Below are 144,179 nucleotides of genomic sequence, written 5' to 3' on the forward strand. Positions count from 1 at the left end.
ATCCTTCTAGTTTTCCAAGAAGTTAAGGGTGACCTTGCATAGGCTTGCATTAATGAGAGGGTGAGAATAGGGTCCTTTCGATTAAATGTTCAATCTCCACAAAGCACGAATTAGTTGAATTGTTGAAGACAATGGTACACCTTGATCAAAGCTTGTGAATTGGAATTCAATGCTATTTTCAATGTTAAGCTGAATTTCCATGTTCATAAAAAAGGGTTTCCTATGTCATTAAATAATTAGTCTCTAAATCCACCGAAGAGACAATGGAACATGATCTTGCAAATTCTCATTAGTTGGGTTTCATGTTCGTGGTTTTTTCTAGTTCAACTCAAGGGTGTACTAAGATTCCCAACATCGAATGGTGGAGCTTTAGGTCCTCTTTTGATTGAGCTTCACCTACTATCTCATATCCTCCACCTCCAATGCTTACTTATATGATCCCAATGGCTAGTTCGATGATCCCAATGGCTAACATTCAAACTCATCAAATCCTTCAGCTCCTACTAGTTTTTCTACTGACACCCAAAACCCAAAAAAGACAAGTCATCTTGCCATAACTATCTGTGTAAGCAAATACTTGATACAATTGAAAGGGTGGTAATAGCTAGGGTTTTTTTTTTTTTCTCTCAAGTTTTGTGGTGCTCTCATTTGGCTATTCTCCAAAAGGCTGAAATTGCAAAAAAATTTAGGCCCCATTTGGTTCCCAGGAATAGGGGTTTAGAATTGGAACCGAAATGGGCTATTCCGATTCTAGCTGTTTGGTTGGAAAGAATCGGAATCCCATTCCCATTCTTGCTGGAATGGCATTTCCCCATTTGAGGGAATGGACATTCCCTACCCCTCCCTTGGGAATGAAATCTCATTCCTGTTGATTCCAATTCCCATTCCCATTCCTGTTGAACCAAACAGACTATGAGAATAAGCCATTCTGATTTCGACTCCAAAGGATTTTGATTCTGATTCTGATTTTGACTGTGAACCAAATGGACCCTTAGTGTCCCTTGCACCAGATATCATTAAGACCCCAAAAGATTTTATTTATAGAGAGCTGAAGTACACAGGTGTTTTGTATAAAAGTGTTTAGCACCAATCACTTTCTCATTAGTTGGGTTTTATTTTAAAAAATTGAGAAAAAAATGGAGGATAAATTTGACATTTGACTTTTCTCTATCTATATTTAATGACAATGACAATTGTCAAAAAACTTGGGGGTACTTTAAGACAATATATAAACAGGAAGAATAGAGTTAGTCATTTTCCTAAACCATAGAGGTACTTTAAGAAAGTTGCCCCTACGAATATATATAATATATATAAATATATATACCGTTTTGTTTAGTTAACTATCGGTTTTTTAGGTTAACCAAAACCAAGCGGAGCACCCGTACATGCCATATAACAAATTGATGGCCGGTCCTTATTTGGTAGTAGAGCTTGGTTTGAATAAACTCTATATTATGTAGAAAAGTTGTCAAGCCCATCTACCGATCAATCTCCACCCAAAATCTACCTCATTAAAGGCTTGGCTAAGGGGCTTGGAAAAAAGGGTCAATTGTTTTGTTTTTTTTCACAAATGAATAAGGGATTAGGAGCCACCATTAATTTGGTCCTATTATTTGGCCCAAGTTCCAAGAATGGATGATGAATTGTTGCTTCGTCCAAATCTATGGGCGTAGTTTGGGCAGGTTAGGCCTTGTTTGGTTCCTTGCTCTGAGCCTTATTCTTTCAATTCTTTCTCAATCTAGGCAAATATGTGTAAGAATGAATAACTTTAGAGGGTTTGGTTATAAAATTCTTACTATAGGTCTCATTCTTTTCAGAATGAAAAATCATCCCATTGCACAAAATTTGAGGTAGTTTGTAGTATAAAAAATAACCATGCTTCATGTTCATTTTTTTTTTCAAAGAAGCTTTGTGTTAGTGGTTTATGACCGCCATTTTAGGTTTACAAAACCTCTAGAATAGATGTTTACTAGCAGACAACCATGAAAACTTATGTTGAGGGACATTGACCACTTTTCATCTGTTGGTTTTGGAGACCTAGCCTAGTGGTCATAAATCGTTGGCATAAAGCTTCTTTAAAGAATGAAAATGAGTAACATAGGGCACCTTTTTACGATGTTTTATTATATTTTATGATTTTATTAATATATTAAGTTTATTGAATATACCAAATTGACAAAATTGTTATGCATTTTGTACTTTTTCATGTTATTATTTTATTTTTAATTTTACAATTTTTAAATTCTATTTGCATTTAGAAGTCCCATACTTTTTTTTTTAATTTGCAAAATTGCCTACTCAATTCAACAATTAATTTTAAATAGGTGCTAATTGCTTCTTTTGGGTTGTGTTTGGTTTGAAGGAAAAGCTAGGGAAAGGAAGGGAAAAGTATGGAAACCTGTGCAAGGTTTGTATAGGTTTCTCTTTCTTTCCATTCCTTTCCTTACCTTTTTCCTTCAAACCAAACACAACCTTAAATTCTCTTTTCTTTACGCTATCAAATGCATAATCTTTTTTTACTTTTTGTCAATTTTGTTTTTCATATTTTGCATTATTGATGTGGGGTCCACAATCTACATGTTGATTTGTGGTTTTTGTTGGCGAGGGTCTTGCATGCATGTTTCAACTAAAGTCGGATTTGATCCTCACAAGACTGTGCTCACACTGGGGGTGGGATTTGTTGAAACCAAACCGGTCCTACTGGTTTTTGCATATCTCCGAACCGATACCACCGGTTAATCAGTTAATTGGTTTCGGTTATTATGTTCATAACATATATTATAAATGAATGTAAAAATATATATATATATATATGTATTATATATAAATATAATACATATATATTTATATATATTATATAGTTAATATGTGAGATATATTAAAAATATACATATAAATACATATATCAATCGATTCAGTTTTTTTTTCTAAGTTCACTGAAAACCAAACTGGTCATTTGGTTTTTGAAAAACACCAAACCAAAATTGAAGCAATTGGTTCAGCTGATCACAATTTTCAATTTAGTTTTCTCAGTTTGATGTGGTTTTTGATTCTCGGTTTTTTACCAGATCCCCTAGTTCACAGTATGAAAATATTCTCAAAGCAGGACTATAAGAGGCTATGAGAATAGTGTGGGGACACACTTGCGAGGATAGAATTCGATATCATTTCCTCTATAAAAATAGTGGAAATGTAAAAGTACTGAAACTAGCCTACCCTTGAGATAAGAAGTAGAATGATGCCATCATTACAATGAGTCCACCGACCTTTTTACTACTATAGATAGAACTCCAAGAATAACACCAGCATACTCAGCCATTATGGCTCTCCACATGACTTAAGGCCCTTCCCCCACATTACAAAGTATAAGCAGTTTTTTCACCAAGGCACCACCAATGTATTGCTCAGTGGTCTTTCCTTTCAAGGCCTTTGCAATGCTGAAAAGAGAATGGAAGATGGAACCAGACAACTGAAGATAAAAGCCACAACCGGAGCTCCATGCTCACATAAATAGTGGTACATAGAGTAGAATGACCATATTTTTCATCAACTTTCCGATAATACGGATTATCTGCAATGGAGTATGCTTAAAAGAAGCAGATTGAGAAGTTCCTTAGTCTTGGATCTTTGTCTACTATCGATCTTTGGGTTCTTGGACCCGTTTAAAGTTCTAAATGATTAAAACTATGAAAATTTCATCTTGGTAGGTTTCAGAACATTTAATTCCTTAGTTTGTTATTCGTCTTCTTGCATTGTGTCTTTCCAAATCGTAATCGAAAATTGAAGTCCCCGTGAGCTTGGTATCTCTCAGAACAAAGGAGTTGAGTTAGTTTAAAGCGCAGAAGTGGGGGATAATGAACAATGTCTTCAGTCTCAAGGTAGAAGATAATGAATAGTCTCTTCTATCGAAGGGTATTTTTTATTTTTCTAAAATTAATTGATGGACTATTAACAGAAGGGACCTATTAGACACATTTTGAAAGCTAGGGGTACTGCAAAAACACATTTTAAAGTTTGGGGACTAACTTGAAACAACCCCTAAAGTTCAGGGTAATGATAAGGAATTTTCCCAAAAATAAAATTGAAATTTGTAACCAAAGGGTTCAAATTTATTCCTTGCATTGAAAAGAGTTCTTATTTTCTTTTGAAGAAAAAGAGTTTAGTTTGTAATAACATTTTCTCATATTATCCATTCTAGAATTTTATTATTGAATATAATGAACAATAATGAGAGTTGAATGAGACATGACTTAGGATTGAATTTGGATATGCATATGCTCCTTTGAGAACAATCCTCACAACCACATCTTTCATAAATAATTACTTACAAGAATAGGAGATGTTTCTGATGTACAACTAGAACATGTTGTCAGGTTGATGTGAGGAACGCTCTATGAGGACTAAGGAGTAGATCAGACTCTTTAGAATTGGGATTTTGTCAAAATTTGAATGGCCCAAGTTCGAATTAATGCAATTCGGGCCAATCCGAATTGCACTCCTATCCAAACCAATGCGAGAGATACCACCAACCCGAGTACCCGACTAGGTTTAGACAAAATTAACAAATGTGAATATGGGTTCAGTGATTGTTTTCGCCTTGCCACTAGGGGTGCTAATGGTATTCGAAAATCTGATTTTGAATTTGAAGTTGGACATAATTAAATCGAATTCAGATCGATTCAATAAATATCCGAATTCAACCAATTATTTAATTCTTATATATAATATATAAAATATTTAAATGTTTTAATTTATATATAATAATTAAATTATATAAATAATTTATATACTTATATACTTTATATAAATAAGATATTTATTTTATATATTTATTAATTACCTAAACTAATTAATTAATCAAATTCGAATAGAATAAAATATTCGAATATTTAATCGAATTTGAATTAGAATATTAATTTTCAATATCCGTTGCATATCGAATTTTCTAATGATGCATTTACAGCCCTAAAATTGCCTTAACAATTCAAAAAATAGCAACAAGAAAAAAACAGATGCGCTACGCACCGCTGATGATGAGATCCAAACCCAGGAAATCGGAAAGTTCCCGCTCGCTTGCGTCATTAAAAGGGAGGAAACGAGGCTCAGCGACAAAACGGAGCGCCACACGCTGCGTTACCATTTTCATTCCTCACGCAGGATTTTTGACAAACAGAAAGGCATTAAGGGAGAGGAGTAACGATGGGAAAGGATCTCGGCGACGATCAAGTGGCCTCCATGAAGGAAGCATTCACGCTGTTTGACACCGATGGAGATGGTCGGATCGCAGCGTCGGAATTAGGGATCCTGATGCGATCTCTAGGAGGAAACCCTACACAAGCGCAGCTCAAAGAGATCATCGCTCAGGAGAAGCTTACCTCCCCTTTCGACTTCCCTCGGTTCCTGGAACTCATGAGCAAACACATGAAGCCCGAGCCCTTCGATCGCCAACTCCGTGATGCATTCAAGGTCCTTGACAAGGACTCCACCGGTTACGTGGCCGTTTCCGAACTCCGCCATATCCTCACCAGCATCGGGGAGAAGCTCGACCCCTCTGAATTCGATGAGTGGATCCGCGAGGTCGATGTTGGATCCGACGGTCGGATTCGTTATGAAGATTTCATTGTCCGGATGGTCGCCAAGTGAGATTTTATTATATGATCAAATGCTCACCAGTTCACCCTGTTTAATTGCTCCTTGTAGTCGGTATGCTCATTTCTTTTTGTTGTTTGGGCTTTTAAAATTTTTCTTTTTGATGATGGGTGCTTTCCCCCCTTTCTGTTTGTAATCTCAATTGGACTAATGCCTAATGCTGATTAATTGGGAGATCTTGGACATCTTGTTGTTGTTGTTCTTGATGCATTCCTAGAGTTTACCTGTGTGCATAATATGTGGGCATGTATGTGCATCATTGTTGAACTTGTGGGTATTCTGAAGAAATTGAGACAATGTGCTTGAATGAAAACTAAAGGCAGCATTTTCTTTTTTTTCTTTTTTTTTTTTTCCTTTTTTCGTTTTGTGGAGTCATCGGCTTCCATTAGTGCAAATTTAGAGGGAAAAACACCACATGAGCTAGAGCCTAGAAGCAACAATGAAATGCCATACCAGTAGATACCCTAACAACACAGTTTACAGGGTTTAAGTACATGTTCTTTTTTCTGGGCTTGGAAATAGAGCTATTGAAATTTTCTAGTGTTGTTTTGGTTTGAGGAGGGAGCGGGAGCCAAACAAAGCTTGGTGTTGTTGTAGATAGACTTTAGAATATTACAGATAGATATCTTGTATTGTCATGGTATATTCACAAGATGAACAACAGAATGCCATGATGCTATATGTTTTGATCCTGATTCTGAATATTTATCTGTTTGGGATTAGGTCTACCCTGAGGCATGCCAGAGCCAACTATTTACAGAACTAGATTAATACAGAAATGCTGGACTGCCACTGGCACATAACCATTTATTTTTCAATGAAGTAACCAGAAACAATCTTTTTTATTACCAAGAAAAGTTAACCAGTGAAACCAAAAACACTGCAGTGATCACCAAAATGTGTTATTCATGTTACATCCCTACCGCTTGTAGATGATCCATACGGCAGAACCAAACCATTATATGATAGTAATACAACTTGTTTATTTGAAAATAATCAAAATATTCAAGAAGTAAAAAGGTGACTATGGGCTCTTAAATAAAAGAAAAAAGAGAGAAGTTCAGTACTTTTTGTTAGTGTTGTTTGATTGTTGAAAAAGGTTATCCTGGTTGGCCAAAGCGACCTTCTTTTCTTTTCCTGTTGATAAGAGAGACCTTCCACTATATGGGCCCTAACGAGGTATTTGGCCAGTTCAGAGTCTTCAGACTGTCTTCACTCTTCACAAAGTATCATGCATTGCCATGCTCTCCTGTCGTGTGAACAAATAGACATTGAATAATTTACATCCTTTTCTTACAAAAAACACGTGGTAGAGGCCCCATTATCGAATTGTGTGTGTGTGAGAGAGAGAGGTATTGCATGGCTGCATGCATCTATTTACTATCTAATAGTCCTTCAATCCACCTTGAAACCCCTAAGAAAAGACGCATTCATTGCATGTACTGAAACTATCAGTTCAACCTGAAAATGTTTCAATTTACACGGTTCTTGTTTTGGGGTTCTTTTTTTTTATCAAAAAACAATCTTCTATCATACTGAAACACCATTAACATCTTTGCTTTAAAAACCCAAAAGAGAGGAGACCCCAAGGGGAAAACATGATATTGCTACAACTGTTTATGTGCAAGTGTGTTATTTTATGATTTCAATGTATTTCATCAAATATCCCATAATGCCCAAGATACAATACGTTGGTTCAGTGAAGTCTGGATAACCTTGGAAACTATGCACTTTCTTAAAAAAAGGACTGAGCACAGTTACACAACTAATGGGGTGTTGGGCACCATGGTTTTGTTTCAAGGGAAGGAGAGGATTTTTTTTTCTTTTCTTTTCTTTAATCATTTCATGGTACATGGTGATCTTTTTTTTTTTTTGGGTAACCAAATGGTGGTCATAACATAAACCTAGTTATATTTGAAAATTTGATCACAGGCCAAATATTTGAAAATTTGGGTAATCAAATGGTGGTCATAGCATAAACCTAGTTATATTTGAAAATTTTCTAACCAACCAATGGGACTAATTATTTACAACAAAATACGTCAAGTATGAATACTTAAATGGAGATAAAGTAATAAGCCTGGTTTAGACAAAATACATTCCCCTTATACCCAAAATAAAAGTAAGAGATTTTAGGGCTATTTGATAACGGCTGAAGAGGGTGAACTGAATGACCTTTTCCTTTGGTTTTCAGTGGGTAAATTAATTAAATTATAAATTAACCCAACTTAAGTTCAGCCATGAAAGGTCACAAGTCACAATCTCCATAATATCTTATTCACTAAAAGATAAAGCAACAAGTTATTAAATTCAATAAAGCTTTTAATTCAGCTGCTTAAGTTGTTATGGACTTACCCCCTTAAAAGAAAAGCTAAGAAGTAAATGAACCATAACAATTACATAAATCTAGAAATAGCCACACAACTTTTATTATACTAATACTTAGGCATTCTCACTTAAGTTGGGGGATGGCCCTAAATCCCAATACATGCTGCATCGGTTCTATGATAAAGATAGCAAAACCTCCATTAGATCAGGGGATACCAAGGCACAATATGACAGAATTTTGTTCTTCTCATACTGATGATTCAAACTCAAGAACCAAAGCTTACCGCGAAAAGGAATTTATTCTACTAATTTATTTCCATACTTTGTTTGTTACTTGCCTCCCATGAATTGTGATGCACCTCATATGATATTGCAAGTGCCTCTCATCTCATTTGGATTATTTGGATTTTGATGAAATTGACGACTGCTCCTTGTTTGGTGGCAGAGTCTAGTTTGAACAAAAACTAGGTTGTGCAACTATTAAATGGTTTAAGTTAGTCCCAGGCCCAGGTACCCAAATTCCTATAGGTGTTCCAACTCAAAATTATTAAAGGCTTGGTTAAGCCGGTCAGGATTCAGGAGGACAGGAGCCACCGACCACCGTAATTGGTCCTTTTGGTTGATATTTTTATTTGGCCAAGTTAACGGAATGAATGATCAATGATGGATGCATCGTTTCTCCGTCCAAATTAATGCCAGAGATACCCAGCAACCCGAATACCCGACTAGGTTTAAACTAACGGGATCGACTAACGACTATGATGCCGGACGGACAAGTCAATCGGTGATCGCCTTCGTGTTGCCACCTCAAACTCAAACAATTCAAATTTCAAAAATAGCAGAAAAGAAAAAGTGAAAAACAAATGCGCCAAGCACCGATGACTCGATGACGATGAGATCCAAACCCGGGAATTCGGAAAGTTCCCGCTTGCTTGCGTCATTATTAACAGGCACTGGCAGGAAACAAGGCGCAGCTACAAAAAGGAGCGCCACACGCTGCGTCACCATTTTCATTACCCACAGAGGATTTTTTTGACATACAGAGAGGCAGAGGAGAAACGATGCGAAAGGATCTCAGCGACGATCAAGTGGCCTCCATGAAGGAAGCATTTTTTCTGTTTGACACCGATGGAGATGGTCGGATCGCAGCATCGGAACTAGGGATCCTGATGCGATCTCTGGGAGGAAACCCTACACAAGCGCAGCTCAAGGACATCATAGCTCAGGAGAATCTTACCTCTCCTTTCGACTTCCCTCGATTCCTCGAACTCATGAGCAAACACATGAAGCCCGAGCCCTTCGATCGCCAACTCCGCGATGCATTCAAGGTCCTTGACAAGGACTCCACCGGTTATGTCGCCGTTTCCGAACTCCGCCATGTACTCACTAGCATTGGGGAGAAGCTTGACCCCGCTGAATTTGATGAGTGGATCCGTGAGGTCGATGTTGGATCTGATGGTCGGATTCGCTATGAAGATTTCATCGTCAGGATGGTTGCCAAGTGAGATTTTATTATACAATCAATACTCACCAGTTCACCCTAATTAATTGCTCCCTGTAGTTGGTATGTTCTACTCTTTCTTTCTTTCTTTCTTTTTTTTTTTTTTCGTTTTGGGTTTTTAGAATTTATTTGCTTTGCGGTGTTGGGTGCTTTCCCCCTTTTTCTGTTTGTATTGTCAATTTAACTAATGGTGATTAATTGGGAGATCTGGGACATCTCGTTGTTGTTCTTGGCGCGTCCGCAGAGTTTATCTGTGTTCATAATGCATAGGCTTGTATGTCCATCCTTGTCTAATTTGAGGGTATTCATATAATTTACAGTTTGTTGGCTTATCTTTTTATGGGTTTACGAAGTCATGTAGAATTGAGACAATGTGGTTGAGTGAAAACTAAATGCAGCATTTTCTTTTTAACTTTTCGTTTTGTGGAGCCATTGACTTCCTTTTGACAGGGAAAATCACCACAAGAGCAAGAAGTAACGAAATGTCAAATGTTAAGAACGCAGTTGGCTTGAGTAGATGTTTAATCTTCCTTATACTGGAAGTGGGTTGTTCATTTTACTTGGCTTGGAAATGGAGCTACAAGAATTGTCTAGTGTTGTTTACGTTGGGGTGGGGGGTGGGGGGTAGTGAACAAAGCTTGGTGTTGTCGTAGGTGACTCTACAATACTAGAATGGCAATTGGAATAAAAAATACTAGAATGGCACTGAATACCATAATGTCCAATAAGAAAGAAATACTATAACGGCATGGTTATCAATCATTATCAGATAGATATCTTGTATTGTCATATGACAGAAGGCCATCTAAATATGTTTTGATTCTGTTCCCCTCTTTTTGCAGTGCTCAGTTAATTCAGTTTATAGACTTAGGTGGGAGCAGGATGACCTGAGCTACAGGGCCTTTAAACTAAGGATACTTCTCATACAAGAAAGTTTGAGCATACCAAACCATGTTTGGACCTGGTTTGGTGTTTGGGCTCTGGCCCAGTAATAACGAAACCCTGCATTTTCAGGTCTGTTGGTAATCATTGATTGGGTACAATACTCTATTGGAACTTCTTTTGGATGATCAGATCATCTTTAAATGGAATTGATGGCCACAGCAATTTGTTTGTCATCTTTATTTAATTGACAGTTGTTGGACCTGGTTTGGTGTTTGGGCTCTGGCCCAGTAATAACGAAACCCTGCATTTTCAGGTCTGTTGATAATCATTGATTGGGTACAATACTCTATTGGAACTTCTTTTGGATGATCAGATCATCTTTAAATGGAATTAATGGCCACAACAATTTATTCGTCATCTTTATTTAATTGACAGTTGCTGTTTGAATACATTATCCATGTATTTCAATTCAACATTTTGTTGGGCATTTAAGGCCCAACTCTTGGTATCGATAATTTATCTTCTAAATGTCATAATCTTGTGCTTATGGGTCGAATGATGCTTTCCCAAATCATTCAAACAATTCTTTCATGGCTGGCAGTTCACTGGTCTGAGTTGTACGGGGAATATCACCATAATCTGGTGCATATGGGATGACAAAAAAAGTATGCATGTTCAAAAACAAATCAAGTTCATTGGAGATGATACAAGGAAGAATTAAATGGTGTTTTTATTCATGGTTAGCTATGAACAAGGAGTTTATTCATGGTAGATTATTTGATGAATTTTTCATTTATATTGCTGAGAACAGATCTTAATCACACTTTTTGCACACTGCCCCACTGTTCAGAGCTTTAGCGCACATGATGTATTTTGTTTTCTATATTTAACATGGTACTTTTCAAAATCAGAAGCAATGATGTAATAAGAGTTGGGATAGCTTGTGTTTGATTGTTTGATTGGGTAAGGTGGAAAAATATGATTTTGTGGATATTTCAGAAAAAAAAGCAATTATTGTTTAAAGGTAGACATTGTGTTGTGGATGTTTATAGATGCCAAATAATAAAGCATAAAATTGAATTTGCAACTATTGGTTGAGTACTGGAATCCATGCATCTCTGACATGGATATGTATTTAGAAGCATCTTATCTAACTGGACATATGGGTTAATATCTTGATTGAGCATGCACTTGGATTTTGGAACAAAACGTTGTCATGCTACACTAAACAAACCTCCAAAATCAAAAGAACTTGTAGACTAAGAATACTTAATAAGAGGAAGATGATAAAATCATAAAAGGTATTGATAGATAAGGGTGCAAGGTATGATAAAAAAAAAAGAAAACGGTGCAAGGTAAAAACATCTTTTATTGAAATGCTAGTATGGCGGTCTTACAATGGTGAAATAATGAATGGTACTGGATTCTTTTTATAAATAGTATGGATTGTATTAATATTATGAAACGACTAAATGAGGGATAGTAGCCCTGAAAACATTTACAAAGTGTGCCTGTAAGTATGCACAGATTGCATACATTCAGATCCTATACAGAACAGCTTAAAAATGATGGAAGGTCAATGATCATTAAAGGAAATAGCAGGCACTCCTACAAAAAGCCTCAGGCTGCCAGCCCAGCTCTTCAAAACTCTTTCCACCTTGCCTAGTAGCTTCCACTGGCTCAGATTTTGACTCAAAAACCCTTTGATTCTGCTCCTTCCAAGCTGACAGATCCTATACAGAACAGCTTAAAAATGATGGAAGGTCAATGATCATTAAAGGAAATAGCAGGCACTCCTACAAAAAGCCTCAGGTTGCCAGCCCAGCTCTTCAAAACTCTTTCCACCTTGCCTAGTAGCTTCCACTGGCTCAGATTTTGACTCAAAAACCCTTTGATTCTGCTCCTTCCAAGCTGACCAATTTAGCTATTGAATATTGAATGACGCTGCATTTGAAAGTAAGTCATAGCTATTGAAAACTACGCTTATGAGACAGAATATTCAATGCTTCAAACCCAGGTAAAGCATGCTTAGTCATCAGGGTCAAGGTATTGTGCTACGAAGTATGGTGGAGAAAAAGGAAAAGTTGAGGATATTGTAGAGAAATATGTGGATGCATACTGGAACCGAAGAGGGAAGAAAGAGTTAGCTTCAATTCGACCAGACAGACACATCATCAATTGAGAACTATGTCTCTTTGTGTGGGATATTCTGAGGTGGTCACTGTACCAGTTTTTGATTATAAATTATTATAAATTGAGACATTATGAACTCTGCATTTGTAGAATGTTGTGATTTAACTCTTGAATATAGGTATTCGTTGTCCACTGTTGGATGATGTATTTATAAGATTCAATAGGGCAAAGAAGGATCTGTTTCTCTAGGTAATGTAATTTGGTTGTCTATAAAAGCTATATTTGAGTAGAGGAGTGCTTAATTCAAGGTTCTGTAGTATAATCATAGATGTATATACTGTTACATGATAAAAGGTTGGTTATAAGTTATGCGACCAGGCCTGTTCTTGCTAAAGCCAAGTCAAGGTTGTGTGAAAATTATAGGTCTTAATGGTACTTTAAACAGTTGTCCAAATTTCAATCAAAATATGAGTCATTTTATGCAAAGAAGCACGGAACAAAGTCTTTATAGAATCAATGATTACAACTAGATGACATCACTGAACCCGGAGGTTTCAGTTCTCATTTCTCTTTGTACTCCTAAGATGACACCACTAGTTGTACTCAAGGTTCAAATACCAATACGTATCGTATCGGGAGCTTTCTGATACCAATACGTATCGTACAAAAGATATTGATACTGCATGCTACTCCTCTACCGGCATATTGGGAGTATTGATGTTTTGAACCTTGATTTATACTGGAGACTTGGGATCATATCCCGCCTGCACCAGGGTTGGAGGTGTTGTGTGTTTGGGGATATCCCCCAATATTACTTGATATGCTGAGGATTTTGTCAGTATGAGTATGGTCAGATGGTGTTTTTTGGTGCTTCCTGGACTCACTTTCGCACTGAATAAGCATTTCACTGTATTTTCCCATTGATTTAAAATTAAATGTTTAGATTTGCAAATTGCATTTGGTTATTTTTAGGCATTTTGTAGTTTAACTAATATTTCTGCATATCATGCATCATCTCCCTTTCTCTGCATATCTAATTTGACTTGGACATTACGAAAGACATTGCCCAATATGTCCTTGTCCCGGCTATCTGGGGGCCTTGGGAGGGGTGAAGTGGATAAAACCCTAACCTTCATTTTTTTTTTGACACAAAGCGGCCGCTTTCAGAACCTCATTCTCATGCATGTGTTTTAAACAACCAGATAAAAAGTTGCATACCTTAACCAGGTCTAAGCATCAGATCCACATGTAAGTTTCCAATATTGGCCTCAAGGACTGCATCTGCATTTGGTTTTATTTTATGTTGTTTCATTCTGAAGGGATGTGATATTAGAAATTCATGCCCTCACCATCAAATACCTCTTTAGCTAATGTGGATACTTGCTGAGCATTGCACAGAGGATCTTAATTTGATAGTTTGTATTGATGTTTGCTGCTGATGTGCAAGTATCATATATGAAGATCAAATTCATCTACTGGAGCATCTGATAGCCACTCGGTGCTTAATCCTATGAGGAATGAGGATACATAGTTGTGTGTAGAATGCAATCAGCTTAAACCTCGCATGACCTAAGTAATCTCACATTCAGACTTGGCTTCTTACACAGTTTTCGTTTGGGTGTAAGGCTGCGTTTGGAAATGATGCAAATATGTGGAGCAAGGTTCAAAAAATCGTTACGTATTGGCCTGTATTGGCCGATATGTATTGTATTGGGAGCACCCCAATACGCCCCTACAGAGGGTGTATCGGGGCCGATATGTATTGTATTACAATCCAATGTAATCTCCGTTGGCTTCAATCTTCGCTTGGGTTTAAATCCACATCATCATCACGTTAGGTAATAGTTAAATAGACGAAAACAGTATATTCTTGTATTGTTTCCCACTTTCCCTCATTTTAAATTTGTTACATTAGGCAAGTATGCCGTATGCAACATAAAACAAGCATTTAAGCGTGTCTCAAATTTTAATCATCGGGCTTCAAAATGTCATTCCCCAACTCAAGATAAAAATGAATTAAAATGGCTTAAAGCACGGTAGAAATTCTCTATTCCATTTTCTATGTAGATTTTTTTTCTTGAGAAAATTATTGATATGGGCATTTCTAAATGTTCCCTTACAAGAAGAGTTGATTACAAATTGTGCAAAAATTTTTCTCTAATAAGAACTCTTATTTTTTTTATATTCGGTGCCATGCACCATTAATAACTTCCCCCTTAGACCCCTTTTCCCCTAAAGTGCTTGTTGCGGGATTTGTTCCACATCAACGCTGGAACAAACCAGTTATCATACCAATGAGCCAGCTCTCGATTGGTTCTCTGATAAGAACATGCATGGTAGCACCTAGCCACCTATATCTTTGTATTCAACATCTGAAATAATTTTTAGGCATTGTTCGTTTATGAAGAGGTCATTTACTTGAGTAAGTGCACTTACTCATATTCTTTTCTATTAAAATTTCCTAGTAAATGAGGCCTTTCAATATTCCCATTTTCTTTTGCCTCACCCATTTTTTCAGGAATGTGGTTAATTTTTCTATGTTTTGTTATTTTTACCCTTGGACCCAAGTCCATGCCTTTTTGGATTATATTGTTTTAATAGATATTTTTGACATTATATTTTGAGCATTTACTCTCCACTCCAGGTAAGTGATACCTGGGGAAAACATATTTACCATGGGTTCCACCTAAATCCTGAAAAAGAATGCGGGAGAGTCAGCTAATGGGAATCACATCCCATTGACCAACTTTTCCCCTACTAAAATCCGCAAAACGAACGAGGCCTTAGATATTTAATGGCTTTTTTCCATTGATTGCTACTATTGTTTTATACCAGATCAACTAGATTCTTCTCTCTATTTTTTCTTTTCTTTTATTGCTTAATTTTATCTATTTAATTTATCATTTATCAATTTTCATTTCTAACATGGTTCTATAAATTTATAATGAAGTATACACTTTATTTTAAATTTATATAAATAATATAAATAATGAAGTAGCATAAATAGGATTTGTGCTAGACTTATGACTTAGTAGGTTTAAGTTTGTAATGAGGAAAGTTGGTGCAAAGTTTCTACACCATTCACTGTCCTTAGTTGTCCTGAGAAATTGAAAATTTGCCTATTTTAATAATTTTTTTACTTTTTTTTTCTATTTTTGCTAGACAAACATAAGGCTGCAAATGGTATTTGATTGAATTCAAATTCAACTTTAATCTCATTAAGGGTAACTTGAATTCAATCCGTTTATTATTAGATCAAATACTCTGGCTGGTTGTAGCATAGACTTGGAATCAAATCTTATTTCCATCACGGTTGAGGGATTAGAAGTTATGGAGGATGGGCTAACCCCCCATGCCACTGGTTGATAAAACCCAATTCAATTCAACTTAAGTATATACTCATATATACTAAAAATTTATATTACATCTATTTGTAAATATATTTTAAATTTCGTGATTTGATAAATTGTCATATAAGTTCAAGTTTGATGTTGAACTCATATTTAGTTCATTTTATTAATACCATACAATATGTTGGTTATTTTTAATCTAATTTACCTGTACTATTCGAAGAAGAAAGGTACCGTGATTCAAAACAGCAAGAAGAAAAAGCACTATAGCCTGGATTAGGTGGTTTAAAATGCACATTGGAGGAAAGAACTCTCTTATTATATGGAGCCTTTTGAAATCACAATGAATTAAATTACCCATGCAAGTTCCAGTACATTAGAAGATGAAGCCGGTTTGGTATTTTGTTAAATGAGCTCATTTCATTTCTATCCTTTTCTTTGGGGTCTTTTCTTTTTTCTGTTTTTTTTTTTTTTGCTAAAGAATCTATAGGTATGACCTATGAATTCAGGAAAAAAAAAGGAACTAAAAATTGAATTATTTTAGTTTCACTTGTCTTACTAAATTCCAGTTAACAAATAATTAGTGTTAAATCCCTTCCTCGCCCAGATATGTATGAAGGCAAGGATGGCAAATACATATAGAGGTTGAGTGTGCATTAGCAACAAATGCCTTTCAAAAATTTATGCTAAAATTTCCAATTCTAATTGATCATCAATTAAAAAAGCTCCATAAGTCAATAGTATATGCTGCTCAGCAAAAATGTTTAGCCAAAAGCAATTGAACATGGGCTAAGCAATTCAAAACGCCCATTTGTACAACTCACTTAAGAACTCTCTTAGCATGAATTAAATGACTCCAAGTCATTTGGGTGCATAAATTGATCTCCTAAAAGAGATTAATTACACAAATGCTACTAAATTAAAATAATAGTGCCCATTTTGGGATTTCACTAAGGCTGTCTAAGGTTTGAAGGAAAAGGTAAAGAAAGGTAGGGAAATCTATACAAGTCCTTCAGGCCAAACACAGTTTAAATTTAATTCAATCTTTATTTATCGGATTCGACTATGATATGGAAAAGTTATGATATCCGAAAAACAACTGACTAATAAATTGGATCCATAAACGTGATAGCAAATAAGGTGTTATTTATCAAAATTCATAAGTAGATTTTGATTGGTCAAAACACTTTCCATACCATATCTTTCCCGTATCATAGATTTTCCCTTATTTTTTATGAAAACTTAGGCTCATTTGGTTTGCGGGAATAGATGTCTGGAATCGGAATAACCAACTATTTGGTTGGGCGGATTGGAATCCCATTCTCATTGCTGGTGGAATAGAATTTCCCCATTTAAGGGAATGACCCCCCTTCGTTGGGGATGAAATCCCATTCCTGCTGATTATAATTTTCATTCCAATTCCTGTCTCAACCAAATAAATTATGAGAATAGACCATTCTGATTCCAATTCCAACTGCAAACCAAACAGACTCTTATTGATTCTATGCTAGATGAAGACTAACTTGCCCATTATATAATATATCATCAGCAATTTTTGTTGGGCAATGCCTTCCTCTCATTCAAAACTAGGGCAAAGAAAAACATATGGGGTTAAGAAATGCTGGTAACCCAGAAATGGGCTTGGACAACAACGAAGAAACTAAGCTTCCATTTACTTCAAGCGTTCAAGAGGGCCCACTAATAATAATCCTCCAGAAACAATCCCAATGGGGCCGAATGGGATGCTGGGCCTTTTGCGTTCAGCTAATACTAACTCGTTGGAACAAGGCTGTCGAACGTAGGCGGCCCAAAAAGCTGATAACAGTTGTTGCGTGCTTGTAACTTGTATGTAACTATGTATCCTACCGTCGTCGAACTTACCAGGAGTGGGTCCATCTAAAGTAATTTTGACAAGGTGTTGAATTTCATAGGTAGAGGTGGAGGAGCGTTACAATCCTCAGTCTGTATCTGGTCTTCTCTCGTCAATCGAATTAATCAGGCAAGAAAGAAGTAGCAACTACAGCTGCAGCTTCCGAGACGGGGGAGAGATCAGACTCGATTAAATCACACTTTGTAATGGGCGAATTCGGTCAGTAGCAATGAAAGGCGTCTTTTCGGCGCCTGGAGATTACATCCACTTTAAGTCTCAAGTTCCCCTCCACAAGATTACTGTACTTTTCTCTCTCTCTCTCTCTCTCTCTGTATATGCGAGAATTTTCTGTGATTCGGTTCTGTTTTTTTCTGTAATTATGATCATGGGTTTCCTTCCTTAGCCTCATGTGCAATTGGGTATCTCATCATATTCATTTTGAATATCTTTCTGTATGTTAGCATTGTTTTTGTCGAAAATAGTCTTGTTCCGCCCTTGATTATATAACTGTCTGATCATCTAATGAATTGGATTTCAAATATTTACCAGCAAAGTTCAACGAATTTTGAGGCGAATATGCTTGAATACACGCTTCTAGGCCATATTTTGTAACTTCGAGTCCTGTCTTTCTCTTTGTAAATTGTAAGACATAAGCTAATGAGCCTAATATCTATTTGTCAAAATATTGTTTTCTCCCTGTTTTGGCGCATTCGCTAATTTTCTGAATGGCGAAGTTAACCAAAATTTGAAATGTGTATGCTTTGAAAATCACTTTGCAGATTACAATGTTAATGCTTTCGAAGATTATATTCTTTTAATTACTCTTCACCATATCCATCAATTCAGTTATTTGATTTTGCTTTTTACGGTTTTTTTATATCTGATATCGTTGATTGCCGAATAGTGTGATTTCCTTGAGGGCGAAAAACTCGTCCTAGTTGTTATTGAATCTAAAAAGAACTCACAAGTTAGTAATGTTATGGATGCTTAATAGTTTCTTTTGCTTCTTGTAGATTGGGTCAAAGCAGTGGCGGTATTATGACTTTGGTCCGAAGGTTGTCCCTCCACTTATCTGTATCCCTGGGACGGCAGGAACAGCTGATGTTTATTACAAACAGATCATGTCACTCTCCATGAAGGTAATACATTTGCCCATTCTTATTGTTGCTGCATAAATAAAGTGCATACTATAATGAGCTTTGCCAATTAATTTAGAATTTTTTCGGTGGAAAATGTTACTCTCAATGCTGAAAATTGACGTAAAGAGTAACCACTTAGACCATATAGTAGAAAAATCTAGGTAAAAATATTTAACAAACAGTAATGTTATATCCATAGGCAGATAAAAAAAATGCAGTTGTGATCTAATTGCTCTTGCAAGTGAGTTCCTTCCTTTCGAGATCAGGCTAATCAGCGCTTCCAAGTTCCAACACTTTAAACAGGCTTCTTTATGAGCCATACAAATCTTCTTCATGATAGTTACAGAATTTTATTCAGGAAATTGTTTAGGAAAAATACCCAGTGAACATACTATTTCAGAAAATATTGAGCAAACCCATTGTACTTACTACTTAAGAGTTTACATCTCATTGTTCTGATTCACTTCCTTGTGGATAGAAGAAATTGTCATAAGCTGGACGCAATCTAGAATAAGGGTCAGTCATCATATACATGAACCATGGGTGATGATTCTTTTGTTGCCATCTAGAATATCAAAATCAACTTGGATACATGATTTATTCTTATTTTAGTTTAGCTAGAACTAGAAGTGAATCATTGAAAATGTAGGTAAATAATCATTAACTCCCATCAAGTTCAATGGACCTGTCAGTGGAGAGGTTGGTTACAAACTGAATTATTATATCTTTTCCTCCTTGTGTGCATTTGATCTGCCTTGCCCTAGTATATACTTGGTGCATTGCTTGCCTAGAATTTAGAAAGTTGTCCAATGTGCCTGCAATCCCCACATTTATAGTTTATACACATGCTCAAAGACCACTATTAATGGAACAATGTTGCATCATTGCCAAACTAGAATCATCTGGATGTAGGTAACTGGTGCATATTTATTATCAATTTAGCACAATAAAGAACAAAAATTCCTATTCCATATGATGACTCTTGCTAACAAAAACTAGAGGTGACAAAATTCTTTTAGAGAATGATCTTGGATTTACTTAACATTATCTACAAATGGTTATTGGCTTGGCTATGAGTTTTTTTTTTTTTTTTTTGCAGATTCCTATTTTACTGTTTTGTCTTGTTGTATTTATATCATTGGTAATCAACTGAAAAAATGTGATTGTAAATTTTGTTTCAGGGATACAGAGTAATTTCTGTTGATATACCACGTGTATGGAGTCATCATGAGTGGATTCAAGCATTTGAAAAGTTCTTGGACGCTGTTGATGTTCATCATGTAAGAATATAATTTGCTTGTTCATTTCTATTTTTGTTTGTTATTTTCTAGTTTTTTATCTAGGCATGTTATCCATTTCGAAATTTACACACCATTCTACAAATCTGACTTTTGTGCTCATTCATAAGTCAAATTGCTTTCATTTGGTTTCTTATGCCTCTACTTGTGTGAATGTCACATTCATGTACTTCATGTGGTTAACAAATTTTACAATGTTAAGAATGTCTTAAATGAGCAAGCCATCAAGACAGCATATCCTTCATAATTACAACATAGGAGCCCTTGGCATCATTCTCAATAGTGGTAGAGTAGAAATTCATGCTAGCTTTACATTTATCATACTCCTAGTTGTCATAAGGATAAAATATGGGGGATGGTGGAGCCACATTGTGATGTTATTGTATAAAGAAAGAAGGTTAGTAGAACTGAAACAAGTACAGTGATTGATTGCATTCTAGTTTTACTTTGATCCTACACCTAGTTGTCTTAACGATAAATAGGGGGGGGGGGGACTCCACATTGTGATCATGCTATGTGATTATGAAAAGAAAGAGGGCTAATAATAGTTGTCAAGGCGACGCCTAGGCGACAAGGCGCCCTTTGAGGCTCGCCTCGCCCAATCACCTAACACTTTTCTACTTCCTACTATAAAATACTTTTTCATTCATAAGTTTTTGAGATTATAATTATAAAATAGGCATTATTAAACTAAAATAATCATTTTGTGTGTTTATCCAGTAAGGAAGAACAAAAAATTTTATCTAATCAGCACATTTTCCTCTTCCATATATTCTTCTTCTACTTCCTTTTCTTCTCATGAATATGTTCTTTTATCTAATCAGCACATTTTATCTAATCAGCACATTTTCCTCTTCCATATATTCTTCTTCTACTACCAATACTTTTTATTTTCTTCTTTTCCTATAACAAAAATAAGGGTTCAGCCCCTATATTTTTTGAATTTTATTTCCGTTCTTCCTTTTCTTCTCATGAATATGTTGATTTTCTATATTTCAATATGAAATTTATACTTTTCTTATGAAAACCATGAATAATTATTAAAGAAATATGGTTATGGTACCTAGGGAACTACCCTAGGATCTATTTTTTAACATAAAAAAATTCATCGCCTAAGCGACGCCTAGGCGCCCCCCTAGGCAACTAGGCGACTAGGTGCCCCCCAGTCGCCTAGCCTCGCCTGGGCGCCTTGAAAACTATGAGGCTAATATAATTGAAAATAAGTAATATGAATTAAAATACCCACAGCAGAGTGACTTTTATCTTTACAATATAAATAGTAGGTTCAGCCATATTTCTGTTTAAGAATGAGAAGACTGTAGTGGATTGCACACTCTAAACTAAATCATCTAATGCATGTTTCAGTTATCCAAGGTTCAGATAAAAATGGGAAAAACTGAAGTCTAGAGTGTGCAAGAAACCCAGTGGGTTTCCATGGGGGGAGAGGCCTTTGTATGTCCAGTTTCCTAGACTCTATTCTATCTCAAGGCACAAATTCAAACGTATAGCTGATATTATGTCCCTAGTCCTCCTCAGGTATCACCTAAGATTCTGATTTTAGGAAAGGTCTTAGAGACTGAGAGTGATGAGGTTTTCGTTTTCCTTATACACCAAAGGGTGTGTTCCTTGTCTGTGATGGTTTAGACAATAGGGTAGTCTCTCAAGTCATCTAGTTTCTTCACTTGTGCCTCTTTTTTCTGAAGACCTTGATGAATTTCCATTGTTGACTATACCTATTCCGGTCAAAGCTATTTGGGTGGTCCCACTCAGCCTAAAGAGTAAGGATAAAACTTTTTGTTGGGAAATCTTCATTAACACCTCTTAAATGCACAACAAAAAAAGACTAATTGATGCTCATGGGTATATCTTATGCCTTAAGAATGGTGAGACATCTATCACCCTTTTCTCTCTTGCCCCTTCTCCATTAATGTATTGAATCATTTATTTCTTCCTTTTGGTTCATCTTGGTCTCTACCAGAAGACTTATGGATGGATCTCTTCTATGGTCAACTGATTACATTAGACATAAAAAGAAGCAAATGGCAATGTACCAGGGCAGCATTTTTTTTTTTTGAGAATTTGGAGTGAGTGAATGCAAGAATATTTGAAAATAAGTAGCAACTTGTGGAAGCCATAATAGTCTTGGCTATGGTAAGAGTGGCTTGCTGGGTTTTAAATTCAAAGGGGTAATCATGGATGCTAGAGGATGGCTTTCAATAGCAAGATACTTACTGAGGAGACAATAAATGAATCAAGACTGGATAATCCTAGAAGAGGGAGGACTAAAACTGAATGGCTGCTGTCTAGAGAATTTAGGAGTTAGGTCCATCAGGGATAGGTAGTCTGTTTAGAGACCAAACAGGTATAACATTATTAAGCTATTCTGGTCCATTCAGCCTTGGCAATTCAACAAGGGTAGAACTAATAGCATTGCTACAGCCTCAAAATAGCTTCTTCAAGGGGGTGGAGGGACTTGCTGGTGGAAGCTGATTGTCAAGTGACAAGTGGTCATTGACTGAAAGAGCTCAATGAGAGAAGCAAAATCTTCAGTGTCTAATCTGTATTTTTGATTCAGATGGAGTTGCAAATGAAAGAGCTGATTCACTAAAAAGAAATGGAGTTAATAGGGAAGTGTTATGGGATTAACCAGGGTCTGTAACTGATCTGTAACAGCAGGTGATTTTTCAGATTCTTTTTCTTAGCTTGTAACTGTATTACCCTTTGTATTGCCCTTCATTTCAAAGACCTTAGAATTCTGGGCTTACATTTTTCATTTTATAACATTAATAACATTAATAAAATGTGATTTCTGTCACTGATAAAAAGAATGGTCAGGTTTTGAGCCATTCAACATCCACTATTGTATAAACTTTTAACATAACAAACCGATGGTGGGGCATGGGGATAGCAGAACTATGAGCAATGGAAGAAGAGAAAAAATAGCAATATCCATATGATATCAAGAGAATTTCCTTTCAGGAAAAGTGTATGTGTGCATCTATGTGCATGTGTATCTCAAAAGTTGGTAAATCCAATTTAATAAACAAGACACCTTATGAACTAAAATACAATTAAAATCAGCCAAAATCCAATAGTTTTGAACAATTCTCACACTCAAAGTAAACTGATGGACCAACAATTTCACCCATTAATTCTCAAATCCTAAACATAGCAAAGTAAACATAGAGAAGTATTACAGGTTCCTAATTGTGATTTAGTGTTATGTAACTCTTATTCAGTGTTAATGGTGATTTTTTCCATAATTGTAAACATCTTTTTTCCATTATGGTGTTTCTTCTTGACAGCCCGAGTTTCTCCTGAATGGTCTGATCAATCTTATTTAATAGGTACATCTTTATGGAACATCATTGGGAGGCTTCCTAGCTCAACTTTTTGCACAGTATCGTCCAAGACGTGTTCGATCATTGATACTCTCAAATTCATTTTTGGAGACACAGAGTTTCTCTGCTGCAATGCCGTGGTCCCCCATGTATGTTTTTAGCAGTCATAGTTAATTAGATGACCAGATTGCTTAATCTTTATTGTCTTGAATATTTTGACCACATGGTTTCTTACATTTAGTTCTCATTGCAAGGGTATCTATGCAAAATTTAAGCACTCAAACCTTCTCCTTTTTTTTAGATCAATTCTAACTTCAGAGATGCTTTTCTCAACACAGATAAATACATTTGATTGAGTCTATTAGGAATCATGCAGATCACTCTCATTATCTATTTTATAAATTGGTTATCGACTAAGAATGTTTTTAAGTTGTATGTTTTACAAAACGTTTGGTGAGAATCCTTGTTTTGCTACCTATACCCATTGTTGGCTAACCTTTTCCAACTTTCCAAAGGAGAGATGGATATTCCATAAACATTGACATTCATAACAAGACGAATATTAGCATGTCCTATTGATATTCCATTAAAAGGATGAATAGAAGGTGCAGGAAACTGACCTTATCAACTCTACTGTCAGTATGTCCTTAAATGCTGAACTAAAATATCAGTAGGTCTAAATGACCCGCCGTCTGAATGATGTCCATCTGAAAGGGCTTTGATTTAATAAAGCCATTCATCTAGGCTTCCTTTTTCCATTCCACGATGGCAAGCAACTTCTTTCAAGTATGGGGGCTATACAGTTCACAGATCATTTTTTCTTTTCTCTCCCATACTAGACAAACTTGGGGGAGGGTGAGGGCGAGAATGAAGATGAGATTTAATTGTAACTATATCCACTGACATTACCAGCAGAGCCAGCTTCCACCTTTGCTAGCTAGATTTTCCTTCCCATCAGGTATCTGGATGGCTTAAAAACCATTTGCTAGACTTGTACTCTACAAAACTAAATTGCAGGTTTTCAATAATGCTCTGATAATAGGAGGATATGGGTTGTGATTCCTAAAGGAATATTCTTGGTTAAGTCTTGCTGTTTAAAGCTCATTTTTTGGGGAGGTTTCCCCATTCCCTTCAAGTCTGTTTCATCTCAAAAATCCCTGTGATGGTTTCCTTTCTAATGTGGATTGTGTTCTTAGGCAAAAGCATTGACTTTATTATTTCAAGATACAGGGTATTTGGAAGGTATTTGTTCAATGCCATTCATGTGAATGTCCAATTACTTATTTCTTAGTTCATTTCTCTTTTTCATCAAATCTTTCTTCTTTTTTTTTTTTTTTACTCAGTAGCAATCAAATAGCTTAATTAAATTACAGGGATATTTGGGACCATTGGTGTTCCAAGTATAAACGCTGCCACATCCCTCCCCCCTTTCAACTAGTGCTATGCATCTTCATTTTTCTTAATATAAAAGATTTTTATTAAAAATAAAGAAAAATGAGATTTTTCTTCCTCTTCTTTCTCCATTTTTTCTCTCATCCTCCCTCCGCTTAAGGAGGCTTACGCCTCCTTGTGTTTGGGAGGCTTAACTATGCCTCACGCTTCTAGGTAGTGGAACGCCTCACGTCACGCCTCCGTGTTTTAAAACATTGCTCATAACATGTCTATATTTCCAAGATTTCTACTTCTTATAAACCACCCCATAATTATCTGAGTCCCCTTCCACCAGTAAGTCTGTGAAATTTGAAGATTTAGCCAGTCTCACCATAGGTCAAAGTAACTGATAATAATTCTGCATAGAGCTGAATCGCCATGGTTTGTGGGTCTAGAAAATAAGGCTAGTATTCTTCCATCAGAATTCCTGAATATCGCCCTTACTCCTAAGGCTCATGAGTTTCCCAGGATGCATCCATCAAAATTTAACTCAATGGTATTAATGGCAAGGGGTTCCTAGATGCGAGATTCTTTCTCATGTAAGAGCATGCTACAGCCTGCTAATTTCTAATGATGTTATCATCAGTTGGAAAAGGGGGTGAACACTTTCAAGGGTTTCATCTGATGGCAATGTTCTGAATGAGAATCTGTCCTTTCAAATGTATCTTCATTCACTAAATGTTGGAGTGAGTTAATGGACTAAGTGAATGTTTGAAGTAAAAGTTATCCAATTAAAAAGGCGATTGGAAATTTGAAGTTCAACAAATTTTGTAACAGGAGAAGCAAGCATTATCTATATTGCCTACCATGATGTATAGGATGTATCTTGTAAAAATGTCAGAGATGACTAAATATATAATCTGTTTGTATGAATTATCCATATTGACAGAGAGGAGACTTGTTAATTTTAGCTTACTTGCTAATCAGTATTAATACATAGTTCACATCTCACTACCAAATTCTCTTAACCAACCCATTTCTTTTTTTTTATTTATTTATTTTATTTTATGCACTGCTTGTTTCCAAAATCTTGCTTGGTTAATCTGTCATCTGTCTTCTTTGCAGTGTTAGCTGGACCCCTTCCTTTTTGCTGAAGAGATATGTCTTAACAGGAATTCGTGATGGTCCACATGAACCATTTATTGCAGATGCTGTAGACTTTGTTGTTTCCCAGGTAAAATCAACAAAATGTACAAATATGTCCTTCCAAGCAAATGTTCTTAGTAATTAAGTGTTTAATACGAAGCATATTGTACTAGGTCCATTTATTCTAAGTGTGTTGGGAAAACACAAAGGACATTGAAGTAGTAAGAAATGATTTAAGTGCTCATAAATGGATATAGCATTAAACAGAAATGGCGAAACAGGATTCATGTAGCCGACCCTATTATAGTTGGGAAAAGGCTTTTGATGATGATGATGATGATGATGATATCTGTGTTGGGAAAGATATGGTTTGGTCTACCTTCTTGTGAATCTTCTTTAATTGAAAGCGAAGTTACATCATACAGGTGTGAGTGTTGGAATCTATGGGATGAAATATTGATTAAGCCAAAAATATAAAAAAAAAGATTCAGTGACTTGGAGTATATTTTTTAGTTTTTAATAACATATTCTTTATGTTGTAATAATTATTGGGAAAGAAAAAATTAAAGATAGAAGCATAAATTTATGAAAATGGCATTAAACCATTAAAATGGCACACAATTAATCATACTAACTTATCAAGTATGACAAATAAACATCGTGCCCAAATTTTATCATATGATTTCAAGGTTCTTAGTCACATATTATGGATTCGACAAAGAGAAGAGTCCCTGTCAACATTATGTTGATTTCAATGTGTACATGTCTGTCATGCTCACACACATAGCACCCACTTTGAAGTGTCCATGTAGCATAGAATGAAAATAGAAGCTTGAGTTGTAGAGAGAGGTTTTGGATATAAATCCATAATTTTTTTAATCACTACATACCTACATTTTCTTTCCTTTTTTGTGTGTTTCCACCATATTTACAACTTTACGAAAGCTTTTTATTTTGCACTGTAACACGAGCAAAAACTGTTTATTAATGTTTTCTAGTGTTTTTCTTGTACCATGACAGGTAGAGACACTCTCAAGAGATGACCTGGCATCAAGATTAACTTTGACTGTGGAAACCACTTCAGTTGGACCTCTCTTGGTTTCAGATTCATTTATTACTATAATGGATGTATGAAACTCAAACTTATGGTGCCATGTTTTTGGTTTGCAAGTTTATACACAATGCTCCTGGGAAACAACCACTCCTCGTAGTTCTTTATGCGCATTGACAGTTTCCAAACCAAAGCAAAAAGGGGGAAACCTGAAAGAAGTTTTATTATGGAACTACATGAACTAAACATAAGAGAAGATTCTGTAAGCTTTTCATGAACGTAAAAATATCTACATAAATATCTAAAAAGTTAATAAGAAAAGGTAAACATAGCCCAATCCCTCCCAAGCAATAAAAGGGTAGAGAAAGGCTGATTAGTTTGTGGTCCCACTGGTTTATTTATTATTGATGTTATTTTTTGCTACTAGCTTTTAGCTTTATCTTTTCTTTCTTTCATATTGGAGGTAGGGGTATTCCTGTCATTGTAACATCTTTTATTTGTTTAATATAAATAGCAATCTGTGGCGGTGGGAGCTCATTAGACTTCTGCACCCCTTCTCTCATTCTTTTGTCTTCTCTTTTTCTTCTTCTTCTTCTTCTTCTTCTTCTTCTCTCTTGTTTCTCTGTTTTTATCTGCTGTTTTCTTATTAAAACAAATCAGATTATCTTTGGTTACTGTCAACTTGGTATCAGAGCCAAGTTTAAGATCGATTAGGGTTCTCATGTAGGCCTAATCCCGCCAGCCACATGAGGATTTTTTAGGGCTGGAGATTACAGCTTTACTTGCCCTTGGAGGTCATTGGAGACTACTGGAGGTGCCCAAGGTGTTTGGGATCTTGGTGATTTGCCCGGTGATCAGGAAGAGTCAGAGAAACAGGTCGGTTTGTATTCTTAAATCAGTGTTTGAAAGTGGCGCTCAGACTTCTCTGGGTAGGTTTCACCTTCTTGTTCAGACAGACACCTATTAGAAGTATTTTAGAATCCTCTGGAGAGAGCGGTTATCAGTTTTAGGTTTTCTCCAGGGCTGATTCTAGGGTTTCATCAGGAGAGTGATCAGCTATGGACTGAAACCTTCTTTTCTCATCTGCTATTCCTCTGTCTTGGATTCCAGGAGAAGCTTGTGAGATGTTTCTGTGTGAAGATTACTGGACAGCTCTTGAAAGGACTGGTTTGTGAAAAAAAGGGTAAAATTGTGCAGTTTTTACTACTATGTGATTTCTTTGGGGTATACTCAGCATGGAAACAACTGGGAATGAATCTAAATCCTATGGAGAAGGACCTATGGTTGATGGAAGTGTTGTTGACAACAACTCTTTTCAGATTACAACTGTGAAATTTGAAGGAACAAATTATTTAGAGTGTGCTCAATCGGCCATGATGTCTATTGGAGGAAGAGGCAAATTGGGATATGTGACAGGAGACAAACAAAACCAGCAAAGGAGAATTCATCTCATGCTAAGTGGGTTCAAGAAAACTATCTTGTTATGACTTGTCTATGCAATTCCATGCAGCTCCATATTAGCAGGAACTATCTTTGGGCAAAGGCAACTATAGAAATTTGGGATAATATGAAAGAAACCTATTCTTAGCCCCTTAGTGTTAGGGCATATGAGCTGAAAAGTGAGCTGGACAACCTTAAACAGGGGGAGAAACCTGTATCTGTTTACTTCTCCACCCTAAAGTCATTGTGGCATAAGATAGATCACTTGGAAACAATTGAGTGGGAGAGCCAAAGGGATACAACAACATATGGGAAGCTAGTTGTGAGACAAATAGGGTGTTTGAGTTCCTTGTTGGATTAAATTCAGATTATGATATTGTGAGACGACTTCTTACTGGAGATAGCATCACTTATCTTAGGCTTACTCCATCGTACATAGTGAGGAGAGTAGAAGGAAGGCTATGCTATAGATTCCACATATGGAATTAACTTTAGCTGCTATAAAGCCGAAATTTGGAGGAGATATGGAAAAGGAAATGAAGGAGGAAAAGAGTGAAGTGTTTTGTGATTACTGTAAGAAACTAAAACACACCACGGATACTTGTTGCAAGTTTCGCCCTCAACTTATTCTAGCAAGGCTCAAGAATAAGAAAGGGAATGCCAACACAACTGTGACTACAGAGGCTCCATCCACATCTAGTAGAAGATCAAGTTCTCTTGATGCCTTGGTTGTAATCAGAGCCACCTTATTGTAGAGTGATGTTGGTATTACTAGACAGTCTCACCAATTATTATACCTCCTACTCCTTCATCAACTTTTGCACACTTAGGTACAATGGCTACTACCTATAGGGGTGAGCAAGAAAAACCGAAAAATCAAACCGAACCGATGAAATTGAACAAAAAATTCCAGTTAACTGAACCAGTTAGTTTCGGTTTGGTATTTTTAGAAAACCAAAGGTACCCAGTTTCGGTTAACCCATATGGAAAAGCTGCGGTTAACCAAACTGACCGGTATACATATATTTCTATATATTTTATGTATATTTATGCATATTATATATTATATATTTTTTATATATTATAAATTAATAAATGTACATTATATATTTGGGCTGAATGGGCCTTAGTGTTCTTTATTTCTTTTAAGTAGTATTTAAAAGTTGTGTTTTGTAGTTGTGGGCCTTCTTTTATTTTCTTTAATTATTTCTTTAGTGCTGGCTGCCCCATTAAGGGCATCCAAGTAATTGTATTCAGACTTAGTATTATTAATAAAAGTGATGAAAGGGGGCTAGAGAGAGAGGTTCAAATTCTTTCTCTCTTCCCTTCTTTTCTTCTTCCATAACCTGTTGAGGCCCCAGTCCATGTGGTAGCTGAGGCCCACACCACTAGCCAGCTCGGGGGCTAGCCCATGTTGCCGACTGAAGCCCACGAGAAGCACAACCCAATGAAAGGAGCCAAAAGTTCACCCATTCATTTCATGTACACAAGGAAGACACATTAGCCATGCACATGTCTCATGATATCCTTGTAATCCTTATAAATAGTTGTGAATAAAGGAGTAGGTCTGACCTGGCTTATTTTATCATTCTTCTTCTTCTTCTCTTCATAGGAGGTTAGGTCTCCCTCGAAGAGACCTCTTTGGTGGTTAGTATCCCATCAAATTGGTATCAGAGCAACCGACGGAAGCAAAATGATGAACATGAGATCCTCAGCGATGGAGGGTCGAGTTGACAAGATTGAAGAAGAGCTTCGCAAGGTGTTCGGGGAGCTGAAGGAGTTGAAGGATTCCAATTTAGTAGTGTCCAGAGAGTTTCAGAGATCGTCTCATTCCAACCTGCGCGAAGGAGATAACGAAGGCTCCAGCCACTCCGGCCACTCGCACGCAGGTTCCAGATTCGGAAGGATGGCCAAGTTGGTGTTTCCCACGTTCTTAGGTGAGGATCCTATTTCCTGGATATTTAAAGCAAAAATATTCTTTGAGATAAATTTAATCCCGGGGATCGGCATGTGCTGATGGCTCTGATCCATTTGGAAGGAGAGGTCATCCGGTGGCTTCAGTGGTATCGACGTTCCAACGCTCAGATTGGGTGGATGGAATTTACAGAGGTCATTTGTCACCGTTTCGGACCATCAGGGTTTGAGAACTTTGACGAAGCTCTATCGAGACTGAAACAAATGGGGACAGTGTATGCCCTTAGCTCCAATCAGATTGATGTACAGATACATGTGGGCTTATTTGAGGTCATTGTTGGGGTCCCATGCCATACAAATTGAACCTAAATGGGCCAGCAACTATCTTGGGACGTGAGCCACTTGCTTAATGGGCCTAAGGCCCATGATTAATGGGATTAATCAAGATGTCACATGACAACTTAAGCAATCATGTGACATGGGCGAATATGGGTTTGGAGCACCCATTCTCATAAGAAGATAAGACCTATCCACTAATAGAGTCCAAATCCAAATAAAGATTTGGATTACAAACCTCCTAATTCGATTAGGAGAGGTGTTCCTTAAGGATTAAGAGAAGAGGAGATCGAATTGCTCCAGACAACTCTGCTTTCAGTTCTCTCTCTTTGCTCTTGCCGCCCAGAAACCTTAGTTCGATCTCCAGTTTCTTGGACCGATTTTGATCAGTTCTACCTCTGATTTTTACAAGAAAAATTCAAAGAAATTTTGTGCTAACCTCCCTTGTTCGATCCATACAGTTCGATTGCAGTTTTGCTAAAAATTGCGTTGCTGAACCAGCTTCATTCCAAGCTGCGCCATCTTTAGTGGAAGCTAGTTTTGGGATTCAATTTGGGCGTGAACTACCTCTTTGGGAGCTACATATGTGAAATCTGTATCAGGTATGCATATCACTCATTTTGATTTCAAATCTGATCCGGTTTTGGTGCAAGGACGATCCTAGAAAAATGCAGTTTTTCTGAAACTAGGGAATACGAATCCCGAAAGGCTGAAAATTTTTTTTGAAATTTTGCCCAACCATCTAGCATGGTTCGGCCATCCATATGATGGATCTCACCTTCCTTCAGTAAAGGCCCTACAACCGGTCACCGTAAATGCGGTGGCCCACTTAGCCCGCCTGCATGAAGAAAGACTGAACAAGCTTAGATGGGTAACTAAACCAACCCCGGCTGGACCAATCATCAAGACTCCCCCGACCAAAACTGATCCGGGTCCGTCCAGACCGGTCGGACTGAATGGTTTACCCCTTAGGCGACTTTCCTGGGTGGAGATGTAGTTACGTTGCAAGCGTGGACTCTTCTCTAATTGCGATGAAAAATTCAGACCTGGGCACCATTGCAAGAAATCCCAACTTTTCCTATTGGAGCCGGAGGATCCTAAGGAGGGTCTCGCTGTTGAAGACGGGACCTTGGAAGTTGACGAGGAATCTACAGAGCAAGGGCCGGAGATCTCCCTTCATGCCTTGACTGGCTCTTCCTCACCTCAAACCATGAAGCTTAGAGCGGTGATCAAAGGTAATCAAATGGCAGTATTAGTGGATAGCGGGAGCTCTCTAAATTTTGTTTCAAAGTAGCTAGTTGACCAGCTTCATTTAGTGGTGGAGCCCATGCCAGCCTTGTCAGTCCATGTAGCTAATGGACACAAACTTGGTTGTGACAGGGTTTGTAAAGTGGTGAAAATCAAAGTGCAAGGGCACTTACTCCAAACTGATCTGCACCAGTTGGAGTTAAGGGGGCCTGATGTGATTTTGGGCATCTAGTGGCTTCGATAGTTGGGCCCAGTGACTTGCGATTGGGCTTGTCTGACCATGTATTTCATAGTAGATGGGTAAAGTTGCACACTCCAAGGCCTCGACCCGGGGCCCCCATTGCAAGAAGAATTAAGCCTGACAATCAAACGAAGGCACCATTTCTCCCCACCTGTCATTCTCTATTTGGGAGGCCACCCTGTGGGACACACTCTACCATCCACCAAGTTCAGTGGGCCTAGGACGGGACCCCACAGAATTATCCAGGCTGCTGCAAACTTACCAAGATATTTTCCAAGAGCCCATGGACCTCCCTCTGAAGTGGAACCAAGACCATAAGATTCCCCTCATGCCAGGAGCAGGACCGGCTAATGTAAAACCGTACTGCTATCCCCATTTTCAGAAGTCTGAAGTTGAGAAAATTGTAGCTGACTTGAAGAAGGGAATGATATAGCCCAGCTCCAGCCCTTTTTCCTCTCTCATCCTGCTAGTCAAGAAAAAGGACGGCACATGGAGATTCTGTGTAGACTACCGGGCCTTGAGCCACATCACTGTAAAGGAAAAATTTCCCATACCAGTTATCAATGAGATGTTGGATGAATTAGGAGCTGCCATGGTGTTTTCCAAACTAGACTTGAGGGCCGGATACCACCAGATCCGGGTCCACCTGCGGAATTCCGAACTCACAACAGTCACTATGAATTCCTGGTTATGCCCTTCGGGCTAACTAACGCACCGTTCACTTTTCAAGCTTTAATGAATGATATATTTCGGCCTTACCTCAGGCGACTCATCCTGGTATTCTTTGATGACATCTTGGTGTACAGTGACAGTTGGGAGTCTCATCTACAACATCTGAAAGTTACTTTGGGGGTCTTGAGGCAGCATTGACTTTACGCCAAGAAAGACAAATGCCTATTCGACCAGATGGAGGTGCACTACCTAGGCCATATTGCCTCTCAAGGCCAGGTTAGAATTGACCCTGACAAGATTGCAGCCGTAGTTAACTGGCCCATTCCAGTTAAAGAATTACAGCCTGGTGGCTGGCCCACTGACCCAGCTACTCAAAAAGAATGCATTTCTCTGGAATGACCAGGCCGAAGCCGCATTCTAGGCTCTCAAACAGGCCCTGTCCACACCACCCACTCTTGCCTTACTGGACTTTTCACAAGAATTCGTAGTAGAGTGTGATGCATCTAAATCCAGAGTGGGAGCAGTCCTCATGCAATAGGGAAGACCCATTGCCTACTTCAATAAAGCATTATCTACCCAGACCCAGCTGAAGTCTACCTATGATAAAGAGCTGATGGCGGTTGTCCTCTTGGTGTTGAAGTGGCTATCCTATCTGTTGGGCCATTCCTTTGTCATCCGTACTGATCACCAGAGACTCAAGCACTTGTTAGAACAACCAGTACATAGTCCAGATCAGAAGAAGTGGTTGTATAAGTTGTTGGGGTTTGACTATCGAGTAGAGTACAGGCCCGGCACAATGAACAAAGCGGCGGATGCTTTGTTCCGCAGCCATGAAGTGTCCATGTTGGGCGAATCCCGTCCCTAACTTTCCTATCTTGACCAGGCTCAAGGAAGAAGCCCACCTGGACGAAACAATTCAGAAGCTTGTTCAGAAACTTAAGGCAGATCCCGCTACAACCCCAGGGTTCCACTTAGTGGGGCCAGATCTTTTCTTTAAAGGACATCTGGTGATTGCAGCCCATTCGAAGTTTCTCCTGGAGTTGCTTCAGCTATTTCACTGTTCTGTCCTGGGTGGCCATTCGGGAATACTCTGGACCTACCGAAGGGTAAGCCAGCACTTGTTTTGGTCAGGGATGAAGAAGGTCGTCCAGCAGTTTGTAGCACAGTGCCCTACTTTCCAATGTTACAAATCTGATCACCAAACTCCGGCAGGATTGTTGTAGTCCCTTCCAATTCCAGGACAGGTATGGGAAGATATAACCATGGATTTTATCACGGGACTTCCAATCTCCATGGGTAAATCAGTGATCATAGTAGTTGTGGACAGATTTGTGGTGATTCGTGGGGATTGGGAGAGAGAGAGAAAGAGAGAGAGAGGGAGAGAGAGGTACGGTTGAGAGGAAAAAGTCACTACTGGCAGCCGCCAGTTTTCTATTTATATTAACTTCATAAAAGAGTCTGAAATTACAAGTATGCCCCTGGTGACATATCTTAGAAATAAAATAATAAGGAAAAAGGAAAGAAGAAGAAAAAAAAACAAGTAACTGTAACTGTAGCTGTAGCTATTAAATAAGCCTTACAACACTCCCCCTCAAGTTGGGCTGAAGATGTCTGTCATGCCTAGCTTTTCACATAACTCATTGTGCCGCGAGCACAAAGCCCCTTTGTAAGGACTTCAGCAAGTTGTTCCTTGGAGTTGACATAAGGGATGCAAATTTCCTTTTTTTCCAGTTTCTCCCTTATGAAGTGTTTGTCCACCTCAATATGCTTGGTTCTCTCATGTAGGACTGGATTGCTGGCGATGTTTATTGCAGTCTTGTTGTCACAGTAAAGGGACATAGGGCTGTGAACAACAACTCCAAGCTCCCCTAAAAGGTTCTTTAGCAAAAGGACTTCAGCCACCCCATGTATAGCTCTATATTCAGTTTCAGCACTTGACCTTGCTACCACACTTTGCTTCTTGCTCTTCCAGGTCACCAGATTTCCTCCTACAAATGTGCAATACCCACTAGTGGACTTTCTATCATCAACAACTCCTGCCCAATCAGCATCTGTACCACTTTTAGGTGATTGTGTTTACTGAATAGTAGGCCTGTTCCTGGATATTTCTTCAAGTATCTAAGAACTCTTTCTGCTGCCTCCATGTGTGGCTTCTTAGGAGAGTGCATAAACTGGCTCAGGACCCCAACGGAGTAGGCAATGTCTGGACGGGTCATGGATAGATAAATCAGCTTTCCCACTAACTTTTGGAACTGCTTCACATCTTTCAGAGGTTCACCAACACAGTCACCTAGCTTGTGATCCACATCCATAGGAGTATCTGCCGGCCTTACACCTAATTTACCTGTATCCCGTAATAGATCAAGGGTGTATTTCCTTTGGAAGACAAAGATACCCTTTTCTGAACGGGCAACTTCAATCCCAAGGAAATACTTCAGGAGTCATAGATCTTTGACTTCAAATTTTGATGCAAGGAATTGTTTCAAGTTCTATATCTCTGAGCTCCAACTTCCTGTAATGATGATATCGTCTACATACACTATCAATACAACAACCTGTTCCTGACATCTCTTCACAAAGAGTGTATGATCTGCCTGACATTGTTTGAATCCCATCTCTTGAACTTCCATGTGAAACTTACTGAACCAGGCTCTGGGAGACTGTTTTAAGCCATAGAGTGACTTTCGTAGCTTGCACACCTTATTTTCACTCCCCTTGGCACAAAATCCAGGAGGCTGAACAATGTATACCTCTTCTTCTAAGTCACCATTCAGGAAAGCATTCTTTATGTCTAGTTGATGCAGTTCCCAGTCAAAATTAGCAGCTAAGGACAGGAGAACCCTAATTGAGTTCATCTTAGCCACCGGGGCAAAGTCTCATCATAGTCAACCCCATGTACTTGTGTGTACCCTTTGGCTACTAGTCTTGCTTTGTACCTTTCAACTGTTCCATCTGCCTTGTGCTTAACTGTGAACATCCATCTGCACCCCACAGGGTCTTTCCCCTCTGGAGGATCCACCAATTCCCAAGTCTGATTTTTGTGGAGGGCATTAATCTCCTCCTTCATGGAATCTACCCATTCAGGGCATTTTAAGGCTTCTATAACATTTTTGGGAACAGTGATGCAATCAACTGCCGATAAGAAGGCTCGGTATGAGAGAGAAATGTGGTCATAGGTGACAAAGTGGGTAATGGGGTGTTTGGTAGTGCAGGACCTGACTCCCTTTCGTTGGGCAATAGGGATGTCAAGGTCATCCACAATAGGAGTAGGGTGAGGGGATGGACTTACCTCCTAGGAGTCTGGTGATGTCGGTTGCTTAGTGTTTGGCTGCTCCACATTTCTATTACCCCGGTGATCTCTCCGACGTGTATGTTGGAAGACACGGAAGGGAATAAGGTCCGGAATAGAAGGAAGAGATACATGAACCTGCTTCTCCTCTTCCACACTACGACTCTCCCCCTGAGGAGGAGGGAAGAATGGCTCGGACTCAAAGAAGGACACGTCCATAGACACAAAGACTTTACGACTAAATGGGTCAAAGCACCGATACCCTTTTTGAGAGGAGGGGTACCCCAGAAAAACACAAGGAATGGACCGAGGGTCTAACTTACCTCGGGATGGAAACAAATCATGGACAAAGGCCCGACAACCAAAGACTCTCATGGGGATGGAAAATAAAGGAGACTAAGGGTATAACAACTGATGAGGGGCCATGTAGTTCAGTACTCTGGAGGGCATGCGGTTGATGACATACGCAGCTGCAAGTATAGCATCCACCCAAAACCTCTTTGGGACATTCATGTGTAACATCATCCCGCGAGCTACCTCAAGAAAATGTCTATTTTTCCTTTTTGCAACACCATTTTGTTGTGGTGTTCTGGCGCATGAGCTCCTATGAATAGATCCGTGGGAGGCGAAGAACTCATTGAGCTCCCCATGGAAGTACTCCTTCGCATTATCAGATTGGAAGATCTGTATTTCAACGTGGAACTGCGTAAACACCATCCTCTGGAAGTCTTTCACTATCTTCGGAACATCATTTCTGCTACGCATAGGAATCACCCATGTATAGCGAGAGTAATCATCGATCAATGTAACGAAGTACTTATATCCGCCCTCAGAGATTACATTGGTAGGCCCCCATACATCAGAATACACAACATGAAAAGGAACATTTGATCTAAACGACATGAACTCTGACACTGAACATGACTTAAATAAAATTGGAAACAAACATTTTATTATGTCGAAAGAAACATGACCTAAACGACTATGCCACAAGAAGATTTGACTCTTATTTGACTGATTATGCGACTCTGAGGATGAAACCGAGAGACCAGCTTTGTTGTCGAGAATGTAGAGACCATCCGCTAGGCTTCCTCTACCAATCGTCCTCCCAGAAGTTAGATCCTGAAAAACACATGAGTCAGCTAAAAAGGTCACACTGCAATTCAAGGAGCTTGTAATGCTACTAATTGAAAGCAAGTTTATGGGAAGTTGAGGGACATGCAATGCACAATTCAGGTTAAGGCCATGGGGAAGGGATATGGATCCTTGGCCTGCAATGGAAGAAAAAGAACCATCTGCAAGTCTCACTCTATCCCTTCCTGACAAAAGGCTATAAGACTTGGAATAAGTTAGGCTTATCGGTCATGTGGTTGGAAGCCCCTGAGTCAATGATCCAAGGGGAATCTGTGGGAATGACATAGAATGCAGAAGCCATATTACCTGAAGTAGATGCAAATGAAGTAGAGGGAGTACCAGTGATTGAGCTGTCCATTTGCCGCAAGGCTCTACCATAAGATTTCAGGTGCTCTCTGAATGAATTCGTTATATTCTCCTTGGGGTCAGACTTATTCGGGTGGTCCTAGGTGCTACCGGCAGCTTGAGTGTCTTGGGTTGCCACATGTGCTATGATCATTATCTTCAAATGACCTTTACCCTGTTCTTGATTATTTGCTGCCCACTTGGGTTTCCCGTGGATGTCCCAACAAGTGTCACGAGTATGTCGAGAACGCCTACAATGGGTACAAAATAGCTTATCTTTATCATCCGCCTTCTTAGGGTCGCTTTGCTTTCTTGTTGAGCTATTATTCATTGCAGTCAAGGCAACTTGTTGCTCCCCCTCAGCTATAACCATCAAATTCCGCCTGCTTTCTTCAGATTGGACAAGGGAGTATTCCTCGTGAACCGTAGGCAACTCTTTGCTTCCTAGGATCTGCACCCTCAACGATTCATATGCAGGGTTCAGTCCCAACAAAAAAGCAAACACCCGTTGCTGAGAGACCAGCTTCCTGTAGGCCTTAGCATCATCATCGTGCTTCCACTCTATGGCTTGACAATGGTCCAACTCCTTCCATATGGAGGTAAGGGCTGAATAGTATGAGGACAAGCTATGGTTCCCCTGTTTACATGTTGTGGATTCAGCTTGCAACTGGTAAACCTTGGTGTAATGCCTTTGCTCAGAATAGGTAGTTTTGGCCTGTTCCCAGATCTCACTGGCGGTGTCTGCCCGCATGAAATTCTTTTTCACATCAGGTTCCATGGCTGCGAGGAGCCAAGACATCACCATACTGTTTTCTTGGTCCCACCTATCATGTTCAGCAGTCTCACCCTTGGGTTCCTTCACCCTTCCATTGATGTAACCAGCTTTACCCCTTGCCGTTACATAGAGTTTTACACTCTTAGCCCACTCCAGGTAGTTCAGCTCGTTTAAAGGGGTAATTGGCATGGGAAAAACCATGTTTTCACCTCCCAACCCCGCTGTGCTGCGGGTTGGTGTAGCCCCTGATGAGGTTAATTCATGACTTGCCATTGAATACTACTAAAAAACAGTCCAAATATCACCCAACAACACAGCCGCCACAATCAGAATGTGAACAACTCAAGTTTTACTCCTAGAAAGTGAGCAAAAGAACACTAAATATTGCTGAGAACACAGGGAATATTGCTGAGAACAAGGGGTTCAGTCAACACAACGTCCAAACAGAACAATAAACCAGTCCGGTAATTGGTTCAGCACAACCAACACAGACATTACAATCAGTCTGGCTGTAGTTCACACACTCTAACCATCCAACATCCAAACAAATAGCTATATTCAAGGCATGAACCCTACGCACCATTGGCCAAAGAAGGCTGAAACACGCTGAAACAAAAAAACACACCTATTCAGCACTTATACGAAGGTGCTAATCTGAACTTGACTTCACAGCATCGAACAGAGGAGTTCACACCAGCATCACCCTTCTCCGACTAGGGTTTTCTTGCTGCTACAGCCAGGAAGAAGGGATCACAAAGCCGCTGCCAGAAACTACTAGGGTTTCCCAAAAAAAAAAAAAAAAACTGCCGCCAGACACTGCTAGGGTTTCTGCAGAACCAGCTGCTAGAAACTGCTAGGGTTTCTGCAGAACCAGCCGCCAAAAACCTGCTAGGGTTTCTGCAGAAACAGCCACGTCCAAACACTTTTAAGAACAGGGCAGGAGGGATCATAGGTCTTTTTCAACCCAGAGAACCTACTTTGATACCATGTGGTGATTCATGGGGATTGGGAGAGAGAGAGAGGGAGAGAGAGGTACGGTCGAGAGGAAAAGGTCACTACTGGCAGCCGCCAGTTTTCTATTTATATTAACTTCATAAAAGAGTGAAATTACAAGTATGCCCCTGGCAGCATATCCTAGAAATAAAATAATAAGGAAAAAGGAAAGAAGAAGAAAAAAAAACAAGTAACTGTAACTGTAGCTATTAAATAAGCCTTACAACAAGATTAACCAAATATGTCAATTTTGTTGGGCTGGCGCACCCATATACGGCGGCCCAGGTGGTGCGTACCTTTGTGAAGGCTGACCCAACTCCATGGAACCCCTTGGTCCATTGTGATGGGTAGGGACCCGGCTTTCATGAGCTGCTTCTGGACCTAACCGATTATGCCAGAGCATAACCGGACTCACAGACTGAGAGACAAAAGACCTCTTATCCGTAGGCTCTTTCCAATGAGAACTCTCTCCAAGAAGATAGATCCCATTCGTCTCACGGCCAGTCCCAATCACCTTCCTCGTCTCCAAGTCCTGAAAAACACATCGGTTAGGGAAAAAGGTTACTGAACAATTCTGATGTTTTGTAATACTACTGACTGAAAGCAAATTAGTATCAAGTTTAGGAACATGCAAGACTGAGGATAGTATCAGATAACTTGATGTCACCCTTGCCAGAAATGGGAACAAGGGAGCCATCAGCAATGGATACTTTATCTCTACCAGAAGATAAGTGATAAGTAGTGAACAGTGATGGCAAGCCAGTCATATGGTCAGATGCACCTGAGTCTATTACCCAACAATGTTCAGTGTTACCTGGAGCTGAAGCATGGTAAGCTGAGGCCCGAGTACCTGAATGAGCAAATGCTGATGTGGCAGGGGCTGATGGTGACTGAGAAGACTGAGTTGAATTCCCAACCTCCTTTTCCAATTGTATTAGGGCAGCCCGAACAGCAGCTAAGGTATCTAGGGGTGTGCCTTTTGTGCCCGATGAGGATGCAAAATCGGTATTCACAGCCATATGAACATTACCCCTTTTATTCCTTAGTTTTGCTATGACTAAATGAGGGTGCAGCTTTCAACATGTATCTTTCGTATGCTTGGGTTTCTTACAATGTTCACATACTAGATCCCGCTTATCTTCCTTCTTCATGTCCCTTTCTGTATCACCCCCAGACTTAGGTTTAACTGCTGCTAGGGCTGGGGGGAAGGGCTGATGTTGCATCATAACCTTTCTTCTAGTCTCTTCACTATGCACCAGGGTAGGCTTGAGATAAGATCACACTGTCTCTTGACAGTATCTGCTGTCTCACAATGTCATAATCAGAATTCAGGCCAGCCAGAAATTCAAACACCCTGCATCTTTTGGACTTTCCCACTCAAAAGTCTCCAGATGGTCAATTTCATGCCATAGATTTCAAGGTAGAGAAATAAACAGAGACTGGTTTCTCTCCTTGTTTGAGGTTATTTACCTCACACTTCAGTTCATAGGCTCTAGCAACATTAAGGGGTTGGGAGTAGGTCTCTTTCATGACATCCCATATCTCCATGGCTATCTTTGCCCACAAGAAATTTCGGGGCCCATTCCAAGTAATTGGACCTGTCAAATCTCACAGTTGTAATCTGAAACGCAGTCTCAGACATATTACCAGAATTGTTGTTCCCAAAGACACCTTCCCCCTGATTTTTGAACTCCATTCTTGGTTAAGAATCAGTAATTAAGAACTATTAGGGCTACTGCAATAGAAAACAACACTTAAATAACTGATCACAGTCAGAAATCTGTATGAAATCAGTTCAGATCTGATCTGAAACCAATCGGCAGTCAGAATATAATCAGTTCGATAACAGTTCTCACCCCCAAAACTGGCTCGAAAGCCGAAACAGGTCTAGAAACCACTTAGAAAGCAACCTGTAACGTTGAGGCAGAATTAGGGTTTTAATCATAGAGTTAGGAAAACCTTTGTGAGAACATAAACAATGCTCAGCCGCACATTCCAAAGGATTCATAGTCAAGTCTGGCCGTAGGGTTAATGACAAACCCTAAAAAAACTGATCGCCTCTGAGAAAATAAAGGAGAGTTCGGCCGCTCCTCCCAAATAGGTCCAACCTATCTTGACTGACAGCAATCTCAAGGGAAAAATAAAAACTTACCCAAAAAACTCTGATCGCTACCTTCGGTCGTGACCTGAACCCTAACCTTCTCTGATTCTTCCTGATTACCAAAACACTCTCCAAGCCTCTATAAGCCTTCGGACAGCTGCTAAACCTTTCTGGTAACCTCCAAGAATCAGCCAACAAACAGTCTTTTGTAAGCTTTCATCCCTAGACAGTTCTCATGTGGTCGGCTGGACTAGACACACATGAGAAACCCTAGATAGGCTCTGATACCATGTAGTCGATCAAGACTACAGTCAGCCTTGGATTCCAAAGGATTTTAGATTGAGAAAAGTAGAAGGAAAGAAGGAGAAGAAAAAGAAACCAGAAGTACACAAGGGTTTTGAAACGGAGGGACAGATCGAATGAATCTGCCGCCGCCATTCTCTCAATATTTATATGTTATGTTTACTAATTGTAGGAAAGGGCAAAATTGCCCTTAATGCTTACATGGCAAATAAAACAATAATAAACTGAAATAACAAGCTGTCTAAAATAACTACCAACTAACACTGACATAACTAACAAAGATTACATGTGCTGTCATACGAACACAGTGGGGACCATAGTCGTGGGGCCCACATCAGTGTTCTCTACAAATATATATATATATATATATATATATATATATATATATATATATATATATATATATTTTGCAAAACAAATCTCAAACACAGTTGAAATCGACTGCCAATAGTTTTGGCTTCCATCAGAGAGAGTGCAGTCCCAATCATTCACTTTATTCGACAAGGGGGCTGATCCTATCACTACGATCACCCACTCGAGTGAATTCTCAGACTACCCCAACATACCCTAGTTTTGACCCACCAAAGATCTCACTGATTGGCATATTAAAGACAGTCCGATCCGACACCCAGTGTAGTATCATAATCGAGTTTAGGGGTCAGGTGTAACTTTTCGGTTTTACCCGCCAGTCTCCAAGGTCCAGGGCATAACTGGAAATTGGTCTGGGTTCAATGTTTCAAACAAACACACACTACATGTGCTTCGGGTCTAACCCTGGCAGATGAGACAGGCTGCCCCAACCTTCTTGGCAGCACATCAGTGTCAGTCTCGGTAGGATTAACTTCCCCAAGTCTATCCAATGGCTGAGAACATTCTAAACTAACACGAGTCTCATAAGTGTCCAATTTAAGGGTAATTACACAGAAACACACCAATTATAACATGAAACAATTATGTACTTTTATTCATTTACAATAAATGCATCAATACATCAATCTTATTAGAGCTAAGGGCATACACTGTCTAATAGTATGGGGTGGTATAAATATTTGATCCTGTTTATTGATGATTTTTCACGATATACTTGGATTTACCTTGTGCACTCTTAAGCTGAAGTGCCTAAACTTGTGCAACAGTTCCATGAACACATACTCACTTAGTTTAATACCCGTATCAAAATATTCCGGTTAGACAATTCTAAGGAATATTTTCAGGACCTTACTTCCTATCTTGAGAAGTTTGGGGTTATTCATCAGAGTTCTTGTGTTCACACTCCACAACAAAATGGAGTAGCAGATAGGAAAAACAGACACATTGTGGAAATTGGAAGGAGCATTCTTTTTGCTACCCATGTTCTTGTGATGTTTTGGGGTGATGCAGTTTTAACTACCTACCTTATTAACCGCATGCCTTCTCGAGCCTTGGGGTTAAAATCTCCTTTTGGAATCCTCTTTCCTGATGTTGAGATTTTCTCTATTCCTCTGAGGATCTTTGGTTGCACTTGTTATGTCCACATTCCCAGTTCCAAAAGACACAAGTTTGACCCCAAGGCTCAGAAGTGTATATTCCTTAGTTATGTTTCCACACAAAAAGGGTATTATTGTTTTGATCCCATTAGTGGCACCCGGTTTGTTTCCATGGAAGTCACCTTTGTAGAGTCAATTCCTTTTTATGCCATCCTTCTGAAGGGGAACGGTCTCTCGAGTTGTTTTCTTTATCCCTTCCTTTGCCAACTCCAGTTGAGTCTTGTGTCGAGCCCTCCATAGTTACCCCCATTCTGGTGGAGGGATCCTATCCTTTGAGGTCTTCCAGTCCTGTTCCTCCCCCTCCTCCTGCTAGTCCTTCAGTTGTTTCCACTCATCCTATTCTCCAGAGGTGGTACCAACGGCAAAGGCTAAGGCAAACATAGGTTGATTCCACACCTCTAGTTGAGTCTTAAGCGCTCTCAATTGTTGAAGATAGGGCATGCCCATCACCTCCTCCACCATCACCCACGTTTCTAGACCTTGACCTACCCATTTCTTTGAGAAAAGGTAAGAGGAAATCTACAACACATTGTATTTCCAAACACCTTTCCTACAACTTGTTGTCCCCATCCTATTATTGTTAGACAGTGTATGCCCTTAGCTCCAATCAACATGATGTACATTATGACATTTATTGTAAATGAATAAAATACATATTTGATTCATGTTATTATGGTGTGTTTCTGTATAATATCCTTAATCTAGACACATATGAGACTCATGTTAGTTTAGAATCTTCACAGCCGTTAGATAGATTTGGGGAGATTTATCCTGCCAAGGTTGACACTGATGTACCGCCAAGTTGGTTGGGGCGGCTTGTCTCAGCTGCTAGGGTGAGACTTGAGGTACATGTAGTGTGGGTTTTCTTGAAACCCTGAACTGGACCAAAATTCTAATATTTTCCTGGACCTTGGAGATAGATGGGCAAAACTGGAATGTTACACGACCCCTAGACTCGATTATGATACTGCACTAGGTGTTGGATTAGATTGTCTTTGATATGCCAATCGGTGAGATCCTTAGAGGGGGTCAAAACTTGGGTACGTTGGGATAGTCCGAGAATTCATTTGAGTGGGTGATCATAGTGATAGGATTAGCCCTTTTGTCGGACAAAGTGAATGATCGGGGATGCACTCTCTCTGATGGAAACCTAAACTGTCGGCAGTTGATTTCAACCATTGAAATTTGTTTTTGCAAAATATATTTATATAGAGATAAACATATATATTATGGTTTCAAAATGTTTGCAAAAGGTTTTAATTCCCGGGATCCATGTGAGTAGAGAGTGCAGCACTGCACCTTGCAGCCGAGGGAGAGGTTCTCTCTTGTTGGGTAGTGTTTGATCATTATGGGATGAGAGGTTAAGTGTAAGACCATGGAGGGTTAAACCTGATGGGCTAATTTTGCATCTGCCCACAGTCCTTGGGCCTTCATAAGATGGCTGGACCCAAGGGCCATTTAGTGTAAATGTTGGGCCCATTAAGAGCCTATAGTGATGGACTCAGGGGTTCACTGTACTCAACAGTGAATTCGGCTAGGCCTTGTAATAGAGGCTAGGCTGAACCCATGTGGCTGATGTGTAGATCAATGATAGGGTCCCACACCATACAAAGAGAGCCAAACTAGCCAGCATTAAATAGGAAGTGAGCTTGAAAGCTTAGTGGGCCTAAAAGCCCATTTCAAACTGAGTTAATTAGATTCATTAAATAGGGGCAGATGTGGGTTTGGATCAGCAAATAAGGATAAGGGATTATTCTTATCCACTTAAAGAGTCCAGATCCAAATAAAGATTTGGATCAGGAAACTCCTAATTTGATTAGGAATAAGCTGATTTTGAATTGCAGATAAGATAAGGGATTATTCTTATCACTTAAAGAGTCCAGATCCAAATAAAGATTTGGATCAGGAAACTCCTAATCAGATTAGGAGGTTGTCTCTTTAAGGTTATAAATAGAGAGCAGGGTGGACCTGAAAATGACACTAAACACAACACAGAGAGAAGACAACTCAGTTAGACTGATCTTGCCTTCAGTCCTTTTTTCTTCCTACTCATGTCGCCCTACCCTGTTCGATCTCCAGTTCTGGGATCTAATCAAGATTTGATCTTGATATTGTTTCTTGCTAAAAGAAACAATTTTGAAGCTATGCTCACATCCCCATTCGATTCTTGCTGAAGAATCGCGAGTTATTGGTGAAGAACTACCTGCTGATCCTGCCTCATCCTGAGCTGTGTCATCTTCAGTGGAGGGAGGATTTGGTACACTCTTTGGGCATGAACACCTATGTTGGTAGGAGCTTTTCACGTAGATTCCGTATCAGGTATATCCCTCCCTAATCTTGGTTTCAAATTTGGTCCGATTTGGTTACAATAACGAACCTTGAAAATGCAGTTTTCTAAATTGGGAATATGATTCTCGGATGGGAGTAAAGAAATTTTTGAAATTTCACCCAACCTTCCTGCAGGGTTCGGCCATCCTTATGATGGATCTCCCATCCTTCAATTATGCCTTTCTAGCCTCCATTTCTTCTCAATCCATCCCAAAGTTTGTTTTAGAAACCTTAGCCACACCAAATTGGAGGGATGCTATGAGTACTGAAATAGAAGCCCTTCATAAAAACAATACCTGAGATATTGTTGATTTGCCAGCTAGGAAGGAACCTGTTGGGTGCGAGTGGGTTTTCACTATCAACTATCGTGTAGATGGGTCAATTGAGAGGTATAAGGCTCAACTTGTTGCCAAGGGATGTACCCAAGTATATGGGATAGATTACATTGAGACATTTTCTCCAGTTGCTAAGATGACTTTGGTGAGAGTTCTTTTATCCTTTGTAGTGAGCTATGATTGGCTTCTGTATCAATTTGATGTTAAGAATGCATCCTTGAATGGTGATCTCACTGAAGGGGTATATATGTCCCTTCCTCTTGGTATATATGGCAAGGAAATGCAGGGTAAGGTGTGTAGATTGAAGAAATCACTTTATGGCCTGAAACAATCTCCATGTGCTTGGTTTGACAGGTTTAGGGTTGCTCTTGTTTAGTTCGGCTACACTCAGACTCAATTAGATCATACCCTCTTTGTTAAGTGAAAAGGCACTTTAGTGACATTTCTTATAGTTTATGTAGATGATATTGTGGTTACTGGCAGTGATATGGAAAAAGTTCATGCTCTCAAGAAGTTTCTCAAATCTGAATTTGAAATTAAAGATTTAGGGGAGTTGCGGCATTTTCTGGGCATTGAGGTTGCTAGGTCCAAGGAAGGTATCTTTATTTCTCAATGGAAGTATGTGCTAGACCCTCTTACTGAGACTGGAAAACTTGGTGCTAAACCTGCCTCTACCCCTATTGATGTGAATCATAAACTCTTGGAGATTATTGGGGAAACTTCTTTATCTATGATGACTTGTCCAGACATTTCATATGTTGTAAGTGTCATCAACTAGTTCATGCATGCTCCCAGAGACATATGGCTATTGCAGAAAGGATGTTATGCTACCTTAAGTGAACCCCCAAGAAGGGTATATTATTTTCTAAACATGGACACATGAAGGTAGAAGCATATAAAGATGTTGATTGGGCAGGACATGTGGATGACAGAAGATCCACATCAGGATATTGTGCTATGGTAGCCGGAAATATTGTTTCTTGGAGCAAAAAGCAATCAGTGGTTGCTAGATCTTCAACTGAGGCAGAGTATAGAGCTGTGGCCCATGGTGTTTTTGAGTTGTTATGGCTTATATCTCTCCTTAATGAGATGGGTGTTTCATGTGATGAGCCACTAATGTTGTATTGTGATAACCAAGCTGCTATTAACATTGCTCACAACTTAGTTCAACATGATAGAACTAAGCACATTGAGGTAGACGGACACTTTATATGGGAGAGGGTGGCTTCAGGAGAGGTGTGCCTACCTTTTATTACATTAGAAGAGCAACTAGAAGATTTTCTAATTAAGGGAGTCCCAGAGGCAAAGGTTCAACATTATATAAGCAAGTTGGGCATGATTGACATCTATGCTCAGCTTGAGGGGGAGTGTAGTGAGAATGGGCTGAATGGGCCGTAGTGTTCTTTATTTCTTTTTAAGTAGTATTTAAAAGCTATGTTTCTTAGTTATGGGCCTTGTGGGCTTTTTATTTTCTTTAATTATTTCTTTAGTGTTGGCCGCTCCATTAAGGGCATCCAAGTAATTGTACTCAAACTTAGAATTATTAATAAAAGTGATGAAAGGGGGTTAGAGAGAGGTTTGAATCCTTCTTTTCTCTCTTCCCTTTTTTTCTTGCATCATTTGAATTACTGTAGGTGTAATTTTCAACTTATATGTAATATATAATATATAATTTATTATTTAAAATATAATATTTCATATATATTTCTAGTTTTTCTTATATATTTATATATTTTTTGTAATATATACCATAAATATAAAAAACCAAAAAATCGACGATTATCTAAACTGGCCAACCGGTTAGCTGATCAACTTTGGTTCGGTTTTGGCTACTGATTTTCCAGAAAACCGATAATGTCGGTTCAGTTTAAAAAATAGGCCCACGGTTTGGTTAATCGAATCGTGAGCACCCACAATTGCTTACCATGCCTCTCCCCTAGGTAGCAATAGCCTTCTTTTGGATTGTAGATAGGGTGTCTCTGATCATATGACCAATTTTGTCTTCTTTATTTTCTTCATATTGTTTATCCTCTAGTAAAGACGACGTATCTTTTGCTGATGATGGCTCTTTTGTTCCTATTTCTAGCAAGGGAGACATCAGAGTGTCTAATGCTATTTTTTTATCCTCAGTTTCATATGTGCTTAAGCTCAGTACTAATTTTCGTTTAGTTAGTAGTATCACTAAAAATCATAATTGTTTGGTAACCTTTTTCCCTGATCATTGTGTTTTCTAGGATCTACCGACAAGGATGGTGATTGGGACTAGCCGTGAGACAAATGAAATTTACTTGTTTGAGCATTCACCTAGGAGGAATAAAGTTGGGAAGTCTTTTGTGTCTTAGTCTGTAAGTCAGATTATGCTTTGGCATAATCAGTTGGGTCTATCTTTTGGGTCTTTAAAGAGTCTTTTTCTTACTTGTCTGAGTCAGTCCAAGTGTCCAGTTTGAGGTGTGAGAGTTGTGAATTAGTAAATCATTGTAGATCAACCTATTCATTGAGTAATAAAAGAAGCATTATTCCTTTTGAAATCGTGCATACCGATGTTTGGGGACCATACCATATTACTAATATGGGAGGGTACAAATATTTTCTGTTATTTGTTGATGATTATTCTCGTTTTTCATGGGTGTATCTTATGTGCTCTCAAGATAAGGTTCCTATTTTGACCCATGGTTTTTACTAGATGGTCCTGACTCATTTTGGAATTAGAATAAAAAATCTCAAATCTGATAATGCCAAGGAGTATTTTGCAAAGCCATACCTTCTTGAGCATGGGGTTATTAGAGCACCTGTCCCTACTATGGGAGGGTACAAATATTTTCTATCATTTGTTGATGATTATTCTCATTTTTCATGGGTGTCTTATGCGCTCTTGAGATGAGGTTCCTATTTTGACCCATGGTTTTCACTAGATGGTCCTAACTCATTTTGGAATTAGAATAAAAAATCTCAAATCTGATAATGCCAAGGAATATTTTGCAAAACCCTTGGCCTCATACCTTCTTGAGCATGGGGTTATCAAAGCACTTGTCCCTATATGCCTCAGCAAAATGGAGTAGTTGAGAGAATGAATAATCACATATTGGAAGTTGCAAAGAGCATCATATTGAATTCTAATGTTCCTATACGTTTCTAGGGGGATGCCATCCACACTGTTGTCATCACATATTGGAAGTTGCAAGGAGCATCATATTGAATTCTAATGTTCCTATACATTTCTAGGGGGATGCCATCCACATTGTTGTCTATCTCATTAACAAGATTCCTTCACAGGTTTTAGACATGAAAGCTCCTTTTAACCTGTTGTATCCTAATAAGGACTAGTTTATTATTCCTCTCAAGACCTTTGGGTGCACTTGCTTTGTTCAAATACTTGGGCTTATATGTTCTAAATTTATCCTAAGGTAGCAAAGTTTATTTTTCTTGGGTATGCATAAAATCAAAAGGGGCATTGCTGTTATGATCCTGTCTCTGGAACTCCTTTTGTGCCCATGGATGTTACCTTCTTTGAGGATGTTCCTTATTATCCTAAAGTTCCACCTCAAGGGGAGAGTAGTGAGCAGGGTATTTTTGCTCAAGAAGTCCCATTGCCTATTCCTATTAATGAAGGGGAGTGTGATGATGGGAATTGCCAAAAGTGCAAAGAGTTGTTCACAAATGATGGTGGAGGCAGGTTGGTTCCGGTAATGAAAAGTCCTGGCCAATTCAAGTCCCCTCCCCTCCACAACACTAGATTTAGGTACTACACCCCATTTACCCACTATTACTACAGATAACATACCTACTACCATCACTGAGCCTCAACCTTCCTCAAATGATTTTGATCTTCCTATTGTGTTACATAAAGGGAAGCGTCGTTGAACCTCTTCTACCGTACCTATTCCATTGCTGCCATACCTATTCCTAGAATAGTGCAAGAAGCCCTGGTTGTGCCTGAGTGGAAGGAAGAAATGAAGATTAAGATGGATGCCCTTGTGAAAAATGATACTTGGGAATTAGTGGATCAACCAAGAGAGAAGAAACCCATTGGGTGTAGATGGGTATTCATAATAAAGTACAATGTTGATGGTTCAGTTGAAAGATACAAGGCTCGATTGGTTGCTAAAGGGGTACACATAGGCTTATGGTATTGATTGCTTGGAAACCTTTGCATCAGTTGCTAAAATGAATACCATTAGATTATTTGTTGTCTCTTGTTGCAAATTTCTCATGGCCGTTGTTCCAAATGGATATTAAGAATGCTTCTCTTAATGGAGTTGACAAAATTAATGTTGGTAAGAAAGTTTGCTAGATGAAGAAAGTTTTATATGGTCAAAAGCAATCTCCAAGAGCATGATTTGACAAATTTAGACTTGCTTGGGAAAAAATTGGCTATGTACAAGCTCAATCTGATCACACTCTCTTTATTAGGAAGGCAAGCTCTACTTTAACTCTCTTAAATGTGTATGTTGATATTGTGGTGACAGGGATTGATAATGATGAAATTAATTGCCTTAAGTCTTTACTTAGTCAAGAGTTTGAAGTGAAGGATCTAGTTGAGTTGTGATATTTCTTGGGAATTGAAGTAGCAAGGTTCAAGCATTGCATTTTTATCTCCCAGAGAAAATATGTCATTGATTCTCCTAGAGGAAATTGGAAAATTGGGGGTTAAACCTGCTAACACACCTATTAAAAGTATGCATCAAGGGCTTGTGGAAAACCTTTTTTATCTTTGCCTAACACGTCCTGACATCTCTTATGTAGTCAGTGTTGTTAGTCAGTATATGCACTCTCCCAAGACAACTCATATCCTTGCTGTTGAAAGTACACTAGCCTACTTGAAGAGGTGTCCAGGTCGAGGTATATTCTTTAAGAATAATGGTCATATGAAAATAGAAGTATCTACTGATCAGATTGGGCAGGATGTATTGATGACAGGAGATCTACTTCAGGATACTATACTCTTGTTGGAGAAAATCTTGTTTCCTGGAGGAGCAAGAAACAAAATGTTGTTGCTCACTCTGGTGCTAAAGCAGAGTATATGTCTATGGCTAATGGTATTGCTTAAGTGTTATGGTTGAGGAGCAAGAAACAAAATGTTGTTGCTCACTCCAATGCTAAAGCATAGTATATGTCTATGGCTAATGGTGTTGCTTAAGTGCTATAGTTGAGATCACTACTTGAAGAATGGGGAATTGAGTATGAAAGATCATTGATGTTGTATTGTGATAGTCAAGCTGCCATCGGCATTGCTCATAACCCAATACAGCATGGTAAAACAAAACATATTAAAGTTGACCGACATTTCATTAGAGAGAGAGAGAGAGTTGCTTCTCAAGAAGTATGTCTTCCCTAGCCTCTGATATGCAACTTGTTGATCTCTTCACCAAAACAGTCTCCAAAGTTAAGTTAGAGACATATTTACACAAGTTTGGAATAACAAATGTCTAGTCCCAAGTTGAGGGGGAGTGTAGAGAAGGGGCTGATTAGTTTGTGGTCCCACTGGTTTATTTATTATTGATGTTATTTTTTGCTGTTAGCTTTTAGCTGTATCATTTCTTTCTTTCATATTGGTGGCATGGGTATTCTCTTCTTTAGTTACTGCCAACTGAAAGCAAATGGATCTCTTGTGCTTTCCTCTACACAAGTGAAGCAATCTTTACTGCCCTCAAATGAGAAATCTTCTATCCAACCAATCCACTTTGGATCCTTTCCAGAATGGAAGATGGCTCAGATCTCTTTAGTGACAATGCATTGCATCTCTAAACTAGTATTAATGTGTTTGGTGGATGATGCTTAAATTTTAGTAGATCTAGTCATTGGCTGATGGTTAGATTCCAGTTTCTAAAATTTCCCTGGGCTGTAATTGAAATCTCAGTTACTGGTGGTTAGTTTCATTTTTTTTAGGCACAGGGTGGTTAGAGTCAATGAGCATATGGAATTGATTTTTTAGGGCAAATTTCTTAAACTACCCTTATGGTTTAGCTAATTGACTAACTCTACCCTTACTGTTTATATATTATCTTAAAGGTACCCCCAAGTTTTCTGACAATTGACTAATTACTCCCCTGCCATTAGGTTCAGTCACAATCCGCTCACATGCCACACCACGTGACTGTTATATTTTGAGAAAATGACAGTAATACCCTTTCCGTTACCAGCATTGATTTATCGTTGAAACCTTTTCCGGCTCTGGGGTGTTTTCGGTAGCTCTCCCTCTCTCTTTCCAGTGAAGTTTTGAAATTCAGAAGGGAACTTGCAATGGTCGGAGACAGAGAGGAGAAACTCCATTACCTGCAACAGTTACTGCTGCAACTCGCCTGAAACCAGAGTGGAACTGATGATGGAAGTGGAACTGAGTGATGAATGCTCACCAAGCATTTGATTTTTACAGGTTATTGAGACAAGGAGGCAGGTCCCTGAGAAGGGTGAAGTAAACCTGGATTCTCATATTCTCTCTCCTGAAACATCATCGCTGCCTCCATTATTTTTCCATATCAGACGAGTTTCTTTTTGTTGATGTGCTTTCAGTTATAGTTGTAATCGTAAATGATATCAAGCCACAACTGATAACCAAACCAGAACCCACCTTCCATTATCTCTACCGCCCTCCCCCTTCTATCTACTTTACAAATCTGATCCTTTCGGAGGCTCATCCTTCCCTGCACAACTCAGGTTTCAGGAGAATCCATTATCGTGTTTTCATGGAGCTGACAGGACCACCTTCTCTCTCCTTCCTTCGATTCTCTTAAGGTTCTTGAATTTTTTTATCAGTTGGGTTTTATATCAGAGGAGAAACTCCATCTTGGAGGGCAAATTCGATATTTTGTTTTCTATTAGCACTTAATGACAATGTCAATTGTCAGAAACAGTAGGGGTACTTTAAGACATGTAAACAGTAGGGGTAGAGTTAGTCAAATAGCTAAACCATAAGGATAGTTTAAGAAATTTGCCCTTTTTTTATTAATTTGTGGATCCAGTTAGTAGTAATTAATCAAATGATTCTGGGAACACTAAGGCTGTAGTTATTAGTTTGATTTTCTACTCTTGATCAAGTCTTGTTGTGTTGTTTGTATCTTGAAACTGGTATGCTAAAGTATTGTAGTGCATTTCTAAGTGGCAATGCCATCTAAGATATGCTTATAGTATATGTTCTTGGCCTATTTTAGCAATTCTTGTGGATTATTTTTGTATGAGATTTTGACTGGAATCCAAAGAACAGATATTTGGATGTTCTTGTTGGTTGTTTCAACAACTGAGTAGGATCAACTGTTCTGATACCAAATTGTATGTAGGATTGACTACTTATGATACCAAATGGTGTAAGATAACTATATTCGGAGGGTGAGAATAGGAAGATATTGATTGGCTTGGATAGGGTTTAGGGATGATTTAATGATTAAAGGTAAGATTTGGTCGGGGTTAAAAAGGTTTCACCCTATTCTAATTTAAAATGTAGGGCAGTTATGATTGAAGCAAGGTTCAAAGTATTGATACAATATCCTATCGTATCTTTGGGTTTCTAATACACCTATTTAAAGTTTCAGGAAATCATTGTTTTTTAATTATTAAACAATATTAAAATATATGTAAAACTGAAATTAAAAAAGAAAACTAAAAAATAAAAAAGCATAGGGTAAAAAGTATTGGTACACCCCTGCTGGCATATTGGGGTGTATCGATACTTCAAACCTTGGATTGAAGGGTGAGTTTAGAAGGTATTGATTGGCTATAATAGGGTTTAGAGATGATTTAATGACTAAAAGTAAGGACTATGTGGGGTTGGAAAGATTTTGGATCAAATCGCTCAAGTTTGCACAGTTTTCTTGTAAACATAAAAAAATTAAAAAAAATCAAAATAAACATGTAGAAGTGGAACCTTTCAATAAAAATAGGTGTTTATAATGATGGATTGTATGTGGTAAAATCTAATTTGAAGGCATACTAAGCAAGTTTCCACAAAATGACCAAATTCTCTCGTAAGAAAACCAGAAGTCTCAAAATCCAGGGTTTTATATAGAGAGAGGAAATCCAGAATCACTAGATGGCCACCTGGAATAACCATAGGGTTTATAAGAATGACTCACCATAAGCACAATATGCTGTAACTTTAACTAATATATATACTGACTCAAAGAAAACTCAACCATTCCTAAAACACTTAACCAATGATTGTGAAATTGCAAACACAACAAAACCATGGGTAAACAAATCAAGTCACCAGGCTACACCCATAGGTAACAATATAAGATGAGAAAAATATACTTAGTATCTAAAAATACAAAAATATCAAAGTTTCAGTTTTGACATGCTTGCTCCTGCATTAATTACTGGATCATTCTTTCTACTGTAGACAAATGACTACTGTGCCATTCCCCAACAATTAAAAGATCAAATACGTGAAAGATATCCTGAGGCAAGACAAGCATACTTGAAGACTGGGGGTGATTTTCCTTTTCTTTCACGTCCAGATGAAGTTAACCTACATCTCCAGGTACAGTGTATAACTGCTATAATTTAATTCTGTCCTTGTTTCATATTTGACAATGGATTTGTTTCTGAACTTTAAGTTGGAATTTGGCAGCTACACCTAAGACGGGTTGGAGTTGAAGCTAGGCCAGACTTGGTTCCAGGCACACCAAGGGGTGATAGTGGTGGAAGTCCTAGTGAAAAGAATGATCGAAGAGAAGATGCAGATGACTCTCAGAAGGATGATATAGGAGGTGGTGCTTGTCCTTCCACAGAAGATAATCTTCCCCCAGCTTCAGAAAGCACAAGTTCCAATGATTTGAATGACCAGCCTATCAATACTGCAAGCATCAGTTCCATGAGTTTGGAGAATCTAACACCTTTCCTGATGCCCATGCAGTTACTGAGAAGCAGGGAAATATCTTGAATGTTGAGGCCATTGTCCAACTTACTTACTCAGGCATTATCAATTATTTATCTGCAGTCGTTTTATGCAGGGAAATTGTACATTACGTTGAAGTGTTGTCGAAAGTCTAGAGAAGGTGTGTGACATGGAACAAGTCGATGCTTTGAGTTTGTAAACCAATAAATGTTTGGTGATTTTATTCTTGCAACTGCCTAGTCTGTCTCGAGTCTGGTTGGCGGAATTCTGATTGAGGTCTCGTGTGGCTCAATTCTGATTGAGATTCATTACTTTCTTCAGTGCATGCCTGGAATAATTGCATTCAAAATTATTAGAAACTCCAAGAGATAGAAGTGGGTGGCACTCAATGAATATTAATATTTTATTGGTTTTGGTGACATTGTTGATTTCTTGATTGCTGCATAAGATGCAATTGCCAGTAATTTGATGCTGCCCTTTGTATCATAGCTCGTAAGTGTTCATTTGGATGGTTGGACCGGTAGCTTGGTCATTATCCTGTTTTGGATCAGGTTGTAAGTTGGCCTTCTATATTTACAAAAACCATTGACTTGATCCATCATCCATGACTCATCGACTTGTGTGACTCATTTAAAGGGTCATGGGTTTTCCGCATCGTCCTAATTTTATTTTATTTTTTATTTTTTTTGTAATGATGACAACATGGGTTGACCCATTGGTTGGAGGAGAAGGTTTCTTCTGCTTTGTGCTTAAGGTTCAAAATATCGATATGTCCCTGATACTTAAAACGGCACACTTTTATACATTTTTTTAGTTTTTTTTTTTCAATATTTGGTTTTTGAGCCTATTTTTAATCATATTTTGCATTAAATAGAGGCCAGCTCCCGGAACACCTGTAAATAAGTGTCTCATAAAGCGCCCAATACAATACGATATGTCTGATATGGGGTGTATCATATCAAAACTTTGAACCTTGTTTGTGCTAATGTTGATATTAAGGAGGTAAACCACCAATGTGATACAAGGTTGATGTAGAGTGTCATCTACTTGGTGGACAGTTTTCTATAATTAGATAATGTCAATGTGATACACAAAGTTCAAAAATAGGGTGCAAGTCAGGCCAGGTCAGGTTGTACTGGTGTCAACTCAACACTAACTTAACCCGAGTTAGTGAACCCTAACATGCTAACTTCAGATTGGTTTGAGTTGGCTCAATTTTTTTACTTCTTTTGTTCTATGAATAAAGAATGTTCTCATTGCTTAGAGGAAAATTATAATGCAAAAAAGAATTTGATCAATCAAAACCCCTCATAAATTTTGACAAAAACCACCTGATTGGTTACCACTCTTAAGATGCCAAGTGATTCGCTACAAGTTTTTCAAGTATCATGTCTTTCTGGCATCATAATCAAACCCTAAACTTAAGATTTACCATTCACTCACAAATTTGATACCACCATTTTGATTGAAGGAGCTGGACTACATCATACTCACAAATACTACAGAGTATCCCATCTAGTTTGGTTTAATTTTCTAATGTATAAAAAAAAAATTGGTCATTCAAGGTTAACCATATATGGGACAATGTTATGGAACTTCAAAAGTACCATACTATTATTACACCAAAAAAAATCTTTTGCCTATAAACATTAAATTATTGATACATGTATATATACATATACAAATATATAATATAAATACTACATATTTATATGATATTTATATATGTAAATATGAAGATATATGGGGTTTAAGTTATTTTTGTTAGACAGTTTTGCATGCCCTTAGCTTCAATCCAAGTTGATGTACTTTTGACATTTAGTGAAAATAAACAAAGTACGTATTTGATTCATGTTGTTTGGTATATTTCTGTGTAAGACCCTAAAGCTGGACACTTATAGAGACTGATGTTAGTTTTAAATGTTCATAGCCATTGGATAAGTCTAGGGAGATTTATCCTGCCAAGGCTGATGTTGATGTGCCACCAAGTGTTGGGATGGCTTGTCTCGACCATCAGGATAAGACCCAAGGCACATGCAGTATGGAATTGCTTGAACCCTTGAACCGGACCAGATTTTCAATATTGCCCTATACCTTGGAGACAGATGGGCAAAACTGGAAAGTTACACCTGACCCTTGGACTCGATTATGACACATCACTAGGTGTCGAATCGGACTGTCTTTGATATGTCATTCAGTGAGATCTTTGGTGGGGGTCAAAACCTGGACATGTTGGGGCAGTATGAGAATTCATTTGAGTGAGTGATCATAGTGACAGGATCAGCCCATTTGTCAGACAATGGTAATGATCGGGAATGCACTCTCACTGATAGAAACCAAACTGTCGGCAATTGATTTCAATCGTTGGAATTTTGTTTTGCAAAATTAATATATATATATATATATATATGTATGTATATGTACGTTTTCAAAAGATTTGCAAAAGGTTTTAATTCCCGGGATCCATGTGAGTAGAGAGTGCGGCATTGTTCCTTACAGCCAAGGGAAAGGTCTTCTCTTGTCGGGCAGTGCTTGATCATTAAGGGCTGAGAGGTTAAGTGTAAGACCATTTAGGATAATACCTGATGGGCTAATCTTGCACCTGCCCACAGTCCCTCGGTTTTATAAGATGGTTTGGCCCAAGGACCACTTAATGTAAGTGTTGGGCCCATAGGGTCCCTGTGATGGGCTCAAGGGGGTCACTGAGTTTTTCAGTGAATTCGGATAGGCCTTATAATAAAGGCTGGGCCAAACCCATGTGGCTGATGTGTAGATCAATGCTTGGGTCTCATGCCATACAAAGAAGTCCAATTGGGCAGCAGATTGGAAACTAATTAAACATTGAACACTTAATGGGCCAAAAGCCCATTACGAGCTGGGCTGATATGATCATCCATCTGTGGGGCGAATCTGAGATTAATGTTGGTGAAAGGATTGGACCTTTTACCTTATCCACTCTAGGAGACCAAATTCAAATCAGATCTGAATTTGGTAACCTCTTGATAAGATCAGGAGTAAACTAACTTAATCTGCAGATAGGATTAAGATTATCCCCTATCCAAATATTGATTTGGATTGGGATAACTCCTAATTAGGAGGATTTCTTAATCAAGAAGAAAGGAGGGGAAAATAGGGTTCGAATATACCAGATTTCAAACTAAGTTTCTCTAAGAGAGAGAAGAAAGTCTTCTGCAACAGAGATTTTAATCTCAAGAACTCCAAAGAGAAGAAAAGTTGTTCAGCCATCTTCGTCCTAGGAGTTCTCCTCCAGCCGCCGCTAACCCCTCTTGCAAGATTCGATCTTTGTAGGAGAAAGAAGTCAAGAAATCAGTTCTTGACATCAGTCTTGCAGAAAAGACTGAAAAGGATTTAGTGTTCAGAGTTTTCAGTGGGTTCTTGCAAAGGATTTAGTGTGTAAGACGCACCCTGCTGGTTCCGTTCCATCAACAACTGTGTCATCTTTAGCAGGAGCAGATCTCAGCATCTTCTTTGGGCATGAACACCAACTTTGGGAGATATTGTTTATCCGGATCAGGTATAATCCTTCATATTTCCTTTTGGTTCAGATCTGGTTTGATTATGGTTCAAGTAGAATCCTTGAATATTGTATTCTAAATTTAGGGAATATGATTCCCAGTTGGGAAAATGTAGGAAAATTTTTGAAATTCGCCCACCCATTCAGCACCCTTCATGGCGTCCATTAGATGGATCTTACCCTTCTTTCAATGGTATCAGAGCCAGGTTCGAATTTTGAACCAAAAGAAAATCAGATCTGAACCTGCGTAAATGGACAGAAGATGTTCTGCCAAGATTTGCGCAGATCGTTTTCTTTATTTCAAGAAATTGTTTCTTGTTAAGGGCGATTTATCTGAAATTAATTTCTGTTAAATTTAAAATTTATTTAGAACTGTTCTTTATTTATTTTGATTTAATGGATTGTTCGAACCTGGAGATCGCAGTGCAGATTTGGCGCAGATGGTCTGTGCACCCTTTTTTCCTTTTCTATTCAATTCGGTTTGTAAATAATTTTTTTTTATTTTCTAGACTGAATGTATAGGATTTGATCAAGAATGTAATTAATTAATAGAAATAGGATTTCTGTTTTTTATTTTATTTTTTTGATTAAAGAAGAAGGAAGAAGAAGAAGGCGCTGGAGACTTGCTGATGGAGAAATCGTTCTTTGCGATTTGCAGTTTGTGAAACTACAACCCTAGTGATTAACCTCTGTTTTGCAGGTGGTGCGAATAGTCCATAGTTGATTTGTGCTTGTCTAAAATCAAAATTATTAATTTCAGATCTTTCATGAATTAATTCTTGAATTGAAAATCAATTCCGGACCATTTCGAATTAGATTGGACCAAAACTATTTGGGCCGAATCTGGGGGTTCGAAAGGGACTGTTTTTCAGTCCACTTTTCTCACACTTTCGTTCCAAATCTGATGTTCAATTACAGGGATTAATTCGGCCCACCTGTAAAGCCCAGTTTTAAGGGGTTAAAACTGCAAAAGCCCACACTTGTGAGAAAAGTTGTATGGGCCGAACTACTAACTACGATTCAGCCCATACACCTAGTAGATATTAATTGTTAATGTTATGGTTTTCATATGGGCCATTTAATGGGCTTTACACCAGTTGATTGATTGGATCAATTCCTCCTTTTTCATGTGATTATTGGATGCTTGATGTGTTGCGACCATGGGCCACAAGCACTTGGTCCATGATGATTTGTTAGTGGCTCTTGCGCACACCATGGCTGAATGCATATCATTGCCATGGTGTCCCTTAAGGTCATTGGATGACCATTCCTTTCTTGGTGGGCCCCACAACCCTGAAACGGGATGTGCACGAAACCCCTAGCCGATTAAGGCCCACCAGAAATCTGACTTTATGAAAATCAATGGGAGCCACTTTGGTTTGACCTAAATTAAAACTAGGGCGTAATTTTGTTCCCTCCAACAAATATGAATGCATGTGATAGGGAGATCCATATGATGGACTCTCTAAAGGCCTTCCGTCATTAGCACAATGATGGATCCATCAGTAATGAGGAAACACACCATAAAATTGGGCTATTCATTTGCTGTTGGATCTGTTAGTGTTTCATAAGATGATAGGGGCGTCATAGACCGATGTGGGAGGGGCTTCACCAGAAAATGGGAACTCTCTCACAGTACCTTGGCGTAACCTGAATATGATGAGTGTGCACTCACTGGACAGAAATGTTTACCTGAAAATGGCTCTGAACCTTGTCTGACAAAGGCCAAAGGGAAACTCATCTGATGAGAGGATATGATCCATCACAGAAAGGTGGTGGAGTTATGCAGCTGAAACAGTTGGCTTCATGCACCCCATGTGATTTCCCACATTTCCAGAGACATTCCGTCGTCTCCATCACTGAGAAAGGAGGAAAATCTCAGAGATGAATAAATGGGAATGGAACATAGATTAAAAGCCATATCTATGTAGGTAACTTGAATCAAACTAAGGTTATGGACTAATGATTTTGTTGTTTTATCAGAAAATGGCAAACGGTCAATTCGCAAAGCTTCTAGATAATAACAAGCTTAAGGGCCTAAACTATGCCGACTGGTACAGAAATCTTATGCTGGTCCTAATTTCTGAAAAGTTAGATAAGGTAGTGAAAAACCCTGCCCCGGAGCATCCGGGTGATAGGGCTTCTGAGGCTCGTAGGAGGGACTACCAAGATTGGGAGGATAAGAACTCCCTAGCCCGGTGCTTTTTCATCGCCTCACTAGACAACTCAATACAGATGCAGTTCGATCAGATCGAACTAGCCAAGGACATATTGGACAGTCTAAAGACAATGTATGAAGAGCAGAACCGTTCTACTTGACAGAAGGTCCTGAAACTGTTCATGACTGCGCAGATGTCCAAAGGGCAGAAAGTTCATGACCATTGTCTTCGGATGATGGGTTACATTAACGAACTTGAAGCCCTTGGATCCGGGCTAGATCTTGGCACGCAAGTGGATGCCATCCTGAATTATTTGCCCTCTTCCTTCAATGCGTTCATAATGAACTATAACATGAATAAGCTGAATGTCAGTGTCCAAGAACTCAACAATATGTTGCAGAGGGCCGAGGATCTACTAAAGAAGGATGAGTCTGTGGTTATGCTTGCTGAATCTAACAAATCAGGAAAGAAAAAGAGAAAGGCAAAGAAGCCCCAGAAGAAAGCTGCCAAACCCAAGAAGCAGAAGAAGAACAAGGCATCTGATGTCTGTCACTTTTGCAAGCAGACCGGCCACTGGAAGATGAATTGTCCTACCTATTTGGAATCTAAGAAAGGTAACGTCGAATCTTGTGTCATAGAAATTAATATGTTAGTTACTTCTGTGTTCTGGTGTGTTGACTCCGGGGATTCAACTCATGCGTGTAACTCACTACAGGGGTTCAAAGTTAGCAGAAGATTGAGTGAAGGCGAAGTGCCACTGTTTTTGGGAACAACTGCAAATGTTGCAGCTGCGGTAATAGGAACCATAGAATTAGTTTTTAGAGAAGGAGTGCTTGTACTTAAAAATTGTCTTTATGTGCTGAACTTGAGAAGAAATTTGATTTATGTTTCTAAATTGTGTGCTGATGGATATACTATTTATTTTAGTAATATGATTACTATTAAATGGAATAACAAATTCATCGCATGCGGAGAACTAGAGAATGGTCTCTATGTTCTACATCCTTCTCTGGAAACTAACTTAACCAAAACTACATCAGTTGAAAATCCCAAAAAAATAAATCGTGATATAGTAAATCCCACATGCCTCTGGCATTACCGACTTAGCCACATCAGTGTTGACCGAATCATAAGGCTGGTAAAGGATGGTCCTTTGGATTTTCTAGCTTTAGAAAATCCTTCCACTTGTGAGCCTTGCCTTCAAGGCAAAATGACTAAGCGGTCATTTGACGGTAAGCCTGAAAGAGCTGCAGGCACACTTGACCTAATACATACTGATGTATGTGGTCCCCTGAGTGTTAGGACACGAAATCAACACGTGTATTTCATCACCTTTATAGATGATTTTTCACGATATGGTTACGTGTACCTAATGAGACACAAGTCTGAATCATTTGAAAAGTTCAAAGAATTCAGACAAGAAGTCGAGAAACAGTTAGGGAGAGAAATTAAGGCCCTTCGATCAGATCGAGGTGGCGAGTATCTCTCTGACAAATTCAGGGACTACTTAAAGGTCAACGGGATAGTGTCACAATTAGCTCCTCCTGCCACACCTCAACTCAACAGTGTTTCAAAGAGGAGGAATAGGACCTTGTTGGACATGGTCCGGCCACTTCTCGTCCACTCAGAATTACCCACATACTTTTGGGGATATGCATTAGAGACTACTATGTACGCATTGAATCGGGTTCCAACCAAATCAGTTCCAAGGACTCCATATGAACTATGGACCGGAAGGAAGCCAAGTGTAAGACACTTGAAGGGTTGGGGTTGTCCTGCACACGTTAAAAGAACGAGTGCGGACAAGTTGGAATCCAAAACCAGTCGTTGCCTATTTATAGGCTACCCAAAAGATTCGGTGGGTTATCTGTTCTATGACCCAAGTAAGCAGAAAGTGTTCTACAGTCGAAACGCCCAAATTCTTAAAAACCGATTACATCCTGGACACCCATCGTCAAGAAATAGTTCTTGATGAGGAGAGCTCAGGTGCAGTGGGAGATGCCCCACAAGCTCTAGGTAGTGACCAACCTAGAAGATCCACTCGAGTATCCAGGCCACCAGTCCGATATGGTTATGACCAGGATAGTTACCTGGTAGAAGCCTTGACTAGTGAAGAGGATCCCGTAACTTATGCGAAAGCTATGTTAGACATAGATTCCCAGAAGTGGGTGGAGGCCATGAGAGCTGAGATGGACTCGATGGAGACCAATGGAGTCTGGACTCTAGTAGATCCGCCCTCCGGGGTAAAAGTAATTGGTTGCAAATGGATCTACAAGAGGAAGAAGGGCCCCGATGGTAGGACTGAGACCTACAAAGCTCGTTTGGTGGTAAAAGGGTACACTCAGAAAGAAGGTATCGATTATGAGGAGACCTTTTCACCCGTGGCCATGCTCAAATCCATTAGGATCCTGCTAGCTGTAGCAGCATACCATGACTACGAGATTTGGCAGATGGATGTCAAAACCACGTTCCTGAATGGAGATCTTAATGAAGATATCTACATGCAACAGCCACAAGGCTTCATAACTACGGGTCAGGAACACATGGTATGTAAACTTAATAGATCTATATATGGACTTAAGCAGACTTCTAGGAGTTAGAACATCCGTTTCGATTCTGCTGTCAAAACGTTTGACTTTGTGCAGAATCCGGATGAGCCCTGTGTTTACAGGAAATTCAGTGGGGATAAGATCACCCTTTTGGTGTTGTACGTGGACGATATCCTACTCATTGAGAATGATGTAGGAATGATGACTTCGGTCAAGGTATGGCTATCACAACAGTTCTCCATGAAAGATCTTGGTGAAGCTTCATACATACTGGGTCTTCAACTCTATAGAGATAGATCGAAGCAGATAATTGGATTATCCCAGTCTACTTACATTGACAAAATTGTCAAAAGATACAGCATGGAAAACTCCAAGAAAGGAAATGTTCCTTTTAGGCATGGAGTCACTCTCTCCAAGAAGATGCCTCCCAAGACTTTTGAGGAGATTGAGGGCATGAGAGACGTTCCCTATGCCTCAGCCGTAGGGAGCATCATGTATGCCATGTTGTGCACTCGCCCGGACATAGCTCAGGCGGTGAGTGTGGTAAGCAAATTCCAGGCCAACCCAAGGCAGGAGCATTGGACTACTTTGAAGAACATACTTAAATACCTTCGAATGACAAAAGAGTTTTGCCTAGTATTCGATGGTAGTTCACTACAAGTTCTAGGGTATACCGATGCCGATTTCTAGTCGGATCTAGATGATAGAAAGTCTACATCTGGGTATGTTTTCACGATAGGATCGTGTGTTGTTTGTTGGAAAAGAAGCAAACAGGGGTCCACTACAGACTCCACAACCGAGGCCGAATACATTGCCCCAAGTGAAACTGCCAAGGAAGTCGTGTGGATGAAGAAATTCATACACGAATTGGGAGTGATTCCGTCCAGCACATCACCCATCCCGTTGTTGTGTGACAACAATGGAGCGATTACCCAGGCTAAAGAGCCTCGGGCTCACTTGAAGTCAAAGCACATCGAGAGGAAGTACCATGTACTGCGGGAGATAGTTGGTAGAGGGGACGCCCTAATTCAGAAGGTAGCACCAGCGGACAATGTGGCAAACCCATTGACTATGCTACTGACACAGAAAGTGTTTGAGAAACACGTGGAAAGTATGGGACTCCGGCTTGTACTGGATTGGACCAAAGTGCAAGTGGGAGTTGTTAGACAGTTTTGTATGCCCTTAGCTTCAATCCAAGTTGATGTACTTTTGACATTTAGTGTAAATAAACAAAGTACATGTTTGATTCATGTTGTTTGATATATTTCTATGTAAGACCCTAAAACTGGACACTTATAGAGACTGGTGTTAGTTTTAAATGTTCACAGCCATTGGATAAGTCTGGGAAGATTTATCTTGCCAAGGCTGATGCTGCTGTGCCACCAAGTGTTGGGATGGCTTGTCTCGGCCATCAGGGTAAGACTCAAGGCGCATGCAGTATGGGATTGCTTGAACCCTTGAACCGGACTAGATTTCCAGTATTGCCCTAGACCTTGGAGACAGATGGGCAAAACTGGAAAGTTACACCTGACCATTGGACTCGATTATGACACATCACTAGGTGTCGGATCGGGTTGTCTTTGATATGTCATTCAGTGAGATCTTTGGTGGGAGTCAAAACCTGGACATGTTGGGGCAGTCTGAGAATTCATTTGAGTGATCATAGTGACAGGATTAGCCCATTTGTCAGACAATGGTAATGATCGGGAATGCACTCTCTCTGATAGAAACCAAACTGCCGGCAGTTGATTTCAATCGTTGGAATTTTGTTTTGCAAAATTAATATATATATATATATATATATATATATATATATATATATAAATGTATATGTACGTTTTCAAAAGATTTGCAAAAGGTTTTAATTCCCGGGATCCATGTGAGTAGAGAGTGCAGCATTGTTCCTTGCAGCCGAGGGAGAGGTCTTCTCTTGTCAAGCAGTGCTTGATCATTAAGGGCTGAGAGGTTAAGTGTAAGACCATTTAGGATAATACCTGATGGGCTAATCTTGCACCTGCCCACAGTCCCTGGGTTTTTATAAGATGGTTTGGCCCAAGGACCACTTAATGTAAGTGTTGGGCCCATAGGGTCCATGCGATGGGCTCAAGGGGGTCACTAAGTTTTTCAGTGAATTCGGCTGGGCCTTGTAATAAAGGCTGGGCCGAACCCATGTGGCCGGTGTGTAGATCAATGCTTGGGTCCCACGTCATACAAAGAAGCCCAACTGGGCAGTAGATTGGAAACTAATTAAACACTGAACACTTAATGGGCCAAAAGCCCATTACGAGCTGGGCTGATATGATCACCCATCTGTGGGGCAAATCTGAGTTCAAATCAGATATGAATCTGATAACCTCTTGATAAGATCAGGAGTAAACTAACTTAATTTGCAGATAGGATTAAGATTATCCCCTATCCAAATATTGATTTGGATTGGGATAACTCCTAATTAAGAGGATTTCTTAATCAAGAAGAAAGGAGGAGAAAATAGGGTTCGAATATACCAGATTTCAAACCAAGTTTCTCTAAGAGAGAGAAGAAAGTCTTCTGCAACAGAGGTTTTAATCTCAAGAACTCCAAAGAGAAGAAAAGTTGTTCAACCATCTTCATCCCAAGAGTTCTCCTCCAGCCGCCGCCAACCCCTCTTGCAAGATTCGATCTTTGTAGGAGAAAGAAGTCAAGAAATCAGTTCTTGACATCAGTCTTGCAGAAAAGACTGAAAAGGATTCAGTGTTCAGAATTTCCAGTGGGTTCTTGCGAAGGATCCAGTGTGTAGGACGCACCCTGCTGGTTATGTTCCATCAACAGCTGTGTCATCTTCAGCAGGAGCGAATCTTGGCATCTTCTTTGGGTGTAAACACCAACTTTGGGAGATATTGTTTCTCCAGATCAGGTATAATCCTTCATGTTTCCTTTTGGTTCAAGTCTGGTTTGATTATGGTTCAAGTAGAATCCTTGAATATTGTATTCTAAATTTAGGGAATATGATTCCTAGTTGGGAGAAGGTAGGAAAATTTTTGAAATTCGCCGACCCATTCCACACCCTTCATGGTGTCCATTAGATGGATCCTACCCTTCTTTCAATTTTAACCTTATATTTAATGATATTGATAAACTTGTGGGGTCATATGCAAGTTCTTATATCTTCGCATGTATCCTAATAATTTCATCTTATTCATTCATATTCTAACCATATTTCAATATAAGCGTAAAAGAAAATCATATTTCAATATGCATCATAAAATTCCCGTGTTCTATTTTTTGTGATACCAATACTTAGAGCCTTAGTTATGTAGGAAAGTAACATTCTGTTCTTACTAATTTTTTAGCATTTTTTCTCTTCTAATTGCCTCGACGAAAATGGGATTAAAAGTAAAAAATAAAAATAAAATAAATTGGAATTAGATAACTTCTATTTGTCTGTTTAATTTTTCATTAAATGTAAAACTTAATTGATTTGGGTAACACCCTAGTATCCAGATTCCACCATTAGACCGCAACTGTGTCTATCTTAAACTCTCAAAAGCTGTTATTTAATGCATAAATTACATGATATGGAATCATCGGATCATGCTAACTTTTGGCTTAGGCTAATGGTGGATCATGATGCTCTAAATATACAACACGTGGCAAAATTAAACTACAAACATGGAAAATCCCAGCTATGAAACGCAGAAGCTTTCATTGAATAAACCATTGGAAAATCTTTGGCTCAAAAATTTAAAGTCATAGAAATTATAAAGTTTTTCTATTTCACAGTTCAAGCCATGACCGGTGTGACACGATAAGATTGAAAGCGTTGCCAAAAACCCTAGAAATTAAAATGGGTCGGCACGTCCCGGCATGATATTGGCCACGGTCTGGTTACTATAGCAACCGAACTGTGCCGTGCCGGGTTTGGGTTTTAAGCCGCATGGGCCAACATAGCACAGCATAATATATAGAATAAAATTTTAAGATTATTTTGAATATTGTTAATTTGTTTACCTTTTTCATTTTTTCAATTAAAAAAAAAACTCATACCACCCATGGCCTAGAACAGGTTCATTTGGATTCCTGCCATGGCTGTGCCAAGCTTCCCTTTTGAAGGGTTTCGGGCCAGTCAGGCATGGTTCGCCCAAACCCACGTGCCGGCCTGGCATGGCCCATTATACTGTGGGCAGCCCACAATAGTGGGTCCCCACATTACACCTCTGAAACACTCAAATAGAATTTTGGTTTGTATCAATTAGGGGTGCTTATTGTTTGGTTAATCGAACCATGACAACTTTTTGAAATTGAACCCGTCTTATCAATTTTTGCATTTTCCCGAATTGATACCACCAGTTGATCAGTTTTGGTTTTTGGCCAGTTTGATTCTTTGGTAGTCTATATTTACTAGTAAATGTGTACATGCGTTGCACATGGCAATATCAAATGATGATGATGATAATAGTCAACCAAATGACCTTATTGATTGAACAATTAACCTATTTAACCAGGAAAATGGACTATGATTAAGACATTAATTCATTTTTTTCTTTGTATTTTAGCCATTTCTATATCTATTAACAATAATTCTTATTTTTTAAATATATTTTTGTTTAATATGAAGAATATATAATATTAATGCATGTCCAAATTTTTCTATAAAATTTATAAAAAAAAAATTATTTTTATTTTTTATTATTTATTTTATGAGATAATAAAAATTACTTATTTTCCAAGAGGAAATGCAATTCCAATATACTGTTTGAATATTGGTTTTTAATATTATGGTCAAATAATCAATTTTATATAACACACACACACACACACACACACACACACACACATATATATATATATATATATTGTATGTATGTATGTATGTATGTGTGTGTGTGTGTATTTGTTGTGTATCATTTATATTGCATTTTTGTAAACTTTTTATATGATGAAAATAGTTGAAAAAATACTTATATTGATCAGATTAGATTTGAATCAATATTTATGAGATTCGATCAGATCTTTGGATCGAATCAAATTCAAATATACCTCAATTCAAATCTGATCCGATCTATTTGCATCCCTACCAAACCACTTGGCTACAATGACCTATCTAATTAAATCATTGAACCATCTGACATGGTTAGTGGGGTCACGTGTTAGACATTAATGCTCTTTATTTTTTATCCCATTTCTATCATTAATGAAAATAATTCTTATTAATCACACTTTTTCTATATGATGAATATATAATATTATAGAATGTACCCAAAATTATCTATAAATTTTTACATTTTCTAGAATTTTATGTATTTTATTGTTTAATAATATCACGTGTTTATCCATTTGACACAGATAGTTGAACCACTAACCCACCACTTGGATTGAAAAATCATTTTTTTTCTTTTTCGGTTAATTTTAAATCATGTTTTATATTTTCATCATCCAAAAAAGTAATTCTTATTTTCGCATTTATTTTTGCACATGGCATTACCAAATGATGATGATGATGATAATAATCAATAACCAAAGGATCTTACTGGTTAAGCCATTAACCTATTTAACCAAGAGAATAGACTATGATTAAGACATTAATTCCTTTTTTCTTTGTATTTTAGCCATTTCTATTTTTGCGAACAATAATTCTTATTTTTCAAACATATTTTTGTTTAATATGAAGAATATATAATATTAATGTATGGTTAATTTTTTTATAAATTTATAAAAAATTCTAATAAAAATTACTTATTTACCAAGAGGAAATGCAATTTTAATATATTGTTTGAACACTGGTTTTTAATATTGTGGTCAAATCAATTGTTTATATTATAGTATATATATTATGTATATATAATATATATGTTATTTATGATTTATTTATGAATATGTTATTTATATTGCATTTTTGTAAACCTTTTACATGATGGAAATAGTTGAAAAAATATTTATATATATTTTTTAATTTTAATTGTTATATTTTTATTTTTTCTTTTAATAATTTATTATTTTTTAAAAAATTAAATAGGATCGTATCAGATTCGAATATCTAACATCTTGATCGAATTTGAATCAATATTTATGAGATCCAATTGAATTTTTGGATCAGATTAGATTTGAATATACCCTAATTCAAATCTGATCTGATATGTTTGCATCCCACTAAACCACTTGCCTACAATGACCTAGCTAATTAAATTATTGAACCATTTGACATGGTTAGTCAACTTATGTGTTAGACATTAATGCTCTTTATTTTTTATCCTATTTTTTATACCATTTCTACCATTAATGAAAATAATTCTCATTAATCATAATTTTTTATATAATGAATATATAATATTATAGAATATACCCAAAACTATCGACAAATTTCTATATTTTCTAGAATTTTATGTATTTTATTATTTAATAATAGCATCCATTTGACATGGATAGTTTAACCACTAACCCATCACTTGGATGGAAAAACTATTTGCTTTTTCGATTGATTTTAAATCATGTATTCCATTTTCATCATCCATAAAAGTAATTCTTATTTTCACATTTATTTTTGTTTAATATGGTGAATATATAACAATATAATTGTATCAAAATGCTTTATACAAAGCTTATATTTTTCTTTGAGTTTATGTATGTATTTATATGTATGTATGTATGTATGTATGTATATATGTATGTATGTATGTACGTATGTATGTATGTAATATTCGTTACTTAATTATGACATCATAGATTGACCCACCTACCTACCATCATAGAATGTTAGATCATTGACCTACCTACCATCTAGATATGGAAATGGTTTCATTTTCAAATTGATTTTAAATTTTGCATTTCATTTATATCATTGATAAAATAATTATTATTTATCATACTTATTTTTGTTTATATTATTAGTATATAATATTATAGATGTGCCCAAAATTGTTTTATATTTTTTGTACTATTCTATTTTAAAAATTTTATTTTTAATTATACATCATGGGTTAACCTATATTTGATGTCCATCATTAATAAAATTATGTCTATTTTATCATAGTTATTTTTTAATATGACAAATATATAATAATAGAAATGTATCCAATTTTTTTTTCAAAATTTCTTTTTGTTCTATAATTTATATTTCTTATTTTTCTAAATTTGTATTATTTATTTATGACATCATGAAATTATCCATTTGACCCAAATGGTTGAAGTACTTACCCACGACCTAGATGGAAAATATGATTTCATTTTTAAGTTTATTTTAAAAATATAAAATTTCATTCTATTAATAATTATTGTGTGTGGATTAGTGGAATTTAATGATGATGAACAAAAATATTTTTTATATTTCTAAATTTGTATTATTTATTTATGACATCATGAAATTTGACCCAAATGGTTGAACTACTTACCCACCACCTAGATGAAAATCATGATTTCATTTCTATGCTTATTTTAAAAATATAAAATTTCATTCTATTAATAATTATTATAGATGGATTTATTTGGTGGAATTTAATGATGATAAACAAAAGTATAAATGTTGGATTCAATGAGAGAGAATGTGATTTATTTAATGATTAAATGTGAAACTTGATGAGAGGTAATTGAATGTACTTAATGATATTCTTTTAATTACTTTTTCCACCCTTACAATGGAGATGAACTAAATTCAAGAGGAATGGTATTTTAGTAAAGAGCATGGGACCAACTTGGTATATTTCAAAAATCATTACACCAATTTGATAAAAGTTCACAAGAAACTCTTGGCTATGAAATTCACACCAACTTGATAGAAATTTATAACTTGATTGTACAAGTGGTTGGTCCTTTTAGTTCTTTTATACGGTCTGATTTATATCATAAAAGTTTGTAAGAAAAAAAAAAAGAATGAGAGAGGGAGAGTGAGGAAGAAGAATGAGAGAGATTGAGAGAGAGAAAGAGAGAGAATGGGAGAGAAACCAAGGTTTTGATTTGACTACATACCAAAGTTGAGAGAGTGGGAGATCGAGAGATTTGATTTGGCTACATACCAAAGTTGAGAGAGTGGGAGATTGAGAGATTTGATTTGGCTACATACCAAAGTTGAGAGAGTGGCATATTGAGAGATGACTAAGGGGATGTTTGGAACCGTGGCCATTTTTCAAAAAATAGTGCCACGTCAGATCCACATAGGCGTTTCAACAAACGCCCATATATTTCATTGTTTGGTTCAAGCGTTTATTGAAAAATCGAGCATGCCTCGTAAATCAGGACCCCACCGATGCATGAAACGTCAAATTTGGCGTATCATGCATCGGTGAACCGTTTCCCCAACGGTTGATTGATTGGCGATTATGTGTATCCTATGTGATGGTTACCTGTCAGCACATACATGGAAAACGGTGATGAAAATCACCTTACCAAACAACATAGTGTTGCTCACTGCCTACGTGGCAGAAAAACTCCCAAACAAAATTAAAGCATTTTTTTTGTGAAAAATGGGTCTTGGAAGCATGGACGTTTTTTCTTGAAGATCGGTCCCAATAAATGCCCACACCAAACACCATCTAAGAGTGAGAGAGAAGGGAGGGAGATCGAGAGACAGAGGGAGTAGGAGAGAAACTGAAAACCTATTTTTGGTATAGACTTTTTTGTATCCAACATAGATTAAGAGTCCCATGTTGTCAACAACCACATAAGCCTCTGATAACATGGCAGGGGTTTTTATAATTTAAAATGTAGAAACGGTTGTTAGAGTTTTGTTGGTTTATGGACCATCTTACAACCTAATTTTAAATGTATAACTGGCTTTGACTATAATTCCTTTAAATTATATATTTTATTTACATTATATAAATAATTTTTAATTATCACACTTAAATTTTGTTTGTTTAGGACACCATTTGACCCAAACCACTAACCCACCACCTAAAAAGAAAAATAGTTTGGTTTTTAGGTTGACATTAAATTTTGTATTACATCTCCATCATTAAAATTTTTTTTCTTATGTATAATACTTATTTTTGTTCAATATAATGAATGCATAATATTAGAGATGTACCCAATATTTTATTTTTTTATAAATATATAACATTAGATATGTGCCTAAAATTTACTTTATCTTTTCTTTTATTTTTGTAATTTTTGTATTTTCTATTTTTAAAAATTTTATTATTTGACTATGACATCATTTCATTTCTAGGTAGATTTTAAATTTGGCATTCCATTTTCATCATTAATAAAATACTTCTTATATTTCATACTTATTTATTTTTATTATTTAATTATGGAATTATTTATTAATCTATTTGACCCAAATGATCGAATTGCTTGCCCACCATTAGGAGGGAAGAAAATGGTTTTGTTTTCAAATATAAGATTTAATTAGAGAGAATAGGAAAATATTTTTATTTTCAATTGGTTTTAAATTTTACATTCAATTTCCATCATTAATAAAAACATTTCTTATTTATCATACTTATTATTATTTAATATGTATGTTAAAAATGTTCCCAATTTTTTTAATTTCTATTTTTGAATTTTATTATTTAATTGTGGCAACATGGATTTACCCATTTCACCCAAAATGGCTTAATTTCTTACCACCACTTAGACAAAAACTTTATTTTTTTTCTAGGTAGATTTTAAAAGTATAAGCTTTTATGTTATTGGAATTATTAATTTATTAAGTATGGATTTGATTAATAGAACTTAATGATGAGAAGAAACAAAAATGACTTAAATATAAGATTCATTGAACATGAATGCAAGTTAATAAATTTAATATTGGATTTATTGAGAGGAAATTGAATGCATTGAATATCATAAAATTACATATTTTCAACTCATTTAATATCAATAATCGATTACCCTATTTGCCCTCACTTTTTATCAATAAATTTAAATGTAGAGGGATAAATTTTGTCCTCAAAAAAATTTCAGAAATATTCTTGAGGTCATTCATTCTTTTTAAAATAGTATAGATATAGATAACACATATTATAATTAATATATATAATTTATATTATAAATAATAAATGATATATATAATACAATTGTAATATATTATATATTATAAATATAATATATGTACATTTATATGCATAATATATATTTATATATAATATATAAATAATATGTGACATATATTAAAAATATATATAATACATATATAAATATATACTAATCGACTCGATTAATACATTTTTTGATTTTTTTTTTGGTTTTTATGAACACCCCTATGTATCGGTCAATTCATGTATTTGCCTTTGGTCCGCCTCTCCATTCTCGTTGCTTCGAAAATAAGTACTCGACTCGATCGGCATGTCTGTAATTAGAGGTGTAAAGTGGGCCATGCCGGGCTGGCACAGCACGGCCCAGGCCCAAGTGGGCCTACGCTATGCCATGACGTGCTGCGGGCCTGGGCTGGGCCGAGCTGTAGGCTTGGGGCATGCCAGGCTAGGCCATAGGGCAGGCCTTGGGCCTAGGCCAAACCAGGCTAGACTCACTGAATGGATTATTGTCATATCAGGACCATTGGATTAGGATTCAGGATAGGATACGAATAATAAATTAATAACGAAATTACGATTACCCAAAGAATAAATAAATAAAAGTATAAAGCAATTCAAATAGGAATTTAAGAATTTCGTTTCATTTAAATTTGAATGAATAGTGATACAAATTACTGTTGAGTTGGGCAGATTTCTAGTTATTGGGCCCAATTGTTTTGTTCTTATTTTAAGTTGTTAAGTTAGGAAGTTGTTGGGCTTTAGGCTCATTAGCTTTTTTTTTTAAGTTGTGATTGTTTAGCTACTTTAGTAGCCGCCCTACTAAAGGCATTCTTGTAATCTTTCATTCTTTTAAGTTAAGTATAGAATATAATGAGGGGTTGGCGGCCAGAACAAATTCAATTCTGGTTAACATCCCACTATTTTTTCCTCTCTTTTCTTCTCTATTGCTGAAATTCTTCATCTTCGTCTTCTTTCTCTTTACAAGGAATTCATCTTGATTTACAAACAGTGATTTCTACTTGGTATCAGAGCAAGGCCAAAGGTTCCTTAAGTTGGCTCAGGCTGGGCTTTCACTTGTCATTAAGGGAAATATGCTAGGCCCGAGCTCGAGCCCGGCCCGACCAACGGGTCTATAACTTGAGCCCGAGCCCGGCCCTAATAAAAAGCCTGAAGCCCGAGCCCAAGCCCGAGCCCGACCTAATAAAAAAAACAATTTTCCCTATTCAAATTAGAATTAAAAATTCAGATAGTTTTTATCCTATTTAAATGAACAATGGGCCTACAAGATGGTTTTTTCCCCTTTCTTTTATATTTTAAAACACAATTTTACATTCTTAAATAAAAAATTTTATTCAAATGGACATAATCACATTACTCACTTTAAGTCTAATATTAGGTCGGGCCAGGCCGGGGCTCGGGCCGGGCTATTTTGACAAAACCTGAGCCCGGCTTGAACTTATTGTAGGTCGGGTTTTTTGACCCAAATTTAAGCCCACGGGCCTATAACCACGTTCAAGCCCGTCTGAGGGCCGGGCCGGGTCGGCCCGTCGGGCCATCTGGCCCATGAACAGGTCTAGTGGCAAGAGATTGACCATTTAGAGACATTTGCTTGGGAAACCACTAAGGATGCAAGTGCCTACCAGAAACACCGAGAGAAGTATAGGGTGTTTGAATTTCTTGCTAGCCTTAATCCCGAGTATGATATTGTAAGACAACACATTCTTTCCAGGGATAGTGTTACCCTCTCCCAAGCATATGCCTTTTGTGTCAGGGGAGGAAAGTAGGAGAAATGTGATGATGAAAATTTTTGGATTTGATCAGTCAGCCATGGTTAGCACTATGAGACCTAAACAAGGTGGAGACCGGGGTGGCAGTGAAATCAAGAAGGAAGGCAAAAAATATTTGATCTGTGACTACTATAAGAAGACTAAACACAGAAGAGATACTTGCTAGAAGCTTCATCCACATCTTGTGCCGAATAGGCTCAAAAATAAGAAGGGAAATGCTCACATGGTAGTCACTGGTGACATTCTAGCCTCTCCTACTACAACTACTCTAGAGTCTGTTGCAGCTGCTGCAATAAGGGCCAAACTTGAGAGGTATGAGCAGTTTCTAAACCAGCGGGATATAGCCAGTTCTAGTTCAACAATAGGCAAACAACAAGGAACAGTTGGTTCTAGTGGAGTTCATTCTACTTCCTTTGCCCACACAAGTAGTTCACATGTCACTGTAAATTATGTTTCTACTTCAGGTAAGGAGGGACTTTCTTGGATTATAGATTCTGGAGCCTTAGAGCACATGACCCATAGCTCCACCATTTTTTCCTCTTACCAGCTCTGTTCTGGCAGAGACAGGGTCTCCATAGCTGATGGATCTCGTGTTCCCGTTGTTGGGAAGGGGTTTGTCAAGATCAGTGATTCCATTTCCCTTCCCTCTATCCTTCATGTTCCCAAATTGAGCACTAATTTGTTATCTATTAGTAGTTTGATTAAGAACCTGAACTGTTCAATAATTTTTTTCCTAGTCATTGTATCTTGCAGGATCTAGATTCAAAGAGGACGATTGGGAGTGGTCGTGAAGTGAATGGAATCTACCTCCTATATGTGCTTCCTTCTCATCAGAGTCATCATGTCAGCAATGATAGTGAGTGAAGGTCTATGGGTCAGATTATGCTTTGGCATAATCGTTTGGGTCATTTGCATTTTTCTTCTTTGAGTCTTTTGTTTCCAAAGCTATTTGAGTCTGTTAGTTTGTCAAGTCTAGGGTGTGAAGGTTGTCAAATTGGAAAGCATTGTAGATATTCCTTTAAAGATAACAATAAAAGGTGTTTTCTTCTTTTGATGTTATTCATTCTAATGTGTAGGAACCTTATCATGTTCCTTCTATCATTCTATGGGTGGTTATCAATTTTTTCTCTTATTTGTGGATGATTTCTCTCAATATTCTTGGGTTTACTTGATGAGATCCCGAGATGAGGTACCATCATTGGTAAGGCAATTTCATCAGATAGTGCTAACACAATTTGAAACACGAATAAAGGTGTTCAGATCAGACAATGTTAGGGAATATTTTGAAAAACACCTTGCTTCATATCTGTTAGAATATGGTATTGTCCATCAGAGCAACTGTTCATATAATTCATAGCAGAATGGTGTTGTAGAAAAGAAGAACAGACACATTGTTGAGATTGTAAGAAGCATGATGATCACATCTACAGTTCTAGTTCGGTTTTGAGGTGATGCAGTTCTCACAACAGTATGTTTGATTAACAGAGTGCCCTCTCGTATACTTGGATTCAGTACCCCATTCAGTCTTCTTTTTCCTGAGGGGAAATGTTTCATATTCCTCTTAGGGTGTTTGGGTATGTTTGCTTTGCACATATCCTTGGTCCTCACTACTCGAAGTTTGACCCGAAGGCAAAGAAGTGTGTCTTCCTTGGATATGTAGAAAATCAGAAAGGGTACTACTGCTATGATTCAGTCTCTAGGAGTCAGTATATTACTATGGATGTTACTTTTTTGAGTCCACATACTTCTCAAAGAATCTTTCTCAATGGGAGTGTTTTGGGGAAGTGAGTGAGCAGTCTATCCCTCTCCCAGTTCCAGTCCTTGTGTCCATTCCTATGCCTGATCCTCTTGTGTCACCTACCTTACCACCTCCCTTGCGTCCTGCATCTTAATGTTACTCACGACAGAGATTTCATAGGGAGGTTGATTCCACTGTAGTAGAACTGACATCACTTACTATCGGTTCCTTGGAGACTCTAGATTCAGCTGACACAAATTCAGGTATTCCTCTTAATCCCTCTACAGTTTTAGTTCCCATTGATTCTACTTATCCTGTTATAAATAATTGGGACCTTCCTATTGCCTTTAGAAAATGGAAGAAAAAGTGTGTTGTTCATTGTATTTCACAGTACTTATCCTACAATGGGCTTTCTCTTTCCTACCGTGATTTTCTTTCCTCTCTTAACTCTGTGTCTATACCCAAGGGTGTCAATGAGGCTCTCTCCAAACCTGAGTGGATGACAGCTATGCAGGAAGAGATGGAAGCTTTAATTAAGAATCAGACATGGGAAATTGTAGACTTACAAAAGGGAAAGGAGACTTTTGGATGCAGATGGGTTTACATAGTAAAATATTAGGCAGATGAAAGTATAAAAAGGTACAAGGTCAAACTTGTTGCAAAAGGATACACATAGATCTATGGCATTGATTACTTAGAGACCTTTGCACCAGTTGTAACGATGACCTCTATTCGGATACTTCTTTCTCTTGCTGCCATATACTCTTGGCCCTTGTTTCAACTTGATGTGAAGAGTGCTTTCCTAAATGGGGATCTACAAGAGGAAGTGTATATGAATCTTCTTGCCGCTTTCTTCAGTGATGCTAAAAAGGGAAAGGTATGCAGGCTTAAGAAGTCACTTTATGACTTGAAACAATCTCGCAAAGCATGGTTTGACAGGTTCAAGAAGGCCTTGGTTGCTTTTGTCCACACTCAAACTCAATCCAATCATACCTAGTTTGTAAAGCAAAGGGGGTCCTTAGTGTCAATCCTAATTATTTATGTGGATGATATTGTTGTCACTGGGAATGATCTAAGTGAGATTGATTGTTTGAAGATGAATCTACACAAAGAATTTGAAATTAAGGATCTTGGAGAACTTAGATACTTCTTAGGCATTGAAGTTGCAAGATCAAAACATGAAATTTTTATCTCTCAGAGGAAATATGTCTTGGATCTTCTTCAAGAAACATGGATGCTTGGAATAAAGACATTCAGTACTCTTATTGATCAGAATCACAAAATTAATGCATCAGAAAGTGAGCCAGTGAAGGACATTGGGAGATATCAGAGACTTGTGGGGGCGGCTGCTATACTTATGTATGACAAGACCAGACATTTCCTATGTAGTAAGTGTGGTAAGTCAATACATGATGCTCCACGAGTCCATCATTGGGAGACTATTGACAAGATTCTTTCTTATTTGAAGGGACACCCAGGCATAGGCATATTGTTTGTTAATTTTGGATACTTGAAACTAAAGACTTATACAGATGCAGATTGGGCAGGATGCCTTGATGACAGGATATCTACTTCAGGAGTATGACCCTTGTTGGGGGTAACCTTGTTTCGTGGAAGAGTAAGAAACAAATAGTGGTGGCAAGATCAAGTGTTGAATTTGAATACAGGGACATGGCACATGGAGTTTCAGAACTTCTCTAGATCCATTCCCTATTGGGAGAGATTGATATACAGGCAAAAGAACCTATGATGTTGTACTGTGATAATTAGGCAACAATTAACATTGCCCATAAGCCAGTTTAGTATAACCGGACTAAGCACATTGAAGTGGATAGATATTTCATCAAAGAAAGAGTGACTTCTGAGAAAGTTTGTCTCCCATACATTGCTTTTGAATTACAGCTTGTTGATATTCTAACAAAAGGTGTTGCAAGGAACAAACTAGAGCAAGATCTATGCAAGTTGGGAATGTGTGACATTTACTCCCAACTTGAAGGGGAGTGTTGAGTTGGGCAGATTTCTAGTTATTGGGCCTAGTTGTTTCGTTCCTATTTTAAGTTGTTAAGTTAGAAAGTTATTGGGCTTTAGACCTATTAGCTTATGTTTTTTAAGTTGTGACTATTCAACTACTTTAGTAGCCGCCCTACTAAGGGCATTCTTTTAAGTTAAGTATAAAATATAATGAGGGGTTGGCAGTCAGAACTAATTCAATTCTGGTTAACACCCTACTCTTCTTTCTTCTCTTTTCTTCTTTACTGCTAAAACTCTTCATCATCTTCTTCTTTCTCTTCACAAGGAATTCATTCTGATTTACAAACAGTGATTTCTACTTTTACAAAGCAAACAATTATACAAATATTGAAATTATGAAATATACAATGGTTGGATACTTCATAAACTTCATACTTGGATGAATGAAATATGAAAATGGAATAAATTAATAAAATATAAAAAATACAATATAGAATTATAAACTATATAGTTACAAATTGAAAATATAAAATTACATTAATAGCAAATAAATTAAATAAAATTAAAAGAAAATTGCAATAATTTGACAAAATATAAAGTTGTGGGTTATTTTTTTTTTAATTTACAATTTAAACAAAATTTACATATACATTATGATGAAAGCATTTAAACACACTTTCATCATCTACTTCAGGTGAAAAACCAAATATCCAATGTATGTAGTACTGTAGTAGTCTATAGTATCATGCCCTCCTTTGTCTTGTAATTGTAAAGTTGTAATCTATGTTCTACATCATGATTCATGATTGCATCTAACCAACCCTGGTAGGCTAGTACAGTGGTAGTGTCGTAGTGTGGTACCTATAGGTCCTGCACTAAAACAACTAAACAAGACTACGATGCAACTATAGCCTATAGACACCAGAGGGGTTAGTAGATCACGTATCACGTGCCATGGCGGGATTAGTAGTGAGAAATGTTCTCCGAGACTCTGACTTCTCCCAATATTTTTAAATTTTATTTTCCATTAATATTATTTCAAAAATTCATTTAAATTGTGTTTTATTTCTTCTTCTGTGTGAGAAAAATGTCTGGTCAAATGGCCAGTACCACCCTTGCTACAAAAGCTAAAGTCTTTTCTACATTTTTGGCAAACTACTCTTTTCCCCTTCCCCTTAGCATCCTCTATTTTAAATTTTCTCCAAATCAGGCTACTAAACTTGGGGTTTTGGGAAGAGTTGGTCATTTTTTTCAAATTCTAAAAAAATAAAATTAATTTAATTGGACTTACCTTGGAATCCCAGATTGCTGGTTCAAAATCCCATATTCCCAACTTGATTTCAACAATTAAAGCCTTTCAACGTGACAACGTCCAAGGCTCCAAGCCTCCCAAATTGCTAGCTTGGAGAATCAAACAATCGGCCAATTAGACTATGAGACTATCAGAGTTCACTCAAATTATAGAGAATGTATAAGAGTGTGAAAGAGACTGAGAGAAGAAAGACTGAAGAGATTAAGAGAATAAGTAATAACCTAATAGGAGAATTGTTGAATGTTGATTGTTGAATTGGTGTAATGAGAATGGTGGAGGATAGGTGGATAGGGCTAATGGGCTATTTATAGGAATTGAACATAATTCAATTGCCCAAAATACCCAAAAAATTATATGTTATTTAGTTGTTGAGAGGGGTATTTTGGTCATTGTAAAGTTACTTGTAACTTTACCCAAAATGCCCCCCTAAACTATTTGTTATATAGCTATTGGGGGGGGCATTTATGTTATTTTTCAACCCCCATAAGCAAAATACACAAATACCCCCCCCCTAATATGATTGTTTATAGCTGTTGGGGGTATTTTTGTAAACCCCCCCCAAAAAAAAGCTAAAACCCAATGACTATATTCCCGAGCGGGTCGAATACGGCCCATTACGGGCCTGGTGGGCCGTGCTTCATGCTATGCCGCTGGCTGCGAGCTGCACGTATCGTGCCGGCCCATGGGCCTTCATGCCGTGCAATGCCGGGCAGTGTCGAGCCACGGGTGGCCCGGTGGCTTTCAAAAAATATGCTAGTACGCTTTCAAAAAACAAAAAGTCTGCTATTACGGTCGCAATAGCCAGTATGCTAATCCGGGCCACGTCAATCTTTAATTTTCCTTTCCGCGCATCACGTGACGGGCGATTCTCTTTCTCCCTGTTTCTCTGTTTCACCTGTCTCTCCCTCGCTCACCCCTCTTCCGTAGCAATCTCATCTCTCCCTTCCGAAACCCGTATCATGTTTTTTTCCTGGCGGGAAAATACAGTCGAACTTGTAATTCAAGTTAAGAGTTCATCATCACTTGTCTCCGTTTCGTTTTCAGCTTAATTTCGACATTTCAACCGGAGCTACCGCTCCGCTGGTAGGGTTTTGTATCTAATATTACCAGTTATATGTATCTCGGTTGCAATGACCAGTCATGTCTATGTGGAGTGTGCAAAATCAGATATTTCTTAGATTTCTAGTTGCATATGGTGTGTGGGCTTTCCGATTTGGAGTTAAATATGCTAATAAAAGTTGTTGATTATAGTTGGATTTGATTCTTTGCTTTTGCTTATATTGTTCATGAAGTTCAATATTATTCTTTTTTTCTTCATATCTGTAGTCAAGCTATTGATTAATCTGCAATTATTTGAGGTCTTGGTTGATTTTGATGTTGCTGCTGACTTGTCTTAGTTTTTTCATGAATTATGGGCTAATGTTGATTGTCAGAAACCAAATAATAATTGAACTTTATTCTTTTTGTTATTTTTTGTCTATTTTTTCGGAATTCCGTGCAATGAGTATATCTGATGTTGGTCATTCGACATCGTTGAATCTTCACCTTTTGGACCTCCAATTTTTACCCAACTTCCAAAAGAGTAAATGTTATTCTTATATTTGACTTCTCAAAACAATTTTTTTGATTGATTCCATAAGGAGCAATATGAATTAATTATGTTTTTAGTTTCACAATTCATAATTCTTATCAGTTACAGTTCTTTTCAGTTTTAGAATTCTATTTTTTCCCCCAGATAGTTTGGACAAGCGAAGACAATTCTTTAAGGTTTACTTTGTACTGCAAAGATTTACCTCAATCCCTTGGGACTTCAAATCAGAACTTAACCATCTAATTTTATTGTTGAAAAAAAGTTAATCATCTAATTTTACTCTTTTTTCTTTTTACTAATGCAGGCTTTCATTGAGAGTCATTGATTGGTTTAACTATTATTTCTGTTTAATATTGTAAAAATCACAATTAGTGTTTTTAATTAGTTGTCTTATATGTATCATTACTCAATTTTGATATTCCTGCCCTGGTTGTCAATTGACTAGAACGATTATGATTGTTACCTTTTATGTGACATTGGTCCCTTCACTGGTTTATTGATTGAAAAGAAAGTTGAGATATCAGGCAAATAGTAAGCAAAGTTTCAGGGAAAAGGCCACAAACATTTTTTTGCGAACAATGAGAAGACAATGGGAAATCTCTATCATAATTTTTAGTGTCATTCCATTGGTTTTTGTTCTATAATGGCACGATTTCTTTTATCAGATTATGTTATTCTACTTTTAGAGACTACAGTGTTGTCTCATTTTACTAGTTTTTGGTCTATGATAGCACGGTTTTTCTATGGCATGCTTTCTTTCTTCTACAACTTCCTTTTGGTAAAAAAATGCTAAGGTTAAAAATTTTTCTTTCGAAAAGGAAAAACACTGCTGATGGTTTTTTTTCCTTCTACATATGCATCATGCATCACACACCACAAAGCTGGAATATTGTCTGTGGGCCCCACGTGAAATGAAATGCATTTCTAAATCTTTGGTATGTTATGCATTTGTAAGTGGTACATGATATTCTAACCATTGCTCTTTCTTGAGTTTTAAGAATCATGAGGTGAATTCTGCATAAGTAGAAAAATTTGTTTGCAGGAGTATAGTTTTGCCCTTTTCAATGGGTACTGGAGGCTTTAGTATGTCAACTAGTTCATGCGAAAAGAATGTGGGGATTGGACCTCAATCAACACAAGGGCAAGAACCACGAGGCTTTGATCTGGAGGAGTGCCACAACCTAGAAGAGTCCAGTCATGATTTATCCATGTCAAGGGATTCCATGGAAGATAAATCCAAGAGAGATTGGGTACCGGAAATAGGCATAGAGTTTGAGACTGTGGAGGATGCATACAGTTTCTACAATGAGTATGCTGGAAAAGTAGGTTTTAGCATTCGGAAGCACAATTGTCACAAGAAAAATGGTATTGTGCATGATAGAACTTTTTGTTGTTCTTCAGAAGGTCATCGTGCTTTTGATAAACGACGTGTTAATGTGAAGAATCACCGCCCAGAAACAAGAACTGGTTGTCTAGCACACTTGTCTATAGTTCTTCAAGCTAATGGTAAATATCGTGTCAACCAATTTGAACCAAGTCACAACCATCCAGTTGTAACCCCAGAAAAGGCACATTTGTTGAGGTCTCAAAAGAGATTAGCTTCTGGCAAATCAAATGTGACAAACAAATCAAACACAACCATGGGATCTACAAGTGGAAACGCTGGAGATTCTAATGATGTTTGTCATACCAATAGTGATATTAGCAATTACTTAACTTCCAAGCGGATGAGAACAATGGAGAAAGGAGATGCAGGAGCCATATTGGAATACTTTGACAAGATGCAACCAGAAAATACATCTTTTTTCCACTCATTACAGCTTGATGTAGATGATAAGGTAACCAATATTTTCTGGATAGATGCTAAGATGGTTGCAGACTATGGCCATTTTGGTGATGTGGTTTGCCTCAATACAACTTATAGAATAAACAAGGATAGCCGGCCCTTTGCATCATTCACTGGAGTGAATCATCACAAGCAAGCTGTCATTTTTGGTGCTGCACTGCTCTATGACGAGACTGTGGAATCTTTTGTGTGGTTGCTTAAAACTTTTCTTAAGGCAATGTTTGGAAATAAACCAAAGACAATTCTCACAGACCAATATGAGGCAATATCTAGGGCAGTAGCTTTGGTGTTGCCAGAGACTTGCCATCGGTTTTGTGTCTGGCATGTATACCAAACTACAATTAAACAGCTTTCTAATGTATTTTCTGGCTCACGATCTTTTGAGACAGATTTCAACAAGTGCATATTTGATTGTGAGGGGGAAGAGGAGTTCTTAGCAACTTGGGAAAATATGATGGAAAAATATAACCTCAGGGATAACTCATGGCTGCAAAAGCTATTTAGAGAAAAAGAAGAGTGGGCTTTGGTATATGGACATAATGCATTCTGTGCAGACATAAATAGCATACAAAGGAGTGAAAACATAAATTGTGCTTTGAGAGGCTATCTTAATTCTACAGATGGTTTGTTGCACTTTTTCAAGCAGTTCGAAAGACTGGTGGGTGATTGGCGTTATAAGGAACTAAAAGCTGATTTTACAATGAGCCAAAGTACCCCCCATTTGCGTATGCCTGTTCAGATGTTAAAGCATGCTGTGTCTATATACACTCCAGCCGTCTTTGAGATGTTTGAGAAGGAGTATTTAAAAGGTTGGGATTGTGATGTTCATGTTTGTGGTGAGATTGGAGCAATTGCCATATACAAAGTTAGGCCGTGTGAGAAATCATGGGAATACACTGTTACATTTGACACATCAAGTGAAACAATTGTTTGCAGTTGTAAAAAGTTTGAGTTTGTAGGCATTTTGTGCGGCCATGCACTAAAGGTGCTTGATCATAGAAATATAAGGTTCATCCCAAGCAAATACATCATAAAGAGATGGACAAAAGATGCAAAGGCTGAATGTGATAGAGAATTTCATGCATCTGCATTGAAAGTTGACTTTAGAATATCTTTAGGACGGCAATATCAGGAGTTATATCATAACTTCATTAAAATAGCAGAAAAGGCTGCAAAAAGTGAAGATGTGTGTGAATTTGCTTTAGATTATTCAAATAAGTTGTTGCAAGGAGTGGAAGATATCTTGAGAAGTAAAAATCAATTAGAAACTCCAATTACAGCCTCATAGTCTCATATGAAAGAATGAAACAGGTGCAAATATTTGAGAAAGAAAGCATGTGTATATGAAGTGTATGTGGTGAAACTTCACATGAAATTTCGCTTGTTAAGTTGTATGATAAAATTATTAGAATTTCATGCTGATTATAAACAACATTGTTGACAATCCCATTCTTTATGGATACTACCTGAGGTCTTTTGGCAGCCTCGCTCTCTCTCTTTTTTGAGATTTGGGGCATGGAATTAACATACTTTTACCTTCAAATTTGCATATTAGTATGATACTTTTAGAATTGCCAAAAAAGCAAATACTTTAGTAGAATAACCCAAGTTGTACCCCAAATCATAGTGGTCTTTACTGGGTTGAATTGGAGAAACCATGAGATCATGTGTTCAAATCTGTTTTTGTCAAAGTTGGAGGGTTTAGAGGGAAACTACAGTATTTTATGGGTGCCTAAGTGCAAACCTATTCAAGTAAGATAGATATAGTACCATGGTTAGGGTGTCTTTAGAGAACGCTGGAGTTTTGGGGTTTTTTTCCTGAAAATATGATTAAATACATATTTTAGATGAATTTTCTTGGATGCAAACCATCTTTTTTCCCCTAATCAGCATTATAAAATGTAAACTATCTGCTATCAAAATTTCATGGTATGTATTCCAATACCGATGGGAAGTCACCAGTTCCTCTTTTTTCTTCTCCATGTCACATTGAATTTATGGTTTGTACACATAAACATGGATTAACACACAGAGGCAAGGAATTTTACTGGATTAAACTGTGATTTAGCTGTATAAATTAATGCTGTAAAAATAACAGTCAATTAATTATCTTGTTTGAAACTTTATAGAAAACACTACTACAGGTTAACAATATGCTTTGAAATCCTTGGAAAAAGATTTTGTACCTTCCTCACAGTTGGTGTTTCCTGATGAAGTGACATATCCTGTTTATGGGGAAGCAGTCAGATGGCATTTTCCAATAGCACAAAAAGAATATTGCTTCTAGTGATCACAGCCTGAACTCTCATTACTACCGCTCAACAGTGTGCCAAGCAGGAAAAGGCTTGAGTTCTTCAGCCATAGATGGTTTATGATAATCTTTCCTGCTGGTTGATTATAGGAAATAGGCCACCCCCTTGATAGGAGCAGCAGAAGACCACTCAACTTCTAACTCAGCCTTTAACATGCATTGTTAATGCTCAGCAATGAGCCAAGCAGGAAAGTGCTCGACTTCAGCCTTTGTTGCAGGTTGTTCAACTTCTAATTCATGAATCAGATGAAATTGCTCAGCTTCTAACTCATGAATTAAATGCAAGTTGCTGTAATGGATTTTCCCATGGCGTTGGTTACAGTTAATAGGTTCCCCTTTAGAAGTATGCAAAGATTTTAATTAGCCGTTTAATTTTCCAGATTATGCTTCCTTTCTTTTGGTGCAGATGTTCAATGTTTCACCCACAGTGCCATTTGCCGTATGGCGTAGTTTCTAATATTATCACACCTAGAAGCCCAGAACTTTGCTGTCGGGATGCTCATCAGGTGGGAATAATTGATTGCATTTCTGCTTCTGCAACCGTGGTCATAGTATTCCCTTGCAACTCTCAATAAGGACAGGTTAACAATGGAAATAAATTCCTTTTCAATTTCCAAGCATTTCCATGTGACCAACATGAAATTTGGACAGGTCAATGATGAAAATAAATTCTTAGGAGCAGGCCGAGCAGCATTCCCTTGCAACTCCATGAAATAGGGACAGATCAGTGATGAAATAAACTCATAGGATGGGAGAGTTATAGGAAAGTGGTGCAACCAGGGTCGCAGCATATGTGGATTCTAAATAGTGGTTTTTAACCGAGGAAACAGGATAAGTCGAGGACCGTTTTGCATGAAGTAAATCAAAGAATCCAAATATTTTATTCGTCTAGACTAGACTTTTGGGAGGGACAGCCAATCCGTTTGGTGGTAGATTCTAATTGGGAATTGATGTAACCATTTCTGGTCACGTACCAATTTTTTGTGATATATCAATTTTTTTTTTTGGCTAAGTGCCTCGTCATTTTACTTGCTCCCAGGTGGCTTGTGATTCAGAGGATGATGGAGTTCCCTGGTGGCGAACTGCCTGGTGATGAGCTACTTGGTGGCGAATTCCCTAGTGGTGAGCTACTTGGTGACAAGCTCCCTGGTGGAAAGCTACTTGGTGACGAGCCCCAGTGGAGAGATACTTGGTGACGAGCTCCCTGGTGGAGAACTACTTGGTGACGAGCTCCCTGGTGGCAAACTGCCTAGTGATGAACTATGCTAAGCTGCCCGAGCTATGTCGAGTTGCTTGTGGCGAGCTCTACCGAACTGGGGAGAACTATATCGAGCTACCCGATGGTGAATTACCTTGGTGGACTCGTCATTTGACCTGCTCCTAGGCGGCCTGTAACTCAAAGGGTGGTGGAGCTCCCTGGTGTAGCGCAACCCGACTGCCCTTGCATGAGGTGATCTCCTCTCCTTTGTAAGCGGCGGGAGTTGAGGAACTTGCGAGAGCTCCATCCTTTCCTCCTCTTTGTAGGCGGCGAGAGCTGAGGAACTTGCGAGAACTGAATCAAATGACTTGGCGGTATTTACCCGGCGGGGACTCTCCGATGCCTAAGTTAGCATTCTGATTGCAGAGAGCTTGGAGAGAAATGAGAGAGCTAGAGAGCAGGGATTACCTCTATTTTTCCATTCCCTCCCCTTTGCCTTTGGGGGTCGGAATCCTTATATAGTGGTGTCCTGTCAAATCAGACGTAACAACCTCTGTTAAGTCAGGCGTAATTGTCTCTGTCTCTCTGCCGCAACCGTTACTGCCAGAGCTGAGGTTGCGGGTGTAGGCGGTTGCTGCAGAGTACGGCTCTACCAGCCAAGGGACAGCTCTCAAGACTGGCAGGCACGACACCACCTAGCGTGAAACGTGGGCACGGGTCTCCAAATCTATCAGGTACGGTTGTCAGGCACGAGATCTTCCTGTGATACGCCGAGCTGCCCCTAAGTGTCGAGCTACTTTTAGCGCCGAGCTGCCCCTAAGTGGCGAGCTCTTCGTAAGACGCCAGGCTGCCTGCAGAGTGGCCAACTGCCTGTGGCGAGCTGCCTATGCCGAGCTACCCCTAAGTGGTGAGCTCTTCGTAAGACGCCAGGCTGCCTATGGAGTGGTCAGTTGCTTGTGGCGAGCTGCCCCTAGCTATACCGAGCTCCCCGAGCTATGCCAAGCTGCTTGTGGCGAGCCATGCCGAGCTGTCTGTAAGTGGCAAGCTCTGCCGAGCTGCCTGAGCTTCCCGAGCTACCCAGTTGTCAAAAGGCTGCACTTGGTTTGCATGAGGTGCCAGGTGTCACAATTTCACTAGAGGGCCAAATCCGCCCTCATCAAGAATGCTTCTAAGGGTCCATTTGGCTTGCAGTTAGAATCAGAATCAGAATTGAAATCCTTTGAAATCGAAATTGGAATTGTCTATTCCTATAATTTATTTGATTCAGACAAGAATGAGAATGGGATTTCATTCCCAAGGGAGGGGTAGGGAATAGTCATTCCCTCAAATGGGGGAATGTCATTCCAGTAGGAATGAGAATGGGATTCCGATTCCATCCAACCATTATGATTCCAATTCCATACCCCTTTTCCCGCAAACTAAACAAGGCCTAAGATTTTTTTTTTTAATTTTTGAATGTATCAAAACATGAAATGGATATATGTTCCTAAATTCCAACAGTTGAAATAATGAAATCAAGGCTTTATCTAATTCTATTATTATCTGATATACCGATCAATAAACCCATGGAAGACTAGTTAACAATATGTCATTAGGCTTTTGTTGAATTGGGATCTGTTCTTCACATAGTGCTCCTCACACCACCGATCTTATAGTCACATCTCCACCGTGTATTAGGAATATCTCTCATGAATATTATCATACAAGTACAGGAGATGTTCTCAATGTGTGGTTAGAAAATGGTGTGAGGAACGCTCTATAAGGAGCAAATCCAGACTCAATTTGTGGGTAGTAGATCCAATGTGACTTCTCTTATTTCTTAGGATAATTTATTTTTAAGTAAAAATATAAAAAGTCACAATTCCATCTTTAAGTTTTTATTTTTTTAACAAAATTTATTTATTTTTTGATAAAATCAATCTTCAATTCCTCTCTTCTTTTTTCTCTCTTTAATAATTTTTTTATTATTTTTTCGGTATTATCTCTCCAATAGTCGATGTTTGTCCCATTAAATCCCTCATTTCTTATGAATTGCTTTTGGCCATCTTAATAGAGAAAGAGCATAATTTTGATGAATTGGATTGAGTTAAGGGGTAGCTCAAAACCAATCCTAAAGGGAGGACCTTGGCGTTAAACCAATGTCAAAACCCAAATTTGTCCATCCAAATCTAACCAAATTTTTATTCTGACTATATCCATCGCATGGATTTACTACTACATATATATCTTACTAGCAGGGATCCATGCGAATCATGGGATTTGTTAAGTTAAAGATAAACAGTACAAAACATGTAAGAGTATACAATTGTTTTATATAATAATTAATAATTATTTATATTTTATATACTACTTTTAATATTTTTTACAATACAAAGATAACAATAATTAATTTTAGATGGGGTTGTTTATCAAACTTAGGGATGGCAATTTTCCCCATTTCCCTGATCCCCGTGGGGATCTGCCCTAAATGGAGCGGAGATGGGGATGATTTTCCCCCCGTGGGTATGGAGATGGGGAAATTTTCATCACTGTTGGCGGGGATGGGAAGAGCACTCCCTGCCCCGTGTGGACCCCAATCCCTACCCCATGAGATCCCCACTAATATATATGTATATATGCGCATACGTTTATATATGTATATATGTACACATATGTCTGTTAATATTTTTAAAAATATGGTTGAATATGTTTGAATCTTTTCTAATAGAATTGTAAATTTTAATTATTTTTTATTTTTTAAATAAAATAAAAAAACAAAAACATAATGGTTGACATTATAAAGAATCATGGAGAGTGGGGATCCCCGTGGAGACAAGGATGGGGATAACTTTGTCCCCGTTAGTGGGGATGGGGACGGGGACGTGGACGTGGATGGGGATGGAAAAAGGTTCCTTGTCCCCACCTCGCCCCGTTGCCATTCCAAATCAAAATAATGAAACTGACCAACCCGATTTCAAGTATTTCCAGTCAGTTTTGGTCCAACAATTTCCCAACCCGATTGGGTTGGATCGGTTTCGCTTTGACCATTTGTAAACTGACTAAAATCAAACAACCCAACCATAGATATATACTAATATTTTTATATTTTAAATATATATTTTTTTAATACGAGAAAGTGGAAAAATTTTAATATTTCTTAGGCTAAAATAGTTTATATCATAAATTTAATTTTTAAATTTATTTTTCTAATAATGCCATTGTAATTTTTTAAAATGTAAACTTAATTTTTTAAGTTTAAATCTTTTGAACCAACCAACCAAACCAAAAATTGACCTAAACCGATATAACTTGAGTGACCAACCCCCCAACTTGACCAAGTCGATTTGGTTGGCCAAATAGTTGGGGGGAGGTTGCTTAGGAGAAATTTTAGGATATTAGATCATTTAGGTTATTGGAATGTGTGGGAGAGAGAGAGAGATTTTAGGAAGATTTTTTTTTTTTTTTGGAAAGTAGAGTTTTTAATTGATAGTTTCAGAAAGGGAAAAATTTTCAAACTACCCCTACTATTTAGTTAATTGACAAAGTATACCCTTACTATTTAACTATTGTCTTAAACCACCCCTATTGTTTCTAACAATTGACTAGCTCTACCCCTATCGTTTGCGTCTGTTAATATTTTGTCCAAATCCGTATGCATGTGACACCATGTAACATATAATTTTTTTAAAACCCAATATTACCCTTTGCCCCTCTCCTATAAACTAAAACCTTTCAGACTGAGTTATACCGCATATCTCAAATCTAGTATGAACTCAAACTCCATGCTCCTTCTTTGGTGTCAACAATTAATTCTGGCGGATGATTAGCATGCAAGGATGATGGAGAGAGGAAGGAGAGAAGAGGGGGAGAGAATGATGGACAAAATTTTTGTTAAGGGAGGAAGATGGAATACCACACTGGAATTCCTTCATCTTCATTCATTAACCTTTATCTTTAATTTGTTGAGGGAGGAGAGATTGATCACCCTTCTGGAGAAAAGATTGAAACCAAGATCCAAATGCTGCCTTGTACATCAAGTGACACCCTTCTCGATGCTCAAGAGGTGTCTGGACTGATGAAATTTGGGGTGATAAAGAACTAGGTGAAAGAGGTGTCTCGATCCAACTCGCAAAAGCATATTCTAGATGCTCCAGAACAATTCTATGGGTTTATCACTAGACCTATGGACAGTGATGTAGGTGCACATGGCATAGCCCCGGATTGCGCCATGTGGCATTGGCCAGATGAGATCCTGGCCGTTCATCTCTAATTGCCTCCAACGACTCCATGGCAAGGTCAAGTAATAAAAGAGGGTGCCCAGCTCAAGGTAAAAGGATCTTGCTCACTCTTGCTCTCTTGCATTCTTATTCTTGAGAGACCTCGTCTAAGCCCTCATCTCAGGCCCGGTCTGACCCCTCTTCAAGCGTGTGACTAACTTGACTGTCAAAATCTCCACCCCTGGGATAACACTTAGGGCCTCTGACGTGTTCTCTTCCTTGCTCTCAGGTTGGACTCATCGGCCTTGAACAAAAGTGAAATTACCTTGTTACCCTCGGCCCCATCCTTGTGGCAATAGGCAAAATTATCATGTTTGAAGTGTGGGGTGAGAGAGAACTAAGAACATAACAGAGACAAATCCGAATAACGATGACCATGGTGAGACTTTACCGGATTTAAATAGCTCAGATGATAGGAGAGGAAAAGTGCTTTTCACTTTCTAATTTTGTGGGCATTTATGAAATTGAAATAACGACCATTGTGATAATTTAGCGGATTTAAATTCCGAAACCAACTCCTTATAAACAGGCATGACTTCCAGCCAAAACCATTAGAGTATCTGACATTCCTTTTTGTGGGTGATCTTTTCTTGGATTTTGAGAGGAGGGAAAGTTGGTCAATGGGATTTTGGTTCCCATTAACCAAGAACCAAGGAAAGTTTACTTTCCTGGGTACCTATCTCCTAGGTGGGTAAATAATTTTCCCACCTAGGGGTAAAGTTGCTAACACTTGAATGGGACAAAAATGTCCCTTTTAATAATGGGTTTTTAAGGCTAAAATGATCATTACCTTATTTTACCTAAGAAATAAAAGAACATGGATAAATGCTCTTACTTGGGTAAGTCTTTCCAGGAAAAACTTACCCAGGTAATTGCACTTACCCGAGTAAGTGTTTTCAGGAAAAACTTACCTAGGTAATTGCATTTACCTGGGTAAGTAACTTACCGAAAAGCGGCCTTTGTGTGCTCTCTACATTATGAGAAAACTAGTTCATCTTCACTTCTAGAGATGACTGTCCCCATGTACGCCAAACACCTATTCGTAAATGGCCTGAGATGAAGTGACTTGGATCAATGTTGAGTTTGGTTCGATTGTGGATAATAGGTTCTAGTATATTCGTCTCTAGATGAAATACTTGAAATGAAGTGACCCGGATCAAGGTTGAGTTTGATTCGGTTGTGCATAATTGGTGGTAGTATTCGCCTCTAGGTGAAACACTATCGATCTTGGGATTGAAGCTTTTACAAAAGATGGGAGTAGGATTGGGTTAACACAAAGAATTTGTAGGATATCGAAGAGAAAGAAAGATTTAAAAGACAGTCACAATGATATCCAAGAGAAAGAACCAGCTCTGCCAATTCTCTTCATCTCCCTCAAAGTCCAGTCATGGTGATATCCAAGAGAAAGAAAATGAAAGATTTAAAAGACAAAACCAATGAGAATTTACATTATTATATTTGGGCTTGAAACCAATGGCAATGTGGGGTGAGAGAGAACTAGAAACAAAACAGAGAGAAATCAAATATTCTAATTTTGTGGGTCCGGATGTAGTAGGCATGTTAGGTAAGCACAATGAATGAACATGTAATAGCTGTGTGACACATGTCCTAGTTAATGTGCCTTTCATCCAAACATTTTCGTTCCATTAGACAAAAATTATCCATTATGTTTTCTTTTTTCATTGTTTTTTTTATTTTTAATTATTGACAAAAATAATAAAATAATGAATAATTTCTATCTAATAGAGCAAAAACGTTTGGATGGAAGGCATATTAACTGAGACATGTGTCACCCAGCTATTATGTGTTCACTCATTATGCTTACCTAATGTGCCTACTACATCTAGACCCTAATTTTGTGGGCATTTATGAAACCTGAAAAATGACCATGGTTTTGTGGATTCCGCAAATAGGATGTCTTCACATCTCAATTCATTTCATCTATATCCGTTTACTTACCCATACAGGTGGTCGATTGGTTTGGTTGGGTGTGTTCTAATTTGGATTTCATGGCCGAGGCGACCAGTTCATAAAAAGGCACCACTGAGAAACACGGAGTGGATATCCTGTTCTGGATATAGTGGATATCTCGGTTGCAGGAAACACAGAGTCACAGAGAGTAGTTGTGTCGGCTTTGCAGGTGATGTTTGTCAGAGCTTGTTCGCAAACCTCACACATCCAGACTTGATCGTGCCAGGAGGTGAGCTTATTCGCGACATGGACGTTTGAGTCATAGCTTACACATAGGAATGTACGTCGAGCCTATTGCGAATAACTCCAACTATGATTATGCAATTGGCTTCCTCGTCTCACTATTTTCATCAGGTGGATTTTATTTTAAAAATTTGAGCAATAGTGGAGGGTAAATTCAACATTTTGTATAGTTAACAACATTTTAATTGTCAGAAATAGTAGGGTATTTAAGACAATATATAAATAGTAAGGGAGCTAGTCAATTTACTAAACCATAAGGGTAGTTTAAGAAATATACCCTTTCAAAAATGACATTGATTAAAAAAGTTAAAAAAATGAGAAAAAGAAGAAAATTTCTAGACTTCCTTGTTTAATATATATATATAGTCATGGTCAGATTTAGATCCACGATATGATCGGGTCAATCGACCAAACTCGGGCCACTACACCCCCTCTATAATTGCATGCCTCATGCTACTTAAGTACTATGTACTAATAAGATTGGATCCAGGTTCTCAATCAACCAAACTTGAGCCATTAACAATGACAAGTGATAACCCCCCTCTCCCTTTCTCATTGCACGTACCACATGGCCGGTTACAATTTAGAGTCCGGATCTACTCCTCACAGAGTGTGCCTCACACCGACTTTATAGCATGTCTTAGCCGCACATTGGAAACATCTTCTATACTTATTATACATGGGAGATGTTTCCAATGTAGGGTGGGATCTGGCTGTACGGTTGGTGTGACGCACTATGTGAGGCGCATATCTCAATTCTGCAATTTACAAAAAAAAATCCCATCTCAACACAATAGGGGTAAAACCGTAAAAGTGAAATAAATCAAAACAAGCGTTCAGTCTTAGGAATGGCAACAGGGCAAGTTCGGGGCGGGGATCATATTCCTCATCTCCAATCCCAATTCTGAAATTAACCCCCATCCCCAATCCTCGCTGGGGATAAAATTTTTCCTCCATCCCCGATCCTCGACGGGGATGGGTTCCCCGCAGAGACTTGAATCCCTGAATTTTTTTTAGATAACAATACTTTTTTTTTTGAAAATTAAATTTACTTAAATAAATAAAAATTTTAAATTATAAATAATGCTTTAAATATGTTTTGATATATATATATATATATATATATATATAACACAAATAGTATAATAATATATATTTAATATAAATAATATATCTATATATATTTAATAATATTAATTCCATGTCATTTTTGAAACAACCAACGAGATGCACTTTCCCAATAACCAAAATAATCTCTTCTCCTAAAATTTCTCCTAAACTACCTCCCCCACTTTCTCTTAAATTATCTTTAATTACTATCTATCTTCTAAATTATCTCTAATTCCTATTTATCTCCAAAATTATTTCTAGTTTAGTAGAGAGTTTCTCTCCTAAATTATCTCTAATTCCTATTTATCCTCTCCCCTACTTTTTATCTATATCTATCTAAGGAAAGTTTGGATTAAAAAATTTAATAATTATTTAAAAACACAAAGTAATTTTTTATTTTAACAAAATATATCACAAAATTATTTACTAACAATTAAAATTCTGTTTTTCCGGATTATCAATTTAAATTCTATTCAATATAAAAATATAACAATAAAAAATAAATTATTATTCAAATATTTCAATAAATAAATATCTTAATCAACAAAATATTATAAATATCTAAATAATTATATAACATAATATTTAATAATACATAAATAAACAAAAATTCAAATAACAAAATATTTAACACAACTAGATTTTAGATAGTTAAAATAATGAAAATATGTAATAAATTGAAGAAAAAAAATCTTAAAAGTAGAAAAATCATTATAACATAATATTTAAATTAATAATAATTTAATATCTTATAAAATTAATAATGAAATTATGTATTAATAGTATAAATTATAATTTATGGATTATTATTTAAATATTTAACACAACTAGATTTTAAATAGTTAAAATAACGAAATTATGTAATAAATTTTAAAAAAATCTTAAAAGTATAAAATAATTATAACATGATATTGAAATTAATAATAATTTAATATCTTACAACATTAATAATGAAATTATGAAATAATAGTATAAATTATGATTTTATGGATTATTAAATTCAATAAATAATTAATATTTTAAATTTTTATTTTTTACATATTATTTGGGTATTTAAATAAGTAAATATTTTACATAAAAAATATTTAACATAACTAGATTTTAAATTAATTAAAATAGATAAATTATGTAATAAATTTAAAAATATATATGAAAAGTAGAAAAATAATTATAACATAGCATTGGAATTATAATAAAATAATATTTTACAAAATTAATAATGAAATAACTTTAATAATAATTTAATATTTTACATAATATTGTAAATAACTAATTTCACTTATATCAATTAATAATTGAAGAAAATAACTTTCATAAAAATTAATATTTATTAATAATAATTTTAAACTCTTAATATATATTTATTATATAATTATATATACTAATATTAATTTTTATTGTATTTCATTAATTATTTATTGTTTTTTGTGATAGATGTATTTTCAATAATTATGTATAATTTTATTTTATTTTTATTATTTAATAGAAAACTTTCAATAATTATTGGAGATTAAACTACTCTTATTGAAATTTTTAAATTTTGTTTGTTGTATTTATTGTATTTATTGTATTTTTGTTATAACTTATCCATTAATATTTATAAGATATTAAACTATTATTTGAGATTGTACTATTTATTGGCTAATTTAATATATTTTTAGTATTTATTGTATTTTTTCATTATCAATATGTTTTTAATAATTGTATATTTTCACTATAAAGTTTCAATAATTATTTGAGATTAAACTATTTTTATTTATCAGAGATGAGACTATTAATTTAGTTGGAATTATGAGTGTTCATGAGTTGGTTCGCTTCATTTGTAGGTTGTTTGGCCAACCAAATTGACCTGGTCAAGTTGAGGAGTTGGTTAGTTGAAACTGATTGACCATTTGTGAAAATTGACCCATTCAGGTTGTATCGGTTTTGGTCGATTTTTTTGTTTGGTCAATCGGTTCAAAATATTTAAACTTAAAATTAAATTTAAATTTTAAAAATTATAGTGCAATTATTAAAAAATTAAATTTATGATATAAAACATCTTTGACTAAGAAATATGGGAATTTTTCCACTTTTCCATATTAAAAATTATATTAAAATATTAATATATAACAATGTTCAAGTCATTCGATTTTGGTTAGTTAACAAATGACCAAAGAAAAATTGATTCAACTTGGTCGAGTTGGAAATTTTTTTAACCAAAGCTGACCTAAAATACTAAAAAACTGACCATTGGGTTGGTCGGTTTCATTAGTTTGATGAATAAGCCTAACTGAAATTAATTATTGTTATTTTTGTATTATAAAAATTTGTTAAAAGTAGTATATAAAATATAAATAATTATTAATCATTTAAAAAGTTGAAAATATAAAACAATTATATACTCTTATGTGTTTCTATTAGGTTCATTTACTAGAACACAGCTTATAGTTTTACATATTTACTTAAACCTACTTTCTAGTTTTAATTTACTTAAACATCCCATTTTACAACTTATTTACTTAATCAACTTTTCATTAAGGAGTTTGTTTTGCTATTAAGCCCATGATTTTTTATTCCAAAAATACATTTAACACTTTTTTTGTACAAAAAACAAAATTGACCAAATATAACCGATAAAGTGATTGTCCATTTTCTTTTGATTAAATTTATTTAAATGAACATTAGGGCCAATATTGTCATTTTTCACTATCTAATGGAAGATTAATTAAATACACTGCAAATTATAAGTGATGTTTTAGTAAAATACAAACTATAGTATAGATTTTAGTAAATTCATAAAACTAAAGAGGGCGTTTTAATAAATAATCATTTTTATTATTTAGCTTTCATTTAACAAATCTTGTGCGATGCATAGGTCCTACTAATAAATAAATATATAATTGAGATCCGGACATGACGGGGACCTCAATCCCCATTGCAATTCGATGGGGCATTCTTATTAATCCCCGTCCCTACCCGCGCGCCTCACACCAACCTTACAACGCATCGCAACCGTACGTCCGTATATAATATTCATTCATGGGAAGAGAAGATGTTCGCAACGTACGGGTGCGATGTACTGTGAAAATGGTGTAAGGCGCGCTCTTTGAAGAACAGATCCGAATTCGGATTCAGTCCTCATAAAACTCTTCTCACGCCGTTCACAGCCGGTTGCAGCCGTACATTAGGAACATCTTCTTACTGGAAAAGATATTTCTAATACACGGCTGCAGTTGCTGTGAGGACGGTTTTATGAGGATCAAATCCGGCTTTCCTGCAATACGAGATGTGCGGTGTCAGATTTGTTGGTAGGTTGTTGGAACGTTAGGAGATCCGAAGTGCTTGTCATCGTCTTCCCCCCATCGCCCTCGTTATCCGAGTTACCGTCGTTCTCTACTTCTCTACTCCTTTCTCCCTGTCCTCTCACAGTGGTCTCTCTCTTCTCCGAAGCTGTTTTAGCGGCAAAACTGCCCCCGGAGAGGGGTTTGAATTCGATCTCAAGCTTCTATGCAACTCTTTTCGCAGGCTCAACTTGAACTCAACTGCACTATTTCAACCGTGGGTGCTGCCTCCGGACCGGTTGGTTTTCCTTTTCAATTGGTTCCATTTATCTCTGTAAATCTTCCAGTCATGCTTGCATGGAATCAAATTAATTTTTTTTGTTAGCATTTGATGTTTGAATTTTTTGATTTTAGACTTAGACATAAACTTAATGATTACTGTATGACGATATACTCTCACGGGGATTTTCTTCTGTGGGACGAAATGACGATTTTCCGGTTTTAGTTGCCCTCGATTTTCTTTTCGCCTAACCATCCATGTCAATGAGAATGAAGTATTTTATCTAATCATATCAACTTGCTTCAGCTCTGGGTTAATTGTGATCTTGATGGTTCTTTGTGTTTGCGTTTGTATTAAACATTTGGTTTTCTCAAATATCATGCAAATTTATGTTTTTTTTTTTCTGAAGTCCAAGCCATCTTTTTGCAGAAGCATAATTGTTCCCTTTCAATTATTAGAGGAGACCTCAGTATATCATGTAGTTCACGTGGAAATGGATACAGAATTTGATGTTTGATCAGAACATACGTGGGACTTTGATTTGGAAAAATGTCACAGAAAAATATGTTACCTGTCGGTCCTGTCCTTGATGACTTGGCCAAGTCAAATATCCGCAAGGAAGATAAAGCCAAGAAAGATAGTGAGCCGGAAATTGGGATGGAGTTTGAGTCTGTGGAAGATGCATACAATTTTTACAATAAATATGCTGGAGAAGTGGGCTTTAGTGTTCGAAGACATACAATTCATAGGAGAAATGGTGTTGTGCATGACAGAACATTTTGTTGTTCCTCCGAAGGTTATCGGATGGATGATAAACGTCGTACAGAGGTGAAGTATCACCGCCCAGAAACGAGAACTGGTTGTCTAGCTCGAATTACTATAGTTCTTCAAACTAATGGTAAATATCGTATAACCCACTTTGAACCAAGTCACAACCATAAGGTAGCACGCCCAGAAGAAACTCACTTGTTAAGGTCACAGAGGAGATTAAATCCTGATCAACCTAAGAAAGTGAACAGTTCTGGGTTGCAATTGAAAGCATCCACGGGATTTACTAGTGGACAAACAGAAGGTTCTGAAGATCTTTCTAATGTTCACAGTGATTGTGGTAATTATTTACCTTTCAAACGGATGAGGATGATGAAACAAGGAGATGCAGGAGCAATATTGGAATATTTTGAAAAAGCTCAACTAGAAAATAAATCTTCTTTTCATTCAATGCAACTTGATATGGATGATAAGATAACAAACATTTTTTGGACAGATGCGAAGATGGTGGAAGACTATGGACATTTTGGTGATGTGGTTTGTTTTGATACTACTTATAGATTAAATGGAGAAGGTAATCCGTTTGCATCATTTGTCGGAGTAAATCATCATAAGCAAGCTATTATCTTTGGTGTTGCATTACTCTATGATGAAACCGTTGAATCCTTCACATGGTTGTTTAAGACTTTTGTCATGGTAATGTCTGGAAAAGAGCCAAGGACAATTCTGTCAGACAAATGTGAGGCAATCTCCAAGGCAATAGCTCTAGTGTTACCAAAAACATGTCGTCGACTCTGTGTATGGCATGTACATCAAAATTCAGCTAAATACCTCCGTACTGTATTTGCTGGGTCACGATCTTTTGAGACAGATTTCAGCAAGTGCTTATATGATTGTGAGGAGGAGGATGAATTCTTAGCAGCCTGGAATAGTATGCTTGAAAAATATGATCTTGGGAATAATTCATGGTTGGAAAAATTATTTAAAGAAAAAGAAGAATGGGCTTCAGCATATGGACGGCATATATTTTGTGCAGACATAAACAGTGCTCTGAGGAGTGGAAATATGAATGATGCCTTGAGAAACAATCTAATTACTGCAGATAGTCTCTTATTTTTTCTTAAACATTTTGAAAAGGTATTGGAGGACTGGCGTCACAAGGAACTAAAAGCTGACTCTGAAATGAGTGAAAGTACCCAACATTTTTATACACCTGTGCAAATGTTGAAGAATGCTAGGACTATATATACCCCAGCTGTATTTGAAATGTTTGAGAAAGAGTATTTGAAAGGTTGGGATTGTGATGTCCACAATTTTGATGAGGTTGGAACATTGACCAAATACAAGGTTAGCTCAAATGAGAAATCTTGTGAACACATTGTCACATTTGATTCATCAGATATGGCAGTTGCTTGTAGTTGTAAGAAGTTTGAATTTGTAGGGATTTTATGTGGTCATGCATTAAAGGTGCTTGATCATAAAAATATAAGGTTGATCCCACCTCGATACATCATGAAGAGGTGGACGAAAGATTCAAAGGGTGGAAATATAATGGACTTTCATGGGTCTGCAATACAATTTGACCCTAAGGTGGATTTTGGGTGGCATTATCAGGAGTTGTATGGTAAGTTAGATAAAATAGTGGCAAGAGCTATGGAAACTGAAGAAGGATATATGTTTGCTTCAAGTTATTCAGATAAGTTGTTGCAAGAACTAGAAGAAATCTTTGAAAGAAGAAACAATTAGAACACTCCAACTGTGCCCTCACATAGGACAACTATACATCTTTTAGAAAATGTTATGCATCAAGTGTATGTTCTGAAAGTACAAATTTGGTTTGATAAAAAAAAGTACATATTTGGTATGACTTGTTAATTTGGCATAATGAGATATAAGATTATTATACTACTGAGATAACCATGCTATTTCCAACTGCACACTGATTGCATTTATCATTGGTGATGCTATTATCTGTTCAGCTTTCATTTACATTTTGCTTTTATGTCATGGTGAAATCCATATATCATAGCAACTACATCTTTTCCTGTTTTCTTTCCCCCATGCTTCATGTCTTAAAACTATTAAATTCCTATTTCAAACATTTTGAGAAAAGTATTCAATATTGACAAATCTACCCAGTCAACCCCTTCTTTTTTGTCAACATAGGTATGCTGACATGGTAACCCACAGGAGAGAAAGCTTTCAGGTTAGATTGCTCAATTAATATCTTGGGAAATTTGAGACATGTGAGTCAAAACATGAAAAATTCTGCAAGGTGCTAAGAAATTATTTGTTGTTGGATACATGGCTTTGGAGATTTCCTTTGGGTTCAGACAAATTGTGGCACACATTTAATAAAAGCATCCATCATTGATGCCAAATGGTTGAAGTGTGAGTTTGAATGCTAGAGCAACGCTAGCCTCTCCTTGGATATCCATCTTTAAATCGATATCCTCTTTGGTAATAGAACTAAATTCTTGGAAGACCTTTGGTGATGGGTATGCCCTTTCTTTACACAAAAGACAAATTAGTATTACATTGTGTATCTTTCTCTCAGTAGGGAGTTGGATTAGGAATTGGGATCGAGGAGAGGGTAAGGGAGCAAGAAATTCTTATGATCCCATCCCTGTTGAGCCCTTGGAGGCTGTATTTGTTGATGCTTCGACTTCTAATACCAGAATTTGATTTACTAGTTCCATATGCTTGTTTAATTGTTCTTCCTTCTACAAGACTTCAACTTCTAGTTCTTCTCAGTTGGCATTTCTAGTGAAAGCAATTTGGGTGGAGTGGTACCATGTGCTCTTTTTTTCTTTTTTCTTGAAGAAAATAAAGTAATGAATGTAAAGCAGATTTACAAAACACTAATGCCCATGAACACCAAAGGCACAATGGGAAAGACAAAAAGTATACATGTATTAGTATCTATTGTGAACTACATCTCTCAAAAGGACTATTATAATAAAAAAAATGCTATATGGCATTCTCCTGAGAATCTGAAGGATTTACAACCAAGAAAAGAGAAAATACCTACTGGCTTCTCTTCTATCTCCTCCTAAGTGCAGCTCTTTTCTGCTGAAAAAAAAGAGAAAAAGTGCTAATCTTTTCTCAAGTATCTGGCATTTCCTTTCCCCCACATGGCCACAACTCCCAGAAAACCACCACTGTGATTGTTCCCCAAACAACCTACCCTTCTGTTCAAACCCCTCAAATTCTAGCTGTGAAGAAAAGCTTCACTTGTTATTAGGAAGCACAATTTCATACCATGAATTCCAAGAAACTTTGCCCAAAATTTGGATAGTTCACAGTGAATGAAGAGATGGTCTGCATAGTTGTCAAGGTGTTGCCTAGGCGACTAGGCACCCTTGGCTGGGCGCCTCACCCAAACGCCTTGACTTTTAGAAACTAGGAGCCCTTTTAGGTGACTAGGCGCCCGCCTAGGCGGCAAAAATGACAAGGCGGGCACCTTTTATAACATCATTTATATTGCTGTATTAATTAATGTATGTGTTAATACATTTTATTATATGCTATATATATCAATTATACTTTGTTTTAATGTTTTACTATTGAAATTTAAAAGATCAAAGGGCTTTGAGAAGAGAAAAAGAAAGAAAGAAAGAAAGAAAGAGGAAAGAAAGAATAGAATAATAAAGTACTTTTTTTCTATTCTCTCTCTCTAATTAAATAAAACAAGAAACTCCATCCTTATTTTTTTTCTATTTTACTTTCCATCTTGAATATTTATCATATAAAGTTAATAACCTTCTTTAGCTGCTAATTAATATGAATTTGCTCTATTAAATACTTATTATAGTAGTATTATTTTGAAAATAATGAGATTAATATATGTAAAAGATTTTTATCTTTTAGATGTGATGATTTGCCACATTTTTAATAAAGGGAATTGCTAATTTTTCAATTAACATACATGCTGAATGGTATACAAAACTAGGAAACTAGCCAAAAGTCAGTTTTTTATATTATAAAATTTTTATCGCCTAGGCGATTAGGTGCCCCAGTATCGCCCAGAACCGCCTAGACACCTTGAAAACTATGATGGTCTGCTGTCTCCTCATTAACTATACACATGGCGCATTGCAATTAATCTAAACGTAAATCCATATCTGCCCTGCATTAGCTTTTGTTAGGCACTTCCCTATTGCTGTGCTCCGTTCCAGAAATGCCACCTTTAATGGGGTGTTGGCTCAGTTGATACGATTTCTGACTGATTGTAGCAGGTACTTGAGATGATGAGGGAAAATGAAGCTGAAAACTCCAAGGAATGTGAGAGTCCATGTGGGGAGGCAGAGATGATGGAGAATGGTTTGGTTTCCCAAGTGTTTATTGGAAAACTGGGAGTTGATTTAGGGAGGGCAAGGGATACAAATACGATAGTAAGATCTAAAAATGTTGATGGTGTGTGGTATTTGTGAAAAAACCAAAGGGTCCAAATAGTGGTCATTTAGTCCACATTACCAGAGTATTTACATAGGCTGAAGGAAGGTCTTTATGGGGTTGGTCCTTGTAGTAACAAGTACAAAAAGACTTACAAGAGGAAGAGGGTAAAGAACAGAAATAGAAATCAAAACCTTATTAGAAGCAGTAGTGACATAGAATTGGTGAAGGGAGAGGTTAAGAGGAAGAAGAAATTCTCTGCTACACAAAAAGATGTATTGTTAGAAGAGGAGGTGTTGCTAGGGACTGAGATAGAAATAGAACAAGAGAAGAAGAAGAGAAGAAGAAGGTGAGGAGATGGTTATTGATCAAGGGAAATAGAAAAAAAAATGGTGGTTTTAGAAAGGATAGTGGAAACTAAAGTTCAAGTAAAAAAATTATTGGGGTATCTGTTTTAGGAATGGATGAGTTTGCAAGAAAAATGTTTTGGGAGTTGAAAAAAAAAAAATCTTTGAGTGAGGAAAGTTGTAATGGGGAGTCATGAGCAATGAAAGGTTGCTTTCAGGGTCAACTTTTGACACAAAGGTGTAGGGGGTAAGCTGTACTGGGTTCAACTATTTATGGTTCATAGTAGAAAAGTTTTTAATTTCTTAAGGGTTGAGAATGAAAAACTGTATTCTAAGGGGTCTTGGAGGGTTCTGGTGTTGTGGGCTTTGAGTTTTTCTTTTTATTGTGGGTGATAGCTTGTCACCTTGTTTGTAACCTTTTTCTTCTTTGATAAAATATTATTTATTTTTTATTTATTATTTTTTTTTTTTTGGGGGGGGGGGGGAGGGGTGGGGGGATGGGCTACCCCCTATTGTGCAGAGAGAGAGAGAGAGAGAGAGAGAGAGATCCATATCTTTGATCATGGGAAACCATTTGGCAGCTGTCTAATTAGTTCCTTATAGAAAGACTAAGACATGAATAAACCTGATTTCTCCCATCTCTTGGAGAGTGGAATCAGTTTCTGTAATTTTGTGAAGGGTTTTACTTGTGTTCTGATCAGATTTTTGGGGGTTGGATGCTGTTTTGTTTTTGGTTATGTGAATGTTTGGTTCCGTTTACGTTTATTCAGTAAACGTTTATTGATGGTGCCACATAGGCGCCATCTCAGCATTTTCTCTCTCTTGTTCTTCTGCATACATCGAAAATGTAAAAAGTAAACTTTGGTTTATGTGCATGCCAACCGTTTATAGAAGTTATTATTTGAAGCTTCCACAAACGGCCAGACGTTTATTCACTGTTACGCTGAAGTGGTGCCTAGTTGTCATAAACGGTTGCAATTATTGCATTTCTCGGTTTAACCAGCAAATAAAGTACAAACGTTTATTCAAAAAACATAAACGGAACCAAACACATACTATATTGTTTGCTCTTTGGCGGGTTTTTCTTGTGTTATTTTTTGGGGGATTGGGGCTGATCGTTTTTTTACAACAAGCTGCTGTACACAGGGATTTACAAACACTGCCCCTGCAGTCCTATATCCCCTCCCCTGTTTTAAAAAAGGTTATCATATACAAAAAAGGACTTAAAATTTCTATCCTTAACCAACTTGTTTACAAAAAACCAAGAACACATTTTGCCCACAATTTTCTGAAAAAATGAATTGGTAAAGCTGCTCTTATTCTTGAAAATTCTTGCATCTCTCTTGCCAGATGCACCAAAAAGTTGCTGCTGGAACTGTTCCAGGACAATTTTCCCCTCTTGGAAAGTCCTCCAATATTCCAGCCTTGTACAAACTGCAATACTGACTCTGGACAGCAGTCTTTAATTTCGAACAACTTCCAGATTTTGGACCAAACCTCAGCAGAAAATGTGCAATGCAATAGCAGATGATTCACAGATTCCTCTTGTTCTTCGCAAAGGACACAAGTTGTGGAAGCCAAATGCACACCCTTCCTTACAAGTTGTCCCTAGTAAGGATTCTGTTAAGGTACACGGTCCAAACAAAAAGGGCTACCTTTGTAGGCATATATTGCCCCAAACAACCTTGGCTGGGATTCTCTGTTCCTCTGACCTGGAAATGAAGTTACTAAAAGGATTTAACTTAAAAGTCTTGTTTCTTACTTGTCTTGGTTTACTGTTGGTCACCTTCTTTGTATTCTCTTTTGTTTTTTTAATAAAAAAATCTTTTATTATATAGAAAAAGTTTTCTTTTAATTCTTAGGTTCCATATGATCCTCCCTCCTCTCTTGAAGTTCAAAACAGTAGAGCCTCTCTATTAGCAATTGCCATGTATAAAGTTTCCATAAGTGGGACATCGCCACACCATGGGTTGTTCAAGAACTTCATAAAGGATCCATCTCCAATCTTATATTCCATCTTCTGACTAAGCTGAAAATAATACTTCCCTATTCCTTTCCAAATTGAGCATGCATTAAGTTCCTTGTTTCTCCTAGATCTCAATTCAAAATTCTGGTTCCATACTTAGCCTTTATGACATCTTCACTGTCTTTAATCTTCTTATACCCAAATTACCTTTTTTTTTGTATGCAAACCTTTTCCTAATTCACTGAATGTAGTTTTGTTATATGAGTTCAGTTTCTTGCTTTCAAATCTCTGTTTAGTCTTTTGTTTTCAAATACAAACTTATTCTCTTTTCTTATACATGTATTCAGTATTTTCATTGTACCTGTTATGTTCATAACCCTTGTTCCCCAAAGCCTGTAAGTGTGTTTTTCTTGGTTATGCCTCTACACAATAAGATTGTTGTTAAAATCCTATCAGTGGTGCCTGGTTTGTTTCAATGGATGTCACTTTTGTTGAGTCAATTCCCTATTACTCAGTTTCTTCTAAGGGTGAGAATTATGAAGGTTTAATTCTCCCCCTTCCTCTTCCTATTTTTTCTACTTCATCTTCTCTTGCGGAGTCACCTTCATTTGAGTCCCCTTCCATTCCTGTTCAACTTTTTGTTGCTTCTCCTTCACCTCCTCCTACAAAGCTTCCTTCAGTTATGTCACCATCCAATATCTAGAGGATGCAAGTCTATCAATGACATTAGTGGCACAGGCATGAATGCATTGCTCCTTCATCACAACCTCTTTCACCACCAATTACTAATGAGATGAAAGATCCAATACCTCTATCAATTTCACCATTTACATTTCCAGACCTTGACTTTCACATTGTTGTTCAAAAAGGTAAAAGTAAGTGTATTGCTTACTATATCTCAAAACACCTTTTCTATAGTTGTCCACCTCATACTATTCATTCTTAGCCTGCTTAGTCCATCCCCAAGTTTGCCTCTAAAGTTTTATCTAAACCAGAATGGAGGGATGCTATGACGATTAAGATGGAAGCATTGGAATCATACATGGGACATTGTTGATTTGCTTGATGAAAAAGAACTAGTTGGTAGTAAGTGGGTGCATAATGATGGGTCCATTGGGAGATACAAAACTCACCTTGTGGTGAAGGAATATACCTAGTTGTATGGTGTTGACTACTTGGAGATTTTAATCTTAGTTTTCATACTATCTAAATGTAATTTATTATTAATTTTTAAATGCTACTACATTTTATTATTATTTTTATTAAATGTTATCAAAATTTTCAAATGATATTTAATTTTTAAATTAATTATAGATTTTACATATTTTAGTTTTAGTTTTTCCTACTTTTTAAATTGCATTTACTTATTAATTTTTGGTTTTTTTCACTAATTAATAATAATTTAAATAATTCATTGATAATTTCTAGTAGTTTAGAATACTTTTTGGTAATTTCCAATAATTACTAATATTTTACCGTTACATAAAGTGAATAAATTGACAATAATATGCTGATAATTTCTGATAATTTTACACAATGACTGTTAATTGATTAAAAGTAAAAAAACAATAATTCATTGATAATTTCTGATATTTTTCAAAAATTATTGCTAATTTTTGGTAATTTTCAATAATTATTAGTAACTTACTATCAAATAAATTTTGATACTAGTTTGATTTATTATACCTATATGTGGTTAAGTTAATTTATATAATGATTTAGTTTATATTAATAATGATATTATCCTAGATTAATGGTTAGGAAATATGTAGATTCCATTTCTATTAATAGTAAATTAATTAATTAATTATATTATATTATCTTTGATTAATATATATTTAACTATTTTTATTAGGTAAAATACATATTCTAGGGCAACGATATAATGTTTACATTTCTTTTTAATCCCTTTTGTCTTTGAATTTGGTATCAGGTATTCCCGTCCACATGGGACCATGATAGTTTACTACTAAATAAAAAGAAGAAATTTTAATTTTCAATAATTACTATGAATTTATGGTAATTCTCAATAATTTTAATTTTCAGTGATTACTGTTAATTTAAAAATAATTCATTGATAATATCTGGTATTTTTAACAATTACTAAATAATTCACTATTAAATAAAGAGAAGGAAAATTAATTATTATCTAAACTAATTAATTGAATTAAAGGCCAGGTTAAATACATGAACTTAATGATTTATTTTAAATACATTAATTACTTAAATATATTAAGTTAGTTAAATTAAATTTACCAAATTACTATAAACTAAATTAACTAAACCAAATTAATATATTGTATTAGTGAACTTAACAAAATGGCATACCTTACTTTTACTTAAGTTTATATAAATTTATCTAAACATAATTAATTTATTTATTATTTCAATGGAATTATATTAAATTTAAATTCATCCAAAACGTAATAAAATTTAAAGTTTTCTAAATGTAACTAAACTAACTTAATAACTTAACATTAATATAAGGGTCATTTACTAAAACACCCCTATAGTTTCATGGATTTACTAAAACCTACCCTATAGTATGTGTTTTACTAAAACACCCCCTATAGTTTGCAATCAATTTATTTAATTGACCTTCCATTGAGTGATAGTGTAAAATGATAGTTTTGACCCTAATGTCCATTTGAATAAAATTAATCAAAAGGAAATAAAAATAAAAATACCATTTTTGCCCCTAATAAGACAAGCAACCACTTTATTTGGCTCTATTTGCGCAATTTTTTATCTATAGGAAGAAATGTTAGGGATGCTTTTGGAATAAACAATATGGGCCCATGCCCTTGATCATTTTCCACTGATTTATGTGATCATGCTATTATTTTTAGATGGCAAAACAAACACAACTTAGTGAAAGGTTGATTACGTAAATAGGTTGCAAACTATAGGGGTGTTTTAATAAAATGAAATCTATAGGGTAGGTTTAAGCAAACCCATGAAACTGTAGGGAGTGTTCTAATAAATGACCCTTAATATAATAACTAACTTACCTTTAATTAACTTAACTAACTTATTATCAATGTTTTTGAACTGTTGTTGACCTGGACGATCAGACCATTCAGGCAACCGGTTCCGTTTCACCCCTAATCCGTTCTTGGGTAAAAAACGGTTGACTTTGTCAAAAAACCACTGACCCGGACAATTGAATCGTCGACTCATTTGAACAATGGTTCGTAGTATAAATTGTAGGAGAGAAACACACGTCTGAGTTTGTGTCTTAGATCTAAGGAAGAAGAAGAAGAAGAAAAAGATCTGAGAGCTCAGAGTCTGTTGTCGTCGCTTCGTCATCGCCATTATCGTCGTCGGTGAGTGTTGAACCACCTTCCTCTTTCTTCTTCTTCCCAGCTTCCCTCCTTCCCTCCTTCCTTTCCCTCTTCTTTTCTTTTTTCCTCTCCTTTCTTTCTTTCTTTTCTTCTTTCTTTTGTTTTTCTTTCTAAGTCAACATCTTTTCTCTCCTTTCTCAAATCTCATAACTCATAAAATGTTTGCCCTAATAGCAAGCTGTCCGAACCGTTCGACTTGGACAATCGAATTGCTGACCTGGAAACCAGTAGCTAGAACGGTTCCGTTTTTAGGTCATTTTTTAAAACCTTGCTTTTTTTAACCCCAAAATTTACTCCCGGTGGAGGGGTCGCCACCGAAACTTTATTGATATGCAAAAAACCTTGGAGGGGGGACGGGAAGCCTTACCCCTCGCACTATACAGAGGAAGCCTGGCTCATATAAACATAAAGTGTCCGGGCAACCTAAAATCAACGAATTCTCAAGAAAGGAAGACCTAGACCATCTATTGCAATCAAATTTTGTACATGTGAAGGAAGAGTATCTATGCAATCATAAACAGTTTTTTGAGAAGCTAAGCAACCAAGCTTTGCAAGAGCATTTGCCGGTTGGTTAGCCTCTCTATAAATATGAAAACAAAAGAAATCCAATCTATTTCTAAGCCCCTATACCTGAGACAAACAAAACCAAAGCTTCCAAGGGGCTATACAGTCACCGTTGAGGATATCAATAAAAAGTTTGGAGATTGATTCCACCATAATCTTATCTAGGTTAAGGGCAACCGCCAGGTGTAAGCCATCCAACAAAGCCATAGCCTCTGCAACTAAATTGGAGTCAAAGCCATATGTGTTAAGCACTAATAAAACCATTTCTTCCATCTCTGATAATACCCCCTCCATCACATGGGCTCATATTTCCTCTAGAAGCACCATTAGCATTCAATTTTATGTAACCCTCCGGAACAACCAATAAATGCATCACTTTGATGTGTCTACCCTTAATTAGATGGATCCACAACCCCAAACCCTGTAAGGAGAGTTGTTGATTAAAACTCACCTTATGGGTTAGATTTAAGGGAGATGAGACCTCATGAATCCATCGCACTATCACCCAAATCACTAGTTTAGAACATTTGAATTTATTTTCCATTCTGCGCCTGTTTCTCTCTTTCCAAATTTCCCACACTGCAAAATAAGCAATCAGCCCTACTACAACAGTCCATTGATTTTTTACCGAGGCTGTTGAAAACCAAAATGAGAGAAGTTCTTTAATACTCTCATTACCCCTGAAAGGGAGCCCTAACATTCTACTAAAGAACAACCAAACTTTGTGAGCTAGGCAGCTATGTACCAACAAATGGTTGATATCTTCCTCTGAGTGGTCACAGTAGCAGACACATATAGAGACAAAAGGGACTCCTAATTCCTTTATATCAGAATCCACCCCAACCTTCCCAACCATAAGTTTCCAAACAAAGAAGCTTATCTTGGTGGCCACTAAAGCATTCCAAACCACCTTGTACCAGTCCATCGTGGGATGAGCAGTCATATAGAAGGACCAAGCTCATTTTATAGAGAAATCCCCTTTCACCTTAGGGAGCCAAACTATTTTATCTTGGCTGGTAAAGAGCTTCACATCGAACCCTTGAATACTGCTGAGAACATCCTCCTCAAGAAAACCCCTAACTCCAAAATCCTGCCTCATCAACAACATCACAAACTCTCAACCGCAAATTTAGGCCATCTAACTGAATGGCTTTCTCAATTAAAGGACCATTCATGGTCCAATTATCAAACCAGAAGCTGATTTCTCCCCTTCCCACCATCCACCTCGAGAGATGAATTAAGTCACCTCTTAGTTCCATGTTAACTTTCTAGGTACGAGAAGTGTAGAAAGGAGGGATGGCTGTATAGAAATGGCCATGCTTCAACACCCTAGCTCTGAAGAATTCAGCCTTCAAAGAGTTTTGAAATAGCACTCGTCACAAAGCTTTCAGCCTAAAGGCTTTTTGCACATTAGATAAACTTTTAATTTGCAATCCACCTTCAGAAAAATGTCTCACAATTTTTCTCCAAGCAACCCAATGGTGATGATTAACTAAGTCCAAATTATACCACAGAAAACCTTTCATCAATTGCTCCAAGCGCCTGATAACCTTCTTGGGAGTTGCAACTACCGACATCAAGTATATAGGAATGCTATTTAAAACATGTCTAATTAGGACCAGGAAATCACTTTCCCTTTCCAGCCCGAAATTTTTGCTATCACTTTCTGCACAACCCCATCTAAGGCTTCTGCTTTCACACAACCCTTACCAATTGGGATACCAAGGTAAGTGAAGGGAAGAGCTTATGCAAGTAATCCGTGGTTGATGTGATAATTTGGATTCTACTATGAGAAGATTTTGCTAAAGTGAAAAAGCAGTTCTTAGTCTTATTCACCAATTGACTCGAACACTTCTCGTACATCTGGATTATTGTCATGACTTTCTCCAACACTTGCTTGGACCTTCTTGTAAAGATAATGGGGTTATCAGCATAGAGATTGTGGGTGATAGGTGGACATCCCCTGTGAGTCACATAAACACCTATAGGATACTTTTCACCCAGCTTAGATAAATTTCTATTGAGTACCTCCTCTGCAATGATAAATCAGTAAGACGAGAATGGATCCCCTTGCCGCAAGCCTCTAGTGAACTGAAAATAGCCTATGATGCCTCCATTCCAAACGACTGAGAACCAAGAATTAACAACCAATTTTCTAACCAGCTCAATCCAGACTTCACTAAAACTGAATCGTCTCAAGACAACGAAGAGAAAGTCCCAATTCAGCCGATCATAAGCTTTTGCCATATCTAGTTTAAGAACTACATTTCCCTCCACTACCTTCCTTTCAATATCATTAATCAATTCCTATACTAGAGCCACATTATACATGATGTTTCACCCCTGAATGAAAGCACCCTCCTCTTGTGAAATTATCTTAGGTAAAACACCGGCAAATCTTTTAGTAAAGTGTAACTCACTGGAAGCTTGTTAGACAGTTTTGTATGCCCTTAGCTTCAATCAAAATGATGTACTTTATGAGTTTATTGTAAATGAATAAAAGTGCATATTTGATTCATGTTCACTTTGTATGTTTTTGTGTAATACCCTTAAACTGGACACTTAATGAGACTCGTGTTAGTTTTGAATGTTCACAGCCAGTGGGTCGGTCTGGGAGACATATCCTGACAAGGCTGAAACTATGGTACCACCAAGTCGGTTGGGGTGGCTTGTCTTAGCTACCGAGGTGAGACCCTAGGCACATACAGTGTAGGATAAATTGAATCTTTGAACTGGACCAGATTTCCAGTATTGCCCTGGACCTTGGAGATTGATGGAAAAAATTGGAAAGTTACACCCGACCCCTAGGCTCGATTATGCTACTGCATTGGGTGTCAGATTAGGCTGTCTTTGATGTACCAATCAGTGAGATCCTTAACGGGGATCAAAACCTGGGTATGTTGGGACAGTCTGAGAATTCATTTGAGTAGGTGATCATAGTGACAGGATCAGCCCCTTTGTTGGATAAAGGTAATGATCGGGGATGCACTCTCACTAATGGAAACCAAGACTGCCGACAGCCGATTTCAATCGTTGAGATTTGTTTTGCAAAATATATTTTATATGAGATATAAAAGTATATAAATTATGGTTTCAAAGTGATTTGTGAAAGGTTTTAATTCCCGAGATCCATATGAGCAGAGAATGCAACACTGTTCCTTGCAGCCAAGGGAGATGTCCTCTCTTGTCGGGCAGTGTTGGGACAGTCTGAGAATTCATCTGAGTGGGTGATCATAGTGATAGGATCAGCCCCTTTGTTGGATAAAGGTAATGATCGGGGATGCACTCTCACTAATGGAAACCAAGACTGCCGGCAGCCGATTTCAATCGTTGAAATTTGTTTTGCAAAATATATTTTATATGAGATATAAAAGTATATAAATTATGGTTTCAAAATGATTTGTGAAAGGTTTTAATTCCCGAGATCCATATAAGCAGAGAATGCAACACTGTTTCTTGCAGCCAAGGGAGATGTCCTCTCTTGTCGGGCAGTGTTGGGACAGTTTGAGAATTCATCTGAGTGGGTGATCATAGTGATAGGATCAGCCCCTTTGTTGGATAAAGGTAATGATCGGGGATGCACTCTCACTAATGGAAACCAAGACTGCTGGCAGCCGATTTCAATCGTTGAAATTTGTTTTGCAAAATATATTTTATATGAGATATAAAAGTATATAAATTATGGTTTCAAAATGATTTGTGAAAGGTTTTAATTCCCGAGATCCATATAAGCAGAGAATGCAACACTGTTCCTTGCAGCCAAGGGAGATGTCCTCTCTTGTCGAGCAGTGTTGGGACAGTCTGAGAATTCATCTGAGTGGGTGATCATAGTGATAAGATCAGCCCCTTTGTTGGATAAAGGTAATGATCGGGGATGCACTCTCACTAATGGAAACCAAGACTACCGGTAGCCGATTTCAATTGTTGAGATTTGTTTTGCAAAATATATTTTATATGAGATATAAAATTATATAAATTATGGTTTCAAAATGATTTGTAAAAGGTTTTAATTCCCGAGATCCATATAAGTAGAGAATGCAACACTGTTCCTTGCAACCAAGGGAGATATCCTCTCTTGTCGGGCAGTGTATGATCATTATGGGCTGAGAGGTTAAATGTAAGACCATTGAGGATAATACATGATGGACTAATCTTGCATCTGCCCACAGTTCCTGGGTGTTACAAGGTGGTTTGGCCCAAGGACCACTAAGTGTAAGTGTTGGGCCCATAGATCCCATCTGATGGGTTTTCAGGGGGTGCACTATCCATAATAGTGTATTCGGCCAGGCCTTGTAACAAAGGCTGGGCTGAACCCATGTGGCTGATATGTAACAAAGGCTGGGCCACGCCATACAAGGAAGCCCAACTGGACAGCAGTTTGGAAGGCTAAATGAATACATAACCTTAAATGAGCCTTAAGCCCATTTTGAACTGGGCTAATTTGATTAGTCACTTAAGGGGTGAATTCTGAGATGGATCAGCTGATAGGATTGGGCCCAAACCCTATCCACTTAGAGAGTCCAAGATCTAAATGAGATTTAGATCTGGAAGCCTCCTAATCAGATTAGGAGATGGCTGATCTAATCTGCAGATAAGATAAGGGTTATCCCTTATCTTAAAGGGACTTCTAATCCAAATGTGATTTGGGTTAGCAACTCCTAATGGGATTAGGAGCTGATCCCTTTAAGATTATAAAAGGAGAAGGGGGCGGCAGCCTTTAGATATGCAAGACACACATCCTTGTCTTCAGAGCTAAGATTACCAGAAGAGAGAATTCTGCACCCTACAAATACTCTCTTGCCGCCTCCTTCCTGCAGCCGCCGACTACAGCAGTTCGATCTCTAGTTCTTGGGAGAAATCAAGATTTGATCTTGATACCAATCTTTTGGAGAAAAAGATTGGTTGGAGTTGTATTCACAAGCCGTCCAATTGATTCTTGCGAAGGGTCTGGTTCTTTTGGAAGAACACTGCTAATTCTGCTCCACCCTACACTGCGTCATTTTCAGTGGGAGCAGATTTTGGATCATTCCTTGGGTGTGAACACCTCCATTGGGAGATACTGCTTCTCTTTATCATGTATTATCCCTCCCTACTCCTTTTGGTTCAGATCTGGTTTAGTTTGTGGTTCAAGAATGATCATTGAAAATATGATTTTCTAATTGGAGAATTCAATTCCCGGTTGAAGGGAAAGAAAAATTTTTGAAATTCACCCCCTTATTCCGCAATCTTTGGGCATCCATGTGATGGATTTCCTATCCCTTCATTGGTATCAGAGTCAGTTTCAAATCTTGAACCATTCTGTTTCAGATCTGAACCTGCGCAAATAGGGAGAAGGCGTTCTACCCAATTTGCGCAGATATGGGTTTTGGGAAATTTGTTCCCAAAATTGATGGGCAAATAATCTGAAATTAATTTTATATAAATCTGATTATTGTTTAGAATAGTTCTATATGATTTTCTTGATTTATGGGTTGTTCGTACAAGAGGAGATCGAATTCTTGGTTTGCATAGGGAGAACTACAAGATTTGCAGTTTCTTGAATTTATTTATTACATTTGGTCTGTAAATATTTTTTTTTAGACTCAATGTATAGGCATTCGATCTGATGTAATTATTAATAGAAATAGGATTTCTATTTAATTTTATTTTGGATCGAAGATGGCAGCGCAGAGAATGAGATTTCGCAGATGGGACATTCGCTATCTGTGATTTGCAGTTTGTGAAACTGCAATCTGTGATCTAACCTCTGTTTTGCAGGATGGAGTGTGCGAACAACCCCGATTAACTAATTCTTGATTTTCTTTTATCAGTTATTTAATTTCATATTATTTTCTTGAATTAAAGATTTAATTAAATATCAAACCCTAGACCCATTCAAATCAAGATTGGTTCAAACTGTTTGGACCAAATTTAGGGTTTAATCAAGGCTGAAAGTCAGGCCTAATTTTCCCACTAATGGGCCTGAGGATTGATATTTAATTAAATGGTTAATTCGGCCCAATCTGTAAAGGCCCAGTTTTAAATAGTTAAAACTACTAAAAGCCCACTTCAAAGGATAAAGCTATATGGGCTGAACCAGTTCAGTCAATATACTTAGATAATATTAATGGTTAATATTATGGATTTTTAATGGGCTTACAATGGGCCTTACAGATAATTGATTTGATCAATTATCCCTGCATGAGATGTTTGGATGTGTGATGTGCTGCGTGCATGGGCCATAAGTGCTTGGCCCATGATCATTCGACAGTGGCGTGATGAACTTACAATTTATCTATAATTTTTTAGGACTTTAGCATGGATTTTTATGTCGGTTTTATTAATTTTTGCCTTAATTTAGCTTAATACTAAGAATAAGTTTCAGGGGTAATTAATCCAAAAAAATGAAGGAAAAAGGAAAGAAAAGAAGGTTTAAAAAGACCAAATTTAACCCAGCCCGGTTGTGGAAGCAAGAGAGAGCACTTCGGCCCAAGAAGAGCAAGTGGATTCATTGAGAAAATCCAAGAAAAGAAAGCCTAGCTAAGAGTAGAATTCGGCCCAGCAAGGAATGCCCATTCTCAGCCCAAAAGAGTAGCTCAATGTATAGCTATCATGTGCTAAGAGAGAGCCTAAGTGCATCCCAAATAGCAGCCCTTAGGAAGGATCTAGAAAGCTCAAGAAAGGGGTGTAATACACCCCATTCTAGAGGCTTCAAGAAGGGGCAAGAGCCCCCTTGAAAAACTATATAAGGAGGCCTCTAGGAGGGGGGAGAGGTGTTCAATTGCTTGAGAGGAAGGCTCTCCCACTCTTAGAGGCTCAGCCACCTTGAGAGAAGAGAAGAGAAGAAGGCTAGGCGCAAGGAAGAAGAAGAAGAAGGGCTGAAGGAAGTTCAAGTCAAGCAAGCAAGAAGAAGAAGGTGAGTTCGAAATTGGGGGTTTGTGATTCAAAGATCTTTTGTAATAACTCAATTGTAGTTTCATTCTCCTTTAATTTGAATTCAGTTTCTTTGTTATATTTTTTTTTCTTCTTTCTCCTTCTTCCATTCTTTCTTGATGTATTTCAACTTATAAAATTTCAGTTCAGCAATCAAATTCTTTTTGATTCATTCGAATGGTTATGAATTGTACTTGAAGTTTCTTGAATAGGGGTTAAATTGTAGATTAATTCAGCCAGTTAACCTTCAAAACTCAGATCTGAATTCCCATATCTGAGATTGAAAGATCTGAATTGCTTGAAAGAGAATTCAGATCTGCAATTTTCAGATTGGCCGAATGGATCTAAAACTTGGAATTCCTAGAGTGCTTGAGACAGACTCTAGGAATTCAGATCTACTATTCAAGAACTGAATTGGATGCAAGATTAGAGATAACTTGCACAATTCAGTTGGTGATCAACTCAGTTTTGAATTGATGCCTTAGAAGTGTTTGAAGAAATGCATGCATGGGGATTAGATTCTTGTTAGAGATAGAAGAATTGTCACTCATGCATCGGATGAACATGCGCTTGAGAGAGGCTGTTCATGACCTTGGGGTTTCACCAACCAATACTCAATTATGATTTATTCGAATGATCCAGATTGATAGATTGCTGAATTCTGAGATTGAAATTTATTACTTACTCTTCTAACCTGATTCGAAGGCAATTGGACCAATGATTTAGATAGATTTTAATTTAGGATTTTTAGCTTTCATTAAAGTTTTGATTTATTTGTTAATCAGATAAGAAGTACTCAATTTAGTATTGATACTTGTTTTCTAAATCCTCGTGGGAACGATACTTCACTCACTACTTTATTACTTAAACGGTTAGTGCACTTGCTAGTGTCACAGTGAGCCACACATCATGGCTCTTGCGCATACCATGGCTGAATGCACATCATTGTCATAGTGTCCCTTTTGGTCATTGGATGACCTCCCTCAATGGTAGGCCCCACACCTCATCAAGAGGTTATGTGTGGAACCCTAGCCATTTTAGGGCCCACCAAAATCTGACTTTATGAAAGTTAGTGGGAGCCACTTTGGTTTGACCTAAATCAAACTAGGGCGTAATTACTGTTCCCTCCAGCTAATATGAGTGCAAGTAATAGGGAGATTCATATGATGAACTCTCTAAAGGCCTTCCATCATTAGCATGAGGATGGGTCCTTCAATAATAAGGAAACGCACCAGAAAATGGGTTATCCATTTGCTGTTGGGCTTGTCTAAGTGTTTCATAAGATGATAGGGGCGTTATAGACCGATGTGGGAGGGGCTTCACCAGAAAATGGGAACTCTCTCACGGTACCTTGGCGTTCACGAATATGATGGATAAGCACTCACTAGACAGAAAGGTTTACCTGAAAATGGCTCTGAACCTTGTCTGACAGAGGCCAAAGGGAAAACTCATATGATGAGTGGATATGATCCTTCATAGAAAGGTGGTGGGGTTATGCAGCTGAAACAGTCGGCTCCATGCACCCTATGTGATTTCCCACATTTCCAGAGACAACCCGTAGTCTCCGTCACTAAGAAAGGAGGGAAATCTCAGAGATGAATAAATGGAAATGGATCGTAGATTAAAATCCATATCTATGAAATGAACATGAATCAAATTAGGTTGTGGACTGATGTTTGCTCTTTTATCAGAAAATGGCAAACGGACCATTTGTAAAGCTTCTTGACGACAACAAGCTTAAGGGCCCAAACTATGTCGATTGGTACAGGAACCTTATGTTGGTCTTAACCTCTGAAAAGTTGGATAAGATAGCAAAGAATCCTGCCCCGGATCGTCTGGGAGATAGGGCTTCTGAGGCCCGTAGATGAGAATACCAAGAATGGGAGGAGAAAAACTCCCTTGCCTGCTGCTATATCATTGCCTCTTTGGACAATCCAATTCAGAGGCAGTTTGATCAGATCGAACTTGTCAAGGACGTATTGGATAGTCTTAAGATAATGTACGAAGAGCATAATGGTTTTACTCGACAGAAGGTCTTGAAACAGTTCATGACCACGCAGATGTCCAAGAACCAACAAGTTCACGACCATTGTCTTCGGATGATGGGTTATATCAATGAACTGGAAATTCTTGGATCCGAGTTGGATCTAGTAACATAGGTCGATGCTATTCTCAACTCTCTGCCTCCATCCTTTAATCCATTCATCATGAACTACAACACGAACAAATTGAACGTCAGCTTGCAAGAGCTCAGTAATATGTTGCAAAGAGCTAAAGAATTGATTAAAAAGGATGAGCCCATTTCCATGCTTGTTGAAACTAGCAAATCGGGTAAGAAAAGGAAGGCAAAGAGAAAGCCCCAGAAGAAGGTTGCCAAACCCAAGAGACAGAAGAAAGACAAAGCATCGGATACCTATCACTTCTGCAAGAAGACCGGCCACTGGAAAAGGAACTGTCTTGCCTACCTGGAATCCAAGAAAGGTAATTTTGAATCTCGTGTTATAGAAACCAATTTATTTGTAGCTTTTGCATCCTAGTGTATTGACTCCGGGGCTTCAACTCATGCGTGTAACTCACTGCAGGGGTTCAAGGTAAGCAGAAGGCTGAGTGAAGGAGAAGTTACACTCTACTTGGGGACTACTGCAACTGTTGCAGCCGCAGCAATAGGAATTGTGGAGTTAATTTTTAGAGAATGAATAATTGCACTGAAAGATTGTCTTTATGTACAAAATTTGAGGAAAAATTTGATTTTTGTTTCAAAACTGTGTGCAGATGGTTATTCTGTCTTCTTTAGTAATAATATTACTATTAAAAGAAATAACAGATTCATCGCATACGGGGAACTGGAGAACGGTCTCTATGTTTTACATCTTTCTCTAGAAACTAACATAACCGAAACTACGTCGGTTGAAATCTCCAAGAAGAGAGCCCGTGATACAGTTAATCCCATGTGTCTGTGGCATTACCGACTTGGCCACATCGGTGTTGACCGAATCACAAGGTTGGTAAAGGATGGTCCTTTGGATTTTCTAACTGTAGAAGATCTTCCCACCTGTGAACTTTGCCTATAAGGCAAGATGACGAAATGGCAATTTAATGGTAAGCCTGAAAGATGTACAGGCACACTTGACCTAATACATACTGATGTATGTGGTCCCCTAAGTGTTAAGACACGAAATCAACACGTGTATTTCATCACCTTCACAGATGATTTCTCACGATATGGTTACGTGTACCTAATGAGACACAAGTCTGAATCCTTTGAAAATTTCAAAGAGTTTAGACAAGAGGTCGAGAAACGGTTGGGGAGAGAAATTAAAGCCATTCGATCTGATCGAGGTGGCGAGTATCTCTCTGACAAATTTACGGACTACTTAAAGGACAATGGGATAGTATCACAATTAGCTCATCCTGCTACACCACAACTTAACAGTGTTTCAGAGATGAGGAATAGGACATTACTGGATATGGTCTGGTCGCTTCTCATACACTTAGAATTACCCACATCCTTTTGGGGTTACGCATTAGAGACTGTGATTTACATGTTGAATCGGATTCCAATCAAATCAATTCCGAATACTCCATATGAACTTTGGACCAGAAAAAAACCAAGTGTCAAACACTTGAAGATTTGGGGTTGTCCAGCACACATTAAAAGAACGAGTGCAGACAAGTTGGAATCCAAGACCAGTCGTTGCCTATTTGTAGACTACCCAAAAGGCTCTATAGGTTACCCTTTCTATGACCCAAGTGAGCAGAAAGTGTTCTGCAGTCGAAATGCCCAATTCTTGGAGACATATTACATCCTGGACACCCATCGTTAGGAAATTATTCTTGATGAGGAGAGCTCAGGAGCAGTGGGAGATGTCCCACAAGTTCCAGGTAGTGACCAACCTAGAAGATTCACCCGGGTATCCAAGCCACCAGTCCGTTATAGTTATGACCAAGATAGTTACCTGGTGGAAACATTGACTAGTGAGGAGGATCCCGTGACTTACGTGGAAGCTATGTTGGACATAGATTCCCAGAAGTGGGTGGAGGCCATGAGAGCAGAGATGGACTCAATGGAGACCAATGGAGTCTGGACTCTAGTAGATCCGCCCTCCGGGGTAAAAGCAATCGGTTGCAAATGGATTTACAAGAGGAAGAAGGGCCCCAATGGTGGGGTTGAGACCTTCAAAGCTCGTCTGGTGGCGAAAGGGTACACTCAAAAAAGGGCATCGATTATTAGGAAACCTTTTCGCCTGTAGCCATGCTTAAATCCATTAGGATCCTGCTAGCTGTAGTAGCATACCATGATTATGAGATTTTGCAGATGGATGTCAAAACTGCATTCCTAAATGGAGATCTTACTGAAGATATCTATATGCAACAGTCGCAAGGCTTCATAGCTACGGGTCAGAAAAACATGGTATGTAAACTCAATAGATCCATTTATGGACTTAAGCAAGTTACCTTCTTGGTTCTGTATGTAGATGACATTCACCTCATTGGGAATGATGTAAGAATGTTGACTACGGTGAAAGTATGGCTTTCACAACAATTCTCCATGAAAGATCTTGGAGAAGCCTCCTATATACTGGGTCTTCGACTCTATAAAGATAGATCAAAGCGGATAATAGGATTACCCCATCTGCCTACATTGACAAAATAGTCAAAAGATACATCATGGAAAACTCCAAAAAAGGAAATGTTCCTTTCAAGCACGGAGTCACTCTCTCCAAGAATATGTCTCCTAAGACTTCTGAGGAGATTGACGACATGAAAGACATTCCCTATGCCTCTGCTGTAGGGAGCATCATGTATGTCATGCTATGCACTCGTCCTGACATTTCTTAGGCAGTGAGTGTTGTAAGCAGATTTCAGGCCAACCCAGGGCAGGAGCACTGGACTGCTATGAAAAACATACTTAAGTAACTTCGAAGGACAAAAGGGTTTTGTCTAGTATTCAATGGTAGTTCACTACAGATCCAAGGGTATACATATGCCGATTTCCAGTCGGATCCAGATGATAGAAAGTCTACATCTGGATATATTTTCATGATAGGATCGTGTGCTATTTGCTAGAAAAGCAGCAAACAGGGGTCCATTACAGACTCCACGATCGAGGCCGAGTACATTGCCGCAAGTGAGGCTGCCAAAGAAGCCGTGTGGATGAAGAAGTTTGTTCACGAATTGGGAGTAGTTCCGTCCAGCAAATCACCCATCCCATTGTTGTATGACAACAATGGAGCTATTGCTCAGGCTAAGGAGCCACGTGCCCACTTGAAGTCGAAGCACATCGAGAGGAAGTACCATGTACTAAGGGAGATTGTTGGTAGAGAAGACATCCTGATTCAGAAGGTAGCGTCAGCGGAAAATGTAGCAGACCTATTGACGAAGCCACTATCACAGAAAGTGTTTGAGAAACATGTGGAAAGCATGGGACTTCGACTAGAACCTGATTGGACCTAAGTGCAAGTGGGAGTTGTTAGACAGTTTTGTATGCCCTTAGCTTCAATCAAAATGATGTACTTTATGAGTTTATTGTAAATGAATAAAAGTGCATATTTGATTCATGTTCCCTTGGTATGTTTCTGTGCAATACCCTTAAACTGGACACTTAATGAGACTCGTGTTAGTTTAGAATATTCATAGCCAATGGGTCGGTCTGGGGAAACCTATCCTGACAAAGCTGATACTATGGTACCACCAAGTCGGTTGGGGTGGCTTGTCTCAGCTACCGAGGTGAGACCCTAGGCACATATAGTGTAGGATTAATTGAATCTTTGAACTGGACCAGATTTCTAGTATTGCCCTGGACCTTGGAGATTGATGGGCAAAACTGGAAAGCTACACCCGACCCCTAGACTCGATTATGATACTGCATTGGGTGCCAGATTACGTTGTATTTGATATACCAATCAGTGAGATCCTTAGCGGGGGTCAAAACCTGGGTATGTTGGGACAGTCTGAGAATTCATCTGAGTGGGTGATCATAGTGACAGGATCAGCCCCTTTTTTGGACAAAGGTAATGATCGGGGATGCACTCTCACTAATGGAAACCAAGACTGCCGGCAGCCGATTTCAATCGTTGAGATTTGTTTTGCAAAATATATTTTATATGAGATATAAAAGTATATAAACTACGGTTTCAAAATGATTTGCAAAAGGTTTTAATTCCTAGGATCCATATAAGCAGAGAATGCAACACTGTTCCTTGTAGCCGAGGGAGAGGTCCTCTCTTGTCGGGCAGTGTATGATCATTATGGGCTGAGAGGTTAACTGTAAGACCATTGAGGATAATACCTGATGGGCTAATCTTGCATCTGCCCACAGTCCCTGTGTGTTACAAGGTGGCTTGGCCCAGGGACCACTAAGGGTAAGTGTTGGGCCCATAGAGCCCATCTGATGGGTTTTCAGGGGGTGCACTATCCATAACAGTGTATTCGGTCAGGTCTTGTAACAATGGCTGGGTTGAAGCCATGTGGTTGATGTGTAGATCAATGTTTGGGTCCCACGCCATACAAGGAAGCCCAACTGGGCAGCAGTTTGGAAGGCTAAATGAATACATAACCTTAAATGGGCCTTAAGCCCATTTCAAACTGGGCTAATTTGATTAGTCACTTAAGGGGCGAATTCTGAGATGGATCAGTTGATAGGATTGGGCCCAGACCCTATCCACTTAGAGAGTCCAAGATCTAAATGAGATTTAGATCTGGAAGCCTTCTAATCAGATTAGGAGATGTCTGATCTAACCTGCAGATAAGATAAGGGTTATCCCTTATCTTAAAGGGACTTCTAATCCAAATGTGACTTGGGTTAGCAACTCCTAATGGGATTAGGAGCTAATCCCTTTAAGATTATAAAAGGAGAAGGGGCGGCAACCTTTAGATATGCAAGACACACATCCTTGTCTTCAGAACTAAGATTATGGGAAGAGAGAATTCTGCACCCTGCAAATACTCTCTTGTCGCCTCCTTCCTGCAGTCGCCGCCTACAGCAGTTCGATCTCCAGTTCTTGGGAGAAATCAAGATTTGATATTGATACCAATCTTTTGGAGAAAAAGATTGGTGGGAGTTGTATTCACAAGCCGTCCAGTTGATTCTTGCGAATGGTTAGGTTCTTTTGGAAGAACACTATTGATTCTGCTCCACCCTGCACAGCGCCATTTTCAGTGGGAGCAGATTTTTGTTCCTTCCTTGGGCGTGAACACCTCCATTGGGAGATACTGCTTTTCTGTATCATGTATTATCCCTCCCTACTCCTTTTGGTTCATATCTGGTTTAGTTTGTGGTTCAAGAATGATCATTGAAAATATGATTTTCTAAATAAGGAATTCGATTCCCAGTTGAACGGAGAGAAATTTTTGAAATTCGCCCCCTTATTTCAAAATCTTTGGGCGTCCATGTGATGGATTTCCATCCCTTCAAAGCTGACCACCATTAAAGAAAAATTGTACAGCCCCTACCACATCTGCTCCAACAGTACCCCAACATGAAACAAAAAAAAAATGTTTTGTGAAACCATTTGATCCTGGAGCACTGTCTCTATCCATGGCATGAACAACCTCTTGAATTTATGTCTTAGAAGGAACGACCAAAAGAAGTTCATTGTCTCCCTGACTTACCACACACGGTATGACTTCCAACAATTCTTCATCACAGACAGACCCTTCCTTTGATAAAATACTACAAAAATAGTTCATTACGCCATGTTTCATCTCCTTTGGATCAATAATCCACTCTTGTAGAATCTTTGATTTTGCAGATTCTGCTTCGCATTCAATTCAGCTTTAACAGAGAGATGAAAATTTTTGAGTTTTTTCCGCCATTTTATTCTAGATTTCTACCTCCAAAAGATTTCCTCTAGTTTGTGAACTTCATGAAGTTTCTTCCTCTCCTCTCTTAGCTCCGTGAAGCTAGTAGTTGAATTCATTTGTAAGTAATTCATTTCTATACGTTGAATATTGTCTTCTGCCTCCTTCACTGCCTGATGAACATTGCCAAAAGCCTCCCAATTCCATTGCTTGAGTTTACTCCTTAACTTATGTAATTTAAGAAATAAACTCACCAATGAATCGGCATGAACCTAGTCAGTCAAGCAGTCCCTAACAACCGTGTGAAAAGAGTGATCAGAGAGCCACATCTGCTGAAATCTGAAAGGCTTGGGACTTGTCTGTCTTTCCTCCTCAACAGAAAAAACAAAGGGCAATGGTCCAAACAAGTGTAGTTGAGATGAATGATAGGCTTCAAAGGAAAGGATTGAGCCCAACTGGAATTAACCAGAACTCAATCCAAACGAGCCCAAACACAGTCTAAACCTTCTCTATTATCGCACCAGGTGAACCCTCTTCTAGAGAAACCCAAATCTACCAAGCCCGCAGCATTTATCAAATCAACAAAATCCTCGATTGCGGAAACATCAGGATTTCTTCCACCCACTTTTCCCTCTTTACAAGCAATCACATTAAAATCTCCAGCTAACAACCAGGGTTTGGTAATTTTCACAGTTAGGATTTGATCACAGTCCTCTATCAACTGTATAGAGAAAAAGTTATTCCAAAATAGAATCATTTTACTACTAATATTAACCTTGAAACTAGTCATGTTAAGTCTCCTGGAAATAAGGGAAAGTCTATCATCCCCAATCATGGGTTTAGAAACTACTACCACACCTAACTTATGTTGTTTGCAAAATTTTTTCAAACGAGTGATAGAGGGATCATTTGCAATCCCTCTTATATCCTATAATAGACCATTCATTGAGAACATCTAGAAGTAATCGTACCTTGGCAAGTCTGTGATCAGGTAACTGGCATGTTTTCACTCTGCAAATATTTTTTGCGAGGCCTTTTCTTGCAAACCACCTGTGTCCAGTTCGCCTCCACCTCTAACCCAACTTCATCTTCAGATAGGGTGTAGGAAGAACCTTCAACTCTTTCAGTAATTTTGTCGAGCAACTCAGCATCAGAATTGTTGATAGCATTGTGCCCCTGACGAGAGAGCCTTTCATCCAATTCTAGCTTGGTTTTTCATAGATCCTCAAGACTCTAGATCCTGCCAGTCCTAGACAAAAAGGTGATCATCTCTAGATTGATTGGCCGAACAGGCTTCAAACTAATGTCGTCTTTGGAAGCAAAGGATTTGCGCACCCCCTCTGTAGGAATCGTCATTTGTTATGGGATTTCAGTTTGTTGAATCTGGATCTCCTCCGTATTTGGATTTTCTATCACTTCCCTTTCTGTAACAGTCGCAGGAGCTCTAAGAACTTCTTGGTAAACCTATTTCACAATTTTTTTTCCTAAGTGCTTGTTCAGGTATAGATTAAGCGAGTAGTTTCCGTTGTTGTTCTAGTAAAACGAGCAGTTGTCGAATCCAATTTTAGGACTCTTCCTACTACCTGTGCAATTGAGTGTAGATATTTGTCATTGTATAGATTAATCGACAACATTGGCAAAGAGATCCAAAGAGGAACCACTGAAGGTTCTCACCCTAACTCCAACCCAGGCATCCATTTCAAAAATCTTAGCAAAAAATCCTTGATAAAAATAGCCTCTCGCAGCCAAACCCTAAGGTATTCCTCCTCACTTTCAAATCTGAGAAGCACTTGCCTCGGATCCAATGCAGTGACAACAATAGCATTTTGGAGCCTGAAAGTACCTACTAGAAATTCCCTAATTTCCACAAGGAAGGGCAACCATAAGAGCATTTTCCAACCAGTGCGAATTGGAGAGGGGAGAGAGATTTCTCAATATCTTCTTTTGAGAAAAGAACCACAGGTTCTCCCCGCTTGGTCGAAGGTACCTTCAAAGGAATATCCACTGTCGGTGGATAAAGAACAGCAGGAAAGGAGTTCGTAGAGGCAGCAATGACCGAAGCAAAGGAAGGAGCACCTCGAGACTCCCCAGGCGGCTCCCCCATTTCGTTCCTCATGCCCATTCAAAACAAATTTAAAACCTTGCTTACTATTATAAAAAATAACCCAACTAAGTAACAGTTTGTCTAGGCCAAACCATTCCAATCCTGTCTGAGATATCCATGCGGGCGAGATTGAACCAAAATAACTTAAATTATGTGGGTTGAGGGTGGACCTGTGTGTAGTATAAACCGTGGTTTTTGAACCGCCGTTGACCCATACGGTCAAACTGTTCAGCCCAAGAACCGTCCAGGCAACTGATTCCGTTTTACCCCAAACCCTATCTTTGGCCAAAAATCATTGAATTGGTCAACGACCCATTGACCCAGGCGATTGAATCATTGACCCATTGACCCGTTCAACGGTTTTGGCCATTTTTATTTTTTATTATTTTTTATATTTTTATTTTTTGTCAGAATGGGCCGCTTGTTTGAACTGAACGATTGAACCATCAACCCAGAAACCGGTGGCCAAAACGGTTCCATTTTTGGGTCGTTTTTTAAAACCATGGTATAAACTATGAACCCGACTTATATTAAAAGTCTTCTTTACCTGGTGAGGAGCTACAGTGTTTGATAGTGAATACAACAACGATGTTTGGGCAATAAGACCCCACACCTTGGCACAAAATGTACCATGTCGATGCTAGAAATCCTCCCAAAGTCCATTTTCAACATGAATCAATGGGAAAACAAAAACAAAAAAGCGAACTACAAGAGGATTGATTTTAGCATTTTTTTGTTCCTTACATGGATACTGTGGATGCTGACGATACCCTCCCAGATTATGTTTTCTACATACAAATTGCGAGAAAAGTAACAACCAAGGAAATAAGAGATGATTTATTTCATCGTTTCCCTTGTCTAGATCATAAAAAGTGTAACAAAATAGGTCAAAATCACAAGTCAATAACCAAGCCAATGTTGTTAGACTTAAACTGGACCAAATAGTCAATAATACTCGATTGCGAATTGGTGAGCTCTCTAATTTTCAGAATACTATTTTTTTTCTTAAAAAAATTAAAAAAAAAAACATTTGAACTGCTAATAACCTGGATAAACCATATCGTCTCTAAAGTTAAATGTATTACAATGTTAGGAATGGCAATATCCTCGCAAAATCGAGGGCCTACCCCCCTAAATGGGGTGGGTTTTTCCAACCCTAAATGGGGATGGGGCAGTGATGGGTTTTGTATATAATTCTCCGGATTTGCTCCAAATCCAAAGGTAAATTAGTAAAATATCTCTAGGTTTAATATTGATATTTAAAATATCTTTAAGTTTGCCCTAAATTCTTAAAACCCTAGGATTCCATGATTCTATTTTTGAAGTACCCCTAAAGTATTATAATTCAATCCCTAAAATACCGCCAACTTCTTATATCCTATGTATAAATTGCCTACAAAATAGATAATTTTTAAGTAGTTGCTTTAGAGTGGGAAAAATTTGGGAATTCCCTATCCCCGACAAGGAGTGGATGCCCCACCCCACCACTGTGAACTGGGTGGGGGCGAGGCAAAGTATCTTGACTATAGGGCAGGGAAGGGGAGGAGGTGCTCCACCCCATTGCCATTCCTATACAATGTGTCCATGCATATCATATGGTATATGTAGTATTCAGGGTCACCTTGAAATATTTTGAATTAGGTTTATTTAATCGCTTTAAATGATGACAATCGTGTTGATGTATTGGGCAATGAAACTGAAAAAACTTAAAAAAAATGAAAACAAAGTATCGAACTATCTAGATGCTTCATACTCTATCTCGACGTCTTGATGCTTTATTTATTTATTTGTTTTGCTTTATATGATTTATTCACAATATTGACACATGCATTCATGTCAAAGGGTGATCACTCATGTTTTTCCTTTTTCTTCAATAAGGATATTATCTAAAACTCACCATAACTTTTTTATATTTCTTTTAAACTTACCATGACTTTTCAAAACCTCTAGAGAGCCCTTTGTTTATTGTCCAAAACTCACCTTTTGTTAAGATTTCCGTTAGTGATTATTAATAGAAGTTGTCCATGTAAACATTTAAGTATTTTACATGACCAAACTACCCATGAGTGGTCATTCAAGCTTATCAAAAATTTTTATGACAAAATTACCTCTAACTTGAACTTGGGCCCACACTACTCCTGAAGTATTTAATTATGTTGATTGGTCATTTTAGGGGTAATTTCATCATAAAAATATTTAATAAGGTTGAGTAGCCATTTTAGGGGTAGTTTGGTCATGTAAATTATTTAAATGCTTACATGGACAACTTCTATTAATGGTCACTAACGGAAATCTTAACATAAGGTGGGTTTTAGACAATAAATCTCAATGACAAAGGGTCTTTAGAGGTTTTGAAAAGTCATATAAAAGTCACAATGAATTTAAGAGAAATGTGAAAAAAGCCATGGTGAGTTTAGACAATATCCCTTTTCAATATGCTAAACATGTGCCTTGGGGTTCTAATGTATAAAGTCAAAGAAACCCTTTAAATTCCTATATATAGTATACATGTCTTAGGATACAGTACCATATGTATTGATATTCTAGGGAAAACTTTGCCCGTTGGAAATATTTTTGGGTATGGGTGTGGGGTAAAAGAGTAATTGACCTAAATATTCTTAGAACAAAAAGACAAGCAGGGTTTGAATGGGTCGATGTTACATGTAGAAGAAGCTTCAACAACCTAGATTGTTGGCCTCCAACGACCAAGATTTTTATTGATACTTTGAACATTGCTCATGGAGCTATACAATAGAGGTAGCTCATCCCTCTTACATGATTCTACTTCTTTTTAGTTCCCACTCTTTACATGGATGATTAAAGAGTGAATTTCCATCAATTTCCTTCACAGAGAAAGCAAGGAAACGGTGGAAGTACAAACTAGAGAAGAAGAGATCATTGGAAGCTATTGCCCTGGTTTCAAGAGGAAAAACATCCCAAACTATGGTACTGTTTAACAAGTCTTATAAGGAAGATCTTTCGACAACCTAGATGGCCAAAAGATGTAACGAGCTTTTGGGGTCTTGTCTTTAAATATCTAAACTGTTTGGTAAGTATCCTTGTTTACCGCCATGATCTATATAGCTATTAAATGAAAGATTTTAGGTGCAAAAAGATAGAGAGCTTCAATTGAAGCTTCTAGATTTTTTGCCATTTTTTACTTCCATCTTTTTAGGACTTAGGTCTTTTTGACTTCTGGTCTTTCATTGTGAAACAAAGAAATGCCAAATTTTAGTCTTCCAAGCTTTGAAAAGTCTGAAAGACTACATGAAAACACTTGCCAAATGCCTCCTATGTGGCTATGTCTACAGATGAGTCCAATCTAAGTTCCAATATTGTTGGGCATATTTGGGTTTGTTTGAACTTTGAAGCTCTTTTAGACATGTTGTAGGGGATAGCTCCAATGGTATTTATGCATGCAAAGTCTTTTATCATCATATATATATATATATATATATATATATATATATATATATATATATATATATATATATATATATATATTCAAAAGGGATAATGTTATCTTTGAACTAGAATAAAACATTTAATATTCAACTTTCTCATTCTTCTTGTGAAGAGGTTCACTCCCTTGTGAAGGAATTAGAATTTGCTCCTCACATTGACCATGCATCATAGCCTACCGTGCATTAGAAACATCTCCCTATGAATAACAACATACAAGGATGGGAGATGTTCCCAATGTACAGATAGGACATGCTATGAGGTTGGTGTGAGAACTTAGAAGCATCTTGTGGGGAGCAGATTCAGACTCCTTGTGAAGAGGGAAACTTGTTGGTTGTGGGCCTAATCTCTTGTGATCCCTAAATAAAATAGGGAAACTTCAAAACCAAATCTCCTACCAACAAAATGCATGCCAATATCCTACCAACATGATTTGACACTACACACATCTCATACATAACAGGCCCCACTTTTATGGTGGGTCTCAATATCATGGTTAGTAATATCATTGTGAGACATAGTGGGTCTCAATTCAAGGTTGTTTGGATCTTTCTCTATTGTTCGAAAAATAAGTCGGATTTTTCAGACATAGTGATGCTTAGATGTGTAGGTGCTATAAATTATAATTGTTTTGAATCAATATGGAGGATATTTTATTGGACAAAGTAGGGAAAGAGAGGAAGTAAAGAAAAGGAGGAGGCCCAAACAAACCATCAAACATAACAATATAATGCAAATTTGGATTCTTCAACCTGCATCCACATCTCTCCCAAAAAGTTGGATCTAATAATTATACTTCTGGAAAGTATGGCTTTAATATTTAGTGTTCATTGAAATAATATATTCAAATGTTTTTAACAAGCCTACTCTTCAAGACTAAGTGATCTATGATACATCAAGCATCAAGGGCTATAATATACATGAAGAAGGAGACCTTAGATGGGATAAGAGCCTCAGATATCCATTTGCATGGAAAAGAATCCAAAGTTGGGAACAAGAGGAGATTCTCTTCATAGTTGATTTTTTTTCGATGAGTAACAAGTTCATTCATTTAAGGAAGTGAAAATTTTTCATATTTTCTTGTTCATTCTCCCCATCAGAATTACTTTCATTAGCTTCATGAATGTCATTACGATGTATCATTGCATTCATAAATCGAAAGATGACATATTTTGCAAGATAGGAAATTTTCCCTTCAATATCTCTAAACACATCTCTATAACATTTCTTAATGATGAGTGTTTGTAATTAAATAATTCTTTCTTCGACTGAAATCTTCTTCTTTGCCCTCTAAAGTCATTTAGATGATATCGTTCACCAGAATAAGGTATTAGATATCTAGGCCCAGTAGGGAATCTAGAATCCACAAGATAATATTTCCCTACAAAAGCCATATGCAATTGAATGCATTAAACATGGGTAAATAAATTTGTACTAACTAACAATGTCGAAATAAATTACCTGTAGGAGAATGTGGGAATTCTAAATGTGGTTGAGAAATAACTTTTGCAAATACCCTAGAGTCATGGATAAATCCTTCCCAACCCATGTAAACGAAAGTAAATTTCATGTCAAACGAGCATACAACCAATATATTTGTGGTGCATTGTGACTTTCTCCCTCTATATGGGATTTTCTCATCCAAAGAAACCCACACACTTATATGAGTATCATCAATTGCCCTAATACAATCCAAAGTGGTTATATACATGGCCAATATATAAATAATACATGACATATATAGATATATCAAACACTAATAAATACCTGAAACCATGGGTAATATTTCTCCAAATGTTTGATATGTAGTTGCATTTATTCAAATGATGGTGGTCAAATCAACTCTCTCCCAAGCCCACAAATTGCTTTGCAAGTCCTCCTAAAGTGAGTACTAATAGTACTTTTGGAGTGTTAGAACTCACTTGCAACCAACCAATATCTCTCATTGTGACTAACAGACATAAGAAAAATATATCGCAAATTATTCTTCCTCTAGCTGTTGGATAAAAGCCATGGTCTCTCAAGATATTAACAAGATTTTTAAATACATGTCTCTCCATCCTAAATGTACCGTACACCTTGTCAGGATGCTCTAAGTCATTCAAACGCCATCACAAATGCATTCCCATACATCCTCGATGTGCAATATATTTGTTTAACAAAGTATGTGTTGTAGTATTTTACCACTATTTCATTGATGTCCATAAAATTCCTAGAAACATACACACATTGCTATACTAATTGAAATATGAAGTATGATAGAACATGACAAAGCATAATGAGCATATAAAAAGTTACATAATTTGTATATAAAAAAAGCTAACATAATCCAAAAAATTATCGTAATCAAAGAGTCAAAGATAAGCAAAAAGTCATATTGCAAAAAAGTTTGGCAAAAAATCAGTTCCCTACCTAGTCTTTTTCCTCTTCCTAAGAGAAGTGGGGAGTAAATCAGTCATTGTAAGCATGTCATTTTGTTGGTTAGTATCAATTTCAGATTCAATAACGGGGGGTTGTAAGTGTGGATGCATAAGGTGTATGAACATCATTGGGAGAGAAATTAACAAATGGATCTGAAGTTTGTGAGACATAATCATTCTCGTCATCTTACGATGCTTCGACATTCCCTATAGATGTATTTCCTATAGAATCAGTTCTAGAAAAGATGGTCTCCAACTCCTCTAGATAGGGTCAACCCTTTTTCTTTATCTTCTTTGCCCACTTATACTTCTACATGAAGTATAATAGTTTGATGTTAGCATCTTATTAATTGAAATCCTTTAAAACACAAATAAAAAGGATTTATAATAATTATATCGTAATTAAAAAGTTTCAAACACTTTCACTAGCAGTTGTATTTTTGTTAATGAATCTATTGTAACTCCTATATGGTTGCATATTTGTTGGTAGTCGTTAAATTGCATTTTCAAGTGATAGAATTTGTTTTTCGAACTGCTCACGAGTATATGCCTTATTATGTGTGTTGTTGAATTTCTCAACAATATATTTCCAACCATCATTGTTAAATATCGAAGGTTCAATGAAGGAAAAAAAAAAAAGAAAATGAGAGACAGGGAGGCTTGAATTTAGGTTTTTTTTTTCTGCTCAGTTCAACCACAAATGCCAACATCTTCATGCCCATTAACGTTAGTCGATTTTTTGCTAGAAACGGTGTGGTTGTCATTCATGGGCAAGTTTACTCATTCCATGAACCCATGGGTTCAGTGAAACTCTTTTCCATTAGATGTATCAATACATTTTAACTTTGGATTTGAAAATGTGTCACTTGTATGTAAACAAGAAGACCTCATGGGTTATTAGTTCAATCAAGTGGTTGGGTTTAACTCGTGTCTCATTAGAATTTTTTTGCTTTGTCAATGTATGAATCTATATAAGTCATTGAGGTATGTAAAATGCTATGAATCCGTGACCCGTTGACATGTTCAAGAACTATATGAGTGATTCATGTGTAAAATGCCAACTTAGCACAAACATTGGCATCATGATTGGAAACACACTGGTGTATAAGATACACCATAAGTGGTAGAAGTGCAACCTAGGTTGGTTCGAGTTATTATTTTACATTAACTTGGGTCCATTCAAATTTTGACAAAAGCCTAATGCAAGCCTACCTAAGTTGTACACCTAATAAGCGCCATGCCATGCTTAGGCTTAGTCATGCTTATATAAGGTTATGTTTGGTTTGAAGGAAAAAAGTAGGGAAAGGAAAAGGAAAGGTAGGGAATTATAAAGGTTTCCCTACTTTTCCTTTCCTTTCCCTGCCTTTTCTTTCAAACCAAGCATAGCCTAAATGAACCATATTTCTTCTTGAGAAAGTTGTATTCAAGGCCTATTTATTGGTTCTATAGCCATGGATTGTTGATTCCAGTAATACCAGTGTATTTGTGAACTAGATGAAACATGACGAACCGAACACCCCCTTGATGAATACATTAGGAAAAAAACTGATTTATAAAAAAAGAACCAAAAAACAAATGGATAAATTTACAAATAACTGATAAGTAGATTAATGCAATGATTTTTAAACAAAACCATAAACCTTACAAAAAAAAGGCATATGCCCTGGTTCAAAACCGAAAGAAGAAAATTAACCATCAATTGAACCAACTTTTAAATCCAACCCATTTTTCATAGTCATTATGTTATGAAAAGCCCAACCGAACACTAAAGAGGCCTTTAGTAACACAACTTTGGGCCTTATGCTTGTTTTTATAAGATTGAAAGGGGGTACACATGAGAGGGGTTAGCACATCCCCAAAAGTCTCGGAAAATAATAACATTAAGGTCCTAAGAGAGAGCCCCAGGGTTGACAAATTAAAGGTGTATTCTTGTTCCTTTGCACTTCGTTGGCTGACTAGCCAGCATGCAAATTGATTTGTTTTTGGTAAGCATAATTGTAGCCAACTCCAACCTCACACATCTTTATCTCCAAGTGGTCACTAATGATGTTCTTTAATCTACAAGGCAAGTCAAGAACTTGTTCTAAACAAAGAATAACTAGTTTGGAGTCTCCCTCAAGAGTGATGGGAGAACCCTTAAAATTAAAATCCATGTTTTAGGCTTCCAGAGTAGCCCAATCCTTAGCCATGTTAATTGTTGTTATCCCTACGTTATACATTTTAATGTCAAGAATTTGACCTAGATGATTCCTTGCAATACTACCTATTGGGCATTTCCTTAAGGTATTGCAATAAACATCAAAATTTATATATATATTTCCCCCTCTCCTAGGGGGGGGGGGAGGGATGATAGCATTTTTAAAAATCCAAAAGTTTCTACTTTTCCACAAAAATCATGGAATAAAAGCATTTTTTTCCTTTTTGTTGGTCCCATCCTCGTAATTATTAGTGATGCTGCCCGAAGCCAGCTCAACCATAACCCGAACAAGTACTACCTATTTTGCCCCACCAAACTGTCTATAAATCATAATCTTCCTTTGGAACTATGATGCAAAGTTCATCCAAGTTTGCCTAGCTATGATGCAACTTTTAAAAACATGATCAATATTCTCCTCTTCATTCTATTTTTGAGAAAGGATCACAAAAGAGTTTTATATTTGGGTGGACACTTAAGCTTTCATACATTAGTATTCCAATTAAAGGTTGAATACATGTTGGTCTTTGAGTTGCATTTAGCAGCATATGCCATTTTGACCGAGAATTCCCCATTAGAGCTTAGCCTCTAAATCAATTTATCTTTTTTATCCTCTTTAGGAATGTATATATATTAAATATCGACCAAAGATGAGTGGGAATGTATATGGATTTTCCTCTCTATGTCTATAACTTCACATACAAGCATATTATTATTCTCACTTACTTCCTAATCAACCATATTATTAAGAGAATAATCACCTACCCAATTATCTTTCCCAAAGTTGATAAAGTTTCCATTGCCCACAACCCAACCACTTCCATTTTTTAAGGAGCTCTCTCATAGAGAGGATTCCTCTCCAAGCCCAAGAGATTCTCTTTTTGACATTCACATTCCAAACGGTCTCTTTCTTAAGGTACTTATCCTTTATAATCCTAACTCATATGTTGTCCTCTTCTTTCAAGATCATCCAACCCAGTTTTGCCATATTCACTTCATTAATCCATTTCAGCTTCTTCAGACATAAACTTCATCGATTTTTGGAGATTACACCCGATTCCACTTAATGAGGTGAATGGGTTTTTCCTCTTGAATTTTTCCACAAAAAGGGTTGTTGTTTTCTGTCAATCTCTTCTAAAACATTGTTTATGATCCTAAAGGACCTCATAGTGTACTGGGGTATCATATTAATTGTTGCATTCAACAAAGTAGTTCTCCCTACAAGAGAAAGAGTGTTTTTCTTCTAATTTGCAAGTTACTTGAGATTTTCTCATTCAAGTCAATAAATGTCATTTAGTTACTCTGTTGGGAGCCTTGCGCCAACTATATTTGTATTGCACTCCATTATAGAATGCAAAACATATGGACATTTCTCCTCAACTATTGATTGGTAAGGCCAAAATGGAATGCAAAGACTACATTAACCCCTTGGATAATCTGAGTTATTTTTCTTATCCTAGGACTGATGAGTTGCAGGTTTGGTGGGTGAAGCCATGAAAAGTTAAAAAAAAAAAAAAAACTTTGATAGGAAGGATAATGGGAAGTGTGCAATTGGGGTGATTGTTAGTGATTGAATAGGAAGGGTGAGATGGGTGCATTGCAAGGATATTGGGAGTTGTTTGATTAATGAAGTAGAAGCCTGGCGACACTCAAGATGCACAAGATGGCTATTAGGGTGATGTTTGACATCGGTGATGATTTCTTCTGGCCAATTATCTCAAAATTGGTGATTTCTGGAATCAATAATTTTTGAAAAATCATCAAAAATTGTTGTTTGGTATCATTTATGTCATGTAAGCTGAATTTTGAGAAATTGGCTTTGAGTTTGTTTGGTATTGAGGGTCAATTATTTTTGTATTAGAGTTATTATTCAATGTCATGTTGGATGCCATGTCATCCTAAAAAAATAGGAATCAATTAAAAATTAGTAAATCACCAAAAAAAGTGATCCCTTAAAATGACTTATTTCAATAATCAATTTTGGCTGATTTCCCAGAAATTGGCATAATCAGCCAACAAAATAAGAAAAAAAAAACATCGATTCTTTAAATTCTTATGTGGATCCTATGTGTCACCGATTTATGAGAAATCATCATCAATGCCAAACATCACCTATGTTTGCGGTTTGCTCACTCGAGGTTATCTATAAAAGGTGAGTCCAAATAGGGGTGCAAATGGATCATATCATGATGTGGTCCTATTTATTTGAATTTGGATCACTCCTATTCAGATCTTCGGATCGAAAAAAACGATTCGATCAGGAATCGAATTAGATTTAAATCACCCCCTTATTCGATCCAAGAAGATCCAATTCTATGTATATTATATATTTATAAATATATATATATATATATATATATAATATGTTATTTATTTATTATAAATATATTTTTTATATTATATTTTTATAAATTTATTATATTATTTATTTTTTATAAAAAAAACATGCGTATATATTATGAAAATAATTAAAAAAACTTGTATTTTTTGTTTTTACTTCATTCAAATTAGTATATTTTCTAAAATAATTTATTAGTTTTTAAAGAAAATAAGTTAGACCATATCATATTTGAAGATCTGATTTACCAATAAAATTTGAATTTAAATCGAATTCTATCAGATCCCATCGAATCTAATATAAATAGTATCGGATCGAATTGTATACCCTGATTTGAATCCGATACGATTTATTTGCATCCCTAATTCCAAAATTATTATTTGAAAGAGAAGATCCCGTGGAAGGTTGTTTGTCCGAGTGTCAGAGGATCAGTCAACACAAAGCGCTATGGGTTTCATACCATCATGTTCTAGGTGAAGCTAACGCAGCTGATTGGTTGGCCAATATCAAATATGGGTCACGACTCACGACTCACGACCCAAGTGCCTCCCGCTTACATATGGACATGATCGTCAATTTTCTACTTTCAAAAGGCTGTAAAGGGAAGTCTGCAAATTAAAAGTCGATTCGTTTGAATCAAGAGCTGCGATGGAAAAAACCGAGGGCCCGCAGGCCACAGCCTAGGTGCCAATCGATAGAATCGCTTTATCAAACCAAAAACTGGAAATTCCAAATTAACGGCTACCGATCCGGGTCTATAGTTTAGATTATAAAACCGGGTCTTTTACATTGGTCATTCTAGGCTTCTACGATGCCGTCGATGGGGTAGATGGGATAAGTAGGGTTTGTAGACGTTACGATATAAACCCCAAACATCGGTTCAGAGGCTTAGGGTTTCTGGCTCGTCTCAGAGGAAGAGTGAAAGAGGTAAGAGGGAGAGAGACAGTCGCAACTCCAACGCCATCACCATGGGTCGTATGCACAGTCGCGGGTAAGCGTCTCTGTCCCTTCGCAGGTTCCATTGGCGATTATTCCCAATCTCTCAGCTTTTCTTATTCTTTCTTTGTGGACTTGGTCGTTGTTGTTTACAGTAAGGGTATCTCTTCATCGGCTCTGCCGTACAAGAGGACTCCACCCTCTTGGCTGAAGATCTCTGCTCCGGATGTGAGGAACTCTAAACCGATTTCTCTAGAATGATATCCTAACATTGATCGCATATTCTGATTCGAACAATTCGGTTCTAACCTTTCAGGTTGAGGACAACATCTGCAAGTTCGCGAAGAAGGGTTTGACTCCTTCTCAGATCGGTGTCATTCTTCGTGATTCCCACGGTATTGCTCAAGTCAAGAGCGTAACTGGGAACAAGATCCTGCGTATCCTAAAAGCTCACGGTGAGTCTTACACCCCTCCCCCCATTTGATTCCAGCTTAGAGGCTATGATTCTGGGATTATCATAAACTGATGGTTTAATCATTTTTTGGGAAATGATTAGGGCTTGCCCCTGAAATCCCTGAGGATCTGTACCACCTCATCAAGAAGGCTGTTGCCATCCGGAAGCATCTTGAGAGGAACAGGAAGGATAAGGATTCCAAGTTTAGGTTGATTCTGGTCGAGAGCAGGATCCACCGTCTTGCTCGCTACTACAAGAGGACAAAGAAGCTTCCACCCGTTTGGAAATAGTAAGTTACTTGTATATAACCATCAAGTAGCTGTTCCGTTTTTTCTTATCCGTGAATTTCTACTTTGTTGATTCTTTTTCCTTAGTCTGTTTGATAGGTCTAGTGTTCATCTAGCAAGGGTTCCTCTGAATTTTTAACATGTTGTCAAATTGTTTATCTGATGAGCTTCCTTATGCTGCTCTGTAAATGATGTGGGTGCAGTTAATGCACAAATAGGATATCAACAATTGATGCTTTTTTTAATTTTTATACAAAGAAAATGAGTTTAAAAGTGGAAAGTGGAGATTGCAGATCAATTATCTTTTTGGAGGTTCTTATTTTTTGAGTTCTTACTTCATGGTTTATTGGGAAGGCGTGGGAAGGATGCCTTTCCTAATGGGAACATGTTAATTTTCTGATGATCCCACATTCGAATTGTTTTTTTTTCTGTCTTCAATGGAGATTTTACTACTTAACCTTGCCATATGTAATTGGAGTGATGAGTGCAAATTATTGTTTCAATGTACTCTTGCGAGCATTTCATCCTTTCAACCCCATATATCTATTACATGTAAACCCGTTTAGGTTTGTATGCAAATGTGTGTTTGAGAAAGGTGTAAATACTATTTGGGTTGTATGCCTGTGTATGCAACAATGCTTTAAGGATTAGAGAATTATCTTTCTGCCTCTAGGCAAACATGTTTCTGGTGTGACTATCAAAAAACTACTGATGTAAAAATATAGTAATTGAAGAAAAGCATAACAAAGTGGACGTATTACTATAGTTTTGTATTAAATTAATCATTCATATAGAATTCGTAATTATAGAATCTGTTTTTGGCTATATTACTATCAAGTAGATGAAAGATGCAACAAGACATCATGGATTTACAATGTATATTGCATCCCTGGAGGTGATGCTAAATTGTATAAAGTACCAGAATAATGATGTAAGGGCTAAGATGAAGTTGAGTCTTTACTCTAAAAGATGAAAAAGTATGGACTTGGGAACACGTCTAAAGAAAACATTTACTACCATTAGATCAGTTGATAACTACTCCATATGTTTTTGAGTCTAGCGTCTTGTATATGTGGAAAATGATCTAAAAGTTTCACTTCTGTTAGTTGATGACATTCTATAAGAATAAATTGATACATTTGGTGTTTGTTTATGTAAATAAGAAGAAAAAGAAAATTGTGAATTAAAAGCTTTCCTCAAAACATCAACCTGAATTGTAATAATGTTTGTTTCTTTCTTTCTTTCATGGTGAAATTTTGGATCCTTGTTTATTTGTCCAGCATTATAATTTTCATGGCTCATGTTAATTCCTACCATCTACAGCTTGTAGTTTCTGTTTCATTGTGATCCGAGATGAGAAACTGATGGCATACTATTTTTAATGCAGCGAATCAACCACTGCAAGCACTCTTGTGGCGTAGTGTGGATATTTTTTTTTTTGTGCTGATGGGAATTCTATGGACGCCGTAGACTGCAATCACTTTAATTTAGAAAGTTGATGTGCTGTTGAAACCGAAAGGGTTAGATTAGAAAGTTGGTTGTGGCAACTTCTTTAGGATAAGAAAGATTTTGATTTTTATGAATTATCTGCTGCTATATGCATTCGTTATTTTTGATCTGCTTTGATAAGGTTCTTTCGAATTTTGAAGTTACTTATTACCCAACGAAGGTTTAAAATTTTGAAGTTATTGTGAAGGGTAATGCTAGGGAAGAACTCATAAATCCATTAAATGCATCAAATAACATTAAGAAGTTTTAAATGATTATAAATTATCGCTGCTGTAGTAACACGACACTTGGGAAGGTGGAAAAATCAATGTAAATTCATATATAATAGAAATCCCCTTAGCGTGCCCTGAATGGCGGGCTTTAAAAGAATGCAACCCTGACTGACGGTCCTTCAATTGCACACTCTTCGTCTGCCACGTTTGCTGAAGTAGGGGCACGATGTAACAACTTGGCTAATGAAACGTAGCTTGGGGTGGTAGTTCGATACTATCAATGGATTGGAGATGAAGTTGCGGATCTGTGCTATCAACCCTGACCGACGGTCCTTCAATTGCACACTCTTCGTCTGCCATGTTTGCGGAAGTAGGGGCACGCGATGTAACAGTTTGGCTAATGAAACGTAGCTTGGGGGGTGGTAGTTCGATACTATCAATGGATTGGAGAGGAAGTTGCGGATCTGTGCTTTCTAGTTTTAATTTTTAGGGTCAAATGCAAAAACCTCCCCGGAAGTTTTCTACCATCAGAAAAATCCTCTCCTTCAGTTTCACTTTAACAAAATCGTCCCTTAGATTTTTAAAGAATTTCACAAAAACCTTCCTTCCGTCGCTGATCTATATGGAAAACGTTAAACCAGTGCAACTTTTTTGAAATGTCTATATTGAAATACCCCATTTGAAAATTGACCAAAAAAACTCGGTTCCAAAAAAGATTTATCTTAAAAAGTTTGTCATTTTATTGGGAAAATCTATGATGCAAAAAAAAAATATATATATGATATGAAAAGAGTTTTGACCTATCAAAACCCACCCATGAATTTTGATAAATAATACCTTATTTGTTACTATGTTTGTGATTTCAGTTTATTGGTCATTTGTTTTTTTCAATATCATATCTTTTTCATATCATAGTCAAACCCCATTTTATTCCTCATTCAATGTTTCTTCAAACTCCATCGGCTCAAGAAGAGGCAGTCATGACCGTTGAAGCTTACTTCGGTCAGGTAAAGAAAAAACATTCGATGCTTGGAAAAATGGGGTTTCTTTGAACTCCATTGACATTTCTGACAACTTTCTTCAAGGTGGGTTTTCAAATTTCTTCACAAATATTTCAAGTTTACAAAATATTAAGCTCACAAACAACCAGTTAAGGTTGAACATTTCGGAGATTGTATTAATAGATGCACTTTCCTTTATTGATCTCCACTCAAATAACTCTATGGGCCACTATCAACGCTTTTAGACACTAACAAAGTCATATTTCTGGAGCTTGTTGACATCTCAAACAATCAAATCACAAGTGAGATTCCAAAGTTCAATGAAGGTTCGAGTTTGAAATTGCTGAACTTGGCAAGCAACAGAAATTCAGGTCAAATCCCATATTCAATCTCAAACCTGATTAACTAGAAAGGTTTGATGTTTCAAGGAACTAGATTAAGGGCACCATCCTTGCAAGCTTAGGCCAATTACCAAAGTTGCAATGGCTCGACTTGTCCATCAATGCTCTCAGTGGAAAGATCCCAAATAGCTTTCTAGGCCTACAGAGTCTCAAGCGTGCAAATTTCAGGGCAAACAAACTTTGTGGAAAGATACCACAAGGGAGGCCATTCAACATTTTCCCTGTGGTTGCTTACGCCCACAACCAATGCTTATGTGACAAACCCATGCCACCTTCCAAGATAAACAATCTACAGGAGTAGGGTCAGTGAAATGTTGACCCAGTTGCCAATGGGCATTTTTCATACCATATCAATATTATTAAATCAGGTTAAGAGAGAATTCTATTTCATATTAACTTAAATCCTTTATTTTTTTTTTTGACTGAATATAGTATTACACTTATTGTTTGCTTGTTTTTCAAGGGAAGTAGTCTGTTGAATTTGATAGTGAATTTAGTTAGCTCTGTACTCAATACTATTCAGACTATTCAAGAATAAGAATCACATCATTCCTTGTATTAGTAGTCGATCGTTCCATTAGAATTGTGAAGACACCGAAGAGCCCATTTATATAACATATACACGCACACAGATGGTAGTCAACCCATACATTAAGGTTACTCAAAATGGCCTCTATGAATATATCTTCCGTATAATCTACTCTTCTACTTCAGCTTCCGCTTCCCTCTCTGAGATTCATTGTTCCTGGTATAGTAAACATGCATTTACAATAATGTTATTAATATTATGACATCAAAATGAGAAAAGCCAGAAGCAAATATTTCAGTGTGTTAATATGGAAACGAAAATAAGTGTGAAATTCATCTTGATCTTAGAATCAAGGCTACAACTGTGCATATCGATAGGCACCACAGGGACATCCTTATTACATTCATCACTGCAAATCAACAGAAACCCAACTCCCATCATTAACCAATAAAAATTAAGAAGCTGCCTCAAGTCCATTACTTGAGTAGTGCTAGTAACAATTTAGAGACATTAGAAACCAAGGTTCAAAGTATTGGGCATATCGTATTGTATCTTTTGTGGTCTGAAACGCCTGTTTACAAGTATTTCGGGACCCCACTCTTTTTTAATAAAAATATGTTAAAATATCTACCTAAAAAACAAAATTTGAAAATAAAAAATAAAAAAAAAACATTTCCACTTGTATCTAAGTACCGATACACCTCTGTCGATACACAAAGGCGTATTGATACTTTGAACCATGTTAGAAACAGATTCACATGGAATCAAAATACTACACAGACTTCCTCCCAGAAATCGAGTAACAACATATGAAGATGCATAGAAACAAATCTCAAGGCTTAACAAATAGACATTCTAAAAGCCCAATAATCTCAAACAAATAGAACAACTAAATAATAGATGAACTACTAATTGAAAAGATGAACCTTAGCATTTAGTGGAAGTGCTTCCATCCTTGGCATGTTTTAGAGTACTTTTTTCTCCACTTCGACCCTTTTTCTTGATAGCGAGCTAGAGAGAGAGAGAGATATTCAATGGTGAAATAGTCAACAACTACCTCTTCTTGAGTCGATGGAGTTTGAAGAGACATTGAAAGAGGAGGAAGAAAATGACAATGATTATTCTTTTCTTGAACCGATAGAGTTTGGATGAAAGATTAAAGAGCTGCATTCCTCATACAATTGAGTTCAGGGGTTAGAAAAGGGTAAAATATAAATAGGTCAAACGGAGTTTTTTGGTTGATTTTCAAATGGGGGTATTTCAGTAAAAGTATATAAACTAACTTACAAAAAGGGTAAAATGGACATTTTGAAAAAATTGATCCACCCGTTTAACGTTTTCTATCTGGGTCAATGACAAAAGGGAGGTTTTTGACAAATTCTTTAAAAGTTTAGGGGAGGTTTTTGTTAAAGTGAAACTAAAGGGGAGGTTTTTATGATTGTTAAAAACTTCAGGGAAGGTTTTTGTATTTTATCCTAGATTTTAACAAGTATTATTGTAATGATGGAACTGAGTGGATAGGTGTTCAGTTCACATCCCTACCACCGGTAATACAAGGGTTTGAATTTGATCAAGGTTCAAAGTATCGACACAGGCCAATATGTTGGTATCGGTACTTCCTTTTTAGGTTTTATTTATTTTTTTCGAAACTGGATCAAAGGGGTCGGTTTAAGGCCTGGATACCCTCTGAACCAATGTCTGATCCAATACAACCCCTGGAGGGGCGTATCGGAAAGCCATCGGCATGATATATGTCGATCGATACGTATCGATACTTTGAACCTTGAATCTGATACAAATAAGACATTGCACTAGGCCAAAAATCCCAATCACAAATGAACACATCAGAGATCTGTAATAGTTACTCAATGCACAAATTCATGTTCTTGATTTGGTTTCATACCCCTATATGCTATATAGCTTTTTTGTAGGAGATTTTGAGCTGGTTTATAACTAATTGAATTGGTAGCACTCTCCCTCTTGAGTAAGGATTTTTTTTGGGCTCAGTATAGTTGCAGGGCAAATAGGTTGAGAGTAGGTTCTGATACTCTTTTGCTTCAAGTTTGACTTTGTCTTTATTTATTTGTGAGAGAGAAATAAAGTAGGAAGTAAAATGATGTTGTTCTCACTCATATACAAAGAGGCAAGATGAGGGTGTAAATTTTGTATATGTAATCAGAAAAGAGTACAAAATCATAACCACAATTTACAAACAAACGAATGCAAGAGTGAACCAGGTCCAGGTGCAAAATTTGTATCCGGGTCAGATAATCAGATTTGCATTGCAAATAAAA

The 144,179-nt window shown here is 37.3% G+C and overlaps 5 protein-coding genes and 1 pseudogene across 12 annotated transcripts; all 6 read left to right on the forward strand.

Moving 5' to 3' along the window:
* Positions 1 to 5,096: 5,096 nt before the first annotated feature.
* On the forward strand, positions 5,097 to 5,837 carry LOC148880264 (putative calcium-binding protein CML13). Its single transcript, XM_088962137.1, has one exon. The coding sequence runs from the start codon at positions 5,203 to 5,205 to the stop codon at positions 5,644 to 5,646; it is 444 nt and encodes a 147-aa protein (XP_088818263.1). The 5' UTR covers positions 5,097 to 5,202; the 3' UTR covers positions 5,647 to 5,837.
* Positions 5,838 to 8,913: 3,076 nt separating this feature from the next.
* On the forward strand, positions 8,914 to 12,752 carry LOC148880265 (putative calcium-binding protein CML13 pseudogene; annotated as a pseudogene). Of its 5 annotated transcripts, none has more exons than XR_016104510.1 (2): positions 8,914 to 9,544; positions 12,384 to 12,752. The product of XR_016104510.1 is annotated as a putative calcium-binding protein CML13 pseudogene, transcript variant X3 (transcript). The 5 variants fall into 5 exon arrangements; XR_016104509.1 differs by lacking the exon at positions 12,384 to 12,752 and adding an exon at positions 10,968 to 11,393; XR_016104508.1 differs by lacking the exon at positions 12,384 to 12,752 and adding an exon at positions 10,324 to 10,913.
* A 4,930-nt stretch (positions 12,753 to 17,682) lies between these two features.
* On the forward strand, positions 17,683 to 55,296 carry LOC148880266 (uncharacterized). Its single transcript, XM_088962138.1, has 8 exons — positions 17,683 to 18,020; positions 18,733 to 18,858; positions 20,040 to 20,138; positions 23,504 to 23,646; positions 25,994 to 26,102; positions 27,035 to 27,142; positions 54,378 to 54,518; positions 54,609 to 55,296. The coding sequence occupies exons 1-8, from the start codon at positions 17,949 to 17,951 to the stop codon at positions 54,918 to 54,920; spliced, it is 1,110 nt and encodes a 369-aa protein (XP_088818264.1). The 5' UTR covers positions 17,683 to 17,948; the 3' UTR covers positions 54,921 to 55,296.
* A 25,400-nt stretch (positions 55,297 to 80,696) lies between these two features.
* LOC148880267 (protein FAR1-RELATED SEQUENCE 5-like) lies at positions 80,697 to 84,792 on the forward strand. Of its 3 annotated transcripts, none has more exons than XM_088962134.1 (2): positions 80,697 to 82,399; positions 82,507 to 84,792. In XM_088962134.1, exon 2 carries the CDS (start codon positions 82,529 to 82,531, stop codon positions 84,596 to 84,598), a length of 2,070 nt encoding a protein of 689 aa, XP_088818260.1. In that variant the 5' UTR covers positions 80,697 to 82,399; positions 82,507 to 82,528; the 3' UTR covers positions 84,599 to 84,792. The 3 variants fall into 3 exon arrangements, with proteins under 3 accessions (XP_088818260.1, XP_088818259.1, XP_088818261.1); XM_088962133.1 differs by having other exon boundaries at positions 80,697 to 80,956; XM_088962135.1 differs by having other exon boundaries at positions 80,697 to 80,877.
* Positions 84,793 to 97,666: 12,874 nt separating this feature from the next.
* Positions 97,667 to 100,646, forward strand: LOC148880268 (protein FAR1-RELATED SEQUENCE 5-like). The gene is made up of 2 exons (XM_088962136.1): positions 97,667 to 97,960; positions 98,372 to 100,646. The coding sequence occupies exon 2, from the start codon at positions 98,492 to 98,494 to the stop codon at positions 100,454 to 100,456; it is 1,965 nt and encodes a 654-aa protein (XP_088818262.1). The 5' UTR covers positions 97,667 to 97,960; positions 98,372 to 98,491; the 3' UTR covers positions 100,457 to 100,646.
* A 36,800-nt stretch (positions 100,647 to 137,446) lies between these two features.
* Positions 137,447 to 139,842, forward strand: LOC148880269 (small ribosomal subunit protein uS15-like). The gene is made up of 5 exons (XM_088962139.1): positions 137,447 to 137,547; positions 137,648 to 137,720; positions 137,809 to 137,947; positions 138,049 to 138,235; positions 139,621 to 139,842. The coding sequence occupies exons 1-5, from the start codon at positions 137,525 to 137,527 to the stop codon at positions 139,652 to 139,654; spliced, it is 456 nt and encodes a 151-aa protein (XP_088818265.1). The 5' UTR covers positions 137,447 to 137,524; the 3' UTR covers positions 139,655 to 139,842.
* Positions 139,843 to 144,179: the final 4,337 nt, after the last annotated feature.

This window comes from Nelumbo lutea, chromosome 1 (assembly GCF_056320005.1).
Source record: "Nelumbo lutea isolate HS-2025 chromosome 1, American lotus-T2T, whole genome shotgun sequence".
In the NCBI taxonomy this organism is placed as follows: Eukaryota; Viridiplantae; Streptophyta; class Magnoliopsida; order Proteales; family Nelumbonaceae; genus Nelumbo; species Nelumbo lutea.

Excerpts from the sequence above, each read along its gene's own strand:
- LOC148880267 (XM_088962134.1), top strand. The coding sequence starts at position 82,529 with ATGGGTACTGGAGGCTTTAGTATGTCAACTAGTTCATGCGAAAAGAAT.
- LOC148880264 (XM_088962137.1), top strand. The coding sequence starts at position 5,203 with ATGGGAAAGGATCTCGGCGACGATCAAGTGGCCTCCATGAAGGAAGCA.
- LOC148880268 (XM_088962136.1), top strand. The coding sequence starts at position 98,492 with ATGTCACAGAAAAATATGTTACCTGTCGGTCCTGTCCTTGATGACTTG.
- LOC148880266 (XM_088962138.1), top strand. The coding sequence starts at position 17,949 with ATGAAAGGCGTCTTTTCGGCGCCTGGAGATTACATCCACTTTAAGTCT. Across the intron at positions 27,143-54,377 it reads CATTTATTACTATAATGGAT|ACAAATGACTACTGTGCCAT; the intron begins GTATGAAACTCA and ends TTTCTACTGTAG. Across the intron at positions 54,519-54,608 it reads AAGTTAACCTACATCTCCAG|CTACACCTAAGACGGGTTGG; the intron begins GTACAGTGTATA and ends GGAATTTGGCAG.
- LOC148880269 (XM_088962139.1), top strand. The coding sequence starts at position 137,525 with ATGGGTCGTATGCACAGTCGCGG. Across the intron at positions 137,721-137,808 it reads TGAAGATCTCTGCTCCGGAT|GTTGAGGACAACATCTGCAA; the intron begins GTGAGGAACTCT and ends CTAACCTTTCAG. Across the intron at positions 138,236-139,620 it reads CTTCCACCCGTTTGGAAATA|CGAATCAACCACTGCAAGCA; the intron begins GTAAGTTACTTG and ends TTTTTAATGCAG.